The sequence below is a fragment of the Bufo gargarizans genome, chromosome 5 (genome assembly GCF_014858855.1).
Source record: "Bufo gargarizans isolate SCDJY-AF-19 chromosome 5, ASM1485885v1, whole genome shotgun sequence".
Classification (NCBI taxonomy): Eukaryota; Metazoa; Chordata; class Amphibia; order Anura; family Bufonidae; genus Bufo; species Bufo gargarizans.
In genome coordinates, this window is record NC_058084.1 from 460,382,318 (window position 1) to 460,526,496 (window position 144,179).

At 41.7% G+C, this 144,179-nt stretch overlaps 2 protein-coding genes across 4 annotated transcripts; both read left to right on the top strand.

Moving 5' to 3' along the window:
• Positions 1-29,783: 29,783 nt before the first annotated feature.
• On the top strand, positions 29,784-105,116 carry MEOX2 (mesenchyme homeobox 2). Its single transcript, XM_044294821.1, has 3 exons — positions 29,784-30,640; positions 88,513-88,685; positions 99,476-105,116. The coding sequence occupies exons 1-3, from the start codon at positions 30,145-30,147 to the stop codon at positions 99,698-99,700; spliced, it is 894 nt and encodes a 297-aa protein (XP_044150756.1). The 5' UTR covers positions 29,784-30,144; the 3' UTR covers positions 99,701-105,116.
• Positions 105,117-126,500: 21,384 nt separating this feature from the next.
• Positions 126,501-137,977, top strand: LOC122938327 (alkylglycerol monooxygenase-like). 3 transcript variants are annotated; one of them, XM_044293768.1, is made up of 3 exons: positions 126,501-126,739; positions 131,238-131,365; positions 137,942-137,977. In XM_044293768.1, the coding sequence occupies exons 1-3, from the start codon at positions 126,614-126,616 to the stop codon at positions 137,946-137,948; spliced, it is 261 nt and encodes an 86-aa protein (XP_044149703.1). In that variant the 5' UTR covers positions 126,501-126,613; the 3' UTR covers positions 137,949-137,977. The 3 variants fall into 3 exon arrangements, with proteins under 3 accessions (XP_044149703.1, XP_044149701.1, XP_044149702.1); XM_044293766.1 differs by lacking the exon at positions 137,942-137,977 and adding an exon at positions 133,434-134,561; XM_044293767.1 differs by lacking the exon at positions 137,942-137,977 and adding an exon at positions 133,466-134,561.
• Positions 137,978-144,179: the final 6,202 nt, after the last annotated feature.

Genomic DNA, 144,179 nt, shown 5'->3' on the forward strand with positions numbered 1-144,179 from the left:
TTGTATAACCAAACCTCATATACAGTAGTTGATGTAATGGTGCACCATACGGAAGAACGCTTGCTCCAAAACATATTTTGCTCTATACATTAGAGAACATTCAGTGAGTTGCACTTTATAGAAAAATAACTGAAATGAAGTGGCCTGAATGGGAGGAAATGCTCAAAAACCCCAAACACTGTGGCGTGTTTATAACCGGGGGGAGCAATTCCTCTGCACGTGATCCGTTTCTAGCGGCAATCCCCAGCAAAAATGCATACAATAGAGGATGTCGGCAGCGGACCACATGCACCACAATGGCATCCTACACAAGATGGGATAATGTGTGGATGCAAATATAAAAATACATAAATCACTGCGAAAGGTGCACCACAATGATATGCAACTGACAACACTGGCCAATCCCTCAAGCTGATCTTAAGAACTGAGACTTTAGCCAATGTATTCCTGTCAGGAACACATCGGAGCCCTTTTGCACCACCGTCAAGGTATCTCAGTGTGGCATGGGTTCCTACCACTAGACTACCTACGGTGTGTGAACACGGTCTAGAGGTGCTAAGATACATCTTATAGCCAACTTACAGTTGTATCTTCGCACCTCTCAGACCGTGTTCACCCACCGAGCTGTTAACAAACTCTGCCTCTGATGACACCAGATGTAAGGTAGCTATCCTATAAATCAATGTTTGATCTTTTAAGTAGGCCTTGATCAATGACTTGGATGATAACCAAGCCAGCATCTCATCTGCAGGCAGCTGGGGTGGTTGCCCCTCATCAGTGCAGAGCAACGAGTACTGGCTTAACTGGGTGGCATCTGGGAGGCAGAGCTTGTTAACCGCTCATTTGCATAACCTCTTCCCAGAATTCCAGAGAAGCTTTGCCTGGCTTATAAGACTCCTCATGTCGCTTCGATCCTCTCCATAAACAGGTTGACTACCAACATTGATCCTGAACCTTGTAGAGTAGCTCATGAACATTGAGACCACCCTTGACTATAACAAATTATTCAAGCCCTGCAAGATCGTTGGACAATAGTAGCATGCACTTGAGAGGACATCATATCTTAAGAGGACATCCTAGACTTAGGCCTCATGCACACAACCGTTTTTCCGGTCCGCATCCGAGCCGCAGTTTTTGTAGCTCGGGTGCTGTCCGTTGCTCCGTTCTGAGGCCCCGCAAAAAAAATATAGCATGTCCTATTCTTGTCCGTTTTGCAGACAAGAATAGGCATGTCTACAAGGGGCCGCCAGTTCCGTTCCGCAAATTGCGGAAGGCACACAGGCGGCTTCCGTTTTTTGCAGATCCGCGGTTTGCGGACCGCAAAAAACAGCACGGTCGTGTGCATGAGGCCTAAGTTTGTTGCCAAAGAGGGATATACTACTGATTTCAGAGTGCACATAAACATTTTTATCGTGAAATCAATGTGACTTCCATGCCATCCATTTCGTCATCCTTAAAGGGCATCTGTCAGCAGATTTGTCCCTATGACACTGGCTGACCTGTTGCATGTGCGCTTGGCAGATGAAGGCATCTGTGTTGGTCCCATTTTCCTAGGTGCCGGCTGTGCTGAGAAAAGCTATGTTTTAATATATGTTTTTATATATGCATATATTAAAACATAGCTTTTCTCAGCACTGCCGGCACCTAGGAAAATGGGACCAACACAAATGCCTTCATCTGCCAAGCCAATGCGACTCTAGGAGCAACGGGGGCATTGCCATTGCACCTACAGGCTCAGCTCTCTCTGCAACTACCACGCCCTCTGCACTTTGATTGACAGGGCCAGGGTTGATGACGTTTTCACTGTCTGGCCCTGTCAATCAAAGTGCAGAGAGTGCAGCCGTTGCAGAAAGAGCTGAGCTTCTGAGTGTAATGGCAACATTGGTGAAGCAGAAAAATTGACTTTTCAACTACTTCGGAACAAGCTGCAAATGACCAAATCATAACTGAATCCAGCAGGAGCAGCTCAGGATAGAAGAAGAAGTCCAAAGGATAATCCAAATAATATTCTAAGCTAAAGCAAAAAAATATATAATACTGTACTTTGTGTTTAAGAGTGGACCATCACATGAAAACATTTTTTACAAAAAAAGAAAAAAATCTATAGCATCACAACCACATTTCTCAGAAGTACTAGAAAGACTAAAAATTACTATAGAAAGTTTAGCTGCACCTTTAAAAGAAGTTCAGCAGATGCTTTTTTGCTGGAAAAATATGTCTGCTAAAGCAATTTCCCTTCAAATAAAATTAAATCTCTGTCTAATATATGGCATCTGGAGGTTTCATTTTCTGTAAATAGACACAGAGTAAATACCAGTAAATAAAAGGTAATAAAACTAAAAAATGAAAAAAATAAAATGTCACCACTAATTCAAAAATAAATTTTAGGCGGATGTAATAAAATGGTCAAATATCACATTAGTGGAATGAACTGTAAAACAATCACACTTCTGTATGTGAGGGTGGCTCACCAAAATTCTTTCGTTCGTAGCGCTTTATCTTTTCAATCTTTTCAATCAACTTTTATTTTCAATCTCCGGCAAAATATAGGGAATTCATTTAGAGAGAGTGAAATAATTAAAGAGATCAACAATTTCCTGAAAATACGTAAATCATACATATGCATTGTATGAAATAAATGCAAATTTTTAAGATGCAATGTGCGGAAAGAGACCCTTCTGGATTTCGTTGAGACTGTTGCAATCTGCTTCTTATTCATTCTTTACAATACAATATATGCTTCATACAGTGGGAAAATTATTTAAAAAAAGCACCTTAACTTCATGCGACATTGACAAATTATAAACTGCTTGTGGTGCTCGGTCAATGATCACAAGGAAGGGGGATAGGGGCGCCCCTTATTATGGGTTCTGCAGCAGGGTATATGATGAGGCAATGTCACCTTAATACTGGGTGACATCTCCCCTTGTTGTGGTACAGTCTGGCACTCAGGCATAGTAGCGGTCATACAGATGCTGGATATCCTTCTGTGGTCCTTCCAAGCGCTTTCATCTTGGAGTCGTAGTTCAGACAATGTGGTTGTCGGCGGCTGTGCATGGGAGAAGATCCCTCGCCCTATCCAGTTCCAGACATTCTTCACGGGGCAGAGCTCTGGAGAGCGAGCTGGCCGGGGAACTTCTGGAGACCCTGAAGGGCACCCTGCGTAGTGTGGACAGTGTGTGGACAATATCCAAAGTTGTAAACCACGTTTTCTCTTTTTTCCGGACAACTTATCCAAAAATCACAGATAATAAACTAATTACCAGCTGTAAAAGCTATAAAATGATGATAATTAACTTCTAAATAATCTAGTCAAATACCACCAGCCTCAAAAAACTCACAGGCACATCTATTTTTTCTCTCACCAACACAGGAAAAAAGTTTCCTATTTTTACGGACTGTCCAGTCCAATTTCTGGACAGTTGGCAAGCCTGACGTTATCTTGTTGGAATACCACGTCTCCTAAATGAGTCATTACTGGCAGTAACACTGGTTCCATGATGTCCTGGACATACAGAACGCTGCTCAATGTTTCCTCCACTAATAACACTTGTATTAGCTCCTGGAGGAGGAGAAAGCCAACCATGATGTTAATTTATTAATTTAAATTTATCTTTAAATTATAGTTTACTGATAATCTTATAATCTTAAATTGATAATGGATTTGTCGATATATTGAAGACAGTTCTTTTTGTGCCTACCAGCTCTGGAGGAGAACATCAATCCTTCCTGCTATCAGATACAGCACTCATCCATGTTACTATACAGTAAATGTGTCTTTACTCTAAGTAAATGTATCCGTGTATCATGTGTCCAGAGCATCTGCTGCAGATTTAGGCAGATCATCAATATGACATGACTGTTGCTCAGCAATTGGCAAACATTATCTGTCACATCTCAAGAGATTAAAGATAACACTTAGGAAAACATCAAAACAGACGGAAATGACACATCTTTTGTAACGACTAAAGTTTTAAAAGAATGGTAAAAATTCAGTTGTGTTGAAGATACGTAGAGAGTAGTAATAAAAACACTGCTGACTGTGTCTCATTGTGCAAGAATAAAGACTATAGACTATGGGGAACAATGTAACATACAGTTGCAAAAAAAAGTATGTGAACCCTTTGGAATGATATGGATTTCTGCACAAATTGGTCATAAAATGTGATCTGATCTTCATCTAAGTCACAACAATAGACAATCACAGTCTGCTTAAACTAATAACACACAAATAATTAAATGTTACTATGTTTTTATTGAACACACCGTGTAAACATTCACAGTGCAGGTGGAAAAAGTATGTGAACCCCTAGACTAATGACATCTCCAAGAGCTAATTGGAGTGAGGTGTCAGCCAACTGGAGTCCAATCAATGAGATGAGATTGGAGGTGTTGGTTACAGCTGCCCTGCCCTATAAAAAACACACACCAGTTCTGGGTTTGCTTTTCACAAGAAGCATTTCCTGATGTGAATGATGCCTCGCACAAAAGAGCTCTCAGAAGACCTACGATTAAGAATTGTTGACTTGCATAAAGCTGGAAAGGATTATAAAAATATCTCCAAAAGCCTTGCTCTTCATCAATCCACGGTAAGACAAATTGTCTATAAATGGAGAAAGTTCAGCACTGCTGCTACTCTCCCTAGGAGTGGCTGTCCTGTAAAGATGACTGCAAGAGCACAGCGCAGACTGCTCAATGAGGTGAAGAAGAATCCTAGAGTGTCAGCTAAAGACTTACAAAAGTCTCTGGCATATGCTAACATCCCTGTTAGCAAATCTACGATACGTAAAACACTAAACAAGAATGGATTTCATGGGAGGATACCACAGAGGAAGCCACTGCTATCCAAAAAAACATTGCTGCACGTTTACAGTTTGCACAAGAGCACCTGGATGTTCCAAAGCAGTGCTGGTAAAATATTCTGTGGACAGGTGAAACCAAAGTTGAGTTGTTTGGAAGAAACACACAACACTATGTGTGGAGAAAAAGAGGCACAGCACACCAACATCAAAACCTCATCCCAACTGTGAAGTATGGTGGTGGGGGCATCATGGTTTGGGGCTGCTTTGCTGCGTCAGGGCCTGGACGGATTGCTATCATCGAAGGAAAAATGAATTCCCAAGTTTATCAAGACATTTTGCAGGAGAACTTAAGGCCATCTGTCCACCAGCTGAAAGCTCAACAGAATTTTGGTGTTGCAACAGGACAACGACCCAAAGCATAGAAGTAAATCAACAACAGAATGGCTTAAACAGAAGAAAATACGCCTTCTGGAGTGGCCCAGTCAGAGTCCTGACCTCAACTCGATTGAGATGCTGTGGCATGACCTCAAGAAAGCGATTCACACCAGACATCCCAAGATAATTGCTGAACTGAACAGAGGAATGGTCAAGAATTACTCCTGACCGTTGTGCACGTCTGATCTGCAACTACAGGAAACGTTTAGTTGAAGTTATTGCTACCAAAGGAGGTTCAACCAGTTATTAAATTCAAGGGTTCACATACTTTTTCCACCTGCACTGTGAATGTTTACATGGTGTGTTCAATAAAAACATGGTAACATTTAATTATTTGTGTGTTATTAGTTTAAGCAGACTGTGATTGTCTATTGTTGTGACTTAAATGAAGATCAGATCAAATTTTATGACCAATTTGTGCGGAAATCCATATCATTCCAAAGGGTTCACATACTTTTTATTGCAACTGCAATTATCATAATAGTAAGCCATTTAAAGGAGGAATAACAGAGGAACAGCACAACACAAAGTTCTAATAACATAGGCCCTAGTGATATTATTTCCTAAAAAAAGAAATACACATATTTACAACAACAAAAAATTGGGTTAGGGTAACAGGTTGGGGAAACTCATAAATCCATCAAACTACAATGCAAAGGAGATCTGAGATCATTTATACTATATTACATAGGAGAGACGACAGATCCTCTGTACTACACCACACAGGAGAGCTGACAGATACTCTATACTACACCACACAGGAGAGCTGACAGATCCTCTATACTACACCACACAAAAGAGCTAATAGATCCTCTATACTACACCACAGATCCTCTGTACTACACCACACAGGAAAGCTGACAGATCCTCTATACTACACCACACAGGAGAACTAACAGATCCTCTATACTACACCACACAGGAGAGCTGACAGATCCTCTGTACTACACCACACAGGAAAGCTGACAGATCCTCTATACTACACCACACAGGAGAACTAACAGATCCTCTATACTACACCACACAGGAGAGCTGACAGATCCTCTATACAACAACCAACATGAGAGCCAACAGATCCTCTATACTACAACCCACAGGAGAGCCAACAGATCCTCTATACTACACCACACAGGAGAGCTGACAGATCCTCTATACTACACCACACAGTAGAGCCGACAGATCCTCTTTACTACATCACACAGGAGAGCTGACAGATCCTCTATACTACACCACACAGTAGAGCCGACAGATCCTCTTTACTACACCACACAGGAGAGCTGACAGGTCCTCTATACTACACCACACAGGACAGCCGACAGAACCTGTATACTACACCACACAGTAGAGCCGACAGATCCTCTTTACTACACAACACAGGAGAGCTGACAGATCCTCTTTACTACACCACACAGTAGAGCCGACAGATCCTCTTTACTACACCACACAGGAGAGCTGACAGATCCGCTATACTACACCACACAGAAGCGCCGACATATCCTCTATACTACACCACACAGCAGAGCTGACAGATCCTCTATACTACACCACACAAGAGAGCTTACAGATCCTCTATACTACACCAAACAGGAGAGCTGACAGATCCTCTATACTACACCACACAGGAGAGCTGACAGATCCTCTATATCTACCCACACAGCAGAGCTGACAAGATTCCTCTATACTACACACACAGGAGTAGCTGGACAGCAATTCCTCTATACTACACCACACATGGGGAGGCTGACAGATCCCTTCTATAGCTATCTACCACACAGCAGAGCTGACAGATCCTCTGTAATACCCACACAGGAGGAGCTCGACAGATTCCTCTAGTATTCAATCCCACAGGAGGACTGACAGATCTTCTATACTACACCACGCAGGAGAGCTGACAGATCCTCTGTACTACACCACACAGGTAGAGCCAACCAGATCCTCTATACTACAAGCACACAGGAAGAGCTGACAGGATCCTCTATATTCAATTCCCACAGGAGGGATGACAAGATCCTCTATACTACCCACATGCAGGAGAGCTGACAGATCCTCTGTACTACACCACACAGGAGAGCTGACAGATCCTCTATACTACACCACACAGGAGAGCTTGACGATCCTCTATACTACACCACACAGGAGAGCTGACAGATCCTCTATACTACACCACACAGGAGAGCTGACAGATCGCTTATACTACACCACACAGGAGAGCCGACAGATCCTCTGTACTACACTACACAGGAGAGCCGACAGATCCTCTATACTACACCGCACAGGAGAGCTGACAGATCCTCTATACTACACCGCACAGGAGAGCCGACAGATCCTCTATACTACACCACACAGAAGAGCTGGACAGATCCTCTATTACTACACCCCACAGGAGAGCCGACAGATCCTCTATACTACACCACACAGGAGAGCTGACAGATCCTCTATACTACACCACACAGCAGAGCTTACAGATCCTCTATACTACACCACACAGGATAGCTGACAGATCCTCTAACTACACCACACAGGGACAAGCCGACAGATCCTCTATACTACCCCGCTCAGCAAGAGCTGACAGATCCCTTACTACACCACCCAGGGAGCTGACAGATCCTCTATACTACACCACACAGGAGAGCTGACAGATCCTCTATACTTACACCACACAGGAGAATCTGACGATCCTCTATACTACACCACACAGGAGACTGACAGATCCTCTATAACCCACACAGGAGAGCTGACAGATCCTCTATACTACACCACAGGAGAACTGACAGATCCTCTATACTACACCACACAGGAGAGCTGACAGATCCTCTATACTACACGACAGGAGAACTGAGAGATCCTCTATACTACACCACACAGGAGAGCTGACAGATCCTCTATACTACACCACACAGAGCGACAGATCCTCTATACTACACCACACAGGAGAGCCGACAGATCCTCTATACTACACCACACAGGAGAGCTGACAGATCCTCTATACAACCCACAGGAGAGCTGACAGATCCTCTATACTACACCACAGGAGAGCTGACAGATCCTCTATACTACACCACACAGGAGAGCTGACAGATCCTCTATACTACACCACCAAGAGCTGACAGATCCTCTATACTACACCACACAGGAGAGCTGACAGATCCTCTATACTACACCACACAGGAGAGCTGACAGATCCTCTATACTACACCACACAGGAGAGCTGCAGATCCTCTATACTACACCACACAGGAGAGCGACAGATCCTCTATACTACACCACACAGGAGAGCTGACAGATCCTCTATACTACACCACACAGGAGAGCTGACAGATCTCTATACATACACACACAGGAGAGCTTGAAAGATCCTCTATACTACAACCACACGGAGAGCTGACAGATCCTCTATACTACACCACACAGGAGAGCCTGACAGATCCTCTATACTACACCGCACAGAGAGCTGACAGATCCTCTATACTACACCACACAGGAGAGCTGACAGATCCTCTATACTTACACCACCACAGGAGAAGCCGACAGATCCTCTATACTACCACCACAGGAGAGCTGACAGATCCTCTATACTAACACACCACACTAGGAGAGCTGACAGATCCTCTATACTACACCACACAGGAGAGCCTACAGATCCTCTATACTACACCACACAGTAGAGCTGACAGATCCTCTATACTACACCACAACAGGAGAGCGACAGAGCCTCTTATACGACAACACACAGGAGCGACAGAATCCTCTTATACTACACCACACAGGCGAGCTGACAGATCCTCTATACTACACCACACAGGAGAGCTGACAGATCCTCTATACTACACCACACAGGAGAGCCGACAGATCCTCTATACTACACCGCACAGGAGAGCCGACAGATCCTCTATACTACACCACACAGGAGAGCCGACAGATCCTCTATACTACACCGCACAGGAGAGCCGACAGATCCTCTATACTACACCGCACAGGAGAGCTGACAGATTCTCTATACTACACCACATAGGAGAGCTGACAGATCCTCTATACTACACCACACAGGAGAGCTGACAGATCCTCTATACTACACCACACAGGAGACCTGACAGATCCTCTATACTACACCACAAAGGAGAGCTGACAGATCCTCTATACTACACCACACAGAAGAGCTGACAGATCCTCTATACTACACCACACAGGAGACCTGACAGATCCTCTATACTACACCACAAAGGAGAGCTGACAGATCCTCTATACTACACCACACACGAGAGCTGACAGATCCTCTATACTACACCACACACGAGAGCTGACAGATCCTCTATACTACACCGCACAGGAGAGCTGACAGATCCTCTATACTACACCACAAAGGAGAGCTGACAGATCCTCTATACTACACCACACAGGAGAGCTGACAGATCCTCTATACTACACCGCACAGGAGAGCTGACAGATCCTCTATACTACACCACACAGGAGAGCTAAAATATCCTATATGCTACAGTGCACAGGAGAGCCAACAGATCCTCTATACTATACCACAGAGGAGAGCTGACAGATCCTCTATACTACACCACACAGGAGAGCCAACAGATCTTGTATTCTATACCGCACAGGATAGCTTATAGATCCTTTATACTACACCACACAGGAGAGCTGACAGATACTCTATACTACACCACATAGGAGATCTGCCAAATTCTGTATACTAAACCACACAGAGAGCCGACATAGTCTCTATACTATACCGCAAAGGAGAGCCAATAGACCCTGTATACTATACTGCACAGGATAGCTAAGAGATCTTCTATACTATACCGCACAGGATAGCTGACATATCCGCTATACTATACCGCACAGGATAGCTGACAGATCCTTTATACTACACCGCACAGGATATCTGACAGATCCTCTATACTATACCGCATTGGAGAGCCGACTTATGCATGGTAAATTTTGTTTTGCTTTGTATTCATTATTGTTTGTGTCACGCATAAAGATTTTGCACCTTATAAGTGGTCAGCATGGTATGTAAATTAAATTTTACATACACCCTTAAAAATTAGTTTTTAATTCCACATTAAAGTGCACCAAATTAGGAAAAACACCACCCGAGTGAATACTTTTCCAAGGCACTGTACAAGGTACACAGATAAGCTGATCCTCTTAGTATATCACATGGACCTTATTTGATGTGGATTTAAAGCCCATTACTTGTTATTGACAATTTTTGGGTTTTGTCACAAATAATAAAATTTGATTTTTTCCATAAAATATGACCTACCGTATGTGACATCAATAACACCATAGATTATAGATTCTCTCCTTGAGTTTAATATTGATGGCCTTTCCTTAGGATAGATAATTAATATACCGCCTATTAACTATTGAAGAGACCGCGGTACTCCAATGAGTGCTGAGGCCTCTTCTTAGGTCAGTGACATCATATTCATTTGTCACATGGCCTAGGTGTAGCAGTGTCCCATTCAAGTAAATCATCCTGGGCTGCAATATCAAGTACAGCCACATTACAATGTACAGCTCTGTGTTTGGTATTCTGTGAAGAGGCTACTGCACTCACCTCAGTGCCACTGACTCTTCAGATGATCGGTTGAGGTGCTGATTTTTGGAAACCCAGCATTGATGATCTATGCTGAGGTAGTGTAGGTTCCTGTCTAAATGAGGTGACCTTGCCATGGTGGATGGGCACAAAGAATTTTGATCAAAATGTGTTTGCCAAGAACCTCACATTAATTTATTTAGTGAGCATTGCACTAGTTTATACTGTATATTTTGTGATCATGTACTTTGCTTATACAGAGTGTTGTTTCACGCCTGCACATTAGGATATGCTGAGTAACTTGGCTTTTTTCTTAACAGTATGCACTTGGAGCTGTGGTTGTCTCCATTTTTGCTGTGCACTCCTGACTAATCCTTCTTTCCCACAGGCTGATTATTTTGTGCAGTATAAAGCAGACACCTTCTCTCCCTGGATTCATTGGAAGTCAGTTGGCACCAGGAAAGGTAGCATACAGTTCATTCTATATGTGGAACCTGTCTTCCCTAAATTTATTGGTCGTCGGCTGGCATTATAAGAGGTATCATCATGCTGTGGTGGACGGGCACAACACATTTTTGATTAAAAGGTATTTGCTAAGTATCTCACATTTATTTATATAGTGAGTATAGGATTAGTTTATATACAGTATCTCACAAAAGTGAGTACACCCCTCACATTTTTGTAAATATTTTATTCTATCTTTTCATGGGAAAACACTGAAGATATGACACTTTGTTACAATGTAAAGTAGTCAGTCTACATCTTGTATAACAGTGTAAATTTGGTGTGCTTTCAAAATAACTCAACACACAGCCATTAATGTTTAAAAGGAATAAAACCGAAATATAAGTGAGTACATCCCTGAGTGAAAATGGCCAAATTTTGCCCAATTAGCAATTTTCCCTCCCCGGTGTCATGTTGTTAGTGTTACAAGGTCTCAGGTGTGAATTGGGAGTAGGTGTGTTAAATTTGGTGTTATCACTCTCACACTCTCTCATTCAGGTTACTGGAAGTTCAACATGGCTCCTCATAGCAAAGAACTCTGAGGATCTGAAAAAAAAAGAATTGTTGCTCTAAATAAAGATGGCCAAGGCTATAAGAAGATTGCTAACACCCTGAAACTAAGCTGCAGCATGGTGGCCAAGACCATACAGTGGTTTAACAAGACATGCCATGGTCGACCAAAGAAGTTAAGTGAACGTGCTTAGCATCATATCCAGAGTTTGTCTTTTCAAAATAGACATATGAGTGCTGCCAGCATTGCTGGAGAGGTTACACAGGGGTGGCAGGTCCGCCTGTTAGTGCCCAGACCATACGCCACACACTGCATCAAATTGATCTGCATGGCTGTCATCCCAGAAGAAGCCTCTTCTAAACATGCACAAGAAATCCTGCCGAAAGTGTTCAATTGCATTAGGGGGTCACCACTTGGATGAAGGGATGTACTTTTCAGTACAATGGTCCGGTAGGTGGCATGTGTCTACATGAAGACCCAAGGTTTCCAGCAGAGCATTTCCTAAAGCATCACACTGCCTCCACCAGCTTGTCTTCCTCCCATAGTGCATCCTGGTGTTATCTCTCCATGGTCCAGTTCTGATTTTTACATGTCTACTATAGAGTCATCCTTGACAATTTTTCTGGTCTGTCTGTGCTTCACAGCACCATACTCAGGGAGCAGAGATGTCCTGTATGGTCATAAACCTTTTTATCATTGCCAGCAATCGGTTTTTGAGCAATTCAATCTTCTGTGTAATTAGACCAGAAGGGCTAGCCTCCGATCCCCAGGCAAGTCAATGAATCTTGTGTATCCATGACTCTGTCACTGCTATACCAGTTGTCCTTACTTTGACCACTTTTGGATGGTGATAACAACTGCATCTGAGGAACATCCCACAAGGCCGAATATTTTTTAGATACTCTGACTCTCATCTAGATGTCACAATTTGTCTCTCAGATGCTTATGTTTGCACATTTTTCCTGATAGGCGCCATAACCAATATCTGTTATTGGCTTTAATCAGAGGTGAACAAATCAATTTTAAACTAATCAAATTTTTTGCAAATTTCATACAAAATTCATTGGCAAACAAATTCGAAGTTTTGCTGCAGTCACTGTGCAACTGCACATTAAAAAAAAAGTCTGTTTAAATTTACCATTTGTAATTCAACATTTTAGTGCAAGATACCCATGTTACCAAACGTTTTGTATGTTGCTGCAAGGTAACGGGTAGCTACAGCAAAAGCAATACTGCAATAACAACATTTTGTTATTGAATGCAGTTTATTGAATACATTTTATTTTTACTGCAGAAACATGTTGTATTACTGCAAGATACAGTTCAGTTCAAACACATTGTACTGCAAAAACTGCAGTTACAGTATAGATGTGCTAGTGAATGCATTCTACTAACTGAATATACCATGTAGTTCAAACACATTTACTGCAAAAACTGCCTTCTTATGTCATGTTAATTAACTCATTCTATTACTGCAATATACCTTGTATTTAAAACACATTTTACTGGAAAAAAAAAGCATTTTTACAGTATACCCGTCCTAGTGGATGCATTTCATTACTGCAATATACCGTGTAGTTAAAACACATTTTACTGCAAATCTTCATTCTTATACCTGTGTTTTTGTGAAAGCATTCTTTTACTGCAATATACCATTAGTTTCAAAATATTTTACTGCAAAAACTGCATTATTACCAAAGATAATTGCCAATACCAGTGTGCAGTGTGTTTTTAGAAGGGACATTTAATTGTGTCTCTGTCTTTAAACTTACAAAAAAACTGCAAATTTTCAAGTAGTGTTTAATAATCTGTGCACCAAACCTGTGATATTCCATTTATAGGCATCATAATAAATGTCTGGAAAACAGAAAAGTGGAAATTGAAACACCCATGCCTCGTAATCCAAGTCATAATGTGGGTAGTAGCAGCAGTGGCAATCCAGCCAGTAGTACTAGCAGTGGTAGGCTACAGTTCTCCCTGGCTTCTGACAAAAAAGGGTGAGATTATGAATGGCTCACTCCTCCTCTTAGTCAAAGCAGAATCATCTCTGACTCTCCTTATTGCAGCCCCAGAAAAGCCTTTCACTGCCCCCACCACTTATTGTGCTCTGTCGATATCCATCGATAACAGAATGTGTGGCCAGGAAACAACTATACACGCCTAGCATTCTGCTGGCACACAAGCTTAATTCCACCAGGCCAAAAAACTGGCGATCCAATCTCTCCTGTACCACTTAGTGGATTCTGATGCCTTTAGGGAGCTGATGGCATGCGGCATGCGCTTAGCCTCACTGAAAGATACCTAGCTACTATTATTTCTCAAAAAAAGCCATCCCTGCTTTGTACGGTTGTGTACACGCCACGGTCGACACCTGGAGCAGCTGTTACAGGCAGGGACAATACATGTCTTTTATGGCCAACTGGGTCAATATTTTTTGTGGCAGATGCGAGGCAACAACATAGCATCAAGGCCAGGTTCTATTGACACCATGTTTGTGACGGTCTGGTTCCCACACCAGGTGCTTATCCGCCTCCTCCGTGTCTTCCTCCATTGACATCATCCCATCCCCAACAGAAGCAGGGCATAGTTCTGCTCTCATTCTCCCTCCATCCTATCTTATATGTAAAGTTGAAGTAGCCACACAGCCGATCAGTTGCTAAAATGTATTAAGCAGCAAACATCCCATTGGCTGTGTCCCCACCAACGCTAACTAGGCAAGGGGGTCAGCGACAATGGCAGGAATATTGTGGCTGTGCTACATTTGACGGGAAATAACATATGCTCCCTGCATGGCACACGTGATAAATTTAGTTATATAATAATTTTTGAAAAAGTATACTGGCTTGCAGAGAGAGCTGGCAATGTCCAGAGTACTGTCCTTGCGTTTCAACCATTCTTAGGTGACAAGGAACTCCTTTCTGGATTTGCCGCAACAGAATTGTCTGCCATTGCACCACTTGATCCTGGATGTTCCAATTCGCTTGATTTCTACCTTGCATTTGCTGAAGCATCTGTATGAGCTGCGTAAAGCAGTAAATGATATCATCATGCACCAGATCACCTCAGCAGGTTTTTCAGTAGGGACTACTGTAAAATCAGCATCAGACTGAAGTCCCTTGGACTAACCAGAAGAAATGCTTCTGAGGACCCATCCTCTGTGAATATAGGACCTTAAGGGCCCTGTTTTACTAGGGTTCCATTATTGTCAGAGCTTGGGCCTGCCCTAGAGGATGGGCCTACCCTAGAGGATCTTCTGGCCACCCTGTAGATGTTGGGGGCCCATGCTGAGAAAGTCCCATGGAAGAGGAAGTGGAGGATGAGGAGCTACCACTGGAGGAGGAGTCGCTTGTGCAGGAGGACGAATCTGATGATGATGACAACACTGGCCAAGATAACCAAATATTTCAGTGAGGGGATGGAGCCAGAAATAACTGGGTCCTTTGGCAGAATGGCGAGAATGGCAAGCTGTATGCGTGCTTGGTTAAGTTATGACAGGCATATCCTGTTTGTTAGCCATGTGTTTACCTATAGCTATGCATCTCAGTATCACTCTGACATTATTTTCTATTGCTATCATTGTATTAAAGAGCTCAAAAGGGGGTGGGGGGGTATTAAAAAAAGAGAAAAAAGAAATAAAAGTCCCAGGAGACCGCCGAGTGTCATCCTGTATTTGGAGCATATTTGATTTGTGTAGAATCGTTTCAGGTCCAAACTGAAAGTTTTGAAAAATGTTCTGAATCATACACAAAACAAATTTTAAGAAGTTTGTTATGGCTGATTAGGATATAAATCTGGTCTAGTCATGTGTTTCCCATCCTACATTACAGACAGCAGAGCAATGATTATATAGAAAAGAGTTGTTAGGCCTCTGCCAGTATTAATTATTCACAATTTTCTTAAATCGTAGCTGTCATCAGATCTACGTCTCTGGTTTTCTTTGCTTAGTCCAAGTGGGAAAACTGAAAGAGAGAACAGCAATTGCTTTCTCCTGGGTAAAAGGGGTTCAGTGGGTACAGCAGGCAAAAACTACTAGATTTGGATCTGTTGACAGCCTCTCTTACTCCTGATACCGACCTCATCTGGAAGGCATAAAATTGTGGATAAAACAAGCACATAATAAGTCCACTGAGTGATAATGTTCTGCTCCCTTTTTCACACTGTATTTTGGACTTTCGGCAGCCAGGGCTGACTCACACAGTGAGGCCTCCTGCACACAAACGTTTGCTGCCTGTTGCCATATTGCGGACTGCATTTGCTGATCCAAAATACACGGGCACCATTCCATGGGCATTCCGCATCACGGATGTGGAACCATTCACTTCAATTGGTCCGCAAATCCAGAGATGTGGAATGGTGCGGAATGGAAGCACGGAACGTAACCCTACGGAAGCACTACGGAGTGCTTCCGTGGGGTTTCGTTCCATACTTCCGTTCAGCAAAAAGATAGAACATTTCCTATCTTTTTGCAGAACTGGCGATCCGCTGCGGCTGCCCCACGGTCGGTGTTCGTACATTGCGGCCCACATTTTAGGGGCCACAGCACGGCCATGGGGCGCTGCCGGATACCACCGTGTGTTTCCGGATACCACCGTGCGCTGCCGGATCCCCATTCACTGTAATGGGATCCGGCCTTAATCCGGCCAATTTCCGGCATATACATATGCTGACTTTCGGCCGGACAAAAAATGCCTAAGGTACATTTCAGAAGCCGTAAAGTTATGTAAATCGAGGAAGCAGCAGGTGTAGCTAAGATCTACAGATGATGAATTTTTTAATCGCATATTTCCAATCTGTGACATGTGGGAGGGGCCCATAAGCCAGATTCAAAGCAAACTTTTTTTAGCCACCTGAAACCTCAAAAATGAATCAAATTGTGTGGGATGATTATGTGATGCCTTCTGTTGATGTGCCAGTTACTTGTTACAAACTGAGAGGGACAGAATTCTTGAACTGAGAGACCTTGATTTATTACTATGGCAGATTGCTATGTGCCTAGGCTGAGATGTCAGCACTGTTCAATGTTGCGTGTCCTGGAGGTTGGGAGAACAACAAGGAACTAGAATAACAGCAAGAGGTGCACAAAAGCGAACTTCTGCACGGATGTATCATCTGATTAGAAGAATGGTGCATAGTGATCCATTCTGTACTGCAAGAGAAATTAGACATCACATCCCAAGCCTAGGGCGGCAAATTGTGTCTACACAAACCATCAGAAGGCGTCTACATGATGAATGGACATCTCTTCAGTGATGATTCATGCCTTTGTGTCGGATACAATTATAGCCAGAGATTGGAGGGCCCACGTGGGCAGATGTTCCATGTCGATCATTTCTATATCTATTCCGGATAATCTTTGTTTCTTCACCTTGATTGGGGTCACCTGAGGTAAATTCAGTGGATTGGACATGATTTGGAAAGACACAGCCCTGTCTATATATGATCTCACTGCTGACAATGCATCAGAGCAAAAACCAAGCCATGAGGAAGAAAGCACTGCCTGTAGAGCTCAGAGACAGGATTTTATGGAGGCACAGGACTAGAGAAGGGGACATAAAATGTCTGCTGCACTGAACATTTCCAAGAGCACAGTGACCTCCATAATTCTTACATGGAAGAAATTTGGAACAACCAGGACTCTTCCTAGAGCGGGTCTTGGTGAGAGAAGTGACCAAGATCCTATGTGCAGATGGCAGAAACTTCCAGAAGGTCAACCAACACTGCAGAACTCCAACAATCTGTGTTTTATGGTAGAGTGGCCAGAAAAAAGCTTCTGCTCAGTAAAAGACACATGACAGCTACCTGGAGTTTGCAAAAAATGCAACTAAAAGACTCTGAGACTGTGAGAAACAAGATTCTCTGGTCTGATGAAACAAAGATTGAACTTTCTGACCTCAATTCTACGCATCTTGTCTAGAGGAAACCAGGCACTGCTCATCACTTACCCAATACCATCCCTACAATGAAGCATGGTGAGGGCAGCATTATGCTGGGGTAACAGGGAGACTGGTCAGGGTGGAGGGAAAGCTGAATGGAGCAAAGTACAGAAATATTCTTAATGAAAACCTGATACAGAGCGCTATGGACCTTCCAACAAGTTTACCTTCCAACAAGACAATGGCCCTAAGCACACAGCCAAGGAAATCAAGAACTTACCTGTCCGGGCTTCAGCAATGAGATCTATTCTGTGTCGGGAAAGAAACGCTGCTAAGCCATGCCCCCTGGTGATGCGACAGAATGCAATGCTCTTTCAAACCACTGCGGGTATGTGCTGGAGGAGACTAGCAGTGAGCTGCTCACTTGATCTATTCCTGTGTGCTAGTGTTCTGACTAATGGAGTGCCAAGTCATGACCCATCAGGTTCTGAACCTAGGGCTCTATTTAAACCTATTTAAACCACCTACTGGTCTTATACCAGTGGCAGTGATAGTCATTGACTGTGCTCCTGGTTCTGGTCCTGTGTGCATTTGGATTGCTTATTGGATTGAACTCAGTTTGCCTTTGACCACTCTCTGTCTTGTGTTTTGGTACTGTGTTTCTAGTCTGGTTCTGAATTTGTCTTGGCTATTTGACTATCCCCATCTTGAGATTAGGTATTGTATTGTCTGCTCGATTCTGGCCCATTTCTGTATGACTCTGTCTCTGTGTTGTTCTTTCTCTGCGGGTGTATGTGTTGCAATTAAGCAGAGTAGGGAACGTCGACCAGTTGCGGACTTGCTGTCTAGAGCACTGCAAAAAAGGAGGGAAAGCATGTGGGTTTCCAGTTAGGGCTTCCTGTCTGTGCATTCCCTATTGTGGTTACATTATCATTGGCCATAACATTGTTTCCTGAGTGACCTTAGTGTTATGGACGTCATGGCAGCATTAGTCACCCAAATGAAGGGTATTGCCCAATTGGTCTAGGACTTGGCAGAGAGGGTACAGCAGCAAGTGTCCAGTCTCCCTGTTGTCTCGGCTCCCTTACCAGAAGAACCCAAAGTAAATGCCCACATGGTCTGTAAAATACCTAAATCCATTCCGGTGTCTGGGGTAGATACCACTCTATTAGCCAGGGGGTTTATTGAATACCAAACTATTGATTTGGTTATGACAGTTGGGTCTATTCATTCCGAAAAATGTTCATTATATGATATGAATACTCTATCTATTGTTTTGGGTTTATCCTTTTTGTGAAAACATTCTGCAGTTTTTTATTTGAGTTCTGGGGAATTAAATGGGGACATCAGTGCTCTAATCATTGTTTGTATGTGCGGCTCTCTAGTCTAGATCCAGAAGAGGGTCCTATTCCTGGATTCATCAGGGACTTCCAGGATGTATTCTCCAATGAAGCTTCTGAAGCTTTACCTCCTCATTGGGAATATTATTGCGCCATTGAGCTGGTCCCTGGTGCTAAACTGACCAAGGGTTGAATCTTCAATCTTTCTAGGCCTGAAAGACAGGTATGAAAGACTATATTCAGGACAGTATCTCCTGTAGGGGCTGTCTTCTTTTTTGGGGGGGATAAAGATGGTGGGTTGTGCCCTTGTATTGATTATAGGGATCTCAATAAAATTACTGTCCGGAACCAGAACCCCCTTCCTCTCATTTCTGATTTATTTAATCAAATTGTCTGGGCTCAATGGTTCTCCAAAATTGACCTTAGGGGAGCCTACAACTTGATCAGAATCAGGGGGGAATGAATGGAAAACTGTGTTCAACACTCCCAAAGGGCACTTTGAATACCTGCTAATGCCCTTTGGGCTGTGTAATACCCCAGGTGTTTTCCAGAACTTAGTTAACAACATTTTCCAAGAGTTCCTGGGTTAGTTTCTAGTGGTATATCTTGATGATATCCTAGTGTTCTCCCTGGATTGGTTGTCTCATGTTTTGCATGTCAGGAGGGTCCTGCAAAAATTAAGTGTGAATTTGGAGTAAGAGAGGACTCTTTTCTTGGTTATATCCTTTCACCCCAAAGATTCTGTATGGATCCCGCTAAGGTGCGAGCCATTGTCGGTTGGGCCAGGCCTACCTCACTGAATGCTCTTCTGTGGTTGCTTAGCTTTGCTAATTATTAAAATATATTAATTAACAATATTTCTGTTATTGCCAAACCATTGACTGACTTAACCAGGAAGGGGGCTGATCTTCTCCATTGGTCTATTGAGGCTCTGTCCACATTTGATACATTGAAAGGAAGTTTTGTTCAGGGACCTGTAATCATCCAGCCAGACGTAACTCAACCTTTCATCATTGAGGTGGACGGGTCTGAAGTAGGAGTTGGTTCTGTACTATCTCAGGGGTCGTTTCTCACAAAGAGGGGGAGGGGATGGTGCACCACTGACTCTACCCACACCCCTGTCCCTGCCTACTTGCACTATCCGTCCGAGGTAACAGAGCACAACTGGGCGCCGTTTCCTAGCCTAGGTAAGTGCGGAGGAACAAACAAGACAAACAAACAAAGAATGGTCAACAAGCCAAGTCAGAACCAACTACAGTACAAGAGGATTAGCAAAGACGGGTCAAAAATATGCCAAAGTCCAAAAGCCACAGAATCACATAAAGGAACACGGGATAGGACATTATTCACAGGCAACCTGTGGCCAGCAGGTTGCCTGTATATATAGTGGGGAAGAGGAGTCATGTGACGTGGCCAGCACCACATGACTCATTCCCCTGCAACCAGCCGAGCACCGAGTGCTCAGCTCGGAGCTCGTACTCCTTACAGTTGCCATGGGAGTGGAGGATGCCGACCGCGCTAAGGAGGTGATTGTTGTCGGATCCTCCTCTCCCCCCGTTGCTGTGGAGACAAGGACGCAGCTCATGTCCTCGCTCCGTACTAGCCGCAAGATACCGGCAGAACTGAGGAGGTGGAACGTGACAGTACCCCCCCCCCCTTTTACGAGGGTCCACGGACCCAAATTCACTGGAGATGGTTTATCAGGATGGTCATGATGAAACTTTTTAATCAACCTAGTCGCATGAATCCGATTGAACCAGGTATTGAAATGAGTTTCGAACTCTCCTGACATCAATAATTTTAGAAATGACAAATTAATTTTGGTCATTCACCTGTACCGGGGGAGGAACTGCCTGCAATGGAATTACGGGCGAAACATATTTCTTAAGCAATGATTTCTGAACTAAATTGTGAATACGGAAGGAATCTGGCAGCTTCAACCTAAAAGATACGGGATTAATAACATCGAGGATCTCATATGGACCAATAAAACGTGGTGCAAACTTCCTGGACGACACCTTTAGCGACAAATTTGTGGTGGACAGCCAAACTTTTTCTCCGGCCTGAAACTCCACCCCTCTGGAACGCTTCCTATTAGCCTTAATTCTCTGATCCTCCAGAGCTTTTTCCAGGTTGAGTTGAACCCGAGCCCAGACTGTGCACAGTTCTTACGTTACCCTATCAGCTTCAGGGTTAGATGAAGGAACAGATGAACTAGAATTAAATCGAGGTTGGAAACCAAAATTGCTGAAAAACTGAGGCACCCCAGTGGAAGAGTTCACATGGTTATTAATGGCGAACTCCGCCAAAGGGAGGTATTTTACCCATAACTGCTGGATATCAGAGATGTAAGGCGTTCGGTTTGTCCATTGGTCTCGGGATGAAAATCTGATGAAAATGACAAAGATATCTCACATCTCTGACAAAAGGCTCTCTAAAATTTGGAGACAAACTGGACACCCCTGTCAGGCACAATGTTTTCAGGAACTCCATGCAATCGTACCACTTGTTCCATAAACACAGAAGCCAGAGTCTTGTCATTTAGGAGCTTGGCTAAAGGAATGAAGTGTACCATTTTACTGAATCTATCGACCACTACCCAAACCACTGACTTACCCTCAGAGGGTGGCAAGTCAGTAATGAGATCCATAGAAATGTGTGACCAGGGTTTAGTAGGAATGGGTAGTGGTCGTAACTCACCAGTAGGACGCGTTCTTGGAGTCTTGGACTTGGCAGATACCTCGCAAGCAGAGACATAAGACCTGACATCCCTAGAAAACATGGGCCACCAATAAGACCTGGACACCAGTTCTCTGGTGCCCTCTATACCGGGATGCCCACAAAAACCAGAATCATGACACTCACCAAGCAGCCGGAGACGGAAATGCCCAGGAACAAAAACTTATCTGTAGGTGTCTGTGCCGGAGCTAGATGTTGCTCTGCATCAATATGAGATGCAAGATCCACGGATAATGCTGCCACAATGATGTTAGCTGGTAAGATGGGTTCAGGAGGAATGTCAGGGGTTTGAAATGCACAAAAGCTTCGAGACAAGGCATCAGCCTTTACATTCTTACTTCCTGGCCTAAAAGTAATAGAGAAGTTAAAACACGTGAAGAATAATGCCAATCTAGCTTGAAGAAGATTTAGCCTTTTCGCAGACTCAAGAAACAATACATTTTTATGGTCAGTAACAACAGTGATACAATGTTTGGCCCCCTCTAAAAACTGTCTCCATTCCTCAAAAGCCCATTTGATGGCTAACAATTCCCAATTACCAATATCATAGTTCCTCTCAGTGGGAGAGAATTTCTGTGAGAAAAATGCACAAGGTCTTAAATGAGTGAGGTTAGAGGGTCCCAGGGATAGAACAGCCCCCACTCAATCGTCAGAAGCATCCACCTCCACTATGAAAGGTTTCTCTTGATCTGGCTGAATCAAGACTGGGGCGTTCCTAAAAGATCTTTTAAGGGTTCCGAAGGCTTCAATGACCTCCAAAGGCCAGTTAACAAGATCCACCCCCTTCTTAGTAAGGTCGGTCAAGGGTTTAGCAATTACCGAATTTTTTTCGATAAACTTACGGTAATAATTAGAGAACCCTAAAAATCGCTGTAAGGCTTTAGGGATGACGGTCTCACCCAGTCTAAAATAGCTTGTACCTTACCAGGATCTATTTTAAAAGCATGTGGAGTGAGGACATAGCCAAGATACAACATTTATTGTACCCCAAAAATGCATTGTTCTAACTTAGCAGATAGTTGATTATTTTTTTTGATATCAAGTACTTGTCTGATATGCATAACATGAGAATCCAAACTCGAAGAAAAAATCAAATATCATCAAGATACACAATCATAAATTTTCCAATAAATTCCCTGAAAATGTCATTCATGAAATATTAAAAAAACTGCATTAGCATTACTAAGCCCAAAAGGCATGACCAAATATTCAAAATGTCCTTCTGGAGTGTTAAAAGCAGTTTTCCATTCGTCCCCTTCTTTAATTCAAACTAAATTGTATGCTCCTCTCAAATCGAGTTTGGAAAACCATGAAGCCCCCAGAACCTGATTGAACAGATCGGGAATTAAAGGAAGGCAATATTGATTCTTAATCGTGATCTTGTTCAATTCCCGATAGTCAATACAGGGTCTAAGGCCTCCGTTCTTTTTATTGACAAATAAGAACCCCGCCCCCATAGGAGACACAGAGGGTCGAATGTGTCCTTTAATCAGACTTTCCTTAACATATTCTCTCATGGAATTACGTTCAGGACCAGATCAATTATATATCCGCCCCTACGGAAACCTAGACCCTTGTCATATGGTCTATGGGGGGTGGGGGGGGGTAAGCTCTCGGGGTCAGATGAGGAGAATACATGCATATATTCCTTGATTAATGGAGGTAATGTCTTGGACTCTGCTGAGACCCCTGCTTGCACAAAAGATAAACAAGAATCACATTTAGGTCCCTATTTTTCAACCTCCCCTCTGGCCCAATTTATCACCGGGTTATGCAATTGGAGCCAGGGCATACCTAACACCACATCAACGGGAACATTTTCCAAGATCAACAGAGAGCAATTCTCAGTATGGCAAACCCCTACAGTTAAAGTAATTTTGGGAGTCTAAAACTTGATCATTCCTCCCGATAATGGGGTGGAATCTATGGCTACCATGTAAACAGGGCTGGGAAGGATAAACATAGGGATCCCCACCTGAAGAGCAAACTTGAGATCAATAAAGTTAGCGGCATATCCAGAGTCAATAAAAGCATTTCCTATACCCTTGTTAGGCCTTAAAGGGAACCTGTCACCGGGATTTTGTGTATAGAGCTGAGGACATGGGCTGCTAGATGGCCGCTAGCACATCCGCAATACCCAGTCCCCATAGCTCTGTGTGCTTTTATTGTGTAAAAAAAACCGATTTGATACATATGCAAATTAACCTGAGATGAGTCCTGTCTCTGACTTATCTCACATACAGGACTCCTCTCAGGTTAATTTGCATATGTATCAAATCGGTTTAAACAATAAAAGCACGCAGAGCTATAGGGACTGGGTATTGCGGATGTGCTAGCGGCCATCTAGCAGCCCATGTCCTCAGCTCTATACACAAAATCCGGGTGACAGGTTCCCTTTAATGAAATAGTAACCGGTACTAATAATTTACTTTTAACCACCCCAGGGAGTACCTTGTTTTTAGATCCCTCAGTTTTGGGTGATTTTCCGGAAGGAGGGATCTTGGGACACTGCCGGATCCAATGATTGGAGTCGCCGCAGTAAAAACATGTACCTTGGCGACGGCATTGGTCTCTTCTGGTAAAACCAATCGGCATGTGTTCATCAGCAAAAGGCTCGGACTTGATTTACACGGGACAGATCTCTGGTTTGGACATAACCTGGGAAGAAAACAAATGTTCCCGCTGTCTCTCCCTAATTCGCCTGTCCAATCTTACTGCAAGAGTCATGGTCTCTTGCAAGGTCTCAGGGGAAGGATAACCTACAAGCATATATTTAAGAATCTCAGACAAACCCGATCTAAACTGACTTTTGAGAACAGGTTCATTCCAACCAGTTGGAACGCACCATTTTCTAAACTGAGTACAGTTTTCCTCTACCGGTCGGTCACCTTGCACCAAAGCTTTCAGCTGACTCTCTGCTACTCTTGCTTTGTCCGATTCATCGTATAGCAGCCCTAGGTCCTTAAAAAACTGCATCAACTGACTCAAGACACAGTGCCCATTCCTGGGGGTCACCCTGTAACAGGGATATTATGATTGTCACTCGCTGTGTCCCGAGGCCAGAAGAATGGGTTCACAGTCTGAAATATAGTTTGCAAATCTCCTTAAAGGTTTGAAAACTTTTGCGGTCCCCCAAAAAACGCTCAGGAAGTTTAACGTGGGGTTATACCTGTAAGGCAGATGGAGGGGAGACAGTGAGGTTACGGCCAGCGTCTTGAACTTGTAACCGCTCTCCTAGCTCCTGAACAACCTGGGCCAGGTTCAAGACATGATCTGTCAGATTTTGCAAGTAGTGGTAAAGTGGGCCTGTGCATCTGTCACAAAGAGGGGGAGGGGATGGTGCACCTCTGACTCCACCCACACCCCTGTCCCTGCCTACTTGCACTATCCGTCCTAGGTAACGGAGCACAACTGGGCGGCGGCCCCTAGCCTAGGTAAGTGCGGAGGGACAAACAAGGCAAGCAAACAAAGAGTGGTCAACAAGCCGAGTCAGAACCAAGAGATAACTACAGTACAAGAGGATTAGCAAAGACGGGTCAAAAACAAGCCAAAGTCAAAAAGCCACAGAATCATACAAAGGAACACGGGATAGGACCTTATTCACAGGCAACCTGTGGCCAGCAGGTTGCCTGTATATATAGTGGGGAAGAGGAGTCATGTGACGTGGCCAGCGCCATATGACTCATTCCACTGCAACCTTACAGTTGCCATGGAAGTTGAGGACTCTGACCGTGCTAAGAAGGTGAGTGCGGTCGGATCCTCCCCGCCCCCCGTTGCTGTGGCGATGAGGACGCAGCGCACGTCCTCGCTCCGTACTAGCCGCAAGGCACCGGCGGCACTGAGGAGAGGGAATGTGAAGCCGGTGCCTCGTGACATTGTCTTTCTTAACTAATTTGAAACCCTGCTCGTTTTTTTCTAGAAAATTCTCCTGTGCCGAGAGGAATTGTGATATTGGCAACCGTGAACTGTCATCAAGTAGGCCTTTGAGGAGTGGCACCACTTCTTAGAGGGGGGTCAGCAAGTTTAACTGTATAGTCACTTTTCGTCCTGAGTCTGGTAATATGAAGGCTGATGCCTTGTCATGTAGTTTTGGTGTTTATGATTTTGTTGATGCTGAACCTGTTAACATTCTGTCCCCTGGTGTCATCGTCGCCATTAATACTGATCTGGTTGCCGAGATTCGATGTTGGCAGAACTTAGCTTCTAGTCACCTTCCCTCTGTTAAATTGTTTGTGCCTCCAACTTTCGCCTTAAAGTTTTAGAGGAATCTCATTGCTCCAAACTGGCATATCATTCAGGTATTGTGGGGACTAAACATCTGGTCTCCTGGGCCTACTGCTGGCCTACTTTGTCACATGATGTGGGTGCCTTTGTCTCTGCGTGTGATTTGTGTGCTAGGGTCAAGGTACCCAGGAGACGTCCTGTGGGTTTACATTGTCTTTTGCCCATTCCACAGAGACCTTGGATCCACATCTTTATGGACTTTATAACTTTATGGACCTTCTGCCCTCCCGAGGTAGGTCGGTTGTCTGGGTAGTCATAGATAGATTCTCATAGATGTGTCATCTGGTGCCATTAAAGAAACTTCTTAATGTGAAAGAATTGGCTACTTTGCTTGTGGACAACATCTTAAGGCTACTTTCACACTAGCGTTCGGGTTTCCGTTCGTGAGCTCCGTTTGAAGGAGCTCACGAGCGGACCCGAACGCAGCCGTCCAGCCCTGATGCAGTCTGAATGGAGGCGGATCCGCTCAGACTGCATCAGTCTGGCGGCGTTCAGCCTCCGCTCCGCTCGCCTCCGCACGGACAGGCGGACAGCTGAACGCTGCTTGCAGCGTTCGGGTGTCCGCCTGGCCGTTCGGAGGCGTGCGGATCCGTGCGGATCCGTCCAGACTTTCAATGTAAGTCAATGGGGACGGATCCGTTTGAAGATGCCACAATGTGGCTCAATCTTCAAGCGGATCCGTCCCCCATTGACTTTACATTGAAAGTCTGGACGGATCCGTCCCAGGCTATTTTCACACTTAGCTTTTTTTTGCTAATATAATGCAGACGGATCCGTTCTGAACGGAGCCTCCGTCTGCATTATTATGAGCGGATCCGTTCAGAACGGATCCGCCCGAACGCTAGTGTGAAAGTAGCCTTAGATTGCGTGGCATACCTAAGTCCATTGTCTCGGATAGAGGTGTTCAATTTGTCTTGAGATTCTAGAGAGAGTTTACCAACAAACTTGGCATCAAACTCTCCTTCTCATCTGCATTCTATCCCAAGACTAATGAACAAACAGAAAGGGTCAACCACGTCTTGAAACAGTTTTTTGCCCCTAGCAGAGATCGCTATTAACAACCTTGTCAGCTCCTCTAGTGGCATCTTACCTTTTTACTGTAATTTTCTTCTGTCTCTGCATCCAGCTCTGTGAATCCTGCAGTGGATGCTATCTTTGATAATCTGTGCACAGTTTGGGCCCAGGCTCGCAAGAATCTGGAAAAATCTCAAAGCATCCAATGTAAACAAGCTAATAGGAAATGGTCTGTAGGTCCAAACTTTGTGTTGGGGGAGCTCGTCTGGTTTTCTACAAAAAATTTGCGTCTCAGAGTACCATCTGGCAAACTTGTACCAAGGTTTATTGGACCATATAAAATCATGTCTGTAATTAACCCAGTATCTTTTCGTCTTCAGGATACATGATTTCTTCCATAAATCATTGCCTCCTGTAATTTCTCCACCTAAACCTCCTAATCCAATGGTAATTGTGGGTGAACTTGAGTAAGAGTTGGAGATAATTCTTGACTCCTGGAAAGTTCAAGGTTCAGTGCAGTACTTAATCCATTGGAAGGGGTATCGTCCTGAAGAGAGAACACGAGGGCCGTCTCCGGATGTTCATGCTCCTAACTTAATTAGGAAGTTCCATTTAAAATTTCCATTTAAGTCTGCTCCCTATGTTGAGGATCCGATAACCTCTCTTAAGAAGTGAGTTAATGTCACAAACTTACCTGTCCGGGATCCAGCAGCGAGATCTACTGCTTCGGTTTGACTGCACTGGGAGAGATGCGCTGCTAAGCCATACCCCCTGGTGATGTGACAGCGTCCTTAGTAACAGGATGCAATGCTCTGTTTCTCTCCACAGCAGGTGTGTGCTAGAGGAGACACCAATCAGTGGGCTGATTGCTCAGCTGATCGATTCCTGTGTGCTAGCTAACTAATGGAGTGCAGAGTCATGATCCATCAGCTTATGATCCGGGGACTCAGTGCTCTATTTCAACCACTTCCTGGCCTAATACCAGTGCCAATGATAGTAATTGACTCCTTAGCTGTGCTCCTGGTTCCAGCTTTGTGTGCGTATGGATTGCTCACATTATTGACTTGCTTTTGACCACTCTGTCTCATGTTTTGGTACTGTGTTTCTCGTCTGGTTCTGAATTCGGCTTGGCTATTTGACTACCCCCGTCTTACAATTTGGTACTGTATTGTACTCTCGGTCCCGACCCATTTCTGTACGACTCCATCTCTTGCACTTTAGCAGAGTAGAGAACATCTACCAGTTGAGGACTTGCTGGCTAGCACTTGCACTGCAAGTAGGTGGGGGAAACGGGCTGGGTTCCAGTTAGGGCTCACTGTCTGTGTATTCCTGCCTACTGTGGATACAGGAGTGGTGTCACCACCAGACATCTGAGAAGCTCTGACAGATGCCTTTCAGAACCTCCTCCTTGAGCTTCCTTTGTTTTGCTTTCAGTTCCTCATCTCGTTAGCCTCTCTCAGCTGCCATGTAGTTGGACTGATTGCATCCCTTTAAATTCCTCCCCATAGTGCATTAGTGTGCGGTTTATACAACTTCCTGGAGTGTGTGTGCATGCTGATCCTATTTCCCAGTCTTCTACAAGATAAGTGTTGTTCATTCTTTTGTGTTTTTCTGTTTGTTGGATCCCAGGTGACCCTGACTCCCTCCGTGTCTAGTGTAGGGAGCCGGTGGTCGTGTCCCCTCACTATTATAGGGTGTTCAGGTGTTATACAGTCGAGGTACGAGGATATGCGATCATCTACCATTGGGATTTTCGCATAGGCTGAGCAGTCAGGGAGAGTGCCAAGTCTGATGCAGTGGTCTCCCTTTTTGTTCCTTAGTTTTGGATCCAGTGAGTCATATATTCATTTTGTGTTGTCTTGTTTCCTGTACACCTTCCGTGACAAGTGGCTTAGGGACAACTCTGTGAATGTCCTTGAGTGGCGCAGCCAAAACCCTGAACCTGAACCCTGGAACATCTGTGGAGAGAGCTGAAAATGGCTGTCCACCGACAGCCCGCATCCAACCTGACAGAGCTTGAGAGAATGTGCAGAAAAGAATGGCAGAAAATCCCCAAACCTAGTTGTGTAAGCCTTGTGGCATCATCTACAAGAAAACTGGAGAATGGAATCACTGCCAAATGTGCTTCAGCTAAGTCCTAAGTAAGGGGGCTGAATACTTATGTCCTGAGTAAAGGGGCTGAATACTTATGTCAATGCAAGATTTTAGTTTTCTAGCAAAGATTTCTAACATTATGTTCTTACTTTTGTGGGATTAAGTGCAAAATGATGGGGGGAAAACATGAATATTTATTTTATTTTGGCACAAGGAGCAACATAACAAAATGTGAAAAAGTAAAAGGGTCTGAAGACTTTCCAAATGCATTTTAGATAGATATGACATTCAAACTTGATGATAGATAGATTGATAGAATATATGGGATAGATAGATAATAGATAGATAGATAATAGATAGGCAGATAGATATAGGATAGATAGGTAGCTGTGGAATAGGATCCAAGAAAGAAAGAAAGAAAACATGTGATAGATAGATAGATAGATAGGAGAGAGATAAATATATAGATCCATGGATAGATAATTAGATAAAACGGTTCATTAAATATAAAAACATCTGAGAGGTAGAGAGGACTCCAGCCTTGCACGGAGCGATCGGTCGGGCTTTGCCCAGGGGAGGGATGCTGCTGCTGCATCTTACAGAAATCAGTGTAAAAGTTTTGGAGGAGTTTGTGGTCAGTGCTGTGTTGCTGCGCCGGCCCCCAGCTCACATTACACACTATTTATATCCTCTCTTAGTTGTTTCCCCCTTAAAGCAGCTCCATGGGACCACCTCTGCTGCCTTTAACCTCTCCTACTCTTGACATCGGAGTAGCTCACAGAAAGCTCATCTTGGTCAGTGTACAGTGGTTGAAGCAAAAAGAGGAGACAGGCCACCAGGCTGAAGCCCTGGATTATCTGCTCTGCGCTGTGAAGAGCCTGCCACCGCCACTGCTGCCACCATTCGGGGGAAACTATCATTTTACAGTGAAAAGTGACAGCCTTGTGGAGTTTAATCCCTGGTAACTCTGCTGCTTGCAACTTGAACCTTGCATGCCATGGAACACACACTGTTTGGCTGCCTACGCAGCCCCCATGCCACCTCACAGAGCTTGCACCCTTTTGCCCAATCTTCGCTGGCCCTCCATGGAAGATCAGATCATATGTCCTATCCTGATTTATCCTCGTCTTCGTCCTCTTGCATAATTGCTGGCTACCCTAACGAGGAGGGTATGTTTGGAAGTCAGCATCACAGAGGGCATCATCACCATCACCATCAGCAGCAGCAGCACCACCACCAAAGCTTGCAATCTAATTGGCACATTCCTCAGATGTCCTCACACCTGGCCTCCACCCGACATAGTCTTTGCCTTCAGCAGGAATCTGGACCTCCGCAACTGGGAAGCAGCCCCCCTATATTGTGTTCAAATGCAAGTAACCTGGGCACTAATAGCTCGTCTGGCTCAGCTTGTGTGAGTGGGGACTATGGCAGGCAGACCCTCTCCCCTTCTGACACAGAAAAGAGGTCAGGCAAAAGGAAAAGTGACAGCTCAGGTAAGAGCGCGTGGATGAAGAGTTCTTTGACTGATGTTACTATGAGCATCACTTGCAATGGACTCAAAATGTTTCCCTAAATTGCCCTTAAATTTTCCTATATTTGCAACATATGCTTTGTAGAATAACGTCATTCATAGGGTAGGATTCCAAAAATGTGTTCTTCTGCAGAACCATGGTGTTCCTTCCAACCAGGTTATGGATTCACCTGAAGATAAGAAGAGTTGTCAGATTGTGTTATTTCACACAGGCTATTTTTAGGCAGTTTATGAATGCCAATGTCAGGAGGAGGTCATATATATAGGAAAGATTCTGCTTTACAGGTAAAACTCCAAAAATCTGAATATCGTGCAAAGTTCATTTATTTCAGTAATGCAACTTAAAATGTGAAACTAACATATGAGACTCATTACAGGCAAAGTGAGATATTTCAAGCCTTTATTTGTCATAATTTGGATGATTATGGCTTACAGCTTATGAAACCCCAAAGTCACAATTTTGAGGTCCCCTTTGCTTAATCCCTGTATGGATTAATTAGCTGACTAGAGGGTGACACTTTGAGCCGAGAATATTGAACCTTTTCACAAAATTCTAATTTTAGCTGCATTAATGCAACTTCCTTTTAATTTGCATTACTGAAATAACTGGACTTTTGCACGATATTCATATTTTTCGAGTTTCACCTGTACTCTTTTTGAATGCACACTTTGCTTTGGTTTAAAAAAAAATAAAATAAAAACTACATCAAAATGGCACATGTGCAAGTTCCTTTATAGTAGACCATATGAATGAATGTAACATATTCTTACATTCAGTGTGACACAAGATGACAATAACTGGTGGCAGCATCCGCAGCAGTAGTCGAACATCTCTGGAGAGTCCTGAACATGGTTGTCCACCGACAGTCTCCATCCAACCTGATACAAGTGGTTGTCATAGAAACTATTAAATCTAATAAATAACAATGCTCAAAGTCATTACAAATGTATCTATTTACTGGTAGGGGTAATATATTTAAAGGGATAACCCACTTAGGATACTTGGATGATATTGAGGTTATATTTTTAATTGACAAACAGCGGGAAACATCTATTTTATATGCATCATGGCTGATTTATTACATAGTGTATGAGACTTAAAAATAGTTATTAATCTTATTATTTTTACATTATTTAGTGTACATTTTTACTTAAAAAATAGACTTTAGGAAAAATAAATATAATTTTTTTCTAAATATGTCATTAGCCGGCATAAAATACGTATTATTCGCCCAAATGTCAACAACGTTGTATACGATGGCCGAAAATGATATGGCCGTCAACCTAGCCTTTCGGCATCACTTTGGTGCATTTCCAATGATAAAGTTACATAAAAGTGATAATGGTCACGTCGAAAAGTTCCAAAAAGTGACTCATTCATCAACTTTTTTTGTACTATGTTATGGAGGTTCAGAATTGGGCTGCGATCACGATTCGGTCCTTCTGGTTTGACACCCTCATGAAGATGTTAAAGGAATCCGGTTATCTCAGCTGCTACTGACTGCTTCACATTCTGGTTAATAGGATCAAGGATAATTTTGACTTCTTTTAGGGAATCCTAACAACTAAGCGTGCAGCCATTTAAAGTGACACTGTATAGATTTTTATTACAGTTTCATGATTTATAGATTTTGCTTCATTCATTATTTGAATATTTTTATCATTTATATTGAATTATATACATTTAAAAAAATGTATCTGTTCAATATCTCTTCAAATGTAGTCATCTACTGCCTGCGGAATTAGCTGTAAATGTAAAAATATTGGCAGTCAATAACGTAATAGATAGTTAAACAGTTTAAAATGTTAACATTTTAAATTATTTTTCTATTTAAATGTTATATTTCTTATATATTTTTCTATAAAAGTTGCTCTGTATGAATTCAGGGGTGAGCTTTCTGTAAGTGGGGACACTTGAAAAAGAAATTAAAATTCATTCAATGAACAGAACAGTATAAATCTCATGTAAAATGCTGCCAGGTGAAAGCGCTAATTTGTAAAAATATTTGGGAGAACATTCTATCTATTAACTAAGTTCATATAAAAATGTTTTACCTACACTTGCTTTGTGCCATATTTTCACCCTATCATGAGAAATGTTCATTAGAGGCATTTTATTTTTTTAAAAACATAGATAAATAGGTAATAGACAGATATACTGTAGATAGATAGATATATAGATAGAATTTAGATAGATAAATGTAAATGATAGATAGATAGATAGAGAAAGATAGAGGATTTTATATTATATTTTATTATTGATATTTATTGCTGATATGAGATAGATAGATAGATAATAGTAGATGATAGATAGATAAAAATAGATTATTTTATATTATATTTTATTATTGATATTTATTAATGATATAATAGGTAGATATGAGAAAGACGGATAGATAGATAGATAGATGTTTTCCTTCCCCCAATATCTCCCCCCCCCCTGTAACTGCTTTAATATTTCTATATCTATATCTGATAATGTATTTTTTATTTTGATAGATAATTAAATAAATAATACATTTTTCAATTTGTTTAATTTATTTTTATATTTTTAATTTCTGTTTTAATCACTGACATTTTTTCTTTTCATTTTTATTTAAAAAAAAGTTCGAAATTCAGACAAAAAGTGGAAAAAAAATGCTCAGATGATTACTACTATTATTACTACTGTTGGAATTCCATAAAAGGGAATTTCTTCTTATTTTATGCTGCTAGGATAACTAATGATAGATATTAAAGGTAGGACTTTTAAAGCCAAATTATCAAGATCCTTCGCTGTAATTTTCTTCTAAAACGTGCTCAGGTGTTTGTTAGAAACTTGCAGAACCAATGCTTTTTTTTTTTTTTTTCCCTCTTTATAAGCCAGTTAAGGGATTCTTGGGAATTGAGGAATTTTATACCATATGTTGTGCTATAATGTAATTTACACTAAAAGAAAGAGAGAGAAAAAAAAAACATGTGCTCCATGATTCTGAACCCTAATTTATACTACTCTTAATTGTAGAAATATTAAATGTAAACTCTTAGTAAGTGAACACATTATAACAGAAATCCTAAATGTCTGGAAGCAGCCAATCCTATTCTCTGATTACATCACTGATTGAGTCGTCGTCATTCTTCTGCTCCTTAGAGCAATCTCAGATCTGCTGCCATCAAATAGAAAAAAAAGGGAAAAAAACTGAAAAGTCTTAGAAAATATAATTATTTTATAAATAAATACAAAACCTAAAAAAATATGTTTAGGAATACATTATATTGTTATGTCTTTATGTAAAACATTGTAATATGCAATACATTGCACATTACATTTTCATTATGTAATATATTTAAATTATTGAAGTAAGTTTGACCTATCTATCTATCTATCTATTTATCTCATATCTATCTATCTATCTATTATCTATCTATCTCATATCTATCTATCTATCTATCTATTATCTATCTATCTATCTATCTATCTATCTATCTATCTATCTATCTATCTCATATCTATCTATCTATCTCATATCTATCTATCTATCTATCTATCTATCTATCTATCCCTATCTATCTATCTCATATCTATCTATCTATCTATCTATCCGGCTATCTATTATCTATCTACTTATGAATGAGGCAAAAACATTGAAGAATGGAGTGCTGTCTCAATCTTCAAATTTATATCCATTGAACTACAACCCATGACCGTGGCGGGATTGCACCCAGATCCCACCTATTTTTCTATTTGCTACTGTTTCTTTTTGTTTTAGTATCTATCTATCTATCTCATATCTATCTATCTATATCTATCTCATATCTATCTATCTATCTATTATCTATCTATCTCTTATCTATCTCATATCTATCTATCTATCTATCTCTCTATCTATATATCCATCTTATATCTATCTCCTATCTATCTATCTATCTATCTATCTATCTATCTATCTATCTATCTCTCTATCTATATATCCATCTTATATCTATCTATCTATCTCATATCTATCTATTTTTCTGTCTATATATCTAATATACTTTCACGAGCTCAGCATTCGATCAGTATTTTTCCTCAGTATACAACCTACAGAGAAAAAAGTATAATGGAAAGATTAGTGGTTCTTCCGTGTTTTGGGCCCAAATATATTTCTAACAAATTTTGACTAAGGCTACTTTCACACCTGCGTTCGGTGCGGATCCGTCTTGTATCTGCACAGATGGATTAGAACGGATCCGTTTGCATTATTCTTTAAAAAAAAAAGTGTAAGTCAAAACGGATCCGTCTTGACTTACATTGAAAGTCAAGGGGCGACGGATCCGTTTTAAATTGCACCATATTGTGTCAGTGAAAAACGGATCAGTCCCCATTGACTTACATTGTAAGTCAGGAGGGATCAGTTTGGCTCCGCATCGTCAGGCGGACACCCGAACGCTGCAAGCAGCGTTTTGGTGTCCACCTCAAAAGCAGAACGCAGCCAAACTGATCCATTCTGAACGGCTCCTTATCCATACAGAATGCATTGGGGCTGAACTGATCCGTTTGGGGCCACTTGTGGGAGCCCTGAAATTGATCTCACAGACGGACCCAGAAACGCCAGGTGTGACAGTAGCCTTAGAAATACTACGGATTCTTTCTTTCTTTCTCTCTCATGTATCTGTCTATGTTTCTAGTTTATGCATCTCATGTCTACGGATAGATTCAAATTCTGTATTTTCACGAAACAAAATGTCTAACTTTAAAAAACAGCAGTTTTTACACAAATTTTATACACAAATATCTAATGCATTTTTTATATTTACTAACGATTTCTCGCATTTGACCCTTACGGAGCCGCTTTACGGGGCTGCTATTTCCTTTGCTCCCTGGAGAAATCCTTTTGTATATTTCCCCTGCGCAGGCAGCAAGCGGAGCGTTGTAATGCGCTGCAGAAACATCATTTCCAATGTGAAAACTTTCACTACCTTTATCCTGCTGAATGCAGGCATGATAACACAATCCAGGGGGCCTTTCTCCGCACCCTACTGACGCCATTTCTTTAGTGTCGTTTTACGATAAGCATGCACCAACAGATTACGCAGAATGGAAGATTTATTGTCTGATTTTATGGTAAAGCAAAGTATTTTCTACCTCTGAGCTGGTTAAAGAGCAGCTTAACCTGGGTGATCCTCACCTAAAAGCAGTCGCCATACACACACCCCCCCCCCCCATGTAAATGATACTCTGCTTTATTATAAGGTTACTACTAGGTTATTATGATTTATTACAGCTTTGCTGGATGGTCTCAGCGCAGGTGCCGCTGATATCTGTAGTATTCCAGTAACAGGTGACCAGAGGACGGGGACCTGCTGCCCTTCTCCTGACTAACCAGCACGAGCTGGAGCGTAATATGGCTTATAATCACCGAGATGTGGCTTATAAAGTGGAAACATTTCAGGGCAATTCAAAGCAAAAGACTCCTAATAGGAGATATCTGCACAGAAAACCTCATGCTTACACATACTGTACTATCGGGGGTAATTTGTGGCTTTTGAGGTGATGTAGAACTACAGGTTTCAGCATCTCCTGGGACTGTCTCTAAATGATTATATGATGCAAAGGACTGATAGAGGTTTGTGCCCATTAACCAGAGCTTCATCCAGTTTGTACAGTGGATACTTCTAGTTCACATTCTGATGTCTTTGATCGGCTGTGCATGCTGGGACTTGTAGTGCCTTTCTTTTTTTTTTGCTTTTCAATATATGTTTGATGGATGAGCCTGGATACAGTAGCCAGGAAAACAATGCCAGGGATCAATGTATCTACTGGTGTGTGATACTGTCTGCTGAGAGATGTATCTAAGCCTTATGCATAATACTGGACACTAACCCTAAGTTCACACCTGAGCGTTTTACAGCGCGTTCAAACGCGCTGTAAAACGCTCAACACATGAAAACCAATGCTTCCCTATGGGAATGGTTCTCACCTGGGCGTTTTACAGCGTGTACGATCGCACTGTAAAACGCCCGACACATAATCAAGTACTTGAGCTTCTTTGGGGCGTTTTGACGCGCGTTTGTGGCCATAGGACACTGCAGTCAATCACACAAACGCGCGTCAAACGCGCGTTTACTATTACAAAAAACGCGCATAAAAACGCGCGACAAAAACGCGCGTAAAACGCGCGTTTGAGAAACGCTCAGGTGTGAACCCAGGGTTAGGCAGTGTATCTAAGCTTTTCATGTGAAATGCAGTCCAATGTGTCCGTGTATCTAAGGATATTTGCTGAGACATGTATCTAAACTTATTATACATAATACTGGCCACTAAGGCAACGTATCTAAGCTTATCATGTGAAATGCAGCCCAACGAGTTGGTGTATCTAATGATATCATGCACGATACTGTCTGTTGAGGCATGTATCTAAACCTTATGCATAATACTGGCCACTTAAGGCAATGTATCTAAGCTTATCATCTGTAGTACAGTCCGACAAGTCAGTGTATCTAATGATATCATGTGTGGTACTTACTGCTGAGCCATTGTATCTAATCATATTGTGAGTGATACTGTCTAAATGAAACATTGTATCTAATATTTTCCTGTAGTATGCTGTTCTGACAAGTCACTGTATCTAAGCCTATAATATGCGATACTATCTGCTCAGCTTGTGTATCTGAGTGTGTGATGTGTGACACAGTCTCAGACAACCACACAGTACTACACCCCTCATCATGCAGGGCTACTGTAGTTCTTAGGACGCCCAGTCTGACCGGCCTATATACACGTCCATCCAGTTATCTAAGTCATGGAAAAAGTGGTGGACACATATTCTCATCATCAGCCTTGATGTGGTGGATACTCCATCAATTATATATATATATAAAACATAGGATTTCTAGATGGCATCATGTCTATTATTAGTCAAAAATCCATACTTACAGCCCCCCCTTGGTAACGGCTTCATTACTATCTCATGATATGTAGCATGATAAAAAATACTAAAGATCAACTAGTGATGAAATACAATGGGTGTCATTTATTGAATCTGCTTCGCCAGTTTTGTGATGTAAAAAGACGTCGCTTGCAACATTTTGAGTATATTATTTTGTGACATTTGGTGAGCCTCGCCATCTGCAGAAGTGGAGTGGAAAGTTGGTCAGGATCAGACATTAGAGCAGTGTTATGTCTCCTTCATGGCATCTCAACGCCAGGTGGGCACCTCCCAAGGGTCTACTTTCACTGACAGTGACAAAGCCACATAACACTTGCTCAAAATGTAATAAAACTTCAAAAATGTTGTGACAAACCACCACAAATGATAAATTCCCCCAAAATATTTATATACATACCTACCTACCTATCTAACTAAAAAATGCAAACGGGCAGCACTCTAAAATACTTGAAAAAATATAAAAAGTTTATTCACCCACGAGGACGTGACGTTAGAGCCTTTCTCAAGCAGCTGGGCCTATGAACAAGCCTTACATACATATATACAAAGTGCAAACCACTATAAATCAATCAACAGGATTATGTTTCAATATACATAAATCAATATTAAAATACTAAGGCTACTTTCACACTAGCGTATTTGCTGGATCGGGCAGGGTTCTGCAAAAACGCTTCCGTTACTGATAATACAACCGTCTGCATCGGTTATGAACTGTATTATCTTTAACATTGCCAAAACGGATCCATCATTAACTCCATTGAAAGTCAATAGGGGACGGATCTGTTTTCTGTTGTGGCAGAGAAAACAGATCCGTCCCCATTGACTTGCATTGGGGGTCTTGCTCCGCACCCCAGGACGGAAAGCAAATTACAACATGTTGCGGTTTGCTCTCCGGTATGGGAACGCAACTAAACGGAATGGAATGCATTTTGGAGCATTGACAATTAATGGGGACAAAACTGAAGCCTTTTTTTCCGGTATTGAACCCCTATGACAGAACTCAATACCGGAAAACTAAAACGCTAGTGTGAAAGTAGCCTAATAAAGTGCTATAGGCAGTGCAAATAAAGTGCAAGAATGTGAATAGATAATTATGAGCCAAATATAGGCAGGATTATAACAAACATAATAAAAAAGATCATGATTGATCTATTTATTATCTATCTATTATTATCTACCTACTGCATATCTATCTATCTATCTATCCATCTGATATCTATCTATCTATCTATCTATCTATCTATCCATCTGATATCTATCTATCTATCTATCTATCTATCTCTTCATTTAATAAAGAAATAAAGCGAGTCCCTCATTCTGTGATGCATTAAGCTTTCTTCTCTTCATAACCCAGGTTTATAATAAATCCGGTGCGGATTATATCAGTGTTGCAGGTTCCTTACTTGTTTGAACTATGGATACAATCATTCTATTTGTAGAAATAACTGTGATGCTACTGTTTTTTTTATTTTTTATGTTTTTTATTACGGAACCATATTTCACATTGGAAGCATAGGATACAACACTGGCTTAAAATGGTTAAATACGGGCATCCATTGTTTTACTGTACATAGGAGAAATCTGGCTCCATAGTAAGAGGTCATCCCTTCTTCATAGGGCCGGTGAGGATCACTTTGCCTGAGTGGTTTTTCTTACTTATATCTGTTCAGCAGTTGAGATACATTTTCTAATTGATATTGTATTACTGTTCCTACTATGTTTGTGGTGCAGTTTTGAAAGAGTCTAAAGCCGACCAAATACATTAGATAAACATTTGCCAAACCCACTGATTTTGGTGGCACCTGCCGCCTATCTAATATGTATTAGATAGGAATCGAGCTGTTGGTTTTCATCTGAAATTCTCATGTTCTCGGGGAGGCTACGCGTCCACCATGGGTGTCTGACGGCAGCTTTAACCCCTCTCCCCTACAGGAACACATTCACATTGGCTGAGCTGGCCTGCCTATGGAGGGATCAGGAGAGATAGCTATGGATAGAACATGTGTTTGGCCAACACTTATCTAAAGTGCATGACCAGCCTAAGTGTTAAGAGATCTCCAGGGGCCTTATTCATGGGTCTTATCATTCAATATTTGCCTATACTCCATAACCACACATTTTACATTGACTGAGAATATACATATACTTATGCAGTTAACATTTTTTTTAATCCATGTTGATGACCCTAGCTAGGTATAAAGAAGTAAATCCATGATAGGTGAAGAACCCCAGGGAACTAGGAACATTTTATTGTTCTTGAACCATAAGTTTTGGAAAAATATAAATAAAATAAAAATCACAAGCAAAAATATAAGGATTATGTAGCTACAAATTCATAATGTGCAGTTGGTTTTGACTCCTGATGACCACATAGCCAACGTTCCTCCTGATTTCTGATTACATCTTCCATTTTCTACGTATCATGTTTGAGACCTTCTTGACTGTCTCCATCCATCATGATACTTTTTGTCCTATTCTCTTGTCTTAGGTCAATTTTATGGAGGGATGTAGTACTTTTATAATTAGTAGAAAAGAACTGATTGGCACTCAAAATATATGGAATCACTTGCATAAGTACAGATATTTGCACTTTTATAATTAGGTTGGTCTTCTCACAATATGTCCAGAATAAGATGGAGATTAAATTCTCCTTGAGGTTGAAGTGTTGGTTTGGCATGGGCATGTTTCCATCAATTTTCCGGTCTTTACATCCAAAACTCTTTATGTGCCGTATGGTGACCTTCTCTGGATCATGGATCAGCAACCTTCAGCACTCCAGCTGTTCTGAAACTACAACTCCCAGAATCTTCCTTTCACTTCTATGAGAGTTACAAGAACAGCCAAGTATGTGTGCATGCTGGGAGTTATAGTTTCACAGCAGCTAGGAGTGCCGAAGGTTGCTGATCCCTGGTCTAGATCTTTGTACTTGCTCTTGGATCATTATGTCCTATCGTATTTCTCCAATGCCAATCTTGCCGAGCTATCAACCATTAATCCAAGTAGGGTAAAAAATGTCTTTTATGGCTCCTTCGACTTTTAATATTCCACACAATTCTCTGTAAGATGTTTTTGTATGCTAGGTTTTTGGAACAATTATTCTAAATCAGTGCTTTTAAAGCTTTTTCAGAAACTGTCAAATTATTTTTACCCTAGAGTCGCTCTACTAAAACAATGATGTTATACACAAATATTTAGATTTAATAATAAAAAATTAATAAATTATTATTGAGTATTTGAACCGTCGAACGGATGTCAATCCAGTGAAAACAATAGTATTGTTACTATAGACTCATTATCTATAACAGATTTACATATCTATCAACCTATTATCTATCTATCTATCTATCTATCTATCTATCTCATATCTATCTATCTATCTATCTATCTATCTATCTCATATCTATCTATCTATCGGTTCTGGATTTAGGTAAGAAGACAACACTGGTGAAGTTTGTGATCTTGGACCATCTTTGATTTGAGTTTGATTTACAGTAGACTTTTACCCCTTGGACACTGCTCAGAGATTTCTGTTACATATGACATAACATACCGGACCATTCACATCCATATACTGAGAAGGTTGTCAGATTTCCACTAACAGAAATCTCTGCACAATCAGAAAGGGATCTGTGTAAGCTACTGTAGGTCCCACATCATAGACTTCACCAATGTCATCTTCTTACCTGTAAGTCATCAGACATCCTAGACAATAGAGGTAGAAATATGGACCCCTATGTCAGCACTGCAGCCCCCAACTAAGTTATAAGAGGCAAATGTATCTCTGCACCTGTCAAAATAACAAGATAAAGCTTTCTGCATCTCCGCATGTTTTGTTATAAAATGTGGAAGTTCTAGGTCTATTGGTTATCTCAGCATCAGTTCACTTTACTGGTTATAAAGTATCTATGGTTCTATGGATATTAATCGGGTATAGTCTGTTTAAGCCGTACCCTAGAGATGACTTCTAATGAACTACGTTGTTTAATCTACTCTCTGTCCTATGGGGATAGTACATGTTAGTTAAGCTACTGACTATATAGTATATTTATTATAATTAATAATATCTAGATATACAGATGTAGCAAACATTAAATTAACACAACAAAAGTCTTTGAATATTCAGTTGTGCATATAACATGTTTAATGTTTACTACATCTGTAGACATTTATGTTATTATTGATAACAGCTAGATATGAGACAGACAGATAGTTCTGAGATTGAGATAGATATGTGATGGATAGATAGATGGTAGATAGAAAGATAGATAGATTGATAGATATGGGATAGACAGATAGACTTCACCCAGAGTTTGAGAAACATCGACATTCAAATCCTTCTAGAAACATGGACTAAGGCAGAGAGCGAGTCCCTGGCGCCCACTGGATACAGGGAAATCTCTGTCCCGGCCATGAAAAATAAAACCACCAAACTTGGCCGCTGTTTGGGAGGAATAGTAGTGTGGTATAAAGTGGAGCTCCATGAGCAGATCAGACCAGTGAGACGGGGAAACAGCCACATCTGGATCAGAATAGACCGCTCTATCCTCCCCTCCCAGTCCGACATCTACCTCTGTGCGGCCTACATAATACCACCTGAGTCCCTCTACTACAACCCAGAATGCTTTGAGATCCAGCCCACCCTGGGCAAAGTCCTTATCATGGGAGACCTCAATGCCAGAACAGGCAGGGAAAAGAGACTACCTGACCATAGATGGAAACTTCTCATATATATTTGGAGCACAGACCGACAGCGACAGCTCAGTACATACAGAGGAAGAGTTACGACAGCGCGGTAAATAAAAGTGGCAAAAAATTGTTGAGTCTTTGCTGCAGCCTAGGACTCCACATCCTCAACGGTTGCACCAAGGGAGACTCTATAGGAAGGACTACATTAAACTCCCATGTGGGAAGAAGCGTAGTGGACTACGCCATCACAGACATGGACCCCGCAAACATTGGGGCCTTCATAGTCAGCGCACAATCGCACTTGTCTGATCACAACCAAACATCCCTATATATTAAGTCCACAAACAAACCATCAAGACAAATACCTCAGCAGGCCAGGCTCTTCACACTACCTCCATCTTATAAGTGGTCCAAGACATCGGCTCAGAAATATAAAGAGGTGCACAATAAACCAGAAATCCAAGGGATGCTCTACTACAAGGTGTTTGAGATAAACCCAGAAGGAGTCAACGAAGCTGTAAGAGATCTTAATAATATATTTTACACCATGGCAGAAATGGCTGACCTGAAAAAGTATAGCCACCTGAAGCAAAAGGAAGATAACCCCAACATTGGTTTGATGAGGAGTGTGGAGACGTACGGAGGACTTTAAGATCGGCCTCAAATAAAAAGCATGGAGATCCCAACAACACCAACCTGTGGGAAGTCTACGACACAACACAGAGGCAATACAAAACCCTCCTCAGAAGGAAAAACCAAGCATATACCTCAACCAAACTTACACAGCTTCAAGATTCCCTCCAAGATAACGCCTTCTGGGAACTATGGAACCACCTGGGCACAAATGAGAAGAAAAACAAACTCCATATTTAGAATGGCAACATCTGGCTCCAGTATTTCAGAGACCTCTACAGAGACATCCCAAAAGAAGAACATAACCCAGACCAAGAACAAATTAGGTCAAAACTGAAGAGCATGGAAGAGATACTTAAAGATTTCCAAAACCCGCTAGACTCACCAATAACACTGCAGGAGATATCAGAGAGAATATCAACCATAAGATGTAAGAAAGCCAGTGGCACAGATGGCATCCCACTCAAAATGATTAAGTACAGCCCACCAGCAATACAGGCAGCCATAGCAAAACTGTACAACATTGTGCTGAGCGCTGGCTATTTCCCCAAGCCTGGAACCAAGGTGTCATAACCACAATACACAAGAGCGGGGACAGGTATGACCCAGCCAACCACGAGGGATATGTGTCAGCAGCAATCTGGGGAAACTATTTAACAGTATCCTGAACCAGAGAATCCTCTGCTTTCTCACCCAGCACAATGTACTCAGGGTTCATGCCAAACCACCGCACCACAGATCACGTCTACACCCTGCACTGCCTCATCCCGAGCCATGTCCACAACATAAAGCAATTAAAGATATACACTTGTTTCATGGATCACAAAAAGGCCTTCGACTCGGTGTGGCACCCAGGATTGTTCCTGAAGATATTGGAGAGCGGAATTGGTGGAAAGACTGATGATGTCATCAAAAGCTCATACACCAAGAACCGATGCAGTGTGAAGGTAAATGGGAAAAGAACGGCTTACTTCCAGCAGAGCTGAGGAGACAGACAGGGCTGCAGCCTCAGTCCAACTCTCTTTAACATTTACATCAATGAGCTGGCAGTGGCTCTGGAGTCCTCCTCAACACCAGGTCTCATCCTCCATGACACTGAGGTGAAATTTCTCCTGTATGCAGATAACCTTCTCCTACTATCACCGACTGAGAAAGATCTCCGAGACCAGCTAGTCATTCTGGAGAAATTCAGCACCATATGGGCCCTTCCCATCAATTTAAAAAAGACCAACACTGTGGTGTTCCAGAGAAGGAAAACAAAGTCAGCCAGGCCCCCTACCTTCACGCTACACAACCACCCTCTTACAACCACCAACAGGTACACCTACCTGGGCCTGATAATTGACCAAACTGGGAGCTTCAAATCAGCCATTGAGGAGCTGAAAGACAAAGCATGCAAGACTATCTACAACATCAGAAGACGACTGTACCACCTCAAAGCACCTGTGAGGGTCTGGCTTAAAATCTTTGCTCCATCATTGCACCAATCCTCCTGTATGGCAATGAAGTCTGGGGCCCTCACACGTACCCGACTGGTCAAGATGGGATTTCAGCCCAACAGAAATATTCCACCTGCAATTCTGTAAGCATCTCCTCCAGGTCCATCGGAGCACCTCTAACAGTGCCTGTCGAGGGGAGCTGAGCAGATTCCCTCTACACTTTACAATCCAGAAGAGGGCGCTATTATTCTGGGGCCATTTACATGGTATTAATGAAGGCTCCCATCACCATAAAGCCTTGCTACACCAAGGGATCCCAGGCAAGGCAAATCCCCCAAATCAACTCACTGAAACCCAACCCGACTAGAAAATTACCCCACACCACCTCACAAAAAGCGGGACCTGGCACACAGTAAACAAGAGACAAGAGGAATACGTCAATGAATGGAGGAAGGAGGTGAGAGCATCCCAGAAGCTGATGGTGCACCAGAGCCTGCAGAGAGACTACAAACTGGCCCCATATCTGGAGAAACTAGGGAACCCCAGAGACAGGAAAATCCTGAGCCGCTACAGACTGAGCGCCCACAGCCTGGCCATCGAATCCGGACGGCATCGACAGAGCTACATGCCTAGAGAAAGCAGACTGTGCCCGCAGTGCCACCTGGAGGCGGTGGAGGATGAGGCCCACTTCCTGATATACTGTCCCAAATACTCAGCAGTGAGGGACATCCACTTTAGGAGACTGTCTGATCTCCTCCCAGACTTCAGCTCCATGGAGGAGGAAGAGAAGCTGCCCATCCTGCTGGGAGAGGAAGAGAACACTGTGGACATAGCAGCACAATATATCAGTGCCTGCCACAGACTGAGAGGAGCCTGATATGCCATGGACTCCAATACCCTGACTCGGGGTGTGTCCGCATCCCTTGCCCCCCTGTCATGATACGCCACGGACGCCTATACACCGACCCCGGGTGTGTCCCCATTTCTCAACCCCTATTTCCCACATGCTTTGGCAATACTAATGTATAATTTTAGACCTGCCAATAAAGCTTTATTGATTGATTAATTGATTGATATGAGATAGATAGATATTGGATAGACAGATATAGGATAGATATATATAGATAGATAGATAGATAGATAGATAGATAGATAGATAGATAGAGAACTTGAAGAGAGCTTTTACCTGCATTATAAAAAAAATTACTGCTCCACTCCTTAGGCTACATTCACACCATAGTGAAAAACGACCTTGTGTTTTTTTACCGTCTATGGCTGTTATCAAATAACAGTTTTTTTTAATGACTTGTAAATAATAGGGACCGACAGATCCACAAGGCTGTTTTTAAGGGCTGTTTTTCACAAAGCCACCAGCAAAAAAAATCATGTAAAACATTGATAGTTTTTTTCTCCTGGTGTGAATGTAGCCTTACTGCCCTTTCTCCTTTGTGGCAGAAAGGGCAGAGGTGCTCATAGGGAAATCATTTTTGGGTTAAATAGTTGACAAATGCTTGCACCTTTTTGGGTTGTGCAAGCATAGGCAGAAGACTGGTGTAGGCGTGTGGTTAGACAGCGGTCGGCGCTGCCAGTATCGTTCGCTTCTCGCTGGTAGGGTTGCCAGTCCTCCGGAGGAGCGATGAAAAGACGATACAAGGGCGTGGAGTAATTAGGAGTCTCCTTCCGGCATCTGTCAGACACTTCATGTTGTCCGGTGAGACCGCCCTGAGATGAGACCAGTATTGGAGATGTCTTCAGTTTATACAGTATCGGGGAGTATCCCTTGTTGTATCGTATGAGACATTGTAGATCTGGAGTTAAAAAATTACTTTATTTATCATTATAATAAAAAATACATAATAAAAAAATAATAATATTACACTACCACCACTAAGGTCCGTTAATGCTGGTAATTATTATCATCATTATTATCAATGAAATCTATTCATTCTAATTATATATAAATAGTGCCTTCCTTTTTTTGCTAATATATTTTTAGCTTTTTAATTTTAATTTTTTTTTTATGGTAAAAAAAAAAATCCATCACATCACTCAAAAACAGTAAATACAACTTTTTACTTCGTCCTCTCTCATCCTGGGAGGGGAGGCTCCAATGTATAATCACGACTCTAACTTCATGTTCCCCTTCCCCTCTCTTCTACGGATTTCAAATGTGTTTTTTTGTGTGTTGGTCGGTTACTAGTTTTTTTTTTAGCAAAAACCAAAATATCATTTAAAAAAATCATGAAAAATGTATTTTTCTTATTTTAGAGATATTCTGTAAGGTTTGTCTATGGGCAGTAGGCGCAGGATTGTATATACACTGCTTGTTCTACTGTATATACAGACGCATCACTTATGTGGCGGTATACTATAGAGTAGGGGGTCAGCAACCTTCGGCACGCCAACTGTTGGGCAACTACAATTCCCAACATGCTCCATTCCATTTCTATGAGACTTTTGAGAAGAGCAGAGCAAGTATGCATGCTGGGAGTTGTAGTTTCTATAGTGCTATAGTGAGTTAGGGGGGGTACGTATTTTATTTTCTGCTAACGATACGTATACATCACAGCATTATGTGTATGATATGGCAGAATATTTGATATAACCTGACACAAATGTTGTATAATACCGTAACATTGTAAGAGGTGGACACGGATATACAGTATTACATGCCCTGGAGTATTTATAGCCGTCCTGCTAACATTATACAGTGATGACATGTTGCTCAGCACTGTACCGAGATGGTATGTATCCCGTCTCTGCCTTAATTGGGTTAAGCTTGTTCTGCGCAGTCACTTCTGGTGGCGGGATTACCTTGACTCGACCTCAGGGTTTCATGAAGTGAGAAAATATGACGGTATAATATACCGTATCTGTATGGCGTAGAACGTCATGGATTAGATCTGCAAAGCGGGGGTGGGTCTTATGGTAAACATGCTTTGTGGCATTCGTTTTTATGATTTATACATTTTATTATAGTGTCATATTGTTTGGTCGTAGTGTTTTATGCTGCTGCTAAAAAAATGGGACGGTATTGTATAGGGTAGGAAAATCCCCCGCAGGTCGGTAATATTACTAGATTGCAGCGTATCCCTCCATACCGCCCATTGATGTCCATATAACTTAGATAGCCGATGGTCAGACGCCTCCTCGGCCGCCAGCTATCCCTCTAAACTCCGCTATACACGTGTACAAACACCATGGGGCAGAATATACTAAGGAGCGCACTGGCGTTAGGTGCACGCCTCCTAATAACTTAGGCGCCTCCTTCAGCCGTCCATACAATGAAGTGCAAAACATTGGCGGCTCCGAGCCCCGTCCTATAGTCACAGACGGGATGAGAAATTCTCCCTTCTAGTCACACCGGAACCATGCGCATTCGTATTTTGAGGATCCACAATTTGCGGACCGCAGAACGGATACGGCTGTACGCATGAGACCTGGTGCACACAACCGTATCCGTTTTGCGGTCCGCTAATTGCGGATACGCAAAATAGGAAGGCGGTCGGCGCGTTGTCCGAATTTTATTTGCAGACCCCGTTAACTTCAATGGGTCCGTGGTGCGCATTTTCTGGACATAGTCTATCGTTATTGTGGAACAGACGTACAGATGCAGAAAGAAAGCGGATGATCCAGCGGACGCGTTTGGGTACCTATAGCCTGATTATACATACGGCCCCGTACATCACACAGGAGGTGTATTAGTGAGCAGAGTCTACGTCCACAAACCTATCTATCTATCTATCTATCTATCTATCTCATATCTATCTATTATCTATCTGTCTATCTATCTATCTCATATCTATCTATCTATCTATCTATCTATCTATCTATCTCATATCTATCTCATATCTATCTCATATCTATCTATCTATCTATCTATCTCCTATCTATCTGTCTATCTCATATCTATCTCATATCTATCTATCTATCATATCTATCTCATATCTATCTATCTATCTCATATCTATCTCATATCTATCTATCTATCTAGCACATATCTATCTGTCTCTCGGTTTATATATTATCTATTTATTATCTACCTATCTTTTATCTATCTAAGTATAAAACGATGTCCTCCTACTGTTGACCATACGAAGAAGTATTAGAAAAGGGCTATGAGGTTGGATGTGAACAGTCCTGAGAAATGGACAGCTAGTTACTGAAATGTCCAAAGTTCCGGAAATATCTCTCCTTACACTTACAGCGCCAGTTTCTTCCTCCAGCTATTATGAATGCAGAGCAGTATCTGGTGTGTACTTTGTCTGATGTGTGCTGGCATAATAAATATTCTGTAAAAGGAGCTTTAAAATCCTTGCCATAAAATAAAATATAAGAGGGAAGAAAGCTATAAATATAGAGGAGAGAACCGAAGACTGTGATATTAAATGAAATCCATAAAAATATTTTTCTTTCAATCCTTTTTTTTGTTTTTAATCTATCTATCTCATATCTGTCTGTCAAAATCAAATAAGCTTTATTTCCAGGACAAAATACATTTTAGCATTGCCAAAGCAAGTGGGAAATAATTGGGTAGGGTTGGGGGATGGGGACATATCCAGGGTGGGGGTATAGGAGTCCATGGTATATCAGGCTCCTCTCAGTCCATGGCAGGCAGTAATATATTGTGCTGCTATGGCCGTTGTGTTCTCCTCTTCCCCAGCAGTATGGAGAGTCTCTCTTCCTCCTCCATGGAGGTGAAGTCTGGGCAGAGATCAGACAGTCTCCTGAAGTGAGTCTCTCTCACTGCTGAGTATTTGGGGCACCGCAGCAGGAAATGAGCCTCATCCTCCACGGTCTCCTGGTCGCACTGCTGGCACAGTCTGCTCTCCCTGGGCATGTACCTCTGTCGGTGACCCCCGGATTCAATGAGCAGGCTGTGGGTGCTCAGTCTGTACCGGCTCAGGATCTGTCAGTCTCTCGGATTGGGGAGTTTCTCCAGATATGGGGCAGTTTGTACTCCCTCTGCAGGCTCTGGTATACTGTCAGCTTCTGGGATGTTCTTATGTCGTTCCTCCAGACGCTGATATTCTCCTCTTTGTACTTGTGTATCGTCCTCTGGATTCCGCCTTTGTCAGGCTATATTGGTTGGTGGCTTGGGCAGGCTGGGTTTGGGCGACTTGTTGCAGGGTGCTTGGCTTTTCTGAGGCTTCTTGATGTCTGTCTATCTATCTATCTCATATCTATCTATCTATCTATCTATCTATCTGTCTATCTATCCTATATCCATCTATCTATCTATCTATCTATCTACATTGCTTGATAAAGGTTCCATTGAGAGGACCGAAATGTTGCAACTGGTGGAATAAAATACGCACATTATCTTTAGAAGTGCAGTGGAGTTTCTTTTTTTATATTTGGTTGGTGGATTGCATCTACAGCCGCTGGCACTCCTTCTTTACTGTCTGGATTGCAGGTGCTGCCCACAGTTATAATTTTTATCTATCTCATATCTCTCTATCTCATATCTATCTATCTATCTATCTATCTATCTATCTATCTATCATCTATCTAACTATCAAATCAAATCAAAATCAAATAAAACCAGCTTTATTGGCAGGACTGAATACATTTTAGCATTGCCAAAGCAAGTGGGAAATAATTGGGTAGGGTTGGGGGATGGGGACACGTCCAGGGTGGGGGTATAGGAGTCCATAGTATATCAGGCTCCTCTCAGTCTATGGCAGGCAGTAGTATATTATCTATCTATCTTTATATCTATCTATATCTCTCTTTCCATCTATTTACCCAAAAAGGGTGAATATGTGAGAACTTTTATCCTCCACTCATATATAAAAAAAGACAGAGAACCCCTGCCCTGAACCTATTATTTTGGCAATGTTTCCCTGTAACTGGATACAGCTGTAAACTATAAAGTGTCTGAGTTTTACGTCCAACATATTAATCCTTTTTTGAGGATATTGCATCAAAGTCAAATATAAAAATTTACTAATGAATACTTTTTTATGAACTATTCCACGGTTCACTTAATTCCATGTAACGTAAAATGATCCCCCAGGAATATTATCACTTATGAGGTCATTATTTGTTCCTTAAAAGTAGAAGAAATTAAGTAAGTTTGAGGGAGCACGAGGATCAGCTTCATTTTTAATGATTTTCCAGTGCCCATATTTTGCAATCATTACCTTAAGACAAGTGTATGATGTGGGCACATCGCTGCATTACTGCCAAAGTCTGGAGGCGTCCTGTAAGGAATAGACTGTAAGCTAAATAGATGATCCAAAAAGATCATTGAAAGGCTGAAACCTTAGAAAATATAATGATAGCAGAAAAATATTTTTTAAAAAACCTGACAGTCTTTGATGTTAAAAATGTATAAAATATTGGAATTTTTGTTGATTGCTAGACCTGATGTATAGTGTGCAGGTGGACAGAGTCCCTGTGATTGTGCAGTATGGATCCATGTCCCACCAAATGGCGCCTCTGTAAGAAGAGTTTGCCCCTAAAAATTATGACTTGTGCAACTCCTTTCTGTTCTTTTGTGTCTTGGATTCCATATGAATGGCCCCTCACTCTTCATAGAGGGCCCTTTTATATATCTCCTGCAATTCACATTAATTTTGAATTATAACTAGAGCTGAACTAATTGATTCTAAAATTCAGGAATTCGACCTGAATTTTTTTTTAAAAATTGGGTTCGGTAGGATTAGAATATTTTTGTGATTCGTTTTGGTAGAGTTGAGACGGCGAGAAAGGGAGGGAGAGGCAGAGAGAGAAAGGGAAATAGAGTGATACAGAGAGGTAAAGGGGGAGAGAGAGAGGCAGAGTGAGAAAGAGAGAACGTGAGATAGATACAGAGAGAAGGGAAAGAGAGAGAGAGAGAGAAAGGGAAAAAGGGAGGGATACAGAGAGAGAAACGGAAGAGACAGGCAGAGAGAGAAAGAGAGAGAAATAAAGAGAGAGAAAGGGATATAGAGAGAGGCAGAGAGAGAAAGAGAGAGACAGAGAGAAAGGGAGAGATACACAGAGACTGAAATGGAGAGAGAGGCAATGAGAAACAGGGAGAGAGAGAGGCAGAGACAGAAAGAGAAAGAGAGAGGTAAAGAGAGAAAAAGAGAGAGAGAGATGCAGAGAGATAAAAAGGGAGAGACAGAGGCAGAGAGAGAAGGGAGAGATACAGAGAGAGAAAGGGAGAGAGAGAGAGAGAGAAAGGGAGAGAGATGCAGAGAGAGAAAGAGAAAAAGAGAGAGAAAAGAAGAGAGATGTACAGAGAGAATAAGGAAGAGATACAGAGAGAGAAAATGAGAGAGAGGCAGAGAGAGAAAGGGAAAAAAAGAGAGATAGAAATGGAGAGAGATATACAGAGAGAGAAATAGAGAAAGGGAGAGATACAGAGAGAGAAAGGGAGAAAGAGGCAGAGAGAGAAAGAAAGGGAGAGAGATACAGAAAGTGAAAGGGAGAGGGAGGCAGAGAGAGAAACAGAGAAATGGAGAGAAAGAGGCAGAGAGAAAAAGGGTGAGAGAGAGACCGAGAGAGAAAAGGAGAAATACAGAGAGAGAAATAGAGAGAGAGAGAGAGAGAGAGAGAAAGAGAGAAAGGGAAAGAGAAAGAGAAAGAGAGAGAGAAAGGGAAAGAGAAAGAGAAAGAGAGAGAGAAAGGGAGATGGAGGCTGAGAGAGAAAGGGAGATGGAGGCTGAGAGAGAAAGGATAAGATAGATGCTGAGAGAGAAAGAGAAAGGGATAGATACAGGGAAAGAGAAGCAGAGAGAGGAAGGGAGAGAGATATACAGAGAGAGAGAGAGAGAGAGAGAGAGAGAGTGTGTTTTCCAGGCAATTGCAGGTCCTGGATCAAATCAGAATATCAGTTTAGTCATTTCAGACTGAAATAGAATTTTAAGAAATGTGCCTGTTGCTTCGTCCCTTATCTTGGGCCCCTGTGCATCTTCACAGGCTGTACATAGGGAAGGTCCGCACCTGGAATCCGACTTTGGTCTGACATTGAGTGCATATGGAGCCACAATATGGCCCCATGCACTTCTGTAGCTGCTATATTACGGCTCTATACAGCTCATAACATATGGTATGTAGAGCCGGTGTATGGTGTGTGCATGGGGCCTTAAAGGGAATGATTATAGATAAAATGATTATATTTATTATACCTTTTATAGAGCTTTTGTTATCAGGAGTAGTGGGAGTATGAAGTTTTATTCTGCCAGAATCTGCTCCATTTTAAGCAAGTTTTCATATTAAACACAATTTTTTTTATATTTTGGTGATTTTAAAACTTTTGTTCTCACTGTCTATTTTTTTAAGAAAATGTTAAATCCTGCAGTTTTCTCACTGGCCACAGAGGAACTTCTCAGCAGTTATCTCATTGTCATAATAAGCAGAATTACAGTAAAGCCTCAGGACAGGACAATATGTATTTTACGGTCCAGATACACAGATCTGCAAAATACAGATGACATCTGTTTTGCTTCCATTGAGTTCAATGGTTTGTGGTCTGCATTTTGCAGCCAACAATAGGGCATCCTATGTCATTCGCAGAACTATCATATGGATACAGATCAGTGTGCTTTCCCCATCTTTATGTCCATACATTTCATATACTTGGCTGCAAAATGTGGATCATTAACTCATTAAAGTCAATGGGTCCACAAAAAGATGAATGCAACATGGACGCCACATGGACATCCTCTGTATTTTGCAGATACTGTATGTGTTTTGCGGACTGCAAAATACACATGGTTGTGTACATGACACGTAATAGGTAACATTCACATGTCGACAATACAGGATCACATAACTCACAATTAGCGATGGTAACATCTCACATCCACCCCCTCCCTGCTCAATGACTTCTGCACAGGTCACAGAGCAGGCTCACAGCACTCTCCAGTATGGCAGTGAGTCATCTCCAGAATATAGTTTCCTATGGTCTATATGACTGCTGTAAAACATATCTTTAAATGCCGTTAACAGCTGCTCAGGCAACATGGCTGCCCCATAATCATATAAAAAACATGAAATAAAAAATAAAATAAAAAATCAGGAAAAAAATTGAACAGAAGAAAATGTGTCGCTATATGGTTTTAATTGTTGAGAAGAAACTATAGGCAAGCAATTACCGTTATTTTGGAATTTTCCAATGACTCTGGCGGATGAGATGAGAATTTTTGGTGGTTGCTTTTTAACGTCTTCCAAACAAAATTTGTATAATTGAAGGGGTTATTCCATGTGGATAGATTATTGAATAAATACCTGGTAGGTCCCCATCTCAAAAAGTGGGGTCAGCCATGAATGAAGAACACGTTGCACTTATGCAGCGTCCTCTCCGCTCACCACCGGGCTACTTTCAGAAGCCCCATAGCACGTATCGGAGTATAGGCCACGTATATGAATGTAGCCTTCTAGGAATCAGGGGCCTGGGGCTCCAATTTCTCACTTTATGGCCCTTTCCCGTAAAGCTCACGTCATTCTGGGAAATAATGGTCCTGGATTGGTAATTATGGGATAAGCATTTGCAGCGGTCTGATGGTGTGGAAGACTATGCCAGCACAGAAATATTCCGCTAATCATCCGACTCGCTACCGCCAAGAGGTGGGGTAGTCCTTTAAATAAGATGGCTGCCAAAACTGACACATTATTAAGTTGCCTAAAATAAAATTGGTGCCAGGACTCAATGATTATGATATTGGAGGGTGTACGGCTGCTACAAATGTCAAAGCTGATTGGTCGAAATATCTCCAACGTGAAGGCATCGATGGGTATTATCCCGTCCGCTTCTAATTCCCATTCTATAGGGCCAGATTTATCATTACACTTACATCTCACTCCACTTTTACATATGTCCGAAGTCACTTCTGGCTAAGTCAGATTTATGATCGGTCCTTTAAGACTGTATAAATGTGGTTTGACGGTAGCAGTTTATCCTTCAGTAAGTGGCTTTAAAAAAGTTGCACATCTTTACGAAAAAGTCGCACGTTCTAAGGTTTCTGACAAAAAAGTCGCAAGATTTACTTCATTATGAGAGAACATGGCAAATATGGACCCATCTTTGATGACAGATCTTTTTGATGATGAAAAAAGAAGGAAAAAGGAGAAATTTACAGAAGAAGATAAAATATTAGTTAAAAAGATTTTTTTTAAAAAGGAATCCGTTAAAAAGGTGTAATAAGTGTGTAAAGTGTAATAGTTGAATGTGAAGTGCATTTTTTTTGTCTTTTTTTATGTGTCCCTTTTTAACATCCATTGTGTCATCTGTTCGTGGGACCGCCGCATGCAGATATAGGACCCATTCACTTTAAGTGTGGTCTGCGATACCCATCCGACTGTCCACATTTATAGAAAACATTTTTTTTTATTATTAAAAAAATAAAAATAAATGCGCAGAACCAAAAATAATATTTTGGAATATATTTTACTTTTATGAAAATAAAAAACTTGCTTAAAAAAAATAAAAAATACGTACGTTATGCTTTACAATATATTTAACCAAATATACATTAATAAAACATTATTAATTCTAGTAAAATAATGAAAACAAATTCATTTATTTTAATGAACATTTTTACATTTAACATTCAACATTTTTAAAGGTTAAAAGATAAAAAAATGTTAAAAAGAGTCTTCTGTTTGATGCCAATGTTATAAGCGCAGGACATATAGATAACGTTCCCAACATAAGCATTGGTCCTCACTGGAGTGAAATAGCGCAATTTTTTGCGACTTTTTAAAATTGTCGCAATAGTAAATCTGTCTAGAGATTGATTTACATAAGAAAACGAGCCCACTTTTAGAAAACTGGCGAGCATAGAGCAGAGCCAGAAAAAGCCGCAAATTTTTGCGCAGTTTTACCGATTGCGCAAAAATTTGCAACTTTTTCACACCATAGAATTGACTTTAGCTAATGATAAATATGGCCCAATGTGTCAAAGACTCTTATACTGGTTAATAAATTATGTAATGAACCGTTTACTCAATTTCTTTTAGTCTTTGTGTTTCTATTTATTCTTTTCAGGATCTGTGCTTGTAATCAGTGAATGGAAACTTTGTTTGCAGGCTGAAGAGCTTTGTTGATGGGTTATCTATCTATCTATCTATCTATCTATCTATCTATAATCTAATCTCCATATCTGACTATCTATCTATCTTTCTCAAATGTATGTATGCAGCGAGTCCCTAAGGGGCAGAGAATGGGAGTGGTAGTGGCTTTCTCCCTTAGGCCGTCACTTCCTGTGGTCGGTGTAGTGGAGGAGGGGCTCCCTGTGTTACCTCGGGTCACTCCCTGTACCTGTGAGCTCCCTGCCTGATGGTATTTCAGGGGTGCCCATGATGTTACATGTCTGTGTAGGGCGCACGGCAGAGCACATGATGGGAATGCAGTGGTCAGCGTGTAGTGTTCAGAGAGTTAGAGATCAGGCAAGATTAAACCTAACAAAAGTCTTTCTTTACTGTGTGCACAATAGGGGTTGTAGTACACTGAGCAGTTATCTGTACACATTGCACATGTCCAAGCATGAGCTAGGCAGTTTGTTGCAGCAATCACCCTCTTGATATTCCTTCTCTTGCGAAAGTCCCTGTTATTGGGATCTCTGACTAAGAACTACAATATGGCAACTGTGACTGTAGTGTTCACTAGTCTGAGGTGCATAGGGTGTCTTAACTTGTCTCCCTTTTGCAGCAGCAGGGTCTGGAACGCTTTAATCTGGCCTAGCTTGCTGTCTCTCACTCTCTCTCTTGCTGTTGCCATTCAACCCCCCCTCCATTTGTCCTTACTTTAATCTCCTTGAGCTGGGGTCTGGAGGACAGGAGCACATGGAGACTGCTCCCTACCTCCACACTCTCTACAGCCAGACTGACTATCTAATCTATCTATCTATCTATCTATCTATCTATCTATCCATATATCTCATATAAATTCAGAGCAATTCAAATCAGGTTTATTGACATATTAGCATTGTCAAAGCAAGTGGGAAATAATTTGGTTAGGGTTGGGGGATTGGGACACATCCAGGGTGGAGGTATAAGAGTCTGTGAAATATCAGGCTCCTCTCAATCTATGGCAGGCAGTAATATATTGTGCTGCTGTGGCCGCTGTGTTCTCCTCTTCCCCCAGCAGTATGGAGAGTCTCTCTTCCTCCTCCATGGAGGTGAAGTCTGGGCAGAGATCAGACAGTCTCCTGAAGTCAGTCTCCCTCACTGCTGAGTATTTGGGGCACCGCAGCAGGAAATGAGCCTCCTCCTCCCCGGCCTCCTGGTGGCACTGCTGGCACAGTCTGCTCTCCCTGGGCATGTACCTCTGTCGGTGACGCCCGGATTCAATGAGCAGGCTGTGGGCGCTCAGTCTGTACCGGCTCAGGATCTGTCAGTCTCTGGGGTTGGGGAGTTTCTCCAGATATGAGGCCACATATATTTCTCATATCTATCTATCTATGTATCTATCTATGTATCTATCTATCTATCTATCTATCTATCTATCTATCAACTATCTTCTATCTATCTATCTATCTATCTCATATCAGTCTGTCTGTCTGTCTGTCTGCCTTTCAGTCTGTGCATCTATCTATTCTTTCTTTCTCTCTCTGTCTCTCTCTTTCTCTCTCATATCAGTCTGTCTGTCTATCTGCCTACAAGTCTGTCCATCTATCTATTCATTCATCATCCATCTATATCTATCTATCTATCTATCTGTCCATCTATCTAGAATGCATTGTATCAGTGCCCACATAATTACAGCGTATCTTAGTTAATCTGTACATTATGTACTTATGTAGGAGCCTCCGGGATGAGGGGCATTTGATGATCTTACTATATAGGTCAAAGAAGAGAGAAGAATACACAAAGTGAAGACCATGACCTTTCCTTTTCATGAGTCTTGGTGGTTATAACAGAGTGGGGTCCTTACCAAGCTTTCCTATGGCTCACCATAAACAGTAGCCCCTAAAATAGTCAAAATGTATCAACAGTGGTTTTAAATCAAATGCTGTAATATCTCTTTATGTTGGGCCTTTAACTTTGCTACTTGGTTTCAATATTTTTTTTAGCATGCTTTACAACTCATTGTAATTCTTCTCTTGGCTTCTGTCCCTCACACTTGGCAGAAACGAGATCTCGAAAGAATGTGTTAATGACCCGACTACAAAGCTTGAATAATAGAAATTTGTTTCTTGGTTCCGTAGTTCATTATCTTGTTATTACGTTCAGGCGAATCCTGATGGGTCACCGTCAGCTGGCGGAGAACTATTGTTTACAAGGAGTTGGTGGTTTGGGGTTTTTGGCTTCAACGTCTACAACTCAAGGAAAACAAGCCTCCATGTCTCTTATGGAAAGGTCAAGAATGTGCCATTGCATGATTGAGTCCTAACTGTCCACATTTTTTACCAGTTTGAGTTATTCCCTGACCTTTCTACTTTTATATTGCCATAGTTTTGTAAGTCAATGAAGCCAAAAGTCTTAAAGTGGTAAAGCAGTTATGGCAGCAAATAAAAAAAAAAGTGTGATACCCCTTATACGTCCTATTGGGTGTAGAAAGAATGGTGGAGAATAATCAGGACCCAGAGTTAAGTTGTCCTTAGGTTTTGGATAGCTGCTGTTGGGCTGGCAGCCATCTCTCTATTGATATGCATGTTTGGTTCGACCGAGGATGCATGTTTTCTGATTGGGAGAGAGCCACTACCAGGTGCACTGACCAGACTGCAGGGGCATGCATGAATGGGGGTTGACAGATGAGTGTATTAATAGTTCTACACCCTAGTTCTGGGGCTCTCCGGCCTGATGCCCTTGATGCTGAAAGTTTTGAGGTGCGAGGCAGGGTCCTGGTTGTCCTGATACCATCACTTTTCAATGTAATAGTAGTGCAGAAAGCAAGGAGGAGACTGTTGTGCAGCAGGATGGTTTTTTTACTGAAGAAACAGATGCAAACAGATCAGGACAGTTCTTATCTTGCTATGGACCAGCAATTGATTCAAAGAATGTACTTTCACTGATATTAGTCTCAATCGGCTTTTTTATGGCTGTCTCTGCCATAAGCATCCAGAAGTGGGATGTATCTTTCAGACATTACAATGCAACCACAGGGCGGTCCCTTCAATGGCAGGCAAACTCTTCTGCCCCATTTTTGAAAAGGTGCTTCACTTTCAGTACACTTCCATGATATCCATCTTGGGATGTGGAGATTCTCACAGGTGATCAAGCTGCTTAAATGCATATGCAGGCCTGGGAGGCTTATTCTGGACACATGTGCCATAGAACCTATAAATCCTTTTTAGACAGTTACCTCTACTGGACTTCCTCTACACCTCTCTTTTCATCTGCTCTGCTTTTTGTAGTAGTCCCTGCTCTATCCTGGGTGGTACCAGGTCCAGGATGAGCTTGAGGGTCAGCATCATACATATGCTTCCTTCTCCTAGCCCTACCTAGGCTAGTCTCAGAACTAACTAGAATGTCTCAACTCCTCCATTTATATGGAGGTTGAAACCAGCCCCATCTAGTGGTGGCTATGAATGTGGCCTGTTTTTACCATACATATTACATTTTAAAGCATATACATTTTGCTAACCCTCTGCAGTTTGCAGTATACAGTTACTCTGGGATCAGGATGCTGCACAGGCTCCTCTGGTAGTAACTTATTTCTCTGAGAACATAGGATAGAAACATGTTGAAATCGAATCCAATCCAATCTGATCTTTCACAACTCCAACATCTGCTATCACGAGAGTCGGGAAGTCCCCATACACATTATAACGTTAGCCAGTCCCTCCAAAGTTTCAAAGGTTCAGCTGTGGAATGTGTATGGCCAGCTTTAGCAGGGCATGCTCCAACAAATGTAGGAAAATGGAGGTCTATGGTGATGTCCTTGAGGAGGAAGGTCCTGGCAGCGCAATACCTAGATATCTCCTATTACAATGTCTGAAGAAATCTGTAGAGATCACAGCTTTTATACTTTGAAACTAAAATTTCCATAAGGGACAACCCGTAGCTGTAAATTACATGTTGCTTTTAGGTCAGCCTTGGAACAACGCCTAAGCGGAATTTAAGTATCCCACTAAGAACCAGCAGTCATTGTGTTCTTAACCATCGGAAACAGACTCATAAGTTATCACACGCCACAAAGTCAATTAAAATAATGAACAAATAAATAAATTAGTCAGATTTACACTTCAAAGTCTAAACATGTCCACGTTATTTTTTCAATCTAAAACATCTTGAAAGCTACCGTGCATCTTGCCAAAACCAGGCCGGGTGGGGGACATTAAAAAACCGTGATTGCATCTGTGCAAGCCTCGGAAACGTGTTAATAAAGTGTCTTATGCATAAAACAGACCATTAGTCAGAGGACTGTAAATAAACTTCTTGGCAGCGAGTTTTAAACCCAAAAACGGCAGGAAAAAGGCACGACTGACCCAGATGTAAGGACTGATAGATTCCAGTTTATTGTGTGTATCAGGTAATTCCACCACAACTTCTGTAGTAACACCTCACAAATCCCAGGCGGTGGCGGCCGCGCTAGACTAGGATGTTATTCTTTCATTTGTGGAACTGCAGTAGAAATGTACAAGAAAATCAAACTTTCTGAGCAAGAGAGATATACGCTTTACATTACGCGGCGTGCTGAGCTGTGAAATGAAGGGACGCTATTGTTATAAGATTTGGAACGAACTGCTACTGTGTAGCAGAATAATATATATATATATATATATATATATACAGTACAGACCAAAAGTTTGGACACACCTTCTCATTCAAAGAGTTTTCTTTATTTTCATGACTATGAAAATTGTAGATTCACACTGAAGGCATCAAAACTATGAATTAACACATGTGGAATTATATACATAACAAAAAAGTGTGAAACAACTGAAAATATGTCATATTCTAGGTTCTTCAAAGTAGCCACCTTTTGCTTTGATTACTGCTTTGCACACTCTTGGCATTCTCTTGATGAGCTTCAAGAGGTAGTCACCTGAAATGGTCTTCACTTCACAGGTGTGCCCTGTCAGGTTTAATAAGTGGGATTTCTTGCCTTATAAATGGGGTTGGGACCATCAGTTGCGTTGTGGAGAAGTCAGGTGGATACACAGCTGATAGTCCTACTGAATAGACTGTTCGAATTTGTATTATGGCAAGAAAAAAGCAGCTAAGTAAAGAAAAACCAGTGGCCATCATTACTTTAAGAAATGAAGGTCAGTCAGTCCGAAAAATATGGAAAACTTTGAAAGTGTCCCCAAGTGCAGTCACAAAAACCATCAAGCGCTACAAAGAAACTAGCTCACATGCGGACCATCTCCAGGAAAGGAAGACCAAGAGTCCCCTCTGCTGCGGAGGATAAGTTCATCCGAGTCACCAGCCTCAGAAATCGCAGGTTAACAGCAGCTCAGATTAGAGACCAGGTCAATGCCACACAGAGTTCTAGCAGCAGACACATCTCTAGAACAACTGTTAAGAGGAGACTGTGTGAATCAGTCCTTCATGGTAGAATATCTGCTAGGAAACCACTGCTAAGGACAGGCAACAAGCAGAAGAGACTTGTTTGGGCTAAAGAACACAAGGAATGGACATTAGACCAGTGGAAATCTGTGCTTTGGTCTGTTGAGTCCAAATTTGAGATCTTTGGTTCCAACCACCGTGTCTTTGTGCGAAGCAGAAAAGGTGAACGGATGAACTCTACATGCCTGGTTCCCACCGTGAAGCATGGAGGAGGAGGTGTGATGGTGTGGGGGTGCTTTGCTGGTGACACTGTTGGGGATTTATTCAAAATTGAAGGCATACTGAACCAGCATGGCTACCACAACATCTTGCAGCGGCATGCTATTCCATCCGGTTTGCGTTTAGTTGGACCATCATTTATTTTTCAACAGGACAATGACCTCAAACACACCTCCAGGCTGTGTAAGGACTATTTGACCATGAAGCAGAGTGATGGGGTGCTGCGCCAGATGACCTGGCCTCCACAGTCACCGGACCTGAACCCAATCGAGATGGTTTGGGGTGAGCTGGACCGCAGAGTGGAGGCAAAAGGGCCAACATGTGCTAAGCTTCTCTGGGAACTCCTTCAAGACTGTTGGAAGACCATTTCAGGTGACTACCTCTTGAAGCTTATCAAGAGAATGCCAAGAGTGTGCAAAGCAGTAATCAAAGCAAAAGGTGGCTACTTTGAAGAACCTAGAATATGACATATTTTCAGTTGTTTCACACTTTTTTGTTATGTATATAATTCCACATGTGTTAATTCATAGTTTTGATGCCTTCAGTGTGAATCTACAATTTTCATAGTCATGAAAATAAAGAAAACTCTTTGAAAGAGAAGGTGTGTCCAAACTTTTGGTCTGTACTGTATATATATAGTAAATAGCTAGATAGATAGATATGTATATAGAGATAGATAGATAGATAGATATGAGATAGATAATAGATAGATAGATTTGAAAAATTCCACGGCACTCCGAAAAAGTTAAAAGCCATGTTCTTTAATCACAAGCGACGTTTCAGTTCTCTTAATATGAGTGACAGTCCCAGTTAGAGGACTGAAACGTTGCTTTTTGGTGATACAGAACATAACTTTTTTCTTTTTGGGAGTTCCATGGAATTTTTCTGATTCATTTACTTGGATGTTGAATCGCTTCCGCAGCCCACAGCCGCTTGCACACCATAACTATTTAATTGCTGTGCCGCTCACATCACTTGGAGTTATCTAGATAGATAGATAATAGGAGATAACCTTTAGTGTATCTGAGACAATTTTCTGAATTATTATTCTCAGTAATGTCGCTTCGCCTGCAGTTTACAATGATTGTATCTGTGAAGTAATGGAATGGAGCTAGCGATGGGCTTGAAGGCATGGTACTCATATGGCATAGGTCCTGGTAGTCCAGGTAGATAGCGCATGCACAACTTGCTTCATGAGAGGACGCTGATAGACGTGTCCTAATACAGGCTAACCCGTTGAAAGATATCTCAAGATGGACAACCCATCTAACAACTGAAGATGTCCATCAACTAATCACTTATGAATGATCTGCTTCTGTATACTTGAGACAATTTTCTGAAAATCGTATTCTCACTAATAACTTATTGCTTATGGAGTATTCTACTATTGTGGTAGGGGAATGTCGTTCATGGCTTCCTATGGAGCTTATGATGGGCTTGTGCCTATTCACAGAATCCAATCAGAACAAGCAGATCTGCAGCATAAAGAATGGAGGAAGGGCAGAGTTGAATCGTCAGCCCTTTGGTTCATTGCATAGTTCAGTAGAGAAGCATATTTTGCTAGTTAAAAGGGTGGTCTCATGGGGGCGACCTATTTTATAACTGAGGCCGGCTCGATGACCACTCGATGATCATATAGGTGTACGATATCTCAAGGCTACTACAGATACTCGCTTGCGGTTTCAGATGACACTATCCTTGTAGGAATGGGCTGACCTGCATTACTTCCAGTAGAGCTTGTGATGGGCTTGTGCTAATAAACAGCAGTCAATCTACACAGACAGAGCAGCGGAGTACAGGTTATAGAGGGAGAGCAGAGTAGCGGTGGTTTTTTTGGCAGTACAGCAGAGATACGGTACAGTACTTTTGCGTATTAAGTTACCTAAAGTTTGTACAGATGAGAAGTCATTGTAAGGGTATGACCCCCATAGTGCACCCTGCAGTTTATTCTCCACTTCCCACAATTAAATGGAGATATGGATATCTGTTTAACCCCTGAGTGTGCTGTGCCGTGTATGACTGTTGCAGCAAACTGGAAGTTTGTGCAGCCCACCATACTTACGGGTTCCATCAGCAGTGCGTGTCAACCGTTACATACAGCTGACACTCTGCTGCAATGACCGAGATCAGAAATAACTCTGATCCCAGCTGCTAAGTTTCTTAGATGCCGCAGTGCATAGCGTCTGTGAAATCTAATGGGTCAGTCGAAATGTTTGACACCCACATAGGACCCCTGCAATGGGATCGCAGGTTGCTGAAAGGTCATCCTTACATCTAGGGGCCTGATGAAAGCCCCAGGGTCTGCCATGTTTAGGACACCTATTAGGTCCCGCTAAGAAGTAGCACTTAATAGGTTGCCTGTTAACGCTGTGCTCTCCATAATACACTGTAGTACCGAAGTATTGTAGTGCAGGGATGCTCAACCTGCGACCCTCCAGCTGTTGCAAAACTACAACTCAGCATGCTCTAATAGCTGTAGGCTGTCCATGCATGCTGGGAGTTGTAGTTTTGCAACAGCTGGAGGGCCGCAGGTTGAGAATCCCTGTTGTAGTGTGTTATATCAGTGATGTTCAAGTCCTCAACTGGGACTAAAAGAAAAAAATCCGATAAGATATAAAAAAAGTTTAAAAAATCCAAATGCAAGTTTCCCACTCGAAAAACAAAACAAAACCAGGTAGGGACACGAAAAAAATATATAGAAAAAAAAATTGGAAAAATATGCTAGAATGGATGTTTTTGGGCACTTAAAAAAATAAATAAAATGGAATAAAAATCAAACAGTCACATGTACCACAGAATAGTTTAATTTTTTTTGTGTGCGCAAAAGTAGTAAACATAAAAAAAAAACTGTTAAAATTAGGTAACTGTTATGATAATTGTACTACTCCATGGAATGAAGGTAAGGTCATTTATGCTGCCGGGGGAATAGCACAACATTCCACAACACAAAAAGTATTTAAAAAAGGCTAAATTGGTGTTTTTTATCATCCATCCCAGAAAGAGTTAATAAATTTAGTCAATAAGTTAGCTGCACCCCAAAATGATGCCTACTTGAAAAATCTAAGTCACCCTGAATAAAACAAACCCTGATAAAGCTACTAGACACACAGCAGGTAGTAGTTTCCAATGCCTGATAGGGTTCATCCTGCTGATTAAAATGATACCTGAATTGTGAAAATCGGTTGTGGCATTCCTGAGATAAAAAAATACTTTTATTCTTTAGGCAATTGAAGGCTCTATTGAAAAAAGGGGCGGGCCTGTACTGATAGCAGAGGGACAGACCACGCCCCTCAGTGCACTGAAGCACTGATTAGAGTAAGAATAAATGTATTTTTTTCTCAGTAATGGCAAAACCGATTTTCACAAGACAGGTATCATTTTAATCAACGGGGTTAACCCTACCAGGCAATATGCCTGGCTTAATAGGGTTGACCCTGATTACAAGTGCCTTTAAGGCAAAATCTACAGGGACACTTTTGGTTACCCATCAGTTGTGGTAAAATTGAGACATTACTGTGATGCAATGGCAATGTGTCCCAGGGGGAATTAAGGTCACAGGCACACTTAAATACCAGTCTTTCTGCAAAAATTCTCATTGAGGTCATGTTAGTGGTAGTATTGAGCGAATCGAAGTCTAGTTCAAGAAAATCAAGATAAAATTCGGTTCACCGCAAAGCCAAATTTTCCCATGCTTCATGGTAGTGAATCGATTTAACTGGAAATAGTGTGAAAAACAAAAAAAAAATCATACTTACCTGCTCTATTTGCATGTGCCACCATCTTCCTTGAAGATCTCAGCCGAAATCTAGTGCACGACGACGTATGACGTCACTACGACGGCCAGTGTAATGACATAATTTTGCGCCAGATCTTTATGCAAGATGGCAGCGACCGGCCCATCGCGAGAAAAATGGATCAGGTAAGTATGGTTTTTATTTTTTTTATTTTACACATTATTATTGCTATCAGATGCCGCGATCATGTATTAACGCGGCATCTGAGGGGTACAATGACGGGTGGAGGCGCAATTGCCACTCCCTGTCATTGTGCCCACTATTTACAAAGATATGCGCTTCAAGACGAAGTAATTAGTCACAAAGCGAGTTTTTTTGTAAAATTCGGCAAAGCAGCCGAATCGAATTTTCCAATACTTCACTCATCTCCAGTAATGATCGCAGGTGACCAAGAGTTATACCGCCGACAGAATTACAAGGAGAGTCCTTTTTATCGATTTTTGGGGTCCGCCAGTTGGGTTTTGGGGATGCATCCATTTCTATAGCGTTGCAAAAATCATATAAAAAGTTAGAAACAATAACCCGTCCTAAAAGTGCAACACGATGGACCTTTTATTCATGTTTTTGCCTTTTTTTTCCCCAAAAATTGATTTCACATGTTTTGCCATATAAACATCCCACAATTCTATAAATGCTTTCAGTCTTTACTCACTTTTTATTCCTCGTGATGGGCATTTATATGACTCTTGAGCATCACATTACCTCCGAAGCCCGTGACACGATCGCAAACATATCAGACTAGCGGTATTAAAGTGACATGGCGGAAACATTTTCATTGCTCAAATTTGAGGTTATCCCTATATCCTCCTTGTCTGTAATGGACTATGTAATCCTTAAAAGAACACTTTTGGTGTGGTTATAATTCAGCCTCCGGCACGGGGTGGGGGGGGAGGGCGACTAGTGATGTCCATTTAGCCAATAAATCTGTCGTCGCTGACTGATTTCCATTTCCTGCGAAACAAACAAATCACTATTGGCCTCTTTCAAGCGGCAGACGACGGCCAAGCACAAACCCCCCTCCTGTGCTTCGACGAATTAGGAAGAAAATGGCAGCCGGCACCAACAGAAGAAGCCTCTATCCTCTCGCACCTGTTAGAAGAGAGATTCCGTCATAAAACGAAGAATTCAAAGGCGTCTCAGGTCGAGGCTTTGAGGAAGAGGCCAAAAGGAAATCCTTAGGAGTATAAAGCTAGAACTTGCAAATATCCATTATGAATCAACTGTAGTACTGTCCCTCGATCCGGCGTGATGACTTTCCCAGCACAGGTGAACGCTTTTTATGAGGAGCAATTCAGGCGCCCGGCCGTAAAACAGATCAGCTTTAGACCCGTCTGGTAGAAACCTCAGACGTTCATGTCCCCCTTAAAAAAATAGAACCCTTGTGTCCGGCGGGGAGCTTAGCGGGATCGGGTGTCACGTCTTCTTTTATTACTCTGATACTCATATTTTATTTTTATTATTATTATTACAGTTGTATTTTTTCTTCTTTATTATAGATAGGATTTATTTCTAATTTTGGAATTTTATATTGCGAATACGTGATGTGCTATTAGAATGTGCAGTATGTGATACAGATGTAGCAATCCTCATCTGAATTCTTAACAGGTTACCATATTTTTCGCCCTATAAGACGCACCTAGGTTTTAGGAGGTGCAATAACAAAATGAGGACAATAACAAAAAGATATTTTTCATTAGACCTCAGGTCAGACCACCAATTAGACCCCCAATGTTAATAAGACCTCAGATCAGACCCCCAATCAGACCTCGGCTCAGACCCCAATGTGAATGACCCCCGTTCAGACCTCAGATCAGCCTCTCATCAGCCCCCAGCAGCCTCATATCATATAAAATAATTAAACCACTTATATCTCCTGCTCCAGACACCACCACTCCTCTGCTCCGGAGCTCTTCTTCCTCTTCCTCCGTCGGCTGTGCTGTGATCTGACGCGCACAGTGTGAGGCCAGTGTCACAGAGCAGCCTGACGCTGTGAGCAGCCACAGCACAGCCGAGGACCAGGAAGCGGTGAATACAGAGCCTTCACCGCTTCCCGGTCCTACGATACCATTGTGGAAGCTCTCATTGGTATTCACCCTATAAGACGCAGGGAAATTTTCCCCCAGGTGAAAAATATGGTACTAAGCAGCGGCAAGAATTATTTTTTTACCTTTTCAATGGCTTTTGCGACATGATATTATGCTGTGCCGTGATGTCTTGCTGGAGTTTAATATTGCTTAACCTGTATATTAGTTCATGTAAGGATACAATAAGGGAAGTATTTGGAATGTTTTTTTTTTTTTTTAACATATCTATGTGACAGTTTTTTATATGATTTTTTTTAAATTAAAGTGGGGCTAATAAAAAGATATTAAGTGTTTTTAACCCCTTAATGACCAGCCTGGTTGAGCCTTAAAGGGGTAAAAAATTTCTTTTTAAACAAATTACGGCAGAAGATTCATGTCTTCTTCACACCGCTTCGATGGTCTGCACTACCCTTGACTCCATTCTCCGGGCCTGGCTATGGGCATGATCACATGCACTGCTCCGGCCAATGAATGGCTTCAGCGGTGACGTGCTACTTGTGGCCACATCACCACTGAAGCCAGCCATTGGCTGGAGCAGTGCATGTGACCATGCCCATAGCCAGCCAGATATAAACAAGGCTGGGACTGAAAATGAAGAACGTGAAGGCGGTGCGGACCACAGAAGCGTCGTTGAGCAGGTAAGTATGAATCTTCTGTTTCAGTACCCGTGCATAAACTTTTTTTTTCTTACCTCTCTGCATTGCAGCAGCCTTCATTTTTTATTTATTGCTTGTTGTTGTTGTTGTTGAAGTGGCTCTATGAGGCAATTTTTTAGGCAGGGCTAATCAAAGTGGCAGCCCTGGGCAAGGGTAGATTAAGTGTATCATATGCTCCAGGCTGTTTAACCATCTGGACCCCCTCTCTCCATTTGCCCCAACACCCCCCATTATATAGTATATAGTATCCCATTAATATGCAGTATAAAGCATAGCACCCCTCTGTATGCCGTACCGTACAGTGTGCAATATATGGTATAACACCCCACAGTATTAAGTACCCTACAGTATATAGTATAATACCCCACAGTTTGAAGTACCACACAGTATGCAGTAAACAGTATAGCACCCCACCACATTCAGTACCCTACACTATGCAATATATGGTATAACACCCCACAGTATGTAGTATCCCGCAGTATATAGTATAACACACTCTCACCTTTTCCTGATGCTATCTTCACTTAAAATGATGGCAAATTTCTCCTGCAGCAAAATTTCTCCTGGAGGAGAAAGGACCCGTGATGACCTCATCACCATGTGACCAGTAACACCAATATGTTACTCGTCACATGGTGATGATGTCATCACATGTCCTTTCTCATATGAACATCATGCTCTCTTTCTTTGTAATAGGTGTTTTGGGCAGAGGTGGACCCCACAGAAAAGTCGGGCTTTGGGCTAGAAACCCAACTGCCCCTATTACCGTATTTTTCGCTGTATAAGACGCACCGGCCCATAAGACGCACCTAGGTTTTTGAGGAGGAAAATAAGAAAAAAAAAATTGAACCAAAAGGTGCGCTTTTGGTGGGTTTTGAACTAATTGTGGTCTGTGGGTGACGCACTGTTATGGAGGATCTGTGGATGACACACTGTTATGGGTGATCTGTGGGTGACGCACTGTTATGGGGGATCTGTGGATGACACACTGTTATGGGGGATCTGTGGGTGACGCACTGTTATGGGGGATCTGTGGGTGACGCACTGTTATGGGGGATCTGTGGGTGACGCACTGTTATGGGGGATCTGTGGGTGACGCACTGTTATGGAGGATCTGTGGATGACACACTGTTATGGGGGATCTGTGGGTGACGCACTGTTATGGGGGATCTGTGGGTGACGCACTGTTATGGGGATCTGTGGGTGACGCACTGTTATGGGGGATCTGTGGGTGACGCACTGTTATGGGGGATCTGTGGGTGACGCACTGTTATGGGGGATCTGTGGGTGACGCACTGTTATGGGGGATCTGTGGGTGACACTTATGGGGGATCCTCTCTGGATGGCACTGTTATGAGGATGAGGATCTGTGTATGACAGTTATGGGGGGATCTGTGGATGACACATATATAGCATCTTATGCAATGTGCATCCACAGATCCCCTCCATAAGTGTCCCTGTAGTGAATGACCCTCAATACAGGGGGTGGGGGTCGCATCTGCTTTAATAATGACAGCGGGGCCTGTGCAGTGACTGTATTCTACTACACGGGCCCCGCTCACTGTATAATCGTATCTCTAATAGTTAATTGTTGTATGCATGTAATCGCATAATGAGCGATAATGATGAGCGCTGTGTATTACCGTACTTACAATTAGAAGCGCTCGCCGTTTGGAGCAGAGAGGAGGCAGGCCGGGAGGACGGGCGCTGGCAACGTGAGTCATACGTCATGCGCCCACGCCGCCTGCTTCATTCATAAAGTGGGCGGCGCAGGCGCGTGACGTATGACTCACACTGCCAGCGCCCGTCCTCCCGGCCTCCCTCCTCTCTGCTCCGAACGGCGAGCGCTTCTAATTGTAAGTACGGTAATACACAGCGCTCATTATCGCTCATTATGCGATTACATGCATACAACAATTAACTATTAGGGATATGATTATACAGTGAGCGGGGCCCGTGTAGTAGAATACAGTCACTGCACGGGCCCCGCTGTCATTATAAATGCAGATGCCGGCCCCCAGACCCTCCTCCCTCACAGCTGATACACCCGCCGCACAGCATCGCGGCGGGTGTATCATTGAAAACTGGGCAAAATCAGCTACTTTCGCCATATAAGACGCACTGCTATTTTCCCCCCACTTTTGGGGGGGAAAAAGTGCGTCTTATACGGCGAAAAATACGGTATAATCCGCTTATAGGCCTGGGGTCATCTCTAGGTCCACAGGACTGACTGCACATACTGTAGTAACATAGTATATAAGGCCTGAAAAAGACATTTGTCCATCCAGTTTGGCCTGTTCTCCTGCAAGTTGATCCAGAGGAAGGCAAAAAAAAACTGTGAGGTAGAAGCCAATTTTCCCCACTTAAGGGGGGGAAAAAATTATTTCCGACTTCAATCAGGCAATCAGAATAACTCCCTTCTCTCTAGTAGCTATAGCCTGTAATATTATTACACTCCAGAAATACATCCAGGCCCCTCCTGGACTCTCTTTTATTGTACTCCCCATCACCACCTCCTCAGGCAGAGAGCTCCATAGTCTCACTGCTCTTACCGTAAAGAATCCTCTTCTATGTTTGTGTACAAACCTTCTTTCCTCCAGACGCAGAGGATGTCCCCTCGTCACAGTCACAGTCCTGGGGATAAATAGCTGATGGGATAGATCTCTGTACTGACCCCTGATATATTTATACATATTAATTAGATCTCCCCTCAGTCGTCTTTTTTCTAAAGTGTATAACCCTAATTTTGATAATCTTTCAGGGTACTGTAGTTGCCCCATTCCAGTTATTACTTTAGATGCCCTCCTCTGGACCTTCTTTAGGTCTAATTAGGTCCTTTTCCATGTCAGTGTTACCCAGTGTTTTACTATTTAGTATGTATGGGTGACTTGCATTATTCCTTCCCATGTGCATAACTTTACATTTGTCAGTGTTAAACCTCATCTGCCACTTATCTGCCCAAGCCTCCAATCTACCCAGATCGCTCTGTAGCAGTATACTGTCCTCTGTAGTATATATACAGTATACTGCCCTCTGTAGTATATATACAGTATACTGTCCTTTGTAGTATATATATACACAGTATACTGTCCTCTGTAGTATATATACAGTATACTGTCCTCTGTAGTTTATATACAGTATACTGTCCTTTGTAGTATATATATATACAGTATACTGTCCTCTGTAGTATATATACAGTATACTGTCCTCTGTAGTATATATATATATACAGTATACTGTCCTCTGTAGTATATATACAGTATACTGTCCTCTGTAGTGTATATACAGTATACTGTCCTTTGTAGTATATATATATATATATACAGTATACTGTCCTCTGTAGTGTATATACAGTATACTGTCCTCTGTAGTATATATATATATATATACAGTATACTGTCCTCTGTAGTATATATACAGTATACTGTCCTCTGTAGTATATCTACAGTATACTGTCCTCTGTAGTATATATACAGTATACTGTCCTCTTCAGTGTCAATTACTTTACACAGTTTAGTGTCATCTGCGAAAATTGATATTTTACTGTGCAAGCCTTCTACAAGATCATTAATAAATATATTGAAGAGAATAGGGCCCAGTACTGACCCCTGAGGTACCCACTAGTGACAGTGACCCAATCTGAGTATGTACCGTTAATAACCACCCTCTGTTTTCTATCACTAAGCCAGTTACTTACCCACTTACAGACGTTTTCTCCCAGTCCGAGCATTCTCATTTTATCTACTAACCTTTTATGCGGTACAGTGTCAAATGCTTTGAAGAAGTCCAGATATACGACATCCATTGATTCTCCGCTGTCAAGTCTAGAACTTACCTCCTCATAGAAACTGATTAAATTAGTTTGACATGACCGATCCCTCACGAAGCCATGCTGATATGGCGTTATTTGCTTATTTTCATTGAGGTGCTCCAAGATAGGATCTCTTGGAAAACCTTCAAACAGTTTACCCATGACAGATGTTAAACTTTCCGGGCTATAGTTTCCCGGCTCTGTTTTTGTACCCTTTGGGCTCCCCAATCCCTGATTATTTTACCAAGGAACTTAGATGACCAGTTCAAAAGTGGGAGTCTGATTTGCTTACACCCATGTCATTCATGACCACAAAGGTCAAAGGGATAAATGATCCTTTGAAAGTCTCAGTAAATAGGTTTGGATAACTGGTTTATTATTATTATTATCATTTTCTCACCTACTTTCTTCAACTTTTAACCTTATCCACTCCACAGCCTATGTTCTCCAACCTATGGCTTGTATGGGCTCCCTTGATGCTACAGTCTTTCCAGTATTTTCTTTACTTTATGTTTATGTAATTTTATCTGTTTAATGTGATTTTGACTAAATATGGTGTTTGATATGGGCAGTTAGTTACATCAGTTGTTCCTCAGCACAGACTACAGACAATCTTGTTGCCAGAACCAATTGTAAATAACAAATTTTGTGCGTCAAATGTTCTCCATGAAAACATGGTAAGAGGAATGGTTGATGTCCTCCTTGACCTTTTAGTGCCATCAATTCAGAGGCAATTCTGCCTTCTACTTAAAGGGTTTTTATAGGGAATAATAACAATTTACCAATGGCCTCTAGCATGGGTCACCTAGTGAATAATTTGTACTAACCTGCTCCCCATCACACCAGTCCTGGGTCCCATTACGCCTTCTCCTGGACTACAGTTTGTTTACTTCTGGATGGGCATGGACATGATCGTGTGCACACTGTAGCCAAAGACTGCCTTCAGTTGTAATGTGTCACTTAAGAAGGCAACCTTAAGGAGGCACCAAATATTCATCCAGCAATAGCCACCTTGATAAATTTGGTGAATCTTTTGACAGTCTAGTCTAAGGGTTCTTTTACTATGCCAAGGATCAGGCCAAGTATATTGTTCCCAATAATCAGCCTTTGTAAAGGTTCAACTGAAGACCTGACGAACGAGAAAAATGCTATCTTGTTGGGTCATCGCCACTTTCCTGCGGCACTTTAAATCAGGTCATCGCACCTTTCATGTAGATCAGTTAGTATTTCGCCAATATGCACTCATTTGTTGCTTACAATCCTAGGAATCACAGATAATGATGGTGTCAGGGGCATTAATGTGAGGCTGGCGCTATCGTGAGGACGGCACTACGGGAATTGCTATGAATTGTGGCTACAGAGAAGATGACATTATAGCAATCAAAGATGGATGGATTTTTCTCACCACTATCAGTATTAAAAATGCTTAGAAAGTAGGAACCAATAATTCAGGTCTACATGTAAAGGCCACAAAGGTCCCCCTGTCACGGAATTATGAATGGCGGGTGGGGGTCTTAGCACAGACTTTGCATTGCATCTCTTTCCAAAGCAATGACACATTAATATCTGGAGCAAGTTTTAATAGGACATTCAATATTAGTAAATGGACAAATTATATAAACATAAGGATCCTACATATGGTGGAAGTATTTATTAATGGGTCATAAAGTGGAGGGCAGAGAGTGCCCCGGAGACACCGAGCACAAAGGCCTGACTATATAATGCAGAATTTATAGCATGAAGGAGCAGGTGTACACAGCTGAAATCATAAAAAAATCACCTCCCCCCCCCTTTATGATACTATCATATAGTTCGCAATGTACATATTCCAAACTGTAAATAGGACACGCTGCTCCACTGGCATGATCCACTAAAGCCAAGTACAAGAAAATACTGAATCTGCTCCAATTACAGGATACATTTTGTGTACACTTCTCTGATGTTATTTTATATTACGTCATTTTACAAAAATTTTACTGAATAGGTTTACTGCTTTAACGCTTGTAAGAAGGTACAAGGAATCATCGTGGATGATAGGTAGGTGTCAGGAAGGTTCCTGGCCTCGGCGGAGTAAGAGCCGGGTTTTATGTGTCAGCAACAGTTGCTGTTTGACACCTTGATACTTAGTATTGCTGTAATAGCTGATCTGGGACGGCTCTTACCGGAAGCAGTCAAAGTGCTGGGTGGGTGACTACTCCCCATGTTCCAGGACCGGGTTTTCCCAGGCATAAAAAACAGCCAGCACTCCCGGGTGGAGAGGATTGCCTCCGTCTGACAGTGGAGCTCAGGAGGTCTGTGTGCTGGGATCTGAGGGCTGTGTTGGGATTCACCGATTTAGCCGGGCTGGAGGGCACAGACCCATGTGAGGGCGAAAGCCTGCCTGTGGACTTGACAAGGCGGAACTTCCAACAGGGTGTGACTGTTTTGTATATGAACTTTTCATGTGAGTAAACGATCACCAAGCAACTTGCGTTTTTGTTTTGCTTTACGTGTGAATAAACACTAATGTTTTGAACCAAGAACTTGTACTTTGCCTCTGTGCTGCACCCGCTAATTCTAACTACTAGATCGAATCCCCACACACTCAATATGTATAAATATATCCAAATATCATCTGTCCCGAATAATATCAAGAAATTATAAGCAAATACATTAATTTTTGCTAATTTTGTTAGTCGTTATATTCCTGTACATAGGAGCAGTATTATAGTAGTTATATTCTTGTACACAGGAGGCAGTATTATAGTAGTTATATTCTTGTACACAGGAGCAGTATTATAGTAGTTATATTCTTGTACATAGGAGGTAGTATTATAGTAGTCATATTCTTGTACATAGGAGGCAGTATTATAGTAGTTATATTCTTGTACATAGGAGCAGTATTATAGTAGTTATATTCTTGTACATAGGAGGCAGTATTATAGTAGTCATATTCTTGTACATAGGAGCAGTATTATAGTAGTTATATTCTTGTACATAGGAGGCAGTATTATAGTAGTTATATTCTTGTACATAGGAGGCAGTATTATAGTAGTTATATTCCTGTACATAGGAGCAGTATTATAGTAGTTATATTCTTGTACATAGGAGCAGTATTATAGTAGTTATATTCCTGTACATAGGAGTAGTATTATAGTAGTTATATTCTTGTACATAGGAGCAGTATTATAGTAGTTATATTCTTGTACATAGGAGCAGTATTATAGTAGTTATATTCTTGTACATAGGATCAGTATTATAGTAGTTATATTCTTGTACATAGAGGCAGTATTATAGTAGTTATATTCTTGTACATAGGAGCAGTATTATAGTAGTTATATTCCTGTACATAGGAGTAGTATTATAGTAGTTATATTCTTGTACATAGGAGCAGTATTATAGTAGTTATATTCTTGTACATAGGAGCAGTATTATAGTAGTTATATTCTTGTACATAGGATCAGTATTATAGTAGTTATATTCTTGTACATAGAGGCAGTATTATAGTAGTTATATTCTTGTACATAGGAGCAGTATTATAGTAGTTATATTCTTGTACATAGGAGCAGTATTAGAGTAGTTATATCATTGTACATAAGAGTAGTATTATTGTAGTTATACTCTTGTACATAGGAGCATTATTATATTAGCTATATTCTTATACATAGGAGGCCAGTATTATATTAGTTATTCTCTTGTACTTAAGAGCAGTATTATAGTAGTTATATTCTTGTACATAGGAGCAGTATTATAATAGTTATATTTTTGCACATAGGAGCAGTATTATAGTAGTTATATTCTTGTACATAGGAGCAGTATTATAATAGTTATATTCTTGTACATAGGAGCAGTATTATAGTAGTTATATTCTTGTACTTAGGAGGCAGTATTATAGTATTATAGTAGTTATTTTCTTGTACATAGGAGCAGTATTATAGTAGTTATATTCTTGTACATAGGAGCAGTATTATAGTAGTTATATTCTTGTACATAGGAGGCAGTATTATAGTAGTTATATTCTTGTACATAGGAGCAGTATTATAGTAGTTATATTCTTGTACATAGGAGCAGTATTATAGTAGTTATATTCTTGTACATAGGAGCAGTATTATAGTAGTTATATTTTTGTACATAGCAGGCAGTATTATAGTAGTTATATTCTTGTACATAGGAGGCGGTTTTATAGTAGTTATATTCTTGTACATAGGAGCAGTATTATAGTAGTTATATTCTTGTACATAGGAGCAGTATTATAGTCGTTATATTCTTGTACATAGGAGCAGTATTATAGTCGTTATATTCTTGTACATAGGAGCAGTATTATAGTCGTTATATTCTTGTACATAGGAGCAGTATTATAGTAGTTATTTTCTTGTACATAGGAGGTAGTAGTAGTGTAATTATATGTTTGAACATGCCGTAAAATGCACTATCATATTAGTTATATTCATGGTGTTACGATTACAAATAGTATTGAGCTAATCGAAGTCCACAAAGTGGATTTCGATCCAAATTTCAGGATAAATTTGATTCGCCGCGTAGGCAAATTTTCTCATGTTTGGTGATAGTGAATCGATTTATCCTGAAATACTGTAAAAAAAAAAAAAAGATATTTGATCCATTTGCTTGCGACGGGCCGGCCGCCAGCATCTTGCTGGAAGATCTCGGCTTAAATCCCATGTGCGGTAAATTATGAGGTCACCTTAACGCCCAGCATGATTACGTCATCACGAGCTGTGCAAGATTTCACGCCAGATCTTCATGCAAGAAAGCGGCTGCCGTCCCGTTGTGAGTAAATGGATCAGATAAGTATGATTTATTTTTATTTTTTTATTTTTACACTGTTATTTATGTCAGTTGCTGGATTATGTATGAACATTGCATTTGAGGGGTACATTTATGTGTAATTAAACCCACTACTTACTAAAAAAATGTACTTTGTGGCAAAGCAATTTTTCCCGAAGCAGGTTTTTTTGTAAAATTCGGCAAAGCATGTGATTCAAACTTTTCAATAATTCGCTCATCACTAATTGCAATTATTTCTGGCTTTATAGCTCCTATAGAAAATGTAAATATGCGCTTTGCTATCATGCTTTTGATGTATTAGTAGGTAGGCTTATGGTTCTTTGAGTGTTGGAAAGCTGGGTAATATAATTAAGGAGAATAGGTACACTGGATGTTTTATAGCTAAAATGGGTTATCGTATGAGTAATGTCAAATATTGAAACCAGCCCTGCACCTCAAATGAGTCCAAAGAGCTTCCCAGTCATAGGTGCAATTGCTCTGCTAAAAAAATTTTAAGCTGGCAGCTCAGGAGCGTGTCCTTTCTCAGGGGGCGTGTCCTTTCTGCAGCAGCTGGTGAAAGTCGCAGGATAGAACCGAGTATGTATGTCAACCTCAGTGAGCTGAACAGAGAATTTAGAAAAAGGGCAGTCAGCAGGTGGCGCTATACAGGTAGATTTCAGTGAATAATATAGTGGCTATACTTAATTTTTTATTACATGCATTTACAAAAGTATTCAAGTGCAGTTGCTGGTTTGAAAAATGTCAAATATTTTACGTGGGACAACCCCTTTAACAGAAATTTAAAGCTTAAAAGATTCTATGTACTGTTTATTTTATTTTGATGGGTGGTAATGGAGAAAAGCATCATCCATGGACATATAAATCTTTGTAATGATTGCAGATGGGCAGGTATACAGCTCCGGTGATGGACAATGCAGCGGCTGGCAGCAGCATTCATTCTTTTTTCATTCTTCAGCGATGGCTTGACTTTGATACATCTGGCTGTTAATTCACTTTGTCATCTGGGAATGTGTGTGACGGGGATTCTCTCGGTTATATTGGACATACCCGCCGCCATGCCAAAGTTTTGACTTCATGAATGAAATTGCAGCAGTCATAGAAGCTGAATGAAATCGTCTTCCCTGTAGCAATCGCCGGCCAGGCTCCTCAGCCAGCTGCAGCAGCTTTCTCCAGGGGACTTTGCTCACAGATATCCTATCTAGCCCAATATTCTGTAACCTTTGGAGTCGTTACTTTTGTACATTGTGTGTCAAAAGTTCAGCTGCAAATTAATATTGAGCAACAGACTCGTAAACGACAAGCAACATGATTCTATCGATAATTATATTTGATAACAGTAGATTTTCTTTGTGTCTTATTTTCATTTAATTTTTTTCATTTACTATTAATTGCAATATTTTCAAAAAGAAAATGTATATGTCTGCCCAGCAAAATGGCAAATTGATTACAAGCAGTTGCATTGATTGCACATGTCAATAAATAAACCCTGTATGTATCACGGAGCAGTAGAATCTACACGTGCCGCCATATGGTGTTGCTGTATGATAGATTCCTCCCATATACAGCATCTGAAGACAAGAAGCATATACAGACCCATCATAGACCTTTGTCCTATGATTAAGGGCTCATGCACGTGACCGTATGTATTTTGCGGTCCGCAAAAAACGCATCCGCGAAAAAAAATACTGATGACGTCCGTGTGCATTCTGTATTTTGCGGAACGGAACAGCTGGCCCCTAATAGAACAGTCCTATCCTTGTCCTGTAATGTGGACAATAATAGGACATGTCTATTTTTTTGCAGAACAAACATACGGAAACATATGGAAATGGAATGCACACGGAGTAAATTCAGTTTTTTAGGGGGGCAGACCCATTGAAATGAATGGTACCACATACAGGTTCGCAAAAAAAAATATAGGAACGGACATGGAAAGAAAATACATTTGTGTGCATGAGCCCTAACAAGGGTCTTATGGAACATCACAATTTCTACATTTTGATTAAATTGATTATAAAAATAGAAGCATTTTAGATTAAATAAAATTTGATTGATTGTTAGGAAATAATAGAAAGGTATAAAAGATCAATTTGGGGAAATCGAGATAAGCAAGAATACAGTGAATACTATATTCTCTTGCACAATGGGTTAATTATTATTGAATTAATTTTAAGGTTTTTTTATTGTTTTTTATTTATTTATTTTCTACATTTAAAAGAAAATATAAAAATTAAATAGAAAATTGGAGAAATAAAAAAGAAGGAAGCCATTTACTACTGTTGGGTTCAAATTTCCTTTTATATGTAGCTGACTTCATGCGTGGTCATCTCCACCGGGTCTACTAGAATTTCCCATGTGATTAGGAGATAGATACTTTTCTTGTCCCAATGAAGAGAATCTAAATTTTCCAGAATCCTCTCTCTAATTCCAAAATAAAATAAAATAAAAAATGAATTGTTTTCCTTGTCCAATCACACTGGCCCAAAATATTTAATTATGGTACAACAAATAGGGATTTTGACAATCAGGCTTGTCCAAAAAGTCTGCCTTTAATTTTGAGTTACACAGTAGTTATGTAAGAGATACATTATTACTAATGTCAAACCCTTAGGACTCTTGCACATAAACCTTATTATGGCATTATAACAGTTCCACGAGGTACAGAGTGCACAGTTAGGTGCTGTAGGTGTCTCTTTATCTTTGTAGAGGGGTGATTTCTGTAAAGAAATACTATCATGCCATACTCTATGATGTCATTCTGTGTGGCCCCCGACCATTTGGGTATGGACATACTTGTCTATGTCCTCATAGTTCAGAAAGGACTAAAAACGGTTATTGTCTTCTGCTTAGTTCTGCCCTGAGGGAGCTTTCTTTTATCTCATTGGTGATCTTTGAGTTCCTGTTTCAGGCACCACCCCCTAGGAACCATAACTCGGGTCAACACAATTTTAAAGGGGTATTCCCATTAAAGGCACTTTATGACATACCCATTAGTTCTCTAGGACCCCATATACTGTATCAGAAGAATAGGGTTTCCTGACGCCCTGTTTGGAACGCCAGAGAGCAGGTGTTAATGAAATACTTGGGTTTCTCCATAACTACAGTGAAGAGAGTCACACACATGGTCTCCTACGCTCTACAGTGCCAAGCAGGGGGACCCCCATTGTCCTAAAAGATAATGGTCCCAGAAGTAGATGCCAACCTATCAAACTGTACATATTGCAGCCCTTATAAATGGTACAGTACTGACAATATGCCCAGTAGGACCAGAAACATGTCCACCTTGGTCTGTCAGATGTTGCATGTTGAAAGTCAATGAGATCTGCAAAATCGCCTCCGCATATATGGATCGATGTAAGAACCTCTTTTAGGGCCATCTCCCCACCACCAAACAACAAGACAATTCAAAACGGAGGGTGCCTGAAAAATGAAAGACATGCTGTGATTGGCTGCTATGGGCAACAGTCATTTTCTTGTTGTCATGAATCCGCCCCTTTGTGGTTAGTTCTAACCTGTACTCTAAGGGGCAGGATAAAGATGGCGACTTTCGCAGCAAGAGACAGCTTTTTGCTTGTTGGAATTTGCAGGATCGGGGTCTGTGGTGACAAGACAGGGAGATTTTCAGAATATATTTGGTCAATGTGCTCGGCATAGAAAATGCATTTTGCCTTGGGTGAAGCCATTCGATACGACTGGCTGTTTATGTCATGGGAAAAGTTCGGACCGCCCAAAGATTCCGGATTTGAACAGGATCTGAGCCTTGTATGAGCATAGTCCTACAAAGTCGCCCAGGCTGACCAGTATGGAACTACAAGTGCCACAAACCCCGGTAGGGAAGATCCTATAAAAACGTCTGCGCTACTGCCTGACCTGTTGCATGTGCACTTGGCAGCTGAAGGCATCTGTGTTGGTTCCATGTTCCTATGTGCTCGCATTGCTGAAAAAAGTTATGTTTAAATATATGCAAATGAGCCTCTAGGAGCAACGGGGGCGTTGCTGTTACACCTAGAGGCTCAGCTTTCTACACAACTGCTGCGCCCTCTGCACTTGATTGACAGGACCAGGTGTGATGACGTTTTCACTGCCCAGTCCTGTCAATGAATGTGCAGAGGGCGCAGCAGTTGCAGACAGAGCAGAGCCTCTAGGTGTAACGGCAATGCCCCCGTTGCTCCTAGAGGCTCATTTGCATATATTAAAACTTTATTTTTCTCAGCAATGTGGGCACATATGAACATGGGACCAGCACAGATGCCTTCAGCTGGCAAGCGCACATGTAACAGGTCAGCCAGTGTCATAGGGACAAAACTGCTGACAGATGCCCTTTAATGGAGGATGAGGAGGCTGCATATTCAGGATCCAGTAGATATAAGCTTGCACATGTCTCATTATGTGTGGCATTTCTATGTGCATATTGAATATTAAGAACTACTGTACGAGAGATTGCATATTTGAGGTTTTATATTTTCATTTTTTTGAAAGAATGTGCTATGGACTGTTTAAGAAAAGAGCCCTTTTACAGTGAGATATGAAGTCCCCTAATGGTCTTCATCAGGCCCACTGGTGCAAAATTGAAAAAGAAAAAGAAAAATAAGGCAACCATTTATGTGGCACCAAAGCCGCTATCTGTTCCAGGAACCAAAGTCATTTCTTTCCTATTTCGTCTATTAATTGTGAGTCAGAACACCAGATCCTAAGGGGTGCGGAGAATAAGTGTCACCAAAGTTACAAAGTCTATCCTGACCTTGTGGTCATGTCTTCCTCTACTTCCTCGGCAACTATCTATCTATCTAATCTATCAGTCAATCCTTGTTCGTCTGAGGTCCAGAGCTCTGGATTAGGTTCTCATTAAGAATATCTCTGTATTTTGCTCCATTCAGCTTTCCCTCCACCCTGACCAATCTCCCTGTCCCCCAGCATGGTCTTGCCACCACCATGCTTCACTGTAGGGATGGTATTGGGCAGATGAGCAGGGCCTGTTTTCCTCCAGACATGACGCTTAGAAATGAGGCCAAATAGTTCAATCTTGGTTTCATGAGATCAGAGAATATCTCACAGTCTGGGAGTCCTTTAGGTGCTTTTTTTATTTTTTATTTTTTGCAAACTCCAGGCGGCTTTCATGTGTCTTTTACTGAGCAGAGGCTTCTTTCTGGCCATTCTGAAATAAAGCCCAGATTGGTGGAGTTTGCAGTGATGACCTTCTGGAAGTTTCTCCCATTTGCACACAGGATTTTTGGAGCGCAGCAAGAGTGACCATTGGGTTCTTTGTCGCTTCTTTTACCAAGGCCCTTCTCCTCTGATTACTTTTGGTGGGCAGTCAACTCTAGGAAGAGTCCTGGTTGTTCCAACCTTCTTCCATGTAAGAATTATGAAGACCACTGTGCTCTGGGAAACTTTCAGTGCAGCAGGAATGTTTTTGTCCCCTTCTCCAGATCTGCACCTCCACACAATTCTGTCTCTGACCTCTACAGGCAGTTCTTTCCTCATTTTGTGCTCTGATATGCATTGTTAGCTGTGAGATATTATATATACAGGGCTGTGTCGTTCCAAATCATGTCCAATCCACTGAATTTACCACAGGTGACTCCAATCAAGGTGTAGAAACAGCTCAAAGATTAGAGAAATGGGAGGCCCCAGAGCTAAATGTCAAGTGTCATAGCAAAGGGTCTGAATACTTAGGTCCAGGCAAAATTCTAGTTTTATCTTTATCTATTTTCACTTTCTCATTATGGGGTATTGAAGGCAGATTGATTGGGGGAAACTTGATTTATTTTCTGTCTTTTTAGCACATGGGGAAACAAAACAAAATGTGAAGAAAGTGAAAGGGTCTGAAGACTTTCCATATATGTTACATTTATGTATCTGTATTTGTCTCTTATATCTACAATCCCATTTCCCCCAAAAATTTGGGGTGCTGTATAAAATGTAAATAAATAAAATAAAAATAGAATGCAATAATTTGAGAATCTCTAGACCAATATTTTATTCACAATAGATTAAAGAACAAATATCACATGTTGAAAGTGAGACATTTTACCAGTTCATGAAAATATTAACTCATTTAGAACTTGATTATAGCATTACATTAAAAAAAAAGTTGGGCCAGGGTCACGTCTACCATTGTGTAGCATTCTCTTTTCTTTTAACAACAGTCTCTAAATGTCTGGGAAGTGAGGAGACCAATTTCTGGAGTTTTGGGAGAGGAATGTTGTCCCATTCTTGTCTGATGCAGGATTCTTGTTGCTCAACACACATGGTTCTTCTTTGCCAGATTTTTTGTTTCATGAGTCACAAAATATTTTCTTTTGGTGAAAGGTCTGGATGCAGGCGGCCGGTTCAGCACCTGGACACTTCGTCTGTGAAGCCATGATGTTGTGATGGAATGCCTGATGTGGTTTAGCATTGTCCTGTTGAAATATACAAGGCCAGAGACATTGTCTGGATGGGAGCATATGTTGTTCTAAAACCTTTATATACTTTTTAGCATTGACAGTGCCTTTCCAGATGGTTAAGCTGCCCATGCTATAGGCACTAACGCAGCTTCATACCATCAGAGATTCAGGTGTTTGAACTGTGTGCTGATAAGCTGGATGGTCCCTCTCCTCTTGAGTGATTGCAGGTACAGAATCATGCCTGAGGCCCCGTAGATTATGACCATCCAATATTGACTGTTGGCCTTGTCCCTTGTGCACATGGATTTCTCCAGATTATCGGAATCTTTTGACGACATTATGTGTTGTAGATGGTGGAAATTCAAAGTCTTTTCACAATTTTACATTGCAGAACATTTTTCTGAAATTGTTCCACAATTTTTAGACGCAATTTTTTGCAGATTGGTCAATTTCTGCCCATCTTCCTTCTGAGAGACTCTGCCTCTCTATCAAGCTCTATTTATACTGTCATGTGTGTTATGGACAGTGGGCATGGACCCACTCTTGCCAACTAACCTAGACCTAAGGGCATTATCCTGGCGGTCCCCTGGTATTCACCTTTTAACCCCATACAGGAATCTGGTCTTCACTACAGGGAAAAAAACAGGACCCCAGCTCCTGAAATAGTCCTGGTGTAGTTGACAGCAAACCTACCGAAGGGTCAGACAATATACTTAGGAGACAGACCGAGGTCAGGGCAGATGGAGTTTGTGCATATTCGAGAGACAGACACAAGGTCAGGGTAGGCGGAGTTCGTGCATATCTGAGAGATAAATCTTAAGTCAGGGCTGGGGGAATAGTAGAGTCAGTAAGCAGGCAGAGAGATTTGATACATGAGCAGACAGGCCGAATAAACGCACCTTTACTGGCTGACTACAGTGCTAGGAACCTAAAGCTCAGGCACCTTTCTGCTTGGGAAAGGTGCCTTAAATACACTCTAATGTACAGCCATTGGCTGGAGGTAACTTGGGTGCGCTGTGCGTCCCTTTAACAGCTGGAGAGCGCTTGTGTACGTCCTAAAGACAGGCCGGGAGGCCTTGACTGAGAAGCAGAGGCTGTGGCCTACAAAAGACACATCTATGTATTATCTATCTATCATTGCTTGAGAAAGCTTCCATTGAGAGGACCGAAACATCGCATCTGGTGGAATAAAATACGCACGTTATTTTTGGAAGTGCCGTGGAGTTTTTCTTTTTTATGCATTTGGTTGGTGGATCGCACCTTAGACGCTGGCACTCCTATTTTTCAGTCTTGATTGCAGTGCTACCCAGTGTTATATTTTTTACTATCTATCTATATATCTATTTTTATTTTATGTATTATCTATCTATCTAATGTACATAAAACGAACTCCACGGCACTTCCAAAAAAAGCGTGTGTTTATTCACCAAATAACAGCAACGTTTCGGTCCACCCAATGGAACCTCTCACATGAAGTGAAAGGTTCAATTGAGTGGACCGAAACTTTGCTGTTATTTGGTGAATAAACGCACGCTTTTTTTTGGAAGTGCCATGGAGTTTGTTTTATATACATTATTTGGTTGGTGGATCGCCTCTACAGCCGCTGGCACTCCGTCTTACTCATTTACTGCTGTCATTTTTCACTTTTTTGTTTTATCTATCTATCTTTATCTATCTGTCTATCTCAAATCTATCGATCAATCTATCTTATCTCTATCTATCTATTTATTATCTTTAGATTTAGCTAATATCTATCTATCTAATATCTATCATATCTATCTATCTATCTATCTATCTATCTCAAATCTATCGATCAATCTATCTTATCTCTATCTATCTATTTATTATCTTTAGATTTAGCTAATATCTATCTATCTCATATCTATCTCATATCTATCTCATATCTATCATATCTATCTATCTATCTATCTCCTATCTAGCTATCTATCTATCTTATCTATCTATCTCATATCCGTCTATGCATCTTTCTATCTATCGCTCTCTCTATTGATCTTCATTTCATTTCATAATTCTACTTTATCTATTTTCTTTTTCCAAGAAATCACTGTGTGATTCTGGAATTTAACCAGATCTCTATTTAAAGTCGTGGCCTTGTAATTCCCCGGATCACAGAATTTAATATACATGCACTATTAGCATATTGCATACCAGATGTATAGATGAAGAGAGGACAGAGGGTCATCTCTACGAATCCCCCCGTGGCCAAATGTTTTAGACTTTCCATCTATCATGGGGCACTGAAGACTGAGTCCTTATAAAGCAGAAAGAGACTGCTGAGCAAGTTAGAACATCTGTACAACAGATGGAAACTCATATAAAAGCTGCCAACATTTTTTTTGGGTCTCCAACCTTTTTTTTCCACCAGAGAGAAACCATGAGGGCCTTGCTTCATAGGATGTGAAAAGAGACCGAAAGGTCAGGGTGGGATGGTATCTCCCAACCCAAAGTCCCAAGAGGTGCATTAAATCAGGATATTTCCAGAAACAAGTTTAAAAAACAAGAGATTTACAGCCTTTCACTTTTAAGAGAAAATTATATTTTTGTAGAGGTAAAAAGGTAAAAGAAATATCAACTTGGAGTTGACTGCAAAATAAAACTCGGAGATGAGAGTCGATAAAACACAACTTAATAATGTGGATTAATATTATTATTTTTTACATAATAATATTTCAATATGGTTTTATTTTACTGTTTCATGAATTGTAGCAAAAAATTCTAAACAATTATTTTGAGAGTCCCAGGAAGGGCGGCTAGATCCCCCGATTTTCCCATTATTATCTAATGAGTTTCTGACCATCTAGGGGCTTATAAAAAATGTAAAAGTTCAGTTTCTTCCATAGATAGTTAACATCCCTACCGGGGTCAAGACTCAAGACTCTAGAATCATTAGTGGAGCAAGAGTGTATTTTCACCCAAAATGTAAACTGGTAACATACAGTATAAGTAAATGAGAAGTTAAAGCAATATACAGAGGTTGGAAATGATATTTATTTTCATTACAGGGGTATTGCCATTCTTTAGCTTTGTTGTGGTGGCCATTTTGAAAAAAAAATGCCAGCAGGAAGTGCAATCGTATTGGTTGTCACTTTTATCTAGAACCTAGCTATTTTTCCCCTAGAACCCACTACTATTTGGTCAGTCTTTTCCATCAGACACAACGTGGTGATTTCTCGAGTAGATATTGTATTTCAAAGATGGCAACCAATATGGCTGAACTTCCAGTTGTCATTTAAGCAAAAATGGTAGTTGCAACACAAACAAGTCAATTTGGAAATACTATATCTCAAAAAAAGCAAGGCTTAATTATATAGAAAAAAAATGGGTGTAACTGATTAAAGGAGGTGCCCAAGACACCCTTGCTCTTCCTGTTTCGTCCGTCAGACCCTCCCTTTCCTTCTTGATTGACAGGGCCAGAAGAGATGACTATGCAGTAACCTGGTCCTGTCAATAATGGACCAAACCCATGGACCTGTGGGCTGCTGTACAACTCTTTTTTGTCAGATAGCATAATGTCTTGAGTGATTTTTCTGGAGCCCAATGGAAGGAGATAGCCATCAGAATGTAGCTATATTTCTCCTTCATCTGTGGTATTGATTGAGTTTGTTGACCTATCTCTGTAACTAAATACTAGACTAAATACTAGGTTGTCAGTGACCTGCCAGACACACACTGCACTAGGGACAAGTGTCCACCAGTTCCTCCAGCTACACCTAAGAGCCAAAAGTAAGTATTTATGTATGTATTATATCTTGTAGGGCTCACTCAGCTGAATGTAACAGTAGCTTTCCCTTAATGATCAGTTGCTTAGTTCTGTAGAAAAAAAATATACTTTTAATTAATATGCAAATGAGCATTTAGGTGCCCTGAGGGAGGGCCCAAGACACTCTGTGCACCTTTGCTCCTCCTGCTTCATCTGCCAGCCCCTCCAGTCTCCTTCTTGATTGACAGGGCCAGCTGAGTTGATTATGCAGTAACCTGGTCCTGTCAATCATGTAAAGGGAGGGGAAGCAGGGGGAGCAAGTGTTCACAGAGGTGCTCATTTGCATATAGATTACAAGTCCTTCTTTTCCAGAATGTAACAACGGATCGTGTGAAAGGTATAATTACATTCAGCTGAGGTAGTCCCACAAGAAATTTTGCGTGGTCTAACAGGGAATTTCCTGGTGACAAGATCCCTTTGATCTGGCATTCAGTAATCCATAAGGTTTGATAATCCAGCACTTTTTCAAAACTTCATATTCCCAGAACCAGAAGACTGAGCAGAGATCATGTGAGGAATGATTGAACATAAATTGTAGTAGCAGATTTGAGGGTAACATTTTACTAGCATTTCTGAGGAATCTCCCCTCTTACTAGATCAACATACATAATCCACAATATGTAATAAACCAGCATCGGACCTGTCCTATTGATGCTAGATTAAAGGAATTTTATTAGTGTATTATTATCATTTATTAGTTTATTAAATATAGAGGTGGAGCTTCAGCCAATAGCTGCGGAGCAGGAAGTCTGTGAGGTGGAGCGTCAGCCAATAGCGGTAGAGCAGGAAGTCTGTGAGGTGTAGCTACAGCCAATAGATGCAGAGCAGGAAGTCTGTGAGGTGGAGCTTCAGTCAATAGCTGCGGAGCAGGAAGTCTGTGAGGTGGAGCTTCAGCCAATAGCTGCAGAGCAGGAAGTCTGTGAGGTGTAGCTTCAGCCAATAGCTGCAGAGCAGGAAGTCTGTGAGGTGGATCTTCAGCCAATAGCTGCTGAATAGGACGTCTGTGAGGTGTAGCTTCAGCCAATAGCTGCAGGTAGGAAGTCTGTGAGGTGGAGCTTCAGCCAAGAGCTACAGAATAGGAAGTCTGTGAGGTTGAGCTTTAGCCAATAGCTGCGGAGCAGGAAGTCTGAGGTGGAGCTTCAGCCAATAGTTGCAGGTAGGAAGTCTGTGAGGTGGAGCTTCAGCCAGTAGCTGCAGAGCAGAAAGGTTGTGATATGGACTTTCAGCCAATAGCTGGAAAGCAGGAAGTATGTGAGGTGGAGCTTCAGCCAATAGCTACAGAGCAGGAAGTATGTGAGGTGGAGCTTCAGCCAATAGCTACAGAATAGGAAGTCTGTGAGGTGGAGTTTCAGCCAGTAGCTACAGAGCAGGAAGTGATGTCATTTTAACAACTTCTTTGGACAGTCCCACAGCATGCAGCAGCCATTGTTATTTCCTTTTTCTTGCCTCATTATAAAAATGTACTTGTGGCTTCACTGTTTCAAGCTTCATTTGGTCTTATACTAGATTCATCTACAGTATGTTACATCTCCAGTCACAATAAATCTTAAAGGGGTATTCCGGTAGGTAAAAGTTATCCCCTCTCCACAGCATACGTGATAACTATCAGATTGGTGGGGGCCCTGATCATGAGAACAGGGGCCCCATAAAGTAGAGCCCTCGGCTATCTCCGGAACTCCAATGGAAATTAATGGAGTGGCCGCAGTCATGTGCGACTGGCCACTCTGTTGATTTCAGGGGAGCAGCAGGAGGCCTGCATTGGTGGGGGATGTTAGGAGACTGACAAGCATGAAGAAAGGAGGTGGAGTTCAATAAAGAGTCTGTGTATATTTGTATCCAGATTTTCTTTAGAATTCAAAATGGCTGCCTATGGTGGCAACTTTCTGTTTACAATTACAAAAGGTGGAGCAGCTCTGGAGCGCAAACTGCTTATCTTACAAGTGAATTTATGTGCTTACCAAGAGTCCAGCAATATTCAAGAGCAGCTGGAAGTTTTATTATTTGGCTGGCATATATTTTAGTATTAAATATAGTATTATGTATGTATTTATTTTATGCTTTTTGGGGTATTACACATATGTTTGTGATAAAGAGGAGCATAATTCAGAAAATATCCAGATAATAAGGTTTTCATTTGAAATATTTTTTTTTACATGAAAAATCAAATAATGAAAAAATCTATATTTTTTTTCATCTGCAGATTCCCAGGAAGGAAGCTATAAATCGGATGTAAATAGTAAACCGCGAAAGGAGAGAACGGCCTTCACGAAAGAACAAATACGAGAATTGGAGGCGGAATTCGCTCATCATAACTACCTGACCCGGTTGAGACGATACGAAATAGCTGTAAACCTGGATCTTACGGAAAGACAGGTACTTCCCGTAAGAGGCTGCATACGACCTTGGATGATTTATAGAATATCAGTGCTGTGGGGGTCAATATAGAAGGACTTGGGGTAGATTCTATGAACATGGGGTTGTTTCCCAGAATAGTTGCACCAGATGTTTTTTGGAAACGTATCGGTGTAGTGATCATTAAAGGGGTATTGCTGTAATTTTAAGTTATCCGCTATCCACAGGAAAGTGGATAACCAGTGGCTAATTTGGCATTTCTGGGCCCCCAAGCATGTATCTACAAGGATGGGTCCTAGAGCAGAAACCACCTGTGAAGGCTAGGCTATGTAGTCAGACCTGCTAGAATGTGAAGTTGAATGTATTGCGCAAAAATATGCGCATCATTAGTGCCGATTTGCGTAATCGCGTCAATAATGACGATATTACAAATTCTAGAATTCGCAAATTTATTGCAAATATTATGCGAAAAAATGTGTGAAATATCATGAAAAAGAATATTGCCTATGCCGCTCATCACTATCCTTTACCTGGTATCTGGTATCTGGTTTAGAAAACCCAATTCTGAGAGCCTATCAGAGGAGGTCCTCCATTCCTCACCTGCATCTGAGAGCTGGAGCTAAGAGGACAGCTTTCTCTGGTGGACATGACATGTGTCTACATACACGGACTGCCCAGGAATTTTACTGTATGCTCCATGTTTCCTGTGGAGACGCTGCAGAGGAATTTAACAATTATGGCCAAGCTCCAGATTACAACTGATCGCTGGAGATTTAATAAGGCAGATCAGCTTATTTCCAGGGAATTGTTCAATAAAAAGGATTGTCCTCAGAGCAATGGACATTAGAAATCAGGCAAAGACATGACGTCGAATGTCTTTTAAAGGGTTTTCTGAGATTTATGCTCTGATGACCTATCCCCTGGATAGGTCATCAGTATCTGATCGGTGGGGGTCTGACACCTGTGATACCTCGCTGATCAACTGTTGTGAGAAGGCACCGATGTTCCTGTGCCCGCCGCTGCCTCCTCACAGCCTACCAAGCACAGTGCCATACATTGTATAGTGGTCGTGCTTGGAATCGCGCTCAGCTACATTCACTTCTCAAAACAGCTGATCGGTGGGGCTCCCGGGTGTCGGTCCCCCGTGATCAGATTCTGATGACCTATCCTTTAAAGGGGTTCTGCAATAAAAATATTCTATATTTTTTTAAACCAGCTCCTGGATATGAATAATTTTTTAATTGCATGCAATTAAAATTATAGAATAGCCACTGAGCCATTCAATAAAATGAATCTGTATAGCGCCACCTACTGTTTGTTATTTTCCTTTTTTTTTTGTCCACTTCACTAAGGTGGTCACACGTGTTCAGTTCAAATCTTTGGTTAGGTTCAGATAAATCTTTTAGAAGCCATGGCAGTTACAGGGAAAAAGCAACAGCGGAAAGGACATACCCCTGGAGAGAGGACGCACCCACTGAGCTGCCATCCTGAAATAAATCTAGCAGAGCAATTGGAGCAATGAATGGGGAGATCTCTGGGTCCATGTGCGGTAGAGGGCTGGTTCTAGCTTTGTTAGAAAGGGTTTGTCATGCATTGTATCAATCACGGCCTAACCACTTTAAGGGGCACTAGATTCCAAAGGTACAACTTTATTTTCTGAGCCCAAGTGTATTTTTTAACAGTGATTCTGCCTACCATGTGTCATTTATAATTATGGTGTCTTCTTTGGCAGAGGGACCTTTGAGCCCCATTAAGCGTCAGGGCTAGAGTGTGACTGCCACCAGATAATCATTGGTGACCATGGTGTTCCCTCCATAGGTGCAGCCAAAACCACTGTACAACATGAGGATCCCAAATAAACAGCTCCTTATCCTATCCACTGTGGCCAGGACCCCAACTTATTTGGTTCGGAATTGCACAAGGATTTAATCATGGTACAGAAGGTCTTTTTGTGGGCCAATTATTGAAAGTCTATGTCTAGCTGTAGCCTCCAATATCTTCTCGTACATCGGGCAGTACAAATATCTGCTTATCTTTTAACAAAGACCACGAGGCTTCATTTACGTTTAAAGTGGTTTTCTGGGACGTTGATATTGATGGCCCATCCTCAGATTAGTGGGGATCCGATTCTTAGCATGTCCAACTGATCAGCTGACTGGAGGGGCTGTGGCACTCCGGTGAGCACCCTATCGCCTTGTTTACCAACCACAGTGCCGTACATTTTGTAGTGGCTGCGTCTGGTACTGCAGCTCTCTGCAGCACAGGGAATAGTAAAATGAAGTTCTCCTTGCAATGACTATGCCTATTGGTGGGTTGACACTTATGAGTAACGGTTTATATTGTGTGCTGTGCTTTTATAATTCCCTAAACAGGGTCTTGGGGGTCGTGGTCAGTAACTGCTGGGGACTGCACCTTGATATTCATAACAAATTTGTCCTTGATGAACTGGTACATGCTGTTCTCCTTGGTTATCCATGACAGTGATTGGATACTATTTGGTGGCTTTTGTATCAATGTTGTAGCAGTATTAGAAATGAATATGGGTATTGTGTAATTTCTCTATTATTGTGACTGTGCAAGATCTCTATTACTATCTTATTACTTTTTGAGTTGTTGGTCTCCATTGCACTGTGACTCATGTTACGATCATCTGCCGTGAGGGTAGCTGTTTTTACATCTGTTTCTGATTGTGCTGGAGGAAAGTTTGCATTTGTATCTCCAAATAATAAGCTATGACTTAATTTTCTTTTTACTTAAAGGGATGTTCCAGTTATAAAAAGTTATCCTATATCCACTGGATAGGGAATAAGTATTAAATGTAAGAGGGTCCAACCACTGGGACCCCCACCAATCAAGGAAGTAGAGATCTCATACCCCAATTTGAATGCAGAGGCGAACAAGCATGCATACTGCTGCTCCATTCATCTTTATGGGGCTACCAAAAAGATGCCCAGTACAACACTTGACTATGTCTGGCAGGCCAACAGAGATAAGTGAAGAGACAGAGCTTTTGCTTGACCTGCCGCTCCATACATACAGGGGCATGGTGCCCTATTCTTGTAATAGGTGGGGGAACCCTCCTCTATCCTATGACGGTTGCAATTGTTAACTAAACTGTCTCTGTACTCCACAAGCACTTGGTAATAATGGTCTATATGACCTCTTAGGCAGTTGCCACAGGAAACAGAATAGTCTCTTCACTCGCCACAGTGCAATTCATAGTCATTAGTAGGGCCACCATACATAGTTCTTAGGCAGTTGCAGGGCTCAGTAGGCGGGAAGGGTCCCCTTCTGAGGTCACTCATTTAATGCAGAGAAGCTAGATGTGCCTATTGACTATATAGTCTGGAAGTAGTCCATAAACACTTGTGGTGTCCATGTCCAGGATTTACTCTAATGAGCCCCACCCATCCAGAGAAGATCCAAAGTATTTAGAAATCCTGGCATCAGGTGGAGGGTGCATGCACCATCGAGAATACTCACTCCATGTGGCTTCAGCTACATAATCTTCTGTTCGATGTTGCAAGCCCTTATATATTATCAAACTCTGACACCTAGTGTCCAGAGTGAGTAATTCAGCAGGCAGGTGGAGCACTGCATGACACATCACACTCTATATGTAATACATTAACACAGTATCTGTAATAAAATGCAATTAAACAGAAGATAGCAGAATAAGACATTAGGTTACTTCACTAATGGTTTAAGGTTCAAGAATACACTCCAGTGAGGGGGTGGTTCAGTGTGCTGACAGTCCTTATTGGAGGATGAGGATTCCTATGAGTCCTTTTATAATGGGGTACGTAAATGTGGCGTTGAGTGGTAATCAAGGACAGGCCAAATTGCAGGTGCCACAAAGGCAAGGCTATAGCCTAGGATCTGCCCGGACTGGGTGCCAACCACCCACTTTGTCCAGATATTTGGGCTTGGTGAAGTAACACCTAGCTAAGGCTCTGCAGTACGGGGGTATTGTTTGTGTGTAGTGTATGGTATGTGCTGTGTAAGGCGTTATGACTTTTTCTGGCCCTGATTTTTGGCATCACTCTCTTTATAAAGAATGTGATTCCAATAAGAACATTCTCTTAGTCGATGGCTCATAGGACAATTTCTTAATACAATAGTAAAATAGGATCCAAACCAGACAAGTGTATTCTATTGTATCTTAGATTTGACCAGATATTATCCATGTTCAATGTGCAAATTATTAGCCAGCAAATGTGTAGCAGATGATCGGGACGAAATAAAAAAATTCCTAAACCAATATGTTTCTTTGAGCGCATATCAAGTACCTCGGAAATAGGGAGTTTCCGCAACTCATCAAAAGTGTAGAAAGCAAATGTTTTCAATCCTCGGTATAATTTATGCTTACAGTATGTAGTTTCATATGATATATCTGTGCGCCTTACTATCTCCATGCAGATAGCTGTATAGGAACAGACAGATGTTTAGAATCTCCTAGTTTTGAAAATATATTTTTTTCCAAAACAGACAATAATGAAAACGTAATTATTATTGCGCAATTTGCGCTGAATGTAAAATGTACTTTATAATATAAGTACTATATTGCTGCCTCCTGTGTACCACAATATAACTAGTATAATATTGCCCCCTATGTACAGGAATATACCTATTATAATACTGCCTCCTATGTACAAGAATATAACTACTATAATACTGCCTCCTATGTACAAGAATATAACTACTATAATACTGCTCCTATGTACAAGAATATAACTACTATAATACTACCTCCTATGTACAAGAATATAACTACTATAATACTGCTCCTATGTACAAGAATATAACTACTATAATACTGCCTCCTATGTACAAGAATATAACTACTATAATACTGCTCCTATGTACAAGAATATAACTGCTATAATACTGCCTCCTATGTACAAGAATTTAACTACTATAATACTGCCTCCTATGTACAAGAATATAACTACTATAATACTGCCTCCTATGTACAAGAATTTAACTACTATAATACTGCTCCTATGTACAAGAATATAACTACTATAATACTCCCTCTTATGTACAAGAATATAACTACTATAATACTGCATCTATGTACAAGAATATTACTACTATAATACTGCTCCTACGTACAAGAATATAACTACTATAATACTGCCTCCTATGTACAAGAATATAACTACTATAATACTGCCTCCTATGTACAAGAATTTAACTACTATAATACTCCCTCTTATGTACAAGAATATAACTACTATAATACTGCTCCTATGTACAAGAATATAACTACTATAATACTGCTCCTATGTACAAGAATATAACTGCTATAATACTGCTCCTATGTACAAGAATATAACTACTATAATACTGCCTCCTATGTACAAGAATATAACTACTATAATACTGCCTCCTATGTACAAGAATATAACTACTATAATACTGCTCCTATGTACAAGAATATTACTACTATAATACTGCTCCTCTGACTGCAGCCAATCTGATACTGATGACCTATCCCGAGAATAGGTCATCCATAGTAAAAAGTTGACAGCCCATTTAAGTGAATGAAACTTAGCTGCTAAGATAAGATAATATGCCTTTTTTGTCACTGTACAATACAATGTAATACAATGTACAATAAAATGAAATGTTGCTATACCAGACTATGCACCACATGTGCAGAGCTGCTCCTGGCAATGATTCAAGGTGAAAGGCCATTGCAGCAACATGGAACTTTAAATCAACTGATCGTTGAGGTTGTCATGACTTGTATAAGGCAAAAACACTAATTTTCAATTCCTTCCTTTCCAAGCTGTGTGTGAGTGCAAAGGTGGTACAGTTATTACCGCTACATCCATTAGGCATGTCGATCAATTTCTGGGTCGCATGATGATACTGTTGAGTCTAACTGATCCCAACACAGCTTTGATAATGACAGTCAGTAGCATATAGTATCTAAAGGCTCATGGGCCCTGGTGCAAGAGTTCAGTTTTGAGGGTCCCCCATCCCTCTGTGATTTGAGGCAAGGCTCAGGGGTGCTCCTAGCATTTTTGCTGCCTGACGCAAAAATTGAAATGGCACCCTGCCCCCCTTGCCAAATTCTCGACCTAACCCCTTCTCTACAGCCTTAGGCCTCTTTCACACGACAGTATGTCCATTTCAGTGTTTTGCGGTCCGTTTTTCACGGATCCGTTGTTCCGTTTTTTGCTTCCGTTGTGGTTCCGTTCCGTTTTTCCGTATGGCAAATACAGTATACAGTAATTTCATATAAAAAATTGGGCTGGGCATAACATTTTCAATAGATGGTTCCGCAAAAAACGGAACGGATACGGAAGACATACGGATGCATTTCCGTATGCATTCCGTTTTTTGCGGACCCATAGACTTTAATGGAGCCACGGAACGTGATTTGCGGCCAAATATAGGACATGTTCTATCTTTAAACGGAACGGAAAAACGGAAATACGGAAACGGAATGCACACGGAGTACATTCCGTTTTTTTTGCGGAACCATTGAAATGAATGGTTCCGTATACGGACCGTATACGGACCGCAAAAAACGGCCCGCAAAACTGAAAAAAAAAACGGTCGTGTGAAAGAGGCCTAACTGTTAAAGACATATTTGGAAAGCATTACATACAGCGCTACAAAACATCCAGGGTAATACAGCGCCCCATACCTCTTACATCCAGTGATGTCTCCTCTGATGTAGATGTTCTTCTTCCCTCATCTTCTCCATTCAGACCAGACCACCATGATGATTTCTTTCATCCATCTCTTGTTTCTGCAGAATTTGAAAAACAGACATCTTAGTTTCCCACTTTTCCATCCTCCTCCCCACCTTTTCAAGACGCCATCCTCCCACCTTCTGAAGACCCCATTCTGCCACCATTAATACTGTGCCCACTGTGCTCCCCAATACTATACTGCAGAAACAGTACCCCTGAAAATACTGGTACCACACAGATAGTTCCACCTTCACTAATGATTTGCATGCAGTGCCATACAGAATAACATGATGATACTGTTGGGTCTAACTGGTCCCAAGACAGCCTTGATAATGATGATGACAGTCAGGGTGTAGCTAAAGACCCTTTGGGAGGAAGTATGATAAAAAACACCATTTTGACATGTTTTTAATATATTTTTTATATATTAAATACTGCCTGATGAAGCAACCCTAACTTCTTATCTATCAAAATAACTGTTAGACAAGAAAGTAAAAAATATGATTTCTATTTTATTACATGATGGCAAAAAATGTAAATATCGAATTGTTGATTTTTTATTTTTTCTCCCGTGGGGGCGCTGCAAGAGAATTGAACACTTACTGATTACTGTGAAAAAAGAGAACCTTTTTTTAACCCTTTCAGGCTATTTTCCATTTTTGCCTTCCAACAAACATAACTTTTTTTTTTTCCTGATCATCCAGCTGCACGAGGGCTTTTTTTTCGGGACAAGTTGTACTTTCTATTGGCACCATTTATTGCATGCAATTAAGTGTGGGGGGGGGGGGGGGGAAGGGGGGCGGGAAAAAAATACCAAATGTTGTGGAAGCCGTACAGCTTTCACTTTGTGGTACAACTGACCTATTCTCCTGGTCAGTACAGTAAGGCTGAGTTCACACGGGCGAGATCTCCGTGCAGGTGCAAAGCGGGAGGTGAACGCATTGCACCCGCACTGAATCTGGACCCATTCATTTCTATGGGGCTGTGCACATGAGCTGTGATTTTCACGCATCACTTATGCGTTGCGTGAAAATCGCAGCATGTTCTATATTGTGCGTTTATCATGCCATGCAGGCACCATAGAAGTGAATGGGGCTGAGTGAAAATCGCAAGCAACCGCAAGCAAGTGCGGATGCGGTGCGATTTTCACGCATGGTTGCTATTCACTTATTATTTTCTCTTATAACATGGTTATAAGGGAAAATAATAACATTCTTTAATACAGAATGCTAAGTAGAAGGTCAATTGAGGGTAAAAAAAAAAAAAAAAAAAACTCACCTTGATCGCGTAGCTGCCGATCTCTTCTTACTTCTTTAATCATGAGCTGCCGGCTAAAGGACCTGTGGTGATGTCAGATCACATGGTCCAATCACATGGTCCATCACTGTGGTTGCACTTTAAATCACACGTAATATGCACTTTAAATCACACATAAATTGCACTTTAAATCACACGTAAATTGCACTTTAAATCACACATGTTGTATTGCCCATTTTTCAATTTAGTGTAATGAGCATTTGGATGTGGTTATAACAGTCATATGGCCACATGCCTCTCAGTTACCGCTAGTGATCACTAGCAGCCACTGGGTAAATTGGTACAAAATCCATCTTGGACTGATAGTTTTACTTTTCTTTCTGTCCTGACACCGTATGTTTTAAAACAATGAAATAAAGAGATAATTTTATAAAATTTAGTGGAGATCGCTTAAGGGATTTTTTTGGTCTATTGACCGTTGTTCATTTACTACTATATTCCGCAGCGCTTTACAGACATTAGCATCCAACTGTCCCCAATGGGGCTCACAATCTAAGGTTCCTATCAGTCTGTCTTTGAAGTGAGGGAGGAAACCGGAGAACCCGGAGGAAACCCTCGCAAACACGGGGAGAACATACAAACTCCATGCAGATGTTGCCCTTGGTCAGATTCGAATCTAGGACCCCAGCGCTGCAAGACACCAGTGCTAACCACTGAGCCACCGTGCTGCTCTATTAGAATAACAGATGAGCAGATAACTGCAGTAAAGTGATCTGTACACACCAAGAGGTGGCGCCTATTATTGGGCTTATTGGTCCAGTGCGAAAACTGCAGGATTTAATGTTTTTTGTTTATACAGTAGATAAATTAAAAATATCATCAAAAGTTATTTAAAAATATGTTAAACATAAAAACGTGATTCAAACAATAGATCATTATCTGATGACACATTCCCTTTAAATTTACTTTGTGATTTAATTGACGGTTGTTCATAGACGTAACAAACATGCCACAACTTCATAGTCTTAGGTTTGGAGCGCGCTTCTGTAGCAAATAGAAATCCTACATTTCAGTGAGAATTTCTGGGCAGTGCGTGCTCTGGAGGCCACAGAAAAACATGAAATGTGCCCACTGAGCGGCTTCCAAGTACATGTTGTCTTGGAGGGACGCCGCCTGTAGAGCAAAAGTAAATGACGGAAACAGAAGCTGCTTCACCCTGACGTCCACCGAGGAATCTGACAGCTCCAGTCACTGCTCACAGCAACAAATGCTCCACATCAATAACAGCCGCAGTATGGCCTCACGTTTCCAGTAATGAGGGTGACTGGGATTACTGGTGCCCACTACACACCGCTGTTGCCATAGAGCTCTGTTATTGGAACACAGTGTAACAAGCTGAAAAACTGGTGACCTTAAAAGAGGTTGTCCCTGCTGTACGACCCTCAGTCTGCAGGGGTATAAATCTGCCTATCTATCTACAGTATCTATCTCATATCTATGAATCAATTCATTATCTATCTATCTATCTATCTATCTATCATCTATTATCTATCTATCTATCTACAGTATCTATCTCATATCTATCTATCTATCTATCTATTATCTATCTATCTATCTAATATCTATTATCTATCTATCTATCTATCTATCTCATATCTATCTATCTATCTATCTATCTATTATCTATCTATCTATCTATCTATCTATCACTATGTAATACCTATCTTATATCTATCTATCTATCTATCTATCTATCTATCTACAGTATCTATCTCATATCTATGTATCAATTCATTATCTATCTATCTATCTATCTATCTCATATCTATTATCTATCTATCTATCTATCTATCATCTATTATCTATCTATCTACAGTATCTATCTCATATCTATGTATCAATTCATTATCTATCTATCTATCTATCTATCTATCTATCTCATATCTATTATCTATCTATCTATCTATCATCTATTATCTATCTATCTACAGTATCTATCTCATATCTATGTATCAATTCATTATCTATCTATCTATCTATCTATCTATCTATCATCTATTAATCTATCTATCTATCTATCTATCTATCTATTATCTATCTCATATCTATTATCTATCTATTATCTATTATCTATTATCTATCTATCTATCTACAGTATCTATCTCATATCTATGTATCAATTCATTATCTATCTATCTATCTATCTATCTCATATCTATCTATCTATTATCTATCTATCTATCTCTTATCTATCTATCTATCTATCTATCTATCTATCTCATATCTATCTATCTATCTATCTATCATCTATCTATCTATCTATCTATCTATCTATCTATCTCTATTTAATACCTAAATTATAGCTCTCTACATCATATCTATTATCTATCTATCTATCTATCTATCTATCTATCTATCTATCTATCACTATGTAATACCTATCTATCTTTATATCTATCTTTCTATCTATCTATCATCTATCTATCTATTATCTATCTATTATCTATCTATCTATCTCATTTCTATCTATTGATCAATCTAATACCCACCGATCCAAAATTCTGAGAAGAGACACATTTGCCATCTGTATTCTATGAATCCTTAGCCGTGGAGCAGTATAGATAGATAATTTAGGTGCAGTAGCTACAGTACAACACGGATCAGAGTGTTAGCTCTGGGGTCAATATAACCAGAAATGAGGGATTTGCTTCTATCATCTGCAGTGAAGAGTTTTGCGTCCCAGAGAATCCCACACTTTCACAAGATCAAAATGTTGCAGATTTATTGCTACAATTTTTTTTACATAATAAACTGATTTTCTTTTCCCATTTTCTTTCCATAAAGGTGAAAGTTTGGTTTCAGAATCGCAGAATGAAGTGGAAGCGAGTGAAGGGAGGTCAGCAGGGAGCCGCCGCACGAGAAAAAGAACTGGTCAATGTCAAAAAAGGAACTTTACTACCATCTGAGCTTTCGGGGATTGGAGCTGCCAACCTTCAGCACACAGTTGACTCACTAGCCAACGACGACAGCCGAGACAGCGATCAGAGCTCGGAACACGCTCACTTGTGATCCTCATATGAAAGAGACTATAGTTTCATTCTCAGGAAAGAAAAGAACGTGGCCTGGACTGGCTCTATCAAATGCTTCAAGCCCTGAGATTCTCGGGAACTACTTATGTATTTTTGCCCTGGATTAGAAAAACGTAGAAGCTTTCTTCCACAGGTTGTTGGTGGTATTGCGGATCAATACCCGATGTTCAGGTGTGGCACTATTTTTGGAAGATAGCAACCATGTTTTTCTTATCCAGGGCAAACCCTTTAAGGTCTTCTATGTGATTCTGTAACAGTGAATGGGTCCAGGAGTCAGGACAAGAATCAGAAATGTAGGAAGTTGCCACAGTATAGTAATGTATTGAGGCACAGCTAGCTACCTGTTTCTTTACCTGGGCAAATATTCCCTTTTATGCCCTATTCCTGTATCCAAATACCATGGGAAGGCAGAGGGCATTTCTAGACACCCAACATCCAGGTCACATGCGGACCATCCCCCCAACTACACCTTTGGCTCCTCTCTAGGGGGGTTTCAATATCAGAAAAGGGGCAAAAGTCAAGTGAAGCAGTTGATTATACCAAATAGGTTGCAAAAATAAGAACTATAATTTGACCAGTTGCCATGGGCAATGTCTAGACTTTCCTCTTGCACCAACGACTCAAATTATAATGTGATGCCTGAAGAGGCAATACTAGGGGTGTAATAGTCCCCTATAATGCCAAACAGAGGGTGGGAACTTCAGGAATCCCAAGGCCATATTCACACTTTGAAATATATGGTATGTGACAAGAAAGTATCCAGAGGTCCTCTTTCACCTGGTGTTTCCCGAAAATGTCTCTCTTTCAAGTATGCCTGTTCCAGTAGGTATTGCCATTTTTTTGGGGGGTATATTGGATGGCATGGTAGACAACAGCATTCCATGCAGTGGAATGCAGTAAAATAATGTATACCACACCATATATGGCGTCCTATGAGCTACATACGGTATGCCACTATATGCCTCATCAGAGCCTTTCGTCAGAGGTATGCATTGGCAAATCTTCCCAGTGGATGGCAATGATGAAGTGTGAACAGAACCTTAGAAATGGCACAGATTGCATCACATGATCCCTTTCAAAGCTTCTGACTAGTTGAGAGGGATCAAATGATACCCATCCTCCACTTGGAGACCACCTTTAACTGGCTGCAGATGCCACTCCACATATTCTGGAGATGGTTTTGTTCCTAGGCTACACTGTTCCCAAATTCCGAGCAATCGTTAAGCTTCCAAAATGCTTTTCAGTCCATGTGCTCAAGAGGGTGTGATCCTCAATGGCTAGAGACTGAGCTCTGGTTCACTCATTGTTGAGAATGATACCACCTTGACATTGCATAGCCACAATAGCATACTGGGAGCTGAAACTACCAGCAACAATTGCTTGGGAATTGTTTGTCCTAGAAAAACAAAAAAAACTGTTATGGGATTTTTAGGTGGTAGGTAAAGCCAGGTAACGTGGTCTATCATTGTTGGAGGATGTGACATCCTCTTTTAGCTCCCTTGGTTGACACTTTTGGGGGCTGTTTATTAAGGGAATTACACCCTCTGGTAGAACTCTACTAGGCAATTACATTAAATTCCTTATTTTTGAAGTTTGCAATAGAGACAGTTTATCTAGAAAAGGACTTTTTATCCATGCTAAACTGCGGACAGCACTAGGTAGGGGGTGAGGAGTGCAGTACAAACATACATTTTGTGGAACTCCTATCTGGAGTAGTGTGAACATGAAGTTGTATTCTGCTAGATTCTGCTCCTTTAAGGGGTTTCCAGTTTTTGGAGATTTTTAAACAGAAACCTGCTGCATGTTGCTCCCTGTCACTTCTTCACAGTTCCAACAATGGTGCACTTCGTTTGTTCAGTGGTGTGGGGCACGCGTCCCAGATCAATCTCCCATGTAAGCTATACAAGACAAGACCTGCACTCACTGGATGCGATATCTTTCTTTTATTTGTTACATGAAGAACAACTGTTTTGGCTCGTAAGGTGAGCCTTTCTCAAACAGACCAGACAGGTCTGTTTGAGAAAGGCTTACCTTACTAGCCGAAACGCGTCACAGTTGTTCTTCATGTGACAAATAAAAGAAAGATATCGCATCCAGTGAGTGCCATTCTTTACAGTTCCCTGGTTTCCTTCTCTGGACTTCCAATCCATTTTTGTAATCTTGTGGACAGATGGGTTCATGTAGCAAATGAAGTGCCTGCCTCAGTATGACCTGACCCCAAGCCCCACATGACCCATCAGTGATCTGCTGCTTGGAGATACCTCTCTACTGAGTCTAGTCATTGGCCGCATGTGACACCATCTGTTTAGAAGTTTGCAAAACACAGACCTAAGGACTAGAAAAAGGAGCCAGGGAGCTGGAGCAGGGCAGTGGGGAGCAACATGCTGAAAAGGGTTATTAAAAATGTCCCCAAAACTGGACAAATCATTAAAGGAGCAGAATCTCGCAGAATAAAACTTCACATTCACACTACCCCTGATAACTTAATTTCCAAAAAAGGTATGTTTTTTCCCAGCTCATACTTGTTGCTGTCAGCGGTTTAGCATGGTCAAAACTGCTGGCAGACTCCCTTTAAATGTAATGTAATGTAGCACAACTGTGGATACAGATCAGACTATGGAAGAAACAGGGATGGGCGTATCTTTGCCAGATAACCTTGTCTCGGCAATGATGGGTAATTAAATTGATTTGGAACATTCCAATTCTGTAAAATATTTTCACGATAGTGACTATGGGCTGGAAATCTAGCTTTCAATTGCACTGATGTTAACACAAAATTCCCTTAGTAGTCAACAATTTTTGTCATGGAATGTGTGTCTATAGAATTTTCATAAAGCTCTTGTTCTCTGTTATAGATTTTTGGTAAAAAAAAAAAGAGTTTAAACAACTGTAAAAGGTTATGTCCAGGGATTGTGTGCTTTAAAGAGGTTGTCCAACTGTGAAAAACTCTAAGGGGCAGAATAACGTAAAAAAGTAAAGAAAGAATACTAATCTGACTGGTCCCACTAGTCACTCCCATTTGGAGACCTTCTGAGTCTCCCCAGTGGTCTCTACTTTCTGGTCCCTCTTGATGTGATCTTCCAGCCAGCCACCAACTGAGCCTGTGATTTCTTGTATCGAGAGGGTCCAAGAAATAGGGACTGGCAAGTGACCCAGGAAACACTGGAAAGAGCAGTGAAGAATCAGTGAGAATTTTTTCATTTTTTTTATTTTATTTTCCAATTGGACAACACTTTTAAGGTACCTTAACTGTTTGGATTTTTCATAGAGAATATAATGGTGATATATTATTGCTGTATTCTCTGAGAATGTAAAAACATATTTTAAAGGGGTTTCTCACTTTCTGATCAGTGGGGGTCTGACTCATAATAAAGGGGCTGCAGACCTAGGTGAGCATTGAGGTTCTGTCAAAGTTTTTTTTTTTTTTTTTTTTTACCTGCATAACAAAAGCTGCCCCTTTGTTACCAAAGGTTGGACCCCCAAAGATCATGTAGTGAGGGCATAGCCTTAGCAATATGTCACCATGTCTTAAGATGGAATGGTCACAAGGAGACATCAAAAGATTGTCTACTATCCCTTTAAAAATAAATTTATACTGTGACCTAAATTATCAGACAACAATATTCATGGCACTTTCTATAAAATATATCTAATGGTCTTTTAGCCAATAAGAAACATCCACAACAGTGCCACCTATAGGTGATAAAATAAAGCAAAATGGAGTCCATTTCTTACATTTTATGCATTTCCTAAAGAAATGAGATTTAGTTTTTCACTTGGAAACGTCCTAGAAATTTTTTCAGATCTCACATCTTGCAATTTTTTTACATCATCCAAAGACAATCAACCATTTTCATTTCACTTGGTCTCGGGTTATCCCTGTATAGATTTTATTTAATTTTCCTCCTAAACTCAACCAAAGAGAATGAAGATTGGCCAATAACCAATTAGAGTCGTCAGACGATGAAAAAACTATACATATAGGGTTTATCCATTTTTGGACAGCAACTTGATCTGTATGAACTATACTTCCCACCTATAGAGCAAATGTTATCTCTATTCTAGCACTTGTGATGGTGGCCTAGTGGTTGGGATAATCATAGAAACACCATCCCATACCCATGACCTAGTAGCATTGCCACACTACCTTCTCAATTCCAGAACATTTCTCCAAGATCTCTAAGGGTAGTCAAGATCAGTGGATCCATGTTTAATAAGATTCCACTTTAGTTTTGCACTTAAATGTTACTAAAGTACGTTAAAGAGGGTTCTCGATGGACATTGATGTCTAGTACCTACTGTGGTCTGGTGATGGAGCTATTTGTAGATACTCTATGAGTCATTTAGATCACAAAGGTTATCTAGTGGCTTTGAAAGCTTCATGTAATGAAGATCATCATACTCTCTTAAGGTATCTCACAGAGGAACTTTGCCAAGCTTTGACGGAGGACTTGTGAGGACTTGGAAATGATCCTTCCCGAATAAATGCTGATTATAAGTTCCTTGTATCCAGTTAAATATTACAAAATTATGTTAAAGAGTATTCTAGATAATGAACATTGATATCCAGAACCTACCTGGGTTTGGTCATGGAGATATTCATAGCTACTCTAAAAGTAATTTCTATCACAATGGTTCTTCTAGTGGCTTTAACATTTTTATAAATTCTAAATTCCTGGATTCCAGTTTAGGTATGAAAGTGGTTTTACTTCAAACAGTGATTTCATTGATCACAACTGGTATGGCTATTGGGGGTGCAGAGCTAGCAGTCACACTTCATCCCCTCTGCTACATGAGAAGACATTTAATAATTGACACATGGTAAGTGGAAAGGCTCTGCTCCAGATTTTGGGGAAAAAAGTAACTTAATTAATGTTGCTTGGGCAACACTTTCCTATTTTAATACATTTGTGATGGACATACTAAACAGACTGGTGGGATAGATATTCCAATTTCTGGGATCTACCCAGGTTTCTATAACATATGTAGTTTGTTCAGTTTGGAAGTCATAGCTGGGATACAGGGAAAAATATTCCTTATTTGCAAGAAAGTGGTGAATGTGTTGTTGGCCTAAACCTGACCACCCCACACTCTCTTGTATGAATTGTGAAAATGTTGCTTCTAATTTGGGGACCTTCTTTAGAAGCCAGGGACTTTGCTTAGGAATTCTGGTCTCCAGGCAGTGAGATACTGTATTTGGTTTACATAAAGGGAATTACAATTTGCAATCTTTTCTGGACTACAGTATGGACCGCCAAGGTTGTACTTTGGCTATGTGTATATATATGTATGCATTAGAAACCGACTTTCATTTACCAAGAACATGGACAAGACAAGACACAGAAAAAAATTGTTTGTACTTTGTTCAATAAAAGAAGCATTCTTTTTCATTACAATTGGTTGTTTTACTTAATTACAATGGACTGGGCTGTTCTTCACGTTTGACAAAGTTGAACTTGAGGGATCTTAAACACCACCTACAGACACAATAGTTCTCACGGTCAGTGGTGCGGTGATGATTCTGAATTTAGTGCTAATGAATACAGACTGAAATATACAAGTCAAAAGATTCAAGTACTGTATGTGATATATCTATAGCCAATCCTTCCATGGACCACTCCTTCTACCTCTACCAACTCTTCATGCCTTGAGAACTACTCTCTCCTTAACCTTTTATAGAAGCAAACCAATAGGAAACATTTTTGATCTGTCCATTGTCTGGAAACATTTTGATACACTTTTTGATCACACATTTTGTCTAAAACTTTAAATATGTCAAAATAATTTGTTAGGGTAAGGTTTTACTGGGTAACTGGAGGATCACATGAGTACAAAAGGATCATCTGGTGAGCTCAGGCTCTGACACAAAGATGGCCATCCTATAAAATGTTTTAAAGGTCTAGCTGAAGACAACCTACTCTACTAGTTCTAAGGGCCGGGTTGGCATGGCTAACTGGAGAATCACAGGATTACCAAGAGGGATCTTCTGGTGAGCTCTAGCTCTGACACAAAAATGGTCACCAATACAGTATATTAAATGTCCATCAGAACCTGCTTTGAAGTGACTTTGGAGCCAATCACTTGTCAATAATATTTCTTATGGATTTATTCACAAATAACCTATTAGATCTTATTGGTGACATGTCTTGTGCATACAAAGAGAACAACAAAGATTATGAACTATATTCACGTGGCATCTAGACATTCAACATTGATGATAGAGCTTCCAGAATCTGGTCATGAAGATCTTTGAGTATCTTTGATTATGATGGTTGTGGGTATTCGCTCTGGCAGTTAGGACTAGTGGATGCAGTATAGAGGAAAAGTACACAGTTCTTGAATCAAACAGCAGTGTTTATTCACATATTGGTGTATAACAAAATGCAGATAAGGTGTATCACAAAACGCAGGTGGCTTGGTGTTTGTTCACACACAAGGAAAGTCCATAAACAATAAAAGTCACCTTTTCTCCTGGGTGTTAATTCACACCCTGTTAGCAGTTCAGCCTCATCTAGTTCATAGGCGGCCTGTTCGCCTTTAGAGGGGCCTGAGTCCTTCAGCACGGCTCAAGCGTCAATTCCCAGCACAGCCCTCAGTTCACAGCACACAGACTCCTGAGCTCCACTGTCAGAGGCAGGTAAATCCACACACCTGGTAGTGCTGGCTGGTTTTAATGCCCGGCAAAACCCGGCCTGGAACATGGGGAGTAGTCACCCACCAAGCACTTTGACTACTCCCAGTAAGAGCCATCCCGTATCAGCTATAACAGCCATGTTAAATCTTTAGGTGTCAATTAGTAATAGCTGCTGCTGACACATAAAATACTGACTCTTACTTCACCAAGGCCAGGAACCTCGGTGATACATACCTTCCATCCACGATGATTCCAGGTAACTTCTTACATGGTTGAATTTAAAAGTTTTATATTAAGACTATTTTATTTTGTAAAGGGAATTCATTGGCTCTTGCGCATCTTATATTTTTTTGGATCTTAGACCTTCAGTGACCATCTTTCACACCCTTATCTTGTGTCTTGGGATCAACATTTCTGACTATAAAGATTTTGTTTTTGTACTGTTTTTTTTTTTTTTTTTTATAAAACTGGTATCACTAGTTTTTCACAGGATAGTCTTCCTTAAAGGGGTTTTCCTGGAATTTAGAAAATGAAAATACTTAAATATTACTATATTATAAATATATTTCCAAATACCTTTCATTAGTTATAATGGCTTGTTTTGCCTAGGGAGCAATCATTACGAGAAACAAAATGACCACTGTCCTATTAGCACATACAAAACCTGTCCTTATCACACATCCTCCTCTCTGCTCTAATTGTCAGGGATTATGATCCTGAATACAGATGATAAGATCTTTAGCTGAATCTCTGTAGGAAGGGAGTTCATGAGGAGACATGAAGTACCGAGAGGACGGACAGGACAGACTGTGGTAATGTGAGGCTGTGGTAATGTAGAGTGCATGCAAGTGCTACTGCTCATCAGTCACATCCTCACCTCCTTTCTCTACTTCATGTCTCCTCATGAACTTGATTTCTACAGAGATTCAGCTGAAGATCATATTAAACTGCATTCAGGATCATAATCCCTGACAAGAGGAGCAGAGAGGACGATGAGGTGCTCTTTAGCATAATGTCTTGAAGTAACTTGTTCTGTGTGATTAGGACAGGTTTTATGTGTACTAATAGGATGGCAGCCATTTAATTTCACTTGATGATTGCTCCCTAGACAATACGAGCCATTATAACTAATGAAAGGTATTTGGGAATGTATTTATAATAAAGTAATATTTAAGTATTTTCATTTTCTTAATTCCCGGAGAACCCCTTTAAGCTCTACATTTAGCAGATTATTTGATAGCGTTGGACTAGCCCACCCAAAACACCAAAGGACATTTATCCCCTGTACCAATGGAGGGTAGGCTCTCTCCCCTGGAAAGACTAAGAAACCCCAGTCCTACATTACCGTCCATCATTCTAATATCTCATTCATATTGCCACCCATCCTGAAGAGAAGTTACTTATGAGTTAGGCTACTTTCACACTAGCGGTAGCCTTCTCCGGCAGGCTGTTCCGGTGGGGGAACAGCCTGCCGGATCCATGCTACCGCTAGTGCACCATGCAGCCGGAAGTCCACTCCGGCCCTATTCTGACCACAGCACGGAAAACATGCCGAGAGGCGGCTGTTATAAAAATACGGCACGGTGCACTAGCGGTAGCACGGATCTGGCAGGCTGTTCCCCCGCCGGATACTCAAAATTGTCCTTGGTGATATGTTAGTACCTGTACTACACAGTTTAAAGTATGAAATACGTGAAAATATAAATCAGGTAATTTATTTTATTCTGAATATTATTCCCATCATGCCTTGTGCTGGTTATTTTGGCAGATTTCATATTCTCTTTGCCCTGGTAGGAGCTTCCTCTAAGCTCATTGTCGTCACCTGCAAGGTTTTTTATCTCAACCTTAACTCCTCAACATTGAATCTGCAACATCTAGAAGGACAAGAAGGGTATGAAAATCAATGAAGTAGCAGTGTCACTAAGATCTGAAAATGATCAAATGTTCAAGCACCTAAATGCAATTGGTGTCATTGACACTTATCACAAACTGAGAAACAGAATCCTTGAACTGAGAGATCTTGGTTTATTACTAGAGATGAGCGAAGTTCTGATAAATGTACTTTAGCTGCTTCACAAAGAAATTAGATTTGTGATGAATTGCTTCTTCAGGAAACGCAGTCCTTTGTATGTAGCGGGCGTAATGATGGGGAGTGGCGATTGCACTGTCCCCCGTCATTGAACGCCTCAGATGCCGTGTTCAGTGTTGATTGTGGCATCTGATATTAAGGTCTTTCAGGAGCTAATCCGGTAAAAAAAAAACACACACCATATCTATTTGATCGCGGAGAGACCGTCACGGCCATCTTCATTGAAGACACTACGCGAAATGTCGAGTGATGAAGTCACCGCCCCCGGACAGCGTGATGATGTCATCACGTCATCTCACGACATTTTGTGTGGTGTATTTAATCAAGATGGCAGTGATAGCCTCTCCGCAATGAAATGGATGAGGTGAGTATGTTTTTTTTTTTTATCGCCAATTCAGGAAAAATAGATTTGTAGCACGAGGAAATAGATCATGAAGCACAAGGAAATTCTTCCTAAAATTCATATCAAAGTCAACTTCAGATACTTCATTACGCTCAACACTATTTAGTAATACAGAGATTGCTGCACACGTAGGCCAAGATATCAGATCCATTCAATGTAGTGTATCCCGGTGATTGGGAGAAGAACAACGAACGACAGCAAAAAGTGCAGAGAGGAGAACCTTTGATCTTCTGATTGGTGCATAGAGATCCATTCTGCACTGCAAGTGGAAATGTCAGACCACAAGCCTAGGGCGGCAAACAGTGTCTACATAAATCGTTTGTATGACATTAGGCTATGAGCCAGACATCAAGCTACAGGTTTTCCACTGACCTCACTCCACCATTTTTGAAGGCTATCATGGTGCACAGCAAGATGACAATGGAGGCAGCAAGGTAGGTCTATCCTCTTCAGGGATGAGTCCTGCTTTTGTCTCAGATGCAATGATAGCTGGGGGTTGGTCTGTAGAGGCCTTCACAAGAGAACACTTGTCCTACTTCAGGGATTATGGTTCAGAGTGGCATAATGTATGGTAGCCAGACCCCTCTAGTTTTCATTTCAGGTCCAGCTCAGATTTGGCTGTGGAACCAGTGGTATTGCCTTTTCTCCAAAATGTCCCAGGAGGACAACATCAGCCCACACAATGCTTGGTCTATTGTGAGCTTCCTGCATGGCCTATATATGCTACATGGCCTGCAGCATCTCGGGACTTATCTCCCGTTGAGCACATCTTGGACGTCATTGGTCAGCACCTACAAAGGGAGCTGTCAGCAGCAGATGATCTGTGTGCCCAAGTGCATTCAGCATGGCAGAATATTCCTCAGACAAACATTAATAACGTCATTGCCAAGGCGTGGAAGAGTGTGGATTTCTGTGTGGAGCTCATAGATTGTAAGCTCTTGCGAGCAGGACCCTGACTCCTAGTGTTTCAGTTGTATATTAGCCAGTTAGTTTTGTTTCGTACATAAACCCTATGAATTTGTAAAGCCCTGCGGAATATGGTAGCGCTATATAAATAAATTTTATTATTATTAGTGAATAAATCGAGATGTTATGAATATTTTGGTTCCATTTTTTATCATTTGCATATCATTAACATGTCTATCGCTGTGAGTTCCAGAATTCTACCACTTTTCCTTCTTTGTATAGACATTTCAGTGTTGAGAAGTGTATTTCCTATTGACTTTTGCTTTTCTTAAAAAAATAGAAATGATTACTTTTTGTTACAGTGATTGTGAAGAACAGTTAAAAGTTAAAGTTTAAGGATCTGTACAAAAATACAAAAGTGATATTTTTATCCAGTCAACCCAACTTCTACTCATTATTTATTTAACATAAATTTTGGGCTTGAAAAAAAAATCACAAAGACACGAATAAAATGGCAATATTGTACCTAGAATATCCACCTAGAAAATTCTGTAGTTCTCTTGGCACTTGGTATTTGGAAACCTGTGGTATTTGGAAGCACATCGACCTTAGATCCCTAATGAAAGCAATTTTAAGAATCCATTATTCTAAAGTTCCATAGATGTTGCCAACATTATCTAATAGGCCTAGTTTTTGCAGCCACAAATGTATCTTTCTTCACCACCCTCCACAGCTGCTCCCATCTGCATCTTTTAATAGAAGTACAGTGTTAGAAAAAGACCGTAAAATAAAAGATGAGTGAGGGAAGCCTAACGGAGAACTACCTAAGGGTTAAAGAGCACCTGTTATTAGGATCAACTGTATCAGACATACTGCCTGGTAGGGTTGATCCCGCTGATTAAAATGACACCTATCTTGTGAAAATCAGTTGTGGTGTTCCTGAGAAAAATACATTTATTATTTTTGCATTGGGGGGCGTAGCCACTACTAGAAAGCTGAGGTGCACGGAGTGTCTAGGCCCCGCCCCTTGGTGACTGAAGCCTTCACTTGTATAAAGAATAAAAGTCTTTGTTTCTCGGGAACACCACAACCAATTTTCACAAGACAGGTATCACTTTGATCAGCAGGATCAACCTTAGAAGACAATATGTTTGGTTTAATAAGGTTGATGCGGCTGACTGGTGCTCTTTAAAGGATTTCTTTACTGTCAGTTATTCTGTATCTATACATCTGCCCCCAACCATGGGGATTTTAGCAGTAGAGCAACCTGGGATTATTACATTATTAAAGGACCTTTCTAATAGAAAGGGATTGTTATGTGTGCCCAGCCCTGTTAAAGAATCCCCTTTTAGAAACATTCACTACCTGGGGGCTCCCACCTCCTTTCACCTTCAACAGGAGCCCTATCATGGCAGGACTAGCCACTAAGAAGCAGGCCATGGTATAGTGCACTAGATGGTAATATAACAGTATTATTTTAGCAATGTAAATATTCAAAATGAAGGAAAATGATGTGAAGCAGTATGGTGGCTCAGTGGTTAGCAGTGGCTCAGTGGTTAGCATTGGTGCGTCGCAGCGCTGGGGTCGTAGGTTCAAATCTGGTTTGTGTGGGTTTCCTCCAGGTTCTCTGGTTTCCTCCTAACACTCCGAAGACATACTGATAGGGGACTTGGATCACTAGCCCCATTGGGGACAGTGTGATGCTTATGTCTGTACAGTGCTTAGGAATATAGTAGCGCCATATAAGTGGGTAAAACTAATAATGGGGGGATAATACAGACATATTATGTGAACGCTAAATTGTGTTTTACAGTATTATTTAAGCATTTTATGACACTTTTCTTTGGTCACTCTACATTTATATTATCTCATCAAATTTGGCAGTACTATTTGGGCACTATACAGCATTAATATGGCGGAACTGTAGAGTCATTATATATTGCCACTCTATGGTTATATTGTTAGGATGGTATGTTTGTGGTATAATCAGGGGCGTAACTACCATAGCGGCAGACCATGCGACTGCTATGGGGCCCAGGGCAAGAGGGGGCCCAGTCTTAGTTGGGATTATCCCCTCTTCTACTGGAGACGAAAACATGGTCAGGACTCTACCCTTTAAAGGAACAACTTTTAGCAAATGAGGCAGTGTAAAATTGGCCCAAGGGTCATTGAAAAGGGTTTAGGCAGAAACCCTTCTGTCCTGTGTGGGGGGCCTGGCCTTGCTATGGGTCCCTTACTTCTCTATGTACGCCACTGGGTATAATGGTATTATTTAAGCATTTTTTAGCATTGTGTAGTGGCATTATATTAAAAAGCATTGTAGAAGGTATTGTTTGGACACTATATAGCAGTAGTATGTGTGGCCTGTATAGTCATAATATGATGTTACCACTCTCTGGTCACATTATTAGAGCCGTGAATTATGTAAACAATTTATGACACAATGTAGCAACAGTATTTAAGCAAAATAGGCAATATTATTGGAGCAGTATATAGTGGTAGTATATGGGAACTGGAACTCTTATGTTACCACTCTATGTTCATATTATTAAGGCACTGAATAGCAGTATAATACTTGCCATATGATGGTATTACTTAAAGTGATTGTCCAGTCTCCTATATTGATGATGCAGGAGCACTGGACTTCCATAGATGATTGGCAAGGGTGTTGTGAGTCGGACCCCCTCCCTCCTGATCTGTTATTGATGAGCGATCTTGAGGATAAGTCATCAATACAGGAAACTGGAAAATCCCTGTAAGCACTTGATGCCACTATATAGCGACAGTAGTTTGTCATGTGATAGGTGGGATTAAGGCGGCTCGACTGTTCAGTAGAATGGCTGAGGTGCTGAACTGCTGGTTTTGACTCACCCAGTCAAAAAAGGGAAGATTTAGAATAAAAAGGTAGCAGGCACACTCATATATGGGATAAATATAGTGGTCTTTATTTAGTTAAAATACTAAAATTGGGTAAATGTGTTAGGAAATGAGGTGAGTGTGGTGGTCTGGACACTTGGTACAGGTGTCAGATGGGGGGTGGCTGGTATTAGGTGATCTAGGGATGAATCCGTGGGGAACAAGAGGTAGAGCCTTTTGTGGCTGGCTCAAATAAGTGGGAAAGCTTTCCCAGTGTTTGTGAAAAAATAATAGTGGTGTGAGATAAAAGGATAAACAATAAAAGATAAAAAATGAAAAATAAAAAATAAAAATGAAAAATGGGATAAAATGGAAAAATGTGCAGTCTTATATGGTGTAGTTCGTCATCAGGTGGTCCCAAGGTAGCGCTAGAGATAAAAATTTAAAATGATGGAAAGGTACTATACATTAGGTATATATCATAATGTCCCATAAGTAGCGCTTAAAATATTGTGGGGTCTTGTATTCCTGGAAAAAATATGTATGGTTCCTGTGGGGGAATTGGTGCTCTGGACCTCGGTGCGGCGTCCCGCACTGTCTTGGGTACAGAGATCACTTACCCGCCACGTGGAGATGTCTTCCTTCAGTGCTCCGACCAGTTGTTGCTTGCAGTTGGCTTCCTCGGCTGTCGGCGTCCCTCGTGGTCTCTAGGCGCGCGCGCCCTTTTACTTAGGTATATGTTGTCAGCGTGACCTGGTGTTGGTCACGTGATCGGGAACTGCCGGGCCGGTTTAGAAAATAGTAAGCGCAGCAAGGGGAGCGCTATTGTTGGTGTCTGTTACCACAGCTCCGTTGGCAAAAATCCTCCGTGCTCCTTAAACGCGTTTCGGGACTATACTTGGTCCCTTCATCAGTAAGTTTGTCATGTGCCGGAGGCCCAGGGCAGACCTCTGGGACGTCTTGCAAACAGGACACAGGCAGAAACAGACCAGGGACCAACAGAGTACTTTATTACAAATGTAATAAGGAACATAACAGTACAGCAGGTTAGGCAATAGTAGTAGCACTACCTCAGAACCAAGTGCACCGGCAGACCAGAGGCAAAACCCAGAGGGCGGAAAGCCAGTGAATACCGTTCTTCACAGAGCCCCTGGAGGTGGGGATGAACTAGCCGAGAGCTCACTGGTTGCACCTCCAGGAAGGTCCTGTTACACTTGGCCACTACCTCGGGAGAAGCATGCAGGTGCAAGCACCAGCGGAACAGACAACAGAACTGGAACCCAAGCAAACACAGGACATGGATCAGACAACAAGACAAACGGAAACCAGCACAGAAGAAGATGCCTGGACCCTAAGCGGAATGAAAGCATGGCAGTCTGAGGCAGAGCTGCAAGCTACACACGGACTAGAACCCAGGGACCCTCTCACGAAGGCAGGACAAACACAGGAACAGAAGCAGTAAGGCACTGCAGGACAGACAAGGAACAGACGAGGTCAGAAGCAGTAGGCACTGCCAGGCTGGACATGGAACAGGCATGATCGAAAGCAGTTTAGCACTGCCAGGCTATTAGACGCAGTTAGAGCACAGCTAGGCTAGAAATGGAACAAACAGGAACAGGTACAGAAGATCAGGCAAGGACATAACATCACAACATACCAGGTGACACCACAAAAAAGGGCAGATGGCAAAATCCACTGGGTCAGCAACAAGGTGCTACACCCAGTAAGGCAGAAGACAGACTGACCACCTGCCCCACAGCTCACAGATAGATATAACTGCATAAGGAGGGCACCTGATAAGCCACACCCAGGAACTGATCAGGGAATGTTAACCTCAACAGAAACCAGGATAACCAGAACCATAGAACAAACTATACAGGCCACAGTTCACACACACCGCAGCCAGCACGCAGTCCCAAGCAACCAGCATACACAGGTGTCTGCCTGCAGCCAGTACGCAAGAGAGCCTGCAGCCAGCCTACACGACAACTATGACAAGAACTGCACAAAGAAGCAGACACATGGCGTACACACATTAACAGGCAACAATTCACACAAGACACCGCAGCCAGCATGCTGTCCCAAGCAACCAGCATACACAGGTGTCTGCCTGCAGCCAGTACGCGAGAGAGCCTGCAGCCAGCCTACACGACAACTATGACAAGAACTGCACAGAGAAGCAGACACAGGGAGTACACACATTCACAGGCAACAATTCACACAAGACACCGCAGCCAGCATGCTGTCCCAAGCAACCAGCATACACAGGTGTCTGCCTGCAGCCAGTACGCAAGAGGGCATGCAGCCAGCCTACACGGTCACATAGTTAAGCAATGTAGGCAGTATTATTTAGGCAGTATGGGGCATTTTATTATGACCAACGTTTTAGATGCCGGTCTTAATAAAGCTCTGTGCTGGCAGTGGATCCGCCGACGCTATGAAGAGGCGCCAGCCTCTCAATAACTTTGGCGTATCTAGTGCCGCTTCTAAATGTAAGACAGCTTCCTTGCTGTTGTACATTTAGACCAGGCGTAGAAAATGGTAAATGAGACGGGCCTGCAGGCCCCTTCCCTACCCATGCCGCCACGCCGCCTAGTTATATATGTTTGCTGTACAACTGAATTATTTAAAGGGGTTATCCCATAAGTAATGGTTAATTGCTCCAATTGTTCTGCTAGATTTATTTCAATCTGTTAGCTTAGGGGGTGTGCACTTTCTCAGGGGGTATGTCTTTTCTGCTGCAGCTGGTGGAATTTGAAGGATAAAACTGCAAATGGGATTCCATCTCAGTGAGCAGAGACAGAGAAACTAGAAAAAGAGCAAACATCAGGTGGCGCTATACAGATAGAGACTTCATTGAATAACTTGGTGGCTATAATAAATTCCTAATTACATGCAATTGCAAAAATATTCAGATCCAGGTGCTGGTTTGCAAACTGTAGAATATTTTTCATGGGACAACCCCTTTAAGCACTTTATAGTGCTGTGTTGCATCATTATTTAAGCAACGTAGTCAGTATTATATGGGCACTATCTAGCGGTTTTTGGTAGGAAATGTTTTGATTACTGCAGGGTAGAATTAATGGGACATTGTACAGCTCTGTCCTCGTGTGCCAGTGAATACACAGTGTTATAGCAAAAGACGTTTTAACAAATTCACAATTCCGATGGCAAAACCCCATTGGAGAGAGTTTGAGCAAATACCATTAGACTTGGGTCATTCCTAATATCTGCAGACAGATTATTTCCCTTGGTGGTTCTCATTCATGCACAGGTCCAGTAATAACATTCCTCTCGTATTGCAGAAATTATTTTTAATGCCGTGATATTTAAAGTAGTAACCCATAACGTAAAGCACGAAAACCTTCCTCCCGCAGCTGCATACGCCTCGCTCTGTATACATTCAGATGAATTCCTGAGGAAATGTGTCCTGAAAACTGAGTCTAATAAAATTTCACACGGACGGGACAGATAGAATGTGGAGTCGAATTTTACGTTCTGACTACCCCCCCCTCCCCACTGCTATGTTGACAGGACGTTGGTCGGGTAAAGCCTCTCGTCTGTCTCTCCATCCTGTTCACACCTTAGAAATAACGGAAAAGTTTTTTTACATATAGGAAATTCGCAGTTTGCGTTCAAGAGTAATTGCCTTGAATAAAAGTTTGTCCACATACTGTTTAATGGAGGGGAATTATGTGGTTATTGCTTATACTGTAAATAGAGCGGATGGAAGCAGGTCTGGATGGGTGTCAGTGATGGACTTCATTATATGCAGGCTCCGTGCGCTCCATAAAAACAAAAATAGCAGGATCCTGGTGAAGTTACTGCAAACTGTAGAGCGAGGAAATACGGAAAAAGCCTGTAGCCCTATGGAAGCATAGTACAGTATGGAGCCAGTGGACTAAAGGGGCTCCAGGTCAGGTTGTCCACCTCCATTGCACATCGGCAGGTTGGACCAAGGCAGAACTCTAGGTCATCAGACATCATTACTTACTTCAGGGGGTTGTAACTATAAAGGGTATTGTGAGAAGAACTGAAAGCCCCTCTGACCCATTGTAGGACACCAGTATTATAAATATTCCCAACCAGAGGTTCGGAAGCCACATATTTCAGGGTTTTAATATTGATGATGACCTGTTCTCAGGATAGGCCATCCATGGCTGATCAGTGGGGGTCTGACACACTACACCCCTTCCGATCAGGTTTTCCTGAGTACCTCTAGCGTCGGAAGTTGGCATCAGTACCACATGGCTGATTCCTATAGAGCTGTTCCCATCAAAGTGAATGGTGAGCTTCTTTGACCATTACACATTGGCTGGAGCCATGTACTGTAGTACTGTTGCCAGTGCTATTTGGGACCAGCTGATCAGCGGCCATGCGGAGTATCAGATCCCCACCTATCTGATACTATCCTGAGGACAAATCACCATTATTAAAATCCTTAAAGGGTCAATCCCACCCACCAGTCAGGGTCTTCAAATACGACATGGTACCTGAAAATTAATACAGCAAAATCTGCCCTCCAAAAGCCACACAGTGTTCCTCCTATTCTGAGCCCTGCTGTGTGCCCATACAGCAGACTACAAGCACATATGGGGTGTTTCCTCAATGGGGAACACATACTGCTCCATCTCGAATTCCAGCACCTGCGCCGTGCGCTTCTATATTCGGCGCAGACGCAGTGACTGTCGGACCGCTCCCTGCGCCGGCATATTCACTGCGGTCCGACAGTCACTGCTCCTGCGCCGAATACAGAAGCGCACGGCGCAGGTGCTGGAATTCGAGATGGAGCGAGGTTGGCTGTCAATGAAGAGGAGCGGGGCGGGCTGGAGGGACGCGGTGGGCGGCAGAAATAGTAAGTAGACGGAGGCTCTAGGTGCTGAAAAGACGCCCTCATAGCACCTAGAGGCTCATTTGCATATCAATAAAAGTATGTTTTTAAGCTTAACGGCAGCAGACAAAGGTGATACAAGAGCAGGTTAGGTAGTGCAGATAGCTAGTGTCAGTCAGCGAAAAATCTCAAAATCTGGTGGTAGAAACCCTTTAACAAGTGTTTATGGCTTCTGTGAGACACCTGTATGCTGAAAAGTGCCATTTGCACCACTTAAAATGTTTGTATGGGGGTGCTCTTTCTAAAATGGGGTCACTTCTTGGGGGTTTTAATTTCTGGGAACCTCAGGAATCTTTTAAATGCGACATGGCACCTAAAAATCAATATCTGGCAATTCAGGTCAGCAAAATCCATATTTTGCTGTTTGACTCTAGAGCCCTGCTGTGCGCACGTACAAAAATTTTTGAGCACATATTGGGTGTTGCCGTATTCGGGGGAAAATGGGTAACAAAATGTTGGGTGCATTTTGTCCTGTTACCCCTTGTGAAAGTGACAAATGGGTGGGTGTAAAGCAACTTTTCTGGAAAAAATAGTAATTTTTCATTTTCACAGCCAAGTGTTTCCTAATTCTGTGAAACGCCTGATGGGTAAAAGTGCTCACTACACACCTTGAAATATTCCTTGAGGGGTCTAGTTTCCGGAATGGGGTCACTTTTTCAGGATTTTCACTGTAGGGCCAGCTCAGTGTGTCTTCATATACGACATAGCTCCCAATTACCATTCCAGCTAAATCTGCTCTCCAAAAGCCATATGGTGCTCCTTCCACTCTGAAGCCTGCTGTGCACCAATACATCAGTTTTTGAAAACACATCGGGTGTTGCCGTATTTGGGGGAAATGGGGAACAAAATTTGGGGTGCATTTTGTCTTGTTACTCTTTGGGAAAGTGAAAAATGTGGGTGTGAAACAACTTTTTTGTGAAAAAAAATTCAATTTTTCATTTTCAGTGCCAAGTGTTTCCTAATTCTGTGAAACGCCTGATGGGTCAAAGTGCTCACTACACACCTTGAAATATTTCTTTAGGGGTGTAGTTTCTGGAATGGGGTCACTTTTTGGGGGTTTCCACTGTAGGGCCACCTCAGGGTGTCTTCATATGTGACATAGCTCACAATTATCATTCCAGTTAAATCCGCTCTCCAAAAGCCATATGGTGCTCCTTACACTCTGAAGCCTGCTGTGCGCCCATACATCAGTTTTTGAGCACACATGGGGTGTTTCTGTAAACTACAGATTCTGGGTATCAGATTTTGAGTCTTGTTTGGCTGTTAACCCTTGATGTATTGCAGAAAAATTAGATTAAAATTTTAAATCTGCAAAAAAAAAGTGAAATTTTGAAATTTCATTCCTATTTTCCTTTATTCTCGTGGGGCACCTAAAGGGTTAACAATGTTTGTAAAATCTGTTTTGAATAGCTTGAGGTGTGTAGAAAGTGACTTCATAACTGAACTGGTCCTGAAAAAATTGGATTTTGGAAATTTTCTTAAAAAGTTTAAGATTTGCTTCTAAACTTCTAAGCCTTCTAACGTCCCTAAAAAATTTAAATTTCATTTTCAAAATGATCCAAACATCAAGTAGACATATGGGGAATGTAAAGAAATAACTATTTTGGAGGTATTACTATCTATTATAAAAGTAGAGAAATTGAAATTTGCAAATGTTTCCACATTTTTGGCAAATGTGGTCTTTTTTTATAAATATAAATGAAATATTTTGACTCAATTTTACCACCGTCATGAAGTACAATATGTGACGAGAAAACAGTCTCAGAATGGCTTGGATAAGTAAAAGTGTTTTAAAGTGATTACCACATAAAGTGACACATGTCAGATTTGCAAAAAATGGCCTGGCCCTTAAGGTGAAAAATGGCTACGTCCTGAAGGGGTTAAAGGGTCAGAACCCCACCTATGTGTTACTGTTTGCCTATCCTGAGGATAGACCATTATTAAAATCTTGGGAAACCCATTTAAAGGGTCAGGCCCTCACCTATCTGATAATAATTGCCTATCTTGAGGATAGACCATCATTATTAAAATTCTGGAAAACCCCTTTAAAGGGTCAGACTCCCATCTATCTGATACTAATTGTCTAGCTTGAGGATAGACCATCATTATTGAACTCCTTGAAAACCCCTTTAAAGGGTCAACCCCCCCCCCCCCCCTTACCACCTATTTGATACTAATTGCCTATCCTGAGGATAGACCATCATTATTACAATCCTGGAAAAACCCTTTAAAGGGTCAGACACCCCCCTCAACCTATTAGATACTAATTGCCTATCCTGAGATTTATATTTACAGAAGATTTATACTTAGCTCCTTCACACCACTCCAGTCCTCCTCGCCGCCCCCGCTGTCTCCACCTTCTGGTCACCACACTGTTTACAATAGGCGGTATGGTCACATGCATCTTTCCAGCCAATGACTGGCTTCAGTGGTGATGTGCTACTTGTGGCCACATACCTGCTGAAGCCACTCATTGGCTGGTGCGGTGCATGTGACCGCAACTATGCACCACCGGTATTTTTCAGCTGCACCACTTTCAACTACATCCTCAGGACATGACTACAACTGAATACAATGGTCAGCTCCCTGTTCCATCATTCAACATGCAATAGGTTGTTGGCACAGACAGGTGCGAAGCAGTGACGTCATTGTGCCTGCTGCACCTAGCCATTGGACAGACCGGAGCAGGACTACATGTAGAGATCTGCTTCATTTTGCTTTGGGGGATTATACTGCATGGGGGCACACAGGGGCATTACACTATGTAGGGGCACATAATGTACGTGGGGGCATTATACTATGTGGGGCACATAAGGGGTATTATACAGTGCAGAGGCACATAAACAGCTATTTTATTGTGTGGGGGCACATAAGGGGGTGTTATACTGTGTGGGGACACATAAGTGGGCTTTATACTGTGTGGGGGTACATAAGGTGGTGTAATACTGTGTGGTGGCATATATGGGGGAATTATACTGTGTAGGGGCATGTAAATGGGCATTATACCATATGGGGCACATAAGAGGGCATTATATTGTGTGGGGGCACATAAAGGGGGGGGTTATACTGTGTGAGCTTACATAATGTGCGATTATACTGTGTGGGGGTACATAAGGGGGCGTAATACTGTGTGGCATATATGGGGGAATTATACCATGTGGGGCACATAAGAGGGCATTATATTGTGTGGGGGCACATAAGGGGGTACTATGCTGTGTGGGGGCACATAAGTGGGCATTATACCATGTGGGGCACTTAAGAGGGCATTATACTGTGTGGGGGAATATAAGGGGCTATTATACTGTGTTGGGGTACATAAGGGGGGAGTTACACTGTGTGGTTGCATATAAGGGGGAATTATACTGTGTGGGGGCACATAAGTGGGCATTATACCATGTGGGGCACATAAGAGGGCATTATACTGTGTGGGGGCATATAAGGGGCTATTATACTGTGTGGGGGTACATAAGGGGGGTGTTATACTGTGTGGTTGCATATAAGGGGGAATTATACTGTGTGGGGGCACATAAGTGGGCATTATACCATGTAGGGCGCATAAGTGGGCATTATATTGTGTGGGGGCACATAAGGGGGTATTATGCTGTGTGGGAGCACATAAGGGGAATTGTATCGTGTGGGGGCCCACAGTATAATTTACATGTCCTAAGGTGGGAGAAGAGAAACCTCCTGTGGAGCGTAATGCAGACGTTTTAATGTGGCCACTAAAGAATTTTGATTTGGGTCAATTTGGCAGAATCAGCTGCCTGGTTCAATTTGGCTCCCAATAAATGCAATCCAAATCCAAGGCGCCCCATTTGCTGGAACAACTCTCTCTCTCCCTCTCTTAATCGAATCTCATAAAGTTTGGGCTTGTTGGATTCAGACCTTTTTTTTCGAAAATTTGGGTCAGATTTTAGAATAGTTTTGCTCATGGCTCGTGGCCAAGTTACAGTGATGGAGGCCTAAAACCTGCTGTACACTAAACAGCATTATCAAGATTAGAGATGAGCGAATCGGAGTTGACGAAGTGGAATTCGATCTAAATTTTAGGAAAAATTAAATTTGCGCTGAAGCCTAAATTCCTTGCGCTTCGTGGTAACGAATCTAATTTTTTTCTAAAATAGCTGCTGCACATGGAGCATAGAATTCTGGGAAGGCGGGATCACCCATAATGCTATGCATGCAGCCAGCCAATCAGCAGCCAGGCAGCCCTGTGATGTCACAGCCCTATAAATAGCCTCAGCCATTTTCCAGTGTACTTAGTGCAGGGAGAGACATCAGCAGGCGCTAGGGACAGTGCTAGGAAAGATTTCATTGTGCTGAAAAAAAGATTTACAAGTTCAGGGAAAGATTACTCAAGGTGTAGGGAAAGGATAGGGAGGAATCATCTAAATGGAGAACAGGGTGCAATAGGGGAGGTTACGGCCTGGGTAATAGGAGCGATTCTATTACACCCTGCTGCACTGACTGCGGACCCAAATTGCAGTTCTACTGCTGCTTTTAGGTTGTTTGCACTATATGATACATCACTAATTCCACATTCATAGAAAAAGTACGCACGTCTCGTAGCCGTTCTACGCTAAGAAGTGCGCTCTTTCACTCTATGGTAGGACCCTGGGCCTCTGCACGGTTCTTTATACCTGACGCTAACATCGACCTGTAAGGCTGAGTTCACACTTGAGGTTTTTGGTCAGTTTTGGACTCACAGTATTATTTCACTACCACAGCAGACTCCCTATGTGTGTTACTACAAGGCACAGTGTTCTACATCACTATGCAGGCTCTCTGCAGCCAGGAAATAGCTGTTTTTTAACTCGATTCCTCACAAATAATTTTGGATTGGCTTAATCAAATTTTTTTGAAATTCGCTCCTCTCTAATCAAGATATTCCAACTGAAGAAGCTTGCCTCTGATGGTATAGGTCCTGTTGGAAAAGGGGCTTCAGATCAAGTTGTCCATTGTACTTCCCAATGGACAAGTTGACCTTATACAGGACTCCAGACAGAGAAGAGAAATCAAATAGAAGGTCATTATGCCATTCCCTCCTCCTATGGGTAGAAGAGAAACAGATGCTATGCCCTCCTGTCCCAGTATGTAGAGTGTGGTATGGTGGCATGGCCCAGCACCAGGAGGATGTCCCAATTTAAAGGTCTTGCTCTTGTCAGTGGGCAGTGTATGTAAATATTTTTTAGTGTGAGGGTTTTTAGAAGTGCCGTAATCACTTTATTCAAACCTCTGGAACGTACACCTTGGGTAGTGAATGTAGAGATTGATTTTGGGCTCAGGAAATAAGGAGGCCTGAAGGCCACTATCCACTGCTTCATTGGAAATGACTTACCTGAAGCTACCAGTGGACAGATCCCTTTCGTCTCCGGTAAGCAAATTTGATGGTCCACCAAAGCCATGAAAGTACTGTACTGTATTTACCCAAGGTAAGAGAAGAGGCATGTGAAGGGAGCGCTGTGTCTTGTATTTAATATTTGAGGCTCTGTGATGAGACATGATAGAAGAAGAAACAGCTATCACTGTTTTAAATTCTCTACTATTGCCATGTCATGGGGCACTGAGATTGCCAAGATTGGTGAAGACCATTTGGAAAACAAATTGGTGAAGGTCTCCCATCTCAGCTCAGGAAACTGGGCCACCATCTACCTATAGAGAAGGTGGCCATGTATGTGCATGGCCCTCTTCACAGACTTCTCTGTGAGGTATGGTGGTATAGTTACCAAGCCACTGGCTCCAATGGCCCCACAAACAGACAATAGGGCATCCTTGTTTTCCTAAGAGGTGAAGGCCTTAGAGCTTGTGTCATGGCTAATACCAGCGGATTGAGAAACAGCTGTTGTGACTCCTCACAACAACAGAGGGTAAGCGCAACTATTTTATATATATATTCTAACACAAAACAGCACCACACACGAGGCGCTGTCTCCTGTCTTTATTTCCTCTTTTGCATTAAAAGAAAACTAAACACATAAATATGTGCAAAATACTGCAGCTCTTTTTCCCCGTAAAGGGCTTCATCCACCAGAAATACTGTTATGTAGCTGACTGACATGAGCGATGCGCTTATGTCAGCACTATATAACAGTGCGTTTTTTACATTTCTCACTGCAGCCGTTCTGCTAAAATACACACTTTTACAATATGCTAATGAGCCTCTAGGTGCTATGTGGGCGTAGATTCAGCACCTAGAGGCTCCGTCTACTAACCATGTATCCCGCCCAGGTCCTCCGTCTAGCCCGCCCCGCTCCTCTTGATTGATGTCCAAGTTCGTAGCATCGCTGACGAAATCCCGCGCTGTCCACTTTTGTATTCGGCGCAGGCGCAGTGAGTGAAGGACGCGCTCCTGGTGCCGGCTTTCTCACTGAGTTGTAGTCGGCGCACGCGCAGTGAGGAGGTCGGCACCAGGAGCGCGTCCTTCACTCACTGCGCCTGCGCCAAATACAGAAGTGGACGGCGCAGGCGCGGGATTTAGTCAGCGATGCTGCGAACTTAGACATCAATCAAGAGAAGCGGGGTGGGATACATGGTTAGTAGACGGAGCCTCTAGGTGCTGAATCATTGGCATATTGTAAAAGTGTGTTTTTTAGGAGAACGGCCGCAGGGAGAAATGTAAAAAGAACACAGTTTTGTAGTGGTGACATTAGCTCATCTTAATGATAAATATATAAAGAAATCTTCTCAATATGTCACAGGAGCCATGCCCCTGCTTCTCCTCACTGTCCAGTGACAAGATATGAGACATTTGACTGCAGCAGGAACCTCTCAGTCTCACCGCTACCCTGTCTGCAGTCGGGCAAACAGATAGAAGAGAGAAGAAAGAGATTAACCCTGTGTTCTCTTCAGGATTTCTACAAGTCTCTTTGTGTCAAGATCGTGGCGAAAATGTTGACAATCAGTAGGGGGCAGCTATATTTTTTGTTTGCTTTTATCTGTTATTTGTAGCTTTAGTGTTCCTTTAAAGGGTGGCATATCTGCAAGGCTGCTCCAGTCTCATGGTTCCCTTTGAGTAAGCAGCTTCTTCTATCCACTTGGTTTTGATCGGTAGGTCCTGACCTATTGTCAAATAACTTCCATTTGCATCACTTCTTGCATAGAAGGGGTAACGTTCGCCACTGCAGCCATTGACTGGCCTCAGTGATGATGTGGAACTTGGCCCAGCAGTGATGTGCCACTTCAGGACTTCTCACTACAGACAATGCTCATTGGCTGCAGCAGTGGACATGACTTGCTGGGACCAGTAGTCTGGTGAAGTCAGTCTGGGACCCATGGAGCCAGAATCGGAGGAGGTTAGGTAAGTATGTTTCTCTGCACAGGAATAAAATAAAATAAAAAAAGTTATGGTTGGACAAGACCTTTACGATGTAGTTTCCCTTTAAGTGGGGTCAAGCCAACAGTAAAAAATGGAGGGAGGGGAAGGGGTCAGGCCAACAGTAAAAAATGGAGGGAGGGGAAGGGGTCAGGCCAACAATAAAAACATGGAGGGAGGGGAAGGGGTCAGGCCAACAGTAAAGACATGGAGGGAGGGGAAGGGGTCAGGCCAACAGTAAAAAATGGAGGGAGGGGAAGGGGTCAGGCCAACAGTAAAAAATGGAGGGAGGGGAAGGGGTCAGGCCAACAGTAAAAAATGGAGGGAGGGGAAGGGGTCAGGCCAACAGTAAAAACATGGAGGGAGGGGAAGGGGGTAAAAGTAAATTTTGATAAAATGTGTCTCAATTGTTTTCCAAATGTTTTTGTAGCAGGTCAGCACCAAATGCCCACTGTGTCTGGCCTACAAATTATATTCCAGGGGTAGGAGGTCAAAATGTCTAGAATCTCAGCCTGTTTTACTTAGCAGAAATAAATTCAATATTGCTTCAGATGACAAATGGTTAATGGAATGTTCCATGCAGAGCTGAGCCTATTGCAAGGTTCTTGGTGTGGGGGTGGGGGCGGAGCATGACACAGAAAACCTGTCTTTGATGTTCTCTGGTGTCATGCCCCGCCCCCTCAGCTCCTGCCCTAGACACAACACAAGGTATCAGTTTTGCTTGGAATGTATCTTTAATAAGTAAAAGGCTATTACTAGACACCTGAGTGAACATCCCTGGACATGGGCACTGCCACAAAGGTGTTGGTGATGTTGGCAGCCAGGCAGGAGACATACGGAAACAGGAGTCTCACTGCTACTAACTGGATTTCTTTTATAGTCATTCTCTCTGCTCTCTAAAAACACAAACTTTAAATAATATTTGGGTCCTGAATGGGTTAATGCTGTCTATTTGTTTATATTCTGATTATAAAAATAAATAAATAAAAATGTAAATATTGAGTATATTATGCTGAAGGTTTTATCCATCTACTGTGCCAAAATGTGACACCAAAAAGTTAAATTTTTTTAAACACGTCTTACTAAATCTGCACTATAATTCTTTGGTCCAAAAAGGGTTAAGTTAGGCTATTTTTGTTTATATAGTGGAATTAGTACTTGACATTCCCTGTAGTACATTTATGAAATAAATTACAAAAATGTAAAAAAAGTATAAAAGTTAAAAGTATAAAAATATAATAATAATAATAATTATTATTATTATTAATATTATTATATATGGTATACCCTGTGTATACAAAGATTTCCTAAAATATATATATTTTTTCATTTATTTATTTGGAATGAATTCAATAGTTTTTAAAATATATATTTTTTTATTCTTTTATTATATTTTATTTTGTTCAAGCCATTGCAAAGAAAGGTATCTTAGGGTCAAGTTATCAATTTATATGGTAATAAAGTGTAAAGTACAGATATGGAGTCCTTGGACTTGTGTAACCCTTTCCTGTGCATACAGTATATGGTGCATGTCAGTAGTAGGAATTTTATCTTATCATGCTGTGGGTTTGTACGGTATCTCTGTCCCTGTTGGCCTAGGCTTGTATTATGCAGTCTTCCCTCTGGACTTTTGCCTGAGTGGATCACGTGGCCTGCCTTCCCTCACTGAATATCAGGTTTCACCAGGAAGAAGCTCAAAACAATGTCAGAGCGCCTGCGACTTGCATTGTGCATGTGATTTCATATATCAAAAGAATTGAGATTTGCTTCCATTCCCTGCAGCTGCTGAGCTCCCATCAGCCATGGGAGGGTACACAGGCCAGAGCGAGCTGTCTGTCTCCCAGGGTGTCCGGATGATGTTCTATGTCTTACATCCAAATGAAACCTCCTTTAAAACTATAGAGGAAGTGCCAGATTACGTGGATAAGGTGAGAACAGTATAGATAGCTGGTGACATAATGTCCGTAGGGGGACGCCATGGACTATGAGAAGAGGGGTGGTCAGAAAATAGGTCAGATACTGAATATTTACTAGTGTGTGCGTAAACATGGATAATGAGCATTTCTTTCGTTTAATTTGGGGCTGTGAAGTTTGGTAAATTTACTGTACACTAGTATATAATCCAAGTAGGAGGCATCATACTCCAGTGGTGAATGTCAACTTACAACAGTGAGAGCGCTCAGATAAAACAAGTATATAATTACTATAATACTGGCCACATGAACAAGAATATAACTACTATAATACTGCCTCCTATGTACAAGAATATAACTACTATAATACTGCTCCTATGTACAAGAATATAACTACTATAATACTGCTCCTATGTACAAGAATATAACTGCTATAATACTGCCCCTTATGTACAAGAATATAACTACTATAATACTGCCTCCTATGTACAAGAATATAACTACTATAATACTGGCCATATGAACAAGAATATAACTACTATAATACTGCTCCTATGTACAAGAAAATAACCACTATAATACTGCTCCTATGTACAAGAATATAACTACTATAATACTGCTCCTATGTACAAGAATATAACTACTATAATACTGCTCCTATGTACAAGAATATAACTACTATAATACTGGCCACATGAACAAGAATATAACTACTATAATACTGCCTCCTATGTACAAGAATATAACCACTATAATACTGCCTCCTATGTACAAGAATATAACCACTATAATACTGCCTCCTATGTACAATAATGTAACTACTATAATACTGCCTCCTATGTACAAGAATATAATTACTATAATACTGCTCCTATGAACAAGAATATATCTACTATAATACTGCTCCTATGTACAGGAATATAACTACTATAATACTGCCTCCTATGTACAAGAATAGAACTACTATAATACTGCCTCCTATGTACAAGAATAGAACTACTATAATACTGCTCCTATGTACAAGAATATAACTACTATAATACTGCTCCTATGTACAAGAATATAACTACTATAATACTGCCTCCTATGTACAAGAATATAACTACTATAATACTGCCTCCCATGTACAAGAATATAATTACTATAATACTGCTCCTATGTACAATAATATAACTATTATAATACTGCTCCTATGTACAAGAATATATCTACTATAATACTGCTCCTATGTACAAGAATATAACTACTATAATATTGCCTCCTATGTACAAGAATATAACTACTATAATACTGCCTCCTATGTACAAGAATATAACTACTATAATACTGCTCCTATGTACAAGAATATAACTACTATAATACTGCTCCTATGTATAAGAATATAACTACTAAAATACTACTCCTATGTACAAGAGTATAACTACTATAATACTGCTCCTATGTACAAGAATATAATTACTATAATACTGCTCCTATGTACAAGAATATAACTACTATAATACTGCCTCCTATGTACAATAATATTACTTCTATAATACTGCCTCCTATGTACAAGAATATAACAGCTATAATACTGCCTCCTACATACAAGAATATAACTACTATAATAATGCTTGTATACACAAGATGATTACTATAATGCTGCTTTCTATGTACAAGAATATAACTGCTATAATACTGCTCCTATGTACAACAATATACAGCCAGGTCCATAAATATGAAATGAAACAAACAAGATGCGCTTTACCTGCAGACTGTCCGCTTTAATTTGAGGGTATTTACATCCAAATCAGGTGAACGGTGCAGGAATTACAGCAGTTTGCATCTGTGCCTCCCACTTGTTAAGGGACCAAAAGTAATGGGACAGAATAATAATCAGAAATCAAACTTTCACTTTTTAATACTTGGTTGCAAATCCTTTGCAGTCAATTACAGCCTGAAGTCTGGAACGCATAGACATCACCAGACGCTGGGTCTCATCCCTGGTGATGCTCTGCCAGGCCTCTACTGCAACTGTCTTCAGTTCCTGCTTGTTCTTGGGGCATTTTCCCTTCAGTTTTGTCTTCGGCAAGTTAAATGCATGGTCAATTGGATTCAGGTCCGGTGATTGACTTGGCCATTGCATAACATTCCACTTCTTTCCCTTATAAAACTCTTTGGTTGCTTTTGCAGTATGCTCTGGGTCATTGTCCATCTGCACTGTGAAGCACCGTCCAATGAGTTCTGAAGCATTTGGCTGAATATGAGCAGATAATATTGCTCGAAACACTTCAGAATTCATCCTGCTGCTTTTGTCAGCAGTCACATCATCAATAAATAGAAGAGAAGCAGTTCCATTGGCAGCCATACATGCCCACGCCATGACACTACCACCACCATGCTTCACTGATGAGGTGGTATGCTTAGGATCATGAGCAGTTCCTTTCCTTCTCAATACTCTTCTCTTCCCATCACTCTGGTACAAGTTGATCTTGGTCTCATCTGTCTATAGGATGTTGTTCCAGAACTGTGAAGGCTTTTTTAGATGTCGTTTGGCAAACTCTAATCTGGCCTTCCTGCTTTTGAGGCTCACCAATGGTTTACATCTTGTGGTGAACCCTCTGTATTCACTCTGGTGAAGTCTTCTCTTGATTGTTGACTTTGACACACATACACCTACCTCCTGGAGAGTGTTCTTGATCTGGCCAACTGTTGTGAAGGGCGTTTTCTTCACCAGGGAAATAATTCTTTGGTCATCCACCACAGTTGTTTTCCGTGGTCTTCCGGGTTTTAGTTGTTGCTGAGGTCACCGGTGCGTTCCTTCTTTTTAAGAATGTTCCAAAAAGCTGTTTTGGCCAGGCCTAATGTTTTTGTTATCTCTCTGATGGGTTTGTTGTGTTTTTTCAGCCTAATGATGGCTTCCCTGATGGTGACAGCTCTTTGGATCTCATCTTGAGAGTTGACAGCAACAGATTCCAAATACAAAAAGCAGACTGGAAATGACCTCTGGACCTTTTATCTGCTCATTGTAATTGGGATAATGAGGGAATAACACACAGCGGCCATGGAACAGCTGAGAAGCCAATTGTCCCATTACTTTTGGTCCCTTAACAAGTGGGAGGCACATATGCAAACTGCTGTAATTCCTGCACCGTTCACCTGATTTGGATGTAAATGCCCTCACATTAAAGCTGACAGTCTGCAGGTAAAGCACATCTTGTTCTTTTCATTTCAAATGGAAGGGTTTAGATCAAAGCATCTTCATCTGTTAGAACAGGCCAGTCACAGTCCAGACCTAAGTCCCATTGAGAATCTGTGACAAGACTTGAGAATTGCTGTTCACAAACACTCTGCAAAGAAGAATGGGCAGAAATGTCAGCCTCTGGTAGAGACATACCTCAAAAGACTTGCAGCTGAAATTGCAGCTAAGGGCTCTTTCACACCTGCGTTCTTGTCTTCCGGCATAGAGTTCCGTCGGGGCTCTATGCCGGAAGAATCCTGATCAGTTTTATCCTAATGCATTCTGAATGGAGAGAAATCCGTTCAGGATGCATCAGGATGCCTTCAGTTCCGGAACGGAACGTTTTTTGGCCGGAGAAAATATCGCAGCATGCTGCGATTTTTGCTCCGGCCAAAAATCCTGAAGACTTGCCGCAAGGCCGGATCCGGAATTAATGCCCATTGAAAGGCATTGATCCGGATCCGGCCTTAAGCTAAACGTCGTTTCGGCGCATTGCCGGATCCGACGTTTAGCTTTTTGTGAATGGTTGCCATGGCTGCCAGGACGCTAAAGTCCTGGCAGCCATGGTAAAGTGTAGCGGGGAGCGGGGGAGCAGTATACTTACCGTCCGTGCGGCTCCCGGGGCGCTCCAGAGTGACGTCAGGGCGCCCCAAGCGCATGGATCACGTGATCGCATGGCACGTTATCCATGAGCATGGGGCGCTCTGACGTCACTCTGGAGCGCCCCGGGAGCCGCGCGGACTGTAAGTATGCCGCTCCCCCGCTTCCCACTACTACTATGGCAACCAGAACTTTAATAGTGTCCTGGCTGCCATAGTAACACTGAAAGCATTTTGAAGACGGATCCGTCTTCAAATGCTTTCAGTTCACTTGCGTTTTTCCGGATCCGGCGTGTAATTCCGGCAAGTCCGGATCCGGACAACGCAAGTGTGAAAGAGGCCTAAGGTGGTCCTACAAAGTACTGACTCAGGGGGGCTGAATACAAGTGTATGCGGCACTTTCTAGATTTTTATTTATAAAAATTTTTGGAAAACCTTGTATCATTTTCTTTCCACTTCACACATACTTGTTACTTTGTGTTGGTCTGTCACATAAAATCCCATTAAAATACATTTAAGTTTGTTGGTGTAACGTGGAAAAATGTGGAAAAGGTCAAGGGGTATGAATACTTTTTTAAGGCACTGTAAATCTTTTGGTTTATTGTAAATTGCAGCTTTTTATACTCGTTACCTCGTTGATGATTACGAAGTTGTGGTTTTTATATTACACTACATTCCATCCTTTGTTTTGCAGGCGACTGTTTATTTTATCGTTATGCTGGTGCTGGAGATGATAACAAGCTGGGCTTGGAAGGGTCGACCACTCCGAATTAATGATGGACTGACGTCCCTTTCGGCAGGAGTTATGTCTCGTCTGCCAGAGTAAGTCAAATTGCTCTCGTGGTCGGAAAAGTCTTATTTTAGTCTCTGAACTGGAAGGTATGAAAAGCGCCGAAGCCAAGCACGTTTCATTCCAGAGCATTTCGGCTAATATAACAATTTAATTCTAAATTGCAGGCATTGCTCAGTCCTAGCGTGATGTCTATGACATAATCTGTAATATTCTGGATTACAGGTACTTTTATGGTATTTTAAATAAAACCGCCAGCAAATTCATAACAATTTACTGTAATTGAAGTTTTATGGACCTACCAAGAGTGAATTGCTGCTTGGCAGATGATGGGGACTGAGGGGAGAAGCTCACAAATTTATTAGTGGATAGGGGAGGGGAGGGGAGAACAGCGGGTGCTGGGGTCTCCATTTCTCACAAAATCTGTAAAATTGTTTCAAGGAAAACTCCATCTTTAAAGGGATCCTTTCACCATTTTTAAGGGCTCTTTCACACCTGCGTTCTTTTCTTCCGGCATAGAGTTCCGTCGTCGGGGCTCTATGACGGAAGAATCCTGATCAGTTTTATCCTAATGCTTTCTGAATGGAGAGAAATCCGTTCAGGATGCATCAGGATGTCTTCAGTCCCGGAACGGAACGTTTTTTGGCCGGAGAAAATACCGCAGCATGCTGCGCTTTTTGCTCCGGCCAAAAATCCTGAACACTTGCCGCAAGGCCGGATCCGGAATGAATGCCCATTGAAAGGCATTGATCCGGATCCGGCCTTAAGCTAAACGTCGTTTCGGCGCATTGCCGGATCTGACGTTTAGCTTTTTTAGAGTGGTTACCATGGCTGCCGGGACGCTAAAGTCCTGGCAGCCATGGTAAAGTGTAGCGGGGAGCGGTATACTTACCGTCCGTGCGGCTCCTGGGGCGCTCCAGAGTGACGTCAGGGCGCCCCACGCGCATGGATGACGTGATCGCATGGCACGTCATCCATGCGCATGGGGCGCTCTGACGTCACTCTGTAGCGCCCCGGGAGCCGCACGGTCTGTAAGTATACCGCTCCCCCGCTCCCCGCTCCTACTATGGCAACCAGGACTTTAATAGCGTCATGGCTGCCATAGTAACACTGAACGCATTTTGAAGACGGATCCGTCTTCAAATGCTTTCAGTACACTTGCGTTTTTCCGGATCCGGCGTGTAATTCCGGCAAGTGGAGTACACGCCGGATCCGGACAACGCAAGTGTGAAAGAGGCCTTAATTAGGCACAGCGTAGGACTAAATGTAATGAGACCTTTCACTTAAAGATCTGTGGCTTCATTCTGGAGAAAATATGCAAATGAGCAGTTAAGTGCACCAAGGGCAGGACCAAACCACTATGGGCAATCTTGCTTCTCCTGCTTCCTCTGCCAGCCGCTGCATCCCAGTCTTCATTGCCAAGGCCAAGTAAATAAACTTAGCAGAAACCTGGCCCCAAGGAGAGGGAAGGGCTGGCAGAGGAAGCAGGAGGAGCAAGGATGCACGGAGAGGATTGGGCCTGTCCTTGGTGCACTTAAAAAGGCTCTGTCAGAATTATTAACCCTTATAAACCAAGCATACAGCCTAGTAGGGCAAAAATATTTATTTAGTTTGTTTGTATGCTAAACTGCTGCAGAGACATATGCATTTTACTAATATGCAAATGAGTAATTTGGAGCATCACAAGGCGGGCTGAATCCTTGGAGCACTGCTTTCGTAACACCCCCTGTGCTCTGCACACTACCCCCTCCCCTTGATTGACAAGGCTAGACATCAGTATGCTGGGGGCAGAGCTCTGTCCTGGCATGCACATATCATATACACCACTTACTGTAGCCTGACCACATTGAGAAGAGTGGATTTCTATGGTTAGAATCTAATATACTGTACGTATTACTGCTCTATTCATAGGCACAATATATGACTATAATGAAACCAGTAATAAACTGTAGATTAGCTTTCTACCATCCTTCTCTATGTGGTAGTGCTATTGTTCAAGTCCCTGGAGAGACTTATATATGCGTTTTTTTCTGTTACTTTAACCCATAATGAAAGGTTATAACTTTACTATATTGAGAATTGTGTTTTTTTTATTCTTAGAAACCTAAAACATATCACTGGTTTATTCACAGACATGATATATGTGTCAGGACTTGAACCCAGGGACTCCTGTGTCCCAGGCTGCAGCTCTTCCACCTGAGCTATTCAGACAGCGCCTGTGCTGAACTGAAGCCTAATTCCCTGTGCCTCTAGTTTCGGTTCCCGCATCCCTGGTTTGCTCCACCCTGTTCCCCGATTGAACATCCTATTTAGACCCAGCCTTGCACTTCCTGCCTTGCGAGATTATTGTGCTCTCAGCCAGTAATCAAGCTAGTCTCTCCTGCTAATACTGACGCTCCATCTGGTGCCTCGACCACTGGCTTCCTCCTGACTACGATATCAGCCTTGCAATTACCCCAAGTACTTGCAATAAAATACTCCGAACCAGACCGTTACAGAATAATCCCGCCCCCCAAAAATGGAGTCTGTTGTGACCACCTTGAGGCAACAAGTGGCTGAGCTTCAAGAATTTGGTGCTACTTACCAAGAAAAATGTTCTAAGTTACAAACCCTTGTGCTGGATCAACAACAAGAAATAATTGAACTGATCAATGTCGCATATATTTCCAAATGCAACCTGCTCCTTTTACTAGTGATAGGAAAAAAGTGCTATTTGTCATAAATCTTCTGACAGATGAAGCTCTTGCATGGGCCTCCCCTTATGTGGAAAAGAACTGTGACCTCCTCAATGATTTAGATAACTTTATCACTGCTATGGATCAAGTTTTTGATGACTCTAATTGTTTTGCCACAGCTGAGACCAAATTGCATAATCTTCGACAAGGACGTCACTCAGTTGTTGAATACACAGCGGAATTTCGTCGTTGGGTAGCTGACACCACATGGAATCTAGCAGCCCAAAGGAGTCAATTTCGACAAGGGTTATAAGAACCAGTGAAGGATGAGCTTGCCAGAGTTAGGCTCCTGATAATTTGGAGGATTTTATACAACTGTGCATCCAAATTGATTAGAGACTTACTGAATGTAAAAAAGAGAGACTGTGGATATTTTGAAACAAACCTACCTACTCCTTAACCCCTTAAGGACATAGGACGTACCGGTACGCCCTATTTCCCGAGTCCTTAAGGACCAAGGACGTACCGGTACGTCCTAACTTTAAAATCGGCATTCCGGCGCCCCAGGGGTTAATTTGAACAGGATGCCGGCTGAAATCATTCAGCCGGCATCCTGTTAAAACGTCAGGGGGGGTCATGTGACCCCCCCGTGTCGGCGATCGCAGCAAACTGCAGGTCAATTCAGACCTGCGGTTTGCTGCGCTTCTTGCAGTTTCTGATCCCCGCGGTCCCTGACCGCGGGGATCAGAAACTTCAGAGTGCCTAAAATCAATATTGTACACCCCCCCCCTGCACCCCTGCACGATTTGATGGCGGCGGGTGGTGCAGGGGGGGTGTCGCAGGCGGTGGGGGCGTTGCGGGAGGCGGGCGGTGCGGCAGGCGGGATCGCGATCCCCCGCCCGCCTCCCATTGCGTAATCGTTGGTGTACAGTGGGTATACCAGGGTGCCAGCACATTGCTGGCACCCTGGTATAAACGGCTGACATCGTTGATGCGATGTCAGCCGTTTAACCCTTTCCATACAGCGGTCCGTACGGACCGCTGTATGGAAAAGGTTAACAGTAAGAGGGAGCTCCCTCCCTCTCCGATCGGGGGGCTGCTGTGCCTTTGCAGCCCCCCGATGGGAGAGGGAGAGAGCCCCCAGACAGCCCCCCGAAGCCCCGTCCTCACCCTTCCCCGTCTGCGAAGTTGTGGCAGACGGGGAAGGTTCCCATGGCAACAGGACGCCTGCTCAGGCGTCCTGCTGTCCATGGTGCTGAACAGATCTGTGCTGAAAGCATAGATCTGTTCAGTGTAAGTAAAATACAGTACAGAAACCTATATAGGTTCTGTACTGTATTTTACAGACATCAGACCCACTGGATCTTCAAGAACCAAGTGGGTCTGGGTTAAAAAATTTAAAAAATAAGTGAAAAAAGTTAAGATAAAAAAAAAACATTTATCGCTGAATAAAAATTAAAAAAATAAAATAAACTACACATATTAGGTATCGCCGCGTCCGTAACGACCTGATCTATAAAACGGTCATGTTACTTTCCCCACACAGTGAACGCCATAAAAATAAAAAAATTAAAACTATGAGAAAATTGAAATTTTGCCCACCTTTTTTCCCAAAAAAGGTAATAAAAGTGATCAAAAAAGTCGCATGTACGCCAAAATAGTACCAATCAAACCGTCATCTCATCCCGCAAAAAATGAGACCCTACTCAAGATAATCGCCCAAAAACTGAAAAAACTATGGCTCTTAGACTATGGAAACACTAAAACATCATTTTTTTTGTTTTAAAAATAAAATCATTGTGTAAAACTTACATAAATAAAAATAAAGTATACATATTAGGTATTGCCGCGTCCGTATCGACCGGCTCTATATAAATATCACATGACCTAACCCCTCAGGTGACCACCGTAAAAAAATAAAAAATAAAACTGTGTAAAAAAAGCAATTTTTTGCCATCTCACGTCACAAAAAGTGTAATAGCAAGCGATCAAAAAGTCATATGCACACCTTACTTCCCAAAAATGGTAATAAAAGTGATCAAAAAAGTCGCATGTACGCCAAAATAGTACCAATCAAACCGTCATCTCATCCCGCAAAAAATGAGACCCTACTCAAGATAATCGCCCAAAAACTGAAAAAACTATGGCTCTCAGACTATGGAGACACTAAACTATTTTTTGGTTTTAAAAATGAAGTTATTGTATAAAACTTACATAAATAAAAAAAAATTGTATACATATTAGGTATCGCTGCGTCCGTGACAACCTGCTCTATAAAATTACCACGTGATCTAACCTGTCAGATGAATGTTGTAAATAACAAAAAAAAAAAAACGTGCCAAAAAAGCTATTTCTTGTTACCTTGCCGCACAAAAAGTGTAATATAGAGCAACCAAAAATCATATGTACCCTGAACTAGTACCAACAATACTGCCACCCTATTCCGTACTTTCTAAAATGGGGTCACTTTTTTGGAGTTTCTACTCTAGGGGTGCATCAGGGGGCTTCAAATGGGACATGGTGTCATAAAAAACAGTCCAGCAAAATCCAGCCTTCCAAAAACCGTATGGCATTCCTTTCCATCTGCGCCCTGCCGTGTGCCCGTACAGCAGTTTACAACCACATATGGGGTGTTTCTGTAAACTACCGAATCAGGGCCATAAATAATGAGTTTTGTTTGGCTGTTAACCCTTGCTTTGTAACTGGAAAAAAAATATTAAAATGGAAAATCTGCCAAAATAGTGAAATTTGGAAATTGTATTTTCCATTAAATCTTGTGCAACACCTAAAGGGTTAACAAAGTTTGTAAAATCAGTTTTGAATACCTTGAGGGGTGTAGTTTCTTAGATGGGGTCACTTTTATGGAGTTTCTACTCTAGGGGTGCATCAGGGGGCTTCAAATGGGACATGGTGTCAAAAAAACTGTCCAGCAAAATCTGGCTTCCAAAAACCATACGGCGCACCTTTCACTCTACGCCCCGCTGTGTGGCCATACAGTAGTTTACGGCCACATATGGGGTGTTTCTGTAAACAGCAGAGTCAGGGCAATAAAGATACAGTCTTGTTTGGCTGTTAACCCTTGCTTTGTTAGTGGAAAAAATGGGTTAAAATGGAAAATTAGGCAAAAATATGAAATTCTCAAATTTCATCCCCATTTGCCAATAACTCTTGTGCAACACCTAAAGGGTTAACGGAGTTTGTAAAATCAGTTTTGAATACCTTGAGGGGTGTAGTTTATATAATGGGGTCATTTTTGGGCGGAAGATTTGCTTCTAAACTTCTAAGCCTTGTAACATCCCCAAAAAATAAAATATCATTCCCAAAATAATTCACACATGAAGTAGACATATGGGGAATGTTAAGTCATCACAATTTTTGGGGGTATTACTATGTATTACAGAAGTAGAGAAACTGAAACTTTGAAATCTGCTAATTTTTTGAATTTTTTGGTAAATTAGGTATTTTATTATGCAAAATTTTTTATTTTTTTGACTTTATTTTACCAGTGTCATGAAGTACAATATGTGACGAAAAAACAATCTCAGAATGGCCTGTATAAGTAAAAGCGTTTTAAAGTTATCAGCACTTAAAGTGACACTGGTCAGATTTGCAAAAAATGGCCTGGTCCTTAAGGTGAAAATGAGCCCAGTCCTTAAGGGGTTAAGTCAATCAGCATTGAACACACAGCAAAAGACTGAATCTTTACCAGAACCTATGCAGATTGATGTCATCTGAGGGGGCTGAGGACATTATGCCATTAACTGTCCTAACAAGTTTCAAAGGTCTATATCTATAGCCTTCACTAGTGCTAAGGCAGATAGCAATTTTGAACTTTCTGAACTGCCGGATTCAGTTATGCAGACCATCTTATCTGTAACCCAAAACAAAAACAAAATGTATTCATAATTTTCTCATTTTGTCATTCCGATACAGGTCATAGTTGGAAGAGATGTGGCCTGGGACACAGGAGTCCTTGGGTTCAAGTCCTGACAATATGATTATTTTAAAAAAATAGCTATATGTATTAGCTTTATAAGTATAAAAAACATTATTCTAAATATGATAAGACTATAGACTTTTATTATGGGGCATCTTTTATTTATTATTGCACTGTACACATTTTGAGCTTAAAGGCTATGTATACCTTCAGAGGCAATTTTTGTTTATGATAGCATTTTACAAATTTTTTGGCTAAAAATCATATTTTCAGTTGGCCTTTATTACAAATGTTGAGCCATTCTGTCACAAAAGGTTAACAGTTTTTCTATGTGACTGCTACTTTCACTTTGTGCTGGTCATCTAATAAACCTAAACTACTGAGAGGTCATAAATACTTATTTAAGCCACATTCTTATCAGTAAGATAAGGATTGAGCTTTAATGAAGTCAGAGAGCAGAGATAAGGAGTCAGTCAGCTCCTGATCTGACAGAAAAAATATAAAATTCACAGGCAGCTAGTGGAGCATGTCAGCTCTGTAAAGAAAAAGGAGGCCATATTATTAATAAAGACCAATTAAAAAATGATTTTTGGCCTTAAAATAAGTACAATGCAATAATAACAAAAAATGCCCCCAAAGGTGTACATAGCCTTTAAAAAAAAATCAATTAATATTTTATAAAAAAATTTGGAGGCCTTTTTTCTGTACATAGGTAAGAGGCTGTAGTAGCTGCCTCTGGATTTTCTCTCTTTTCAATTTAGTTGGGGACCTGAGGGGTTCCTTATCTCTGCTCTTTGACCCCGTAAACACTCATTATTGCTCAATTCTTATCTTACTGATGAGAATGTGTTTATGACCTCGTAGTAGTTTAGATATAAGGTTTATTAGAAGACCAGCACAAAGGGAAACTGCCAGCCAGGCCCGTATTGTGTAGCAATGAATCCCAGCAGCTGTGTCTTTGAAAATTCAGTTTATTCCAGAATATATCCTAATATGTCCTACAAACTTTGTTTTTCTTTTTTAGTGTTTTTATTGTTTTTCTTCTTTAGTGTTTTTCTTTTTTAGTGTTTTTCTTGCCTAATACTTTTCTTATATGTACTGATTGATTGACATTTAGAGTACGCCACCCATAATGGGTGTTGGACGTCCTTGTAGGCGGTACTTTCTGTATATATATTAGGGCTCTTTCACACCTGCGTTCTTGTCTTCCGGCATAGAGTTCCGTCGTCGGGGCTCTATCTCGGAAGAATCCTGATCAGTTTTATCCTAATGCATTCTGAATGGAGAGAAATCCGTTCAGGATGCATCAGGATGTCTTCAGTTCCGTAACGGAACGTTTTTTGGCCGGAGAAAATACCGCAGCATGCTGGGCTTTTTGCTCCGGCCAAAAATCCTGAAGACTTGCCGCAAGGCCGGATCCGGAATTAATGCCCATTGAAAGGCATTGATCCGGATCCGGCCTTAAGCTAAACAACGTTTCGGCGCATTGCCGGATCCGACGTTTAGCTTTTTCTGAATGGTTACCATGGCTGCCGGGACGCTAAAGTCCTGGCAGCCATGGTAAAGTGTAGCGGGGAGCGGGGGAGCAGCATACTTACCGTCCGTGCGGCTCCCGGGGCGCTCCAGAGTGACGTCAGGGCGCCCCACACGCATGGATGACGTGATCGCATGGCACGTCATCCATGCGCCTGGGGCGCTCTGACGTCACTCTGGAGCGCCCCGGGAGCCGCACGGACGGTAAGTGTACCGCTCCCCCGCTCCCCACTACTACTATGGCAACCAGGACTTTTATAGCGTCCTGGCTGCCATAGTAACACTGAACGCATTTTGAAGATGGATCCGTCTTCAAATGCTTTCAGTACACTTGCGTTTTTCCGGATCCGGCGTGTAATTCCGGCAAGTGGAGTACACGCCGGATCCGGACAACGCAAGTGTGAAAGAGGCCTTACTTGTATTCCTATTAGGGTGTACCTGTTGATAAAGGCATGTTTGCCGAAACGCGTCTTGTAGGATATATTAGGATATATTCTGGACTAAACAGAATTTGCAAAGACACAGCTGCTGGGATTCATTACTACATGTTGACTGTAGAGGTGGCTCCTTTTCCCATGCAGCGTGCATTGAGCGAGTGTTGACCGGCTTTGCTACAGGCCCGTATTGTGGGCCATTTCTGCACCATTCACTTGAATGGGTCCACAATCCGGAAGGTGCAGTGTGAACATAGGCACGGAGTGCTTCCATGGGTTTTACCTCCGTGCCTTCGCACCGCAAAAAAATAGAACATGTTCTAATTTTTTGCGGAGCCGATTCAAGTTGATGGGTCTGCATCAATCTGCGGAAACCACGCGGATGTTGACCGTGCATTGGGGACCGCAATGCATGGAACGGCCGAGTGCATGAGCCCTTAAAAAAACAGTTAACCCTTTGTGACAAAATGGCTCAGTATTTATAATAAAGGCCAATTGAAAGTTTTTCAGCCCAAAATGAGAAAAATACAATCATAAATAAATTGTCTCCGAAGGTGGACATAGCCTTTAAAAGAGAGAGAGAAATAATATCTGAAAGTTCTTAATTTAAAACTATAAAAAAGTCGTCCTGATGATCACAGTGACCCTTGACAAGTTCAGCATTGCTACATTGACAAATGCAATGGTCACATAGGCTTACTATGAATCCCTGGCATGATTCACCCTGATATTTCATTCTGGTGGCAGGCTTGGCAGTGACCTCTCACTGTGCGCTCTGCTGTGTCGAGGGGCTGCAGAATCTATTAACCTCCTCCATGTGCGATATCACTTCATTACTTCATGTGGATTCTGCACTAACTGCACAGAAACAATACAGAACTGATGAGCTGTGAGGAACATTTCGGAGCAGATAACACCCCTCAGGTACTATATTTTGTCATCCTGCATGACTCCTACAAAGCCGCTGAGGATCTAAAGCCAACTCCACCCTCTCGAACAAATTGAGCGGCTGAATTCCTCAGGAACGCCAATTAACCTGAGCACTGAGCTTTGCTTTCAACACATTTTCTATTCTCGTTGCGTGGAGAAAGAACTTATGTGCAAAACAAAATCAGAGCCTAGTCTGGAGTAGTTGGGCTGAGGTTGTTAGGTATAGCAAAGCTGTGTTTGCCCTAGAGATTAAAGGGCATCTTTCATCAGGATCTATGCTAGTAAACCAAGCATACTGTCTGGTAGGGTTAATCCTGCTGATTAAAATGACAGATGTCTTGCATAAGTCGGTTGTGGCATTGCCAAGAAAAAAGGCTTTTAATCTTTATACAAATGAGAGTTTCAGAGCACCAAGGGGCGTGGCCAAACTGGAAAGGTAAGCACCACCCATCGACTCACTGCAGCTCCAATTTGCTTGAAGAATAAAAGTCTTCTTTCCAGTGGTGTATCTTGGTTTTGTGCTGCCCTAGGCGAGACTAAACTTGGGCACCCCCCTAATATAAATTTGACCCACCGCTTCCTGTTAAGGCCAAACCCCTTCCTCTCTAAACCCCACCCCTTCCTATGTGCCATCCACAGATCCCCCCTAAACAGTGCCTTCCACAGATCCCCCTCCCCTAAACAGTGCCATCCACAGATCCCCCTCCCCTAAACAGTGCCATCCACAGATCTCCCCCCTAAACAGTGACATCCACAGATCCCCCCCTAAACAGTGACATCCACAGATCCCCCCTAAACAGTGCCATCCACAGATCCCCCCCCCCTAAACAGTGCCATCCACAGATCCCCCTCCCCGAAGCTCACAGGAGTACATTTATAAACTGTAATCAGTAACTTTAACTTTAATCATCGCTGATCTCTTTACTTGGATACCTTACTCTTAGCTCCGGTAACAGCAGGCAGTGCGGGCAGCGCTCACTCACTGACGTCACGCGCCTGCGCCGCCCAGTGGGAGGAGCAGGTGCGTGATGTCATAGAGTGAGCGCCACCCACATGGCCTGCTGTTACCAGAGCTAAGAATAAGGTATCCAAGTAAAGATATCAGCGATGATTAAAGTTAAAGTTACTGATTACAGTTTATAAATGTACTCCTGTGAGCGGCATGGCCTTGTATAGTCTAACCCCCAGGAAAGCGTCCCTGTCACCATGGGAACGTATGGGGGTTAGAATATACCATAAAAATTTGAGTTTTCTCAGATCCGATGGTATATTCTAACCCCCAGGCAAGCGTCTCCGTCACCATAGGAACGCCTGAAGGGTAGAGTATACCATCGGATGTGAGTATACCGACGTATAAGACGGATGTGACAAGGGGCAAACAAGGCATTTTGCCGCCCCATTGGCAAGTGTCGCCCTAGGCAAATGCCTTGTTTGCCTTGTGATAGATACGCCACTGCTTCTTTCTCTGGAACGGTGAAACTGATTTTCACAGGACAGGTATCATTTTAAATGGGTTTTCCGGTTTTCCCATATTAATGACCTTTCCGATTGGGTGGGATCCAACAATTGAAACCCCCACTAATCACGATTAGAGTTGAGCGAACACCTGGATGTTCGGGTTCGAGAAGTTCGGCCGAACTTCCCGGAAATGTTCGGGTTCGGGATCCGAACCCGATCCGAACTTCGTCCCGAACCCGAACCCCATTGAAGTCAAAGGGGACCCGAACTTTTCGGTACTAAAAAGGCTGTAAAACAGCCCAGGAAAGGGCTAGAGGACTGCAAAAGGCAGCAACATGTAGGTAAATCCCCTGCAAACAAATGTGGATAGGGAAATGAATTAAAATAAAAATTAAATAAATAAAAATTAACCAAAATCAATTGGAGAGAGGTCCTATAGCAGAGAATCTGGCTTCACGTCACCCACCACTGGAACAGTCCATTCTCAGATATTTAGGCCCCGGCACCCAGGCAGAGGAGAGAGGTCCCGTAACAGAGAATCTGTCTTCATGTCAGCAGAGAATCAGTCTGCATGTCATAGCAGAGAATCAGGCTTCACATCAGCCACCAATGCAACAGTCCATTGTCAGATATTTAGGCCCAGCACCCAGGCAGAGGAGAGAGGTCCCGTAACAGAGAATCTGGCTTCATGTCAGCAGAGAATCAGTCTGCATGTCATAGCAGAGAATCAGGCTTCACGTCAGCCACCACTGCAACAGTCCATTGTCATAAATTTAGGCCCAGCACCCAGGCAGAGGAGAGAGGTCCCGTAACAGACAATCTGGCTTCATGTCAGCAGAGAATCAGTCTTCATATCATAGCAGAGAATCAGGCTTCACGTCAGCCACCAATGCAACAGTCCATTGTCAGATATTTAGGCCCAGCACACACACAGGCAGAGGAGAGAGGTCCCGTAACAGACAATCAGGCTTCACGTCAGCCACCAGTGCAACAGTCCATTGGCATATATTTAGGCCCAGCACCCAGGCAGAGGAGAGAGGTCCCGTAACAGAGAATCTGGCTTCATGTCAGCAGAGAATCAGTCTGCATGTCATAGCAGAGAATCAGGCTTCACGTCACCCAACATTGGAACAGTCCATTGGCATATATTTAGGCCCCGGCACCCAGACAGGGGAGAGGTTCATTCAAATTTGGGTAGCCTCGCAATATAATGGTAAAATGAAAATAAAAATAGGATTGAATGAGGAAGTGCCCTGGAGTACAATAATATATGGTTAAGGGGAGGTAGTTAATGTCTAATCTGGACAAGGGACGGACAGGTCCTGTGGGATCCATGCCTGGTTCATTTTTATGAACGTCAGCTTGTCCACATTGGCTGTAGACAGGCGGCTGCGTTTGTCTGTAATGACGCCCCCTGCCGTGCTGAATACACGTTCAGACAAAACGCTGGCCGCCGGGCAGGCCAGCACCTCCAAGGCATAAAAGGCTAGCTCTGGCCACGTGGACAATTTAGAGACCCAGTAGTTGAATGGGGCCGAACCATCAGTCAGTACGTGGAGGGGTGTGCACACGTACTGTTCCACCATGTTAGTGAAATGTTGCCTCCTGCTAACACGTTGCGTATCAGGTGGTGGTGCAGTTAGCTGTGGCGTGTTGACAAAACTTTTCCACATCTCTGCCATGCTAACCCTGCCCTCAGAGGAGCTGGCCGTGACACAGCTGCCTTGGCGACCTCTTGCTCCTCCTCTGCCTTGGCCTTGGGCTTCCACTTGTTCCCCTGTGACATTTGGGAATTCTCTCAGTAGCATGTCTACCAACGTGCGCTTGTACTCGCGCATCTTCCTATCACGCTCCAGTGCAGGAAGTAAGGTGGGCACAT

Bases quoted from the DNA above. Each gene is read 5' to 3' on its own strand.
- MEOX2 (XM_044294821.1), top strand. From the start codon at position 30,145: ATGGAACACACACTGTTTGGCTGCCTACGCAGCCCCCATGCCACCTCA. The intron at 30,641-88,512 runs GTAAGAGCGCGT...TTTCATCTGCAG, and splicing joins AAGGAAAAGTGACAGCTCAG to ATTCCCAGGAAGGAAGCTAT. The intron at 88,686-99,475 runs GTACTTCCCGTA...CTTTCCATAAAG, and splicing joins TGGATCTTACGGAAAGACAG to GTGAAAGTTTGGTTTCAGAA.
- LOC122938327 (XM_044293766.1), top strand. From the start codon at position 126,614: ATGGGAGGGTACACAGGCCAGAGCGAGCTGTCTGTCTCCCAGGGTGTC. The intron at 126,740-131,237 runs GTGAGAACAGTA...TTTGTTTTGCAG, and splicing joins TGCCAGATTACGTGGATAAG to GCGACTGTTTATTTTATCGT. The intron at 131,366-133,433 runs GTAAGTCAAATT...TTTTATTCTTAG, and splicing joins GTTATGTCTCGTCTGCCAGA to AAACCTAAAACATATCACTG.